The sequence below is a fragment of the Pinus tabuliformis genome, chromosome Q, assembly GCF_031772625.1.
Source record: "Pinus tabuliformis cultivar Carrire ecotype Pingquan chromosome Q, CPIR1, whole genome shotgun sequence".
NCBI lineage: Eukaryota > Viridiplantae > Streptophyta > Pinopsida > Pinales > Pinaceae > Pinus > Pinus tabuliformis.
The window spans coordinates 92,312,569-92,434,464 of NC_142296.1; the positions used below are offsets into that span (position 1 = coordinate 92,312,569).

The following is a 121,896-nucleotide window of genomic DNA, read 5'->3' on the forward strand; positions in this document are numbered from 1 at the left end:
ACTTTTGTTGGATATTCTGAAGATGTGAAAGGCTATAGACTTATTCCATTTAAGTCCAAAAATGTTATCATTAGAAGAGATGTAAAATTTGATGAAAATATATCGGCCTGCGAGCCTAGTCCGGTGGATGTGCCACCTCTCCCTATCTCTTCTACCTTTGAAAACATTTCTTCTTCAGATGATGAAAGTGAGGATGACAATCCTCCCCCACCGTCTCAGGATCCTCCTTCAGCTCCTGAGCTTCCAAAGTGGGTTCGTGCTACTCGAGATGCAGCAGGTGATCTTGCCGGTGATCCTACAGATCAGCGACGCACACGTTCTCAGTTCGAGAGAGCCTCTTCTTTACTGGCTCAAGCTCCAGTAAACTATGATCCTGACACCTTTACAGAAGCTTCAGGCCATCCAGATTGGGAAGCAGCTATGAATGAAGAATATCATTCATTATTGGCAAATGATACATGGGATCTTGTTCCTTTACCAAAGGGACGAAAACTTGTTCGATGCAAATGGGTTTACAGAACCAAGTATGGACCAGATGGGAAAGTTGATAAACATAAAGCTCGTCTTGTTGCTAAGGGCTTTTCACAGGTTGAAGGCATTGACTACACTGAAACCTTCTCCCCTGTTGCCAAAATGAACTCTATCCGCCTTGTTCTTTCCCTTGCTTCCTCTTTCAAATGGGAAGTCCATCAGATGGATGTTAAATCTGCCTTCTTGCATGGGGACTTGCATGAAGAAATCTATATGGAACAACCCATTGGCTTCATACAAACAGACTCCAGCCTTGTTTGTCGACTTAAGAAATCCCTTTATGGTCTCAAGCAAGCTCCTCGGGCTTGGTATGCCAAAATGGATAGCTTTCTTTTAGAATCTGGCTTTTCTAGGTGTCATTCTGACAATACTGTCTACACCAAGAGAGTGGGAAAGTCTCTTATCATCCTTGTTCTTTATGTTGATGATCTTATCCTCACTAGTAGTGATCCCAACCTTATAAACCATGTGAAGTCCAGCCTTAAAAAGAAATTTGAAATGACAGACTTAGGACACTTACACTATTTTCTCGGTCTTCAAGTCTTGCAATCCAAGGAGGGTATTTCCCTTTCCCAATCCAAGTATGCTTGTGATATTCTTCGTCATTTTCACATGGAAGACTGTAAGCCAGCCCCTTCTCCCTTTCAGTCTGGAGTCAAACTTTCAGTCACTTGTACTTCTCCTGAAGTTGATGCTACCTTATACCGTCAACTTGTAGGAAAACTCTTGTATTTAACCCATACTCGTCCTGACCTTTCCTTTGTTGTTGGCCTTGTTGCTCGGTTCATGCAAAACCCCCGTGAAAGTCATTGGAAAGCAGCTAAAAGAATACTTTGTTATGTTCGAGGTACAGTTCAGTTTGGGATTCATTACAGTGCCAAAGCATCTCCTCTATTGGTTGGTTTCACTGATTCCGATTGGGCTGGTGACCCTGATGATCGGAAGTCTACTGCCGGTTATGTCTTCACTCTTGGTTCAGGACCTATTACATGGGCTTGCAAGAAACAGGGTGCCATTTCTCTTTCATCAGCAGAAGCAGAGTATCGTGGTGCCGTAGAAGCTAGTAAGGAAGCCTTGTGGCTTCGTCAGATCCTGTCAGAATTTGGCTTTCAGCAGCAGCATCCGACTACACTTTGGTGTGATAATCAAAGTGCCATTCAGCTATGCAAAGATCCAGTTCAACATCAGCGCAGCAAACACATTGAACTGCACATTCACTTCATCAGAAAGCTCATTCACGACCATGTTCTTGAAGTGCAATATTGTTCAACAGATGATCAAGTTGCAGACATCTTCACAAAGGCTCTCACAGAGGCGAAGTTCACTAAACTTCGATTTATGGTTGGAGTTCAGGAAGTTGTCACTAAGGGGGGATAGGCTCTAGTGCCTCCTTCCTTCTCCTATTGTGTCATATTTGTAAATCCTTCAATCCTATCCCAAGTTGTTCTTAAGGGGGGATGTTAGGATATTCCGACACATAGGAAATAGTTAAGTACAACTTGGTCTAGTATAGAGTTAGGTAAAGTGTGTTTCTTTACCGTTGTACATTTTGTAACTTACAATCCGACGGTCACAATATGTAGTGATCCGACGGTTCATTCTCTCCTCGGTATTACCGACACTTGATCCGTGGCTTGACACCCGATTGGTCCATGAATTCTATTTAAAGCGCATGGAGGGTCATTTGTAGGGTAATCCGTGCATGAGAGAAGCTTATGTAAATTTTCATTCTTTGATTAATAAATTGCCTGAAGTGGCCGCGTTGGCTCAGGCCGTGGACTGTTTCCCTCTTTGAGGGTTTTAACCACGTCAAAATACTGGTGTATTGATCTGTGATCTGGTTGTGAGCGGTGTCCTTTTGGTGTTCTTTCTGAGGAACTTACCCTATAAATTCCTACAGTTACCCAGCAATGATCCTGTATCCCACTTAGAGAAATATACAATTTTCAAAGAGAAATCCATATTCACACTTATTGCTTTCATTTTTCTTTTTTACCCTTAAAGAACAATGTCTTGGTTTGGTAGCCAATTTATAACACTGTCATTCACTTGATTTATAACTTTGCTGAACAAGTTGACTCGTGATGAGACCCCTTGTCTTTTGATTGCAACAATCTTTGAGTCATTGCCATGTTGTGGTATGCAGTATTGGCAAAGTCAGCAAGCTATAATATCTATGATCATGATAAGTCGGCTCGTGATGAGACCTATTACTCTTTAAGTTAAAGTGTATCATTGGATTATTCCTTAAACGTTGTAATTTCCTAAGTGGGGAGGAAGTCATTGTTTCCTTAAGACAGCTCTGGACGACAATGGTAGAGTTTTTTCGAAAGAGATTTTCTACAGAGAATCTTCATTTTTGTTATTTATACCTTTCATTGGACTGATATAAAACAATTTCCCACTAAAGGTCGTTTTTTGTCAAAATTTACAAAGTTGAAACTAGTATCATTTCTAGGTCTAGAGTCTTTAACTGTATCTTTCAATAATAATGATCAATTTTCTAAAAGAATTATATTTATACAAGTGAAAAAACAAAATCTAAAAGAGAATTTGTGTCTTTTTCGTGAATTCTAAATGTAACCATTTACCACTAGTTTTATTATGAAAATAAAAAATAAAAAACAACTAATCTACAAGATAGAAGAATGATCTCCTATGGAAAATATTTTTTGAGGATCTATCCGTTAACAGGTAAAGATTCCCTCTTTCCTGTTAAATCCTGTAACATGAAAGTAGACGAACCTATGACTTCTGCGATTTGAAAAGGGCTAAGCCACATTCGTTGAAATTTCGTATGTTTCCCTTTTTCCTCATGAGCCTTGTCCCATTTTAGAACTAGATCTCCCATCTGAAAGTCCTTTCTAGATATTATGTTTGAATCAAAAGAAGCTTTTACTAATGCTTGGTGATGAGCATGAGTTATTTTGGCCTGTTCTCGTTGTTCTTCTAACTTAATTATTTCCAACTGCCTTAGTTGTAAGGAAGAAGTTGGTGCTTCATCAATATATTGAACCAAGGCTAAAGAGGGAATTGCCAAATGAGTTGGAAGAACCACTTCTTTCCCATAAACTAAATTGAAGGGGGAAGTGCCAATGGAGGCTTTCTGCGTTATTCGATCTGCCCATAAAGCATATATTAAAGATTTGTGCCAATTTTTATGATTTTGGTCAATGGTTCGCTTAATGATTCTAATTAAGTTTTTATTTGTAGATTCAGCTAACCCATTTCCTTGTGGGTAATAATTGGCAAATTATTTAAGCTTGAAACCCCTTTTGAGTGCAAATTCAGTCATCGCATTACCAGAAAAATATGATGCATTATCAAACATTAAAGCAAAAGGCAACCCAAACTTGGTGATTATGAACTGATCTATGAACTCAATGATGTGTTCGGCATTAGCCGTCTTGAGAGGGACTGCTTCTACCCATTTAGTGAAGTAATCTGTTGCTGTAAGGATATATCTATGCTGTTTAGAGGAGTGAGGAACGATCTCACCTATTATTTCCAATCCCCATTGATCAAAAGGCTGCTCAATGTTGATCGGTTGCAGCGGCAATGATGGTTTCTTTTGTCTCCCAGCAATGGTTTGACAAACTTGACATTTCCTTACGTAGTTATGTGAGTCTTTGAATAATGTGGGCCAGTAATAGCCTGCACGTAAGATTTTATGTGCAGTAGCGTCTCCAGCATAATGTCCACCTGCTGGCCCATCGTGGAGTTCCTGCAAGACTTTTTCAGCTTCAGATTTCTCAAGACATATAAGGAGAACAGAATCATAATTTATTCTAAAAAGAACATCGTTCACGAGCTGATATTGTTTAGCCTTCAACCTTAGAGCTCTTTTCTTGGTGTGATTGAGGTTTGAAGGGGCATATCCATTCTTTAGATAAAATATGATATCAGCGTATAATGATGTTATGAAACCATCTCAAGAAAAGATAGAAAAGATAGATCAACGCCTTAGAATTCAGCCTCTTCGAGGGGGCAACCTCATTTACATTACATAAATGAACAATTCATCGATGATTCAAATGACAAAACCTCCTTTCTATATATAGGAGTCTAAGGAGTCACTATATAATCCAGCCGACCTAACAATAATAATATAAAGCCACAAAATAACAATAGAGGGATTCTATGGGGCACAGAAATAACAATATGGGGGTAATAGGGGCACAACAATATAAATAAGGGGTATAACTACAATAGTAATGGGGTAATCACTAGTATTATAGGGACCCAACATGCCCCTCTCCTTCAAAAAAGTGTTGTCCTCAACGCTTGAGTAGTTCTGGATACTTCTGCATAAAATTCTCATCCTCCCATGTGGAATCTTCAGCGGATAAGTTCTTCCACTTGATAAGATACTCTGAAATTGATCGATTTCGTAGCTGTCGAGTTCTTGTTTCTGTGACTGCTTCCGGTTCCAATATAATTTTTCCTTCCTCGTCAAGTTCTGGCAATATTGTTTGAACTGGGAGCTTGTCGCCTATAACCTTCTTTAAACATGAAACATGGAAAACTGGGTGCAATCGAGAAGCTGCAGGAAGCTCCAATTTGTATGCCATAGTACCAATCTTTTGCAACACCTTGTACGGACCATAATACTTTGGTGATAATTTATTATCCTTCTTAGCTTGCTTTAGGGACATTTGCTTATATGGTTGTAGCCGTAGGAATACCCAATCACCTACATCAAAACTTCTTTCACTGCGATGTTGATTTGCCTGTTGTTTCATTCTATTTTGTGCCAACACGAGGTTATCCTTTAAGAGTTGGAGGACTTGTTGTTGATGTTCGATGTGATGTTCCACTGCCTGAACCTTAGAATTTTCTCTTAAATATGATGTGATGGATGGTGGTTGATACCCATAAAGTGCCATAAATGGGGTCATTTTTGTTGCTGTATGGAAGGAAGTGTTATACCACCATTCAGCCAGAGGCAACCATTTGACCCATTGTGTCTGTTTATCAGATACAAAGCAACGAAGATATCCTTCCAAACATTTGTTTACTATCTCAGTTTTCCCATCAGATTGAGGATGATAAGATGAGCTATGAGCTAACTGAGTACCAAGACAAGAAAATAATTCTGTCCAAAAATTTCCAGTGAAAATGGGATCTCTGTCACTTACAATAATCTTTGGGTTTCCATGTAGCTTTTGAATTGTTTCCATAAATGCAGTAGAAACTGTACTGGCTTTAAATGGATGTGATAATGCACAAAAGTGTGCATACTTGGTAAGTCTGTCAACTACCACCATGATGACACTCTTTCCCTCAGACTTGGGTAAACCTGTGATAAAATCCATTGAAACCTCCTCCCAACGTTGGCTTGGAATGGATAAAGGTTGTAATAGACCCGGTGTCTTAATTGTTTCAACTTTATTTTGTTGGCAAACCAAACATTCCGCCACAAACTTTTGAATATCTGATTTAAGGCCATCCCAAAAAAATTCCTTCTTAACCCTGTGGTAAGTTTTTAAAAATCCTGAGTGCCCTCCTAAGGGAGAAGTGTGCAATTCCATAAGAATCTTTTGTTTTAGCTGGGAATTCTTACAGAGGTATAAGCGATCTTTGTACCATAACGAATCATTTTGCCAGCTAAATGTATCAGACGTACTGGAATCTTGTTGTAGCTTTCGAATAAGTGCCCACACTTCTTCGTCATTCTTCCATTCCTCCCTTGCTTCGTTTATCCAATCTGGTTGGATAATAGAAATGGCGCACAACAATGCTTCCACATCCTCATCCTTTCTTGAGAGTGCATCTGCCACCACATTTTGCTTCCCTTTTTTGTAGATGATTTCAAAGTCATAACCCAACATCTTTGTGACCCACTTTTGTTGCTCTTCAGAGGATAATCTTTGTTCTAAAAAGTATTTAAGGCTATCATGATCCTTTTTTACCTTGAAGTGTCTTCCCATTAGGTAGGGTCGCCATTTCTTAAGTGCATGGAGTATTGCCAACATTTCCTTCTCATAAATAGCTTTGCTTAAAAACTTTCCCTTGATTGGACGACTTTCAAAAGCAATGGGTCTTTCATCTTGCATTAGAACAGCACCAATTCCATTTCCTGAAGCATCACATTCCACAATAAAGGTTTTTGTGAAGTCCGGTGTAGCTAAGACCGGTGCTTGGCACATTGCCTCTTTAAGATGTTCAAAGGCCTTTGTTGCTTCCGGAGTCCATGAAAATGCATCTTTCTTCAATAATGTTGTTAGAGGTGCTGCTATTCTCCCATAATTCTTAACAAACTTGCGATAATACCCTGTCAACCCAAGAAATCCTCGCAGATGCTTTATGGATGTGGGGATTTTCCATTCCTTAATGGCTTTAATTTTGGTAGGGTCTACCTTAACTCCTTCATGAGATACAATATGACCCAAATATTCCACCTCCTGGACTCCTGAAATGTTGAAGGTGCATTGGTAAGGCCAAAAGGCATGACCAAAAATTCATAATGACCCTCATGAGTTCTAAATGTTGTTTTTGGAATGTCTTCAATCTTCATTCTGATTTGATGATATCCCGAACGAAGATCCAACTTGGTGAAGTAAATTGATCCATGCAATTCATCCAGTAATTCATCAATGACAGGAATGGGGAACTTATCTTTAATAGTGAGCTTGTTGAGCTCCCTATAATCCGGACACATGCGCCATGATCCATCCTTCTTGTGCACCAATACTACTGGAGCAGAGAAAGAACTTTGACTCGGTTGAATTATACCAGCCTCTAGCATTTCTGCAACCATACGTTCAATTTCACTTTTTTGGACATAGGGATATCTGTACGGCCTGATGTTTGGAGGAACACTTCCTGGAATCAGATGAATAGCATGATCATGATCACGCATAGGTGGGAGACCTTTGGGAGTCTCAAATACCTTGGAATGATTGTCCAGGACTTTTTGGAGATCTGGAGAAATAGATGATTCCGATGTGGAAACATCTAGCGAACATAATTGTGCAATTACACCTCTTTGCTCCTTTTTTAGAAGCTTTGTCATACCATTAGAGCTGATTATCTTTCCTGGTTTCCCTGCAATACCCCTTAATTCAACTTCCTTTCCTTCCATAGAAAATTTGATGAAAAGTTCTTGAAAATTAAAAGCTATTGTACCCAAGGATTGTAGCCATTGGACTCCTAGTACAACATCAGCACCTCCCATTGGAATGGAAAGCATTGGGCTAGTCAATACATATTCTCCCATGGATAGCTTGATATTATGGCACTTTCCAGAGCAATTTATTGTTCCTCCATTTGCAATCATCACTTGACACTCTGGTGCTGGATATAGGAAGCAATTCAATTCTTTTGCTACCCTACAATGAATAAAATTGTGGGTGCTTCCTGAATCAATCAACACTATTACCTTTTTCTTCTTGATTTGTCCTTCTATCTTGATGGTTTGAGGAGTGGTAATTCCCGCCAATGCATTACAAGATATGGTCGGATTTATTTGTTCTTCATCTAGGCTTTGTTCCTGGAGTATATCCTCTTCTTTTGACCTTTCTTGCTCCTTTTCTTCTTCCTCTTCACAATCTATGTAGAATAATTTCTTCTCAGCACACTTATGACCTTTAGTGTATTTGCTATCACAACTGTAACAAAGCCCTTTTGCTCTTTTTTCTTCCAATTTTTGTGGTGTCAACCTTATAGGTTGTGGAAGACTAGGGGCAACAACACTTCCGTCTTTATAGTTGTAAGTGGTATGCTTCCTGGTTGCCATAATTTTGCTTTCCATTTTTCTTGCTAACCTGAATGCCTTCTCTAATGAATCAGGTTCCCAAAGGGAACATCATGTTGGATATTATCCTTTAAAGACCCTATGAACACATCAATCCTATGCTCCTCTGGAATATCTTTTACCCTTATGTTCAATTTTTGGAACTCCTCAATGTGCTCCATTATTGAACCCTTTTGTTTGAGACTTATCAATTGGCTAAAAAAAGTGTTGCTTTTTGTATCCTCATAATGTGCTATCAATTCTTCCGTAAAAATTGCCCAAGTGATAAAATTTTTACGAGAGAAAAGCCATTGATACCATACAAACTGATTTGGTTCCAAATATACAGTTGCCATACGTACCTTTTGTGTGTTTTGCACATTATTGAGATCGAAGAATTGCTCCATCTGTAATATCCATGTGGCAGGATCCTTGCCATCAAACTTCCTCATATCGATTTTTGGAATATGGTGGGTCTTCGATCCAACATTAGAGTCTATGGAATCATGATTAACATTTCTTTGGTTCACATCATGAGTTTCCTTTACAACCTTTTCACCATTAGTATGTATTTCTTGTAGAAAATTTATCAAATTTGTCTTCAAATCTGCCATGTCTGTCTTCAAATCTGTCTTCAAATCATCCATCTTAGCTTCCATGCCCTTTATCTTAGATTCCATGCCATTTATCTTAGATTCCACGCCATTTATCTTAGCTTCTATTAGCTTTTGTGAGCGTGACATTTGTTGCACTTGTTCTTGTAATTTTGATATATCATGTAGCATTTCTTCCTCTTCTTCATGAGTCATGCTAGAGCTTCCAGGTTCCTTACTAGGTGTTTGCATTTTCTTTCCTCGGGGCATCAGTTACCGATAATAATGCTTTACTATGCCCTTTGAATTCCTTCAAACCAAGCTTACGTAAAAATTAAAAAAAAAAACTACACACCTTTTTTCACTTTGTAGAAGCCTGATATTGAATCTGATGTATCTCTGTAATTTCGGATCATCCAGTTCTGAAATTGTAACCTGTAGTAGCCTTCTGCGTCCTCTTTCCAATGCCACAAGTCTGACCCAAATTGGTTTCTCCAAGGAAGAGTTATGCGAAATCTCCCACAGTGACTTGATTATAGACTAGTTCAGTAGAGCAAACTTGTACGATGTGCCACGAGTCACTGTTTCAACCTATGGATCTGAAAAATGCATGAAAGAAACTAAATTCCGTCCTTTTTTTGTACCTTCTTATGAAATTTCAATCCAATCCCCAGAGAGAAACTTATGACGATTTTCCCCAAGTCACATGTTTTGAATGTAATTCATGAGTCTGCAAAAAGACAAACTTTCTCATATCATATCTCCGCAAATACCACGCGAAAAACTCTGAAATTCAGACCCAAGGTTCAGCGTGATTTCTTCTCAAATGGGTTTTTTTTGCGACTTCTGAAATGTCACAGAAAAAATGTTATAGCGAAAATTCCACGATGACCTTTTTGGAGCAGCGAAACCCTAGAATCCAAAGCTCTGATACCAAATGTTATGAAAGCAGCTCAAGAAAAGATAGAAACGATAGATCAACGCCTTAGAATTCAGCCTCTTCAAGGGGGCAACCTCCTTTACATTACATAAATTAACAATTCTTCGATGATTCAAATGACAAAACCTCCTTTCTATATATAGGAGTCTGAGTCACAATATGATCCAGCCGACCTAACAATAATAATATAAAGCCACAAAAATAACAATAGAGGGATTCTATGGGGCACAGAAATAACAATATGGGGGTAATAGGGGCACAAAAATATAAATAAGGGGTATAACTATAATAGTAATGGGGTAATCACTAGTATTATAAGGACCCAAAAAATGATTCAACATCGTTTAGGCTTACCTCATACATTTGTATCTCTATAGATGGCATTTCGGAAATAAGCGATGCTCTAGCTAGCATTTTGCAAAAGCCTTGACCTTTTATAATACTTGTTGGTTTGATTTCTACGTTATATTCCTATAAGGCAGTAACCCAATTAGCTTTTTTATCCAGTAACCCAATTAGCTTTTTTATCACCCACATCCTTCTGTACTAGAAGATTTCTTACCGTTGGAAATGGTACTATGATTTTTGTATGTGTTTTGAGTAAAAAAGGTCTGAAGTATTTAATTGCTTTGAAAACAGCATAAGCTTGTTTCTCCACATCTGAATAATTTAACTCAACCCCTTGTAAATTGGAACTGAAAAAAGCAATTGGGGCTTCTGCCTTTTCTTGATTTGCTTGAGTGAGTATCGCAGCGTATGATCTATCAGAGGAAAATGTATATAAAATAAAAGGATCAGAAAAATTTGGAGTTGCTAAAGATGGAGCATTAACAATTTCTTGTTTGATCAGATTGAATGCCTCATATTCATCTTGGCCCCATTTAAAGTTTGAGTTCTTTTTAATCATTGCTTGTAAAGGAGACACGATTCTTGAAAAATCTAGAACAAATCTCTTTACAAAGTTAATCTGGCCAAGAAAAGATTGCATGGCTTTCTTGTTGTGAGGTAGGGGTAATGGGGAAATCTCCTTGATTCTGTCAGGATCAATGTGAATTCCAGATTTTGACACTATGAATCTGAAAAGTTTTCCTTCACTTAATGCGAAAAAGGATTTTTTCGAGTTAAGTGAAATTCCATACCTTTGACAACGTTGGAAGATTTGTTTTAAATCTCTAAGATGATTGTTTCGTTTCTTGGAATATACAGTTATATCATCCAAATAGATTACCATTGATTTATTAACTAACCCCTTGAATGCGATGTCCATGGCTCTCTGAAATGTGGCACCAGCGTTAATCAGACCAAATGGCATCTTTTGATATGCATATGTGCCCCATTTAGTTCTGAATGTGGTTTTTAATTGATCATCGGGATGTACCAACACTTGATTGTATCCTGAGAATCCATCCAAGAATGACATTAATTCTGACCCCGCGACTGCCTGCAGTATTTGTTCCATGGGAGGCAAAGGAAAATTATCCTTTTGGTAGGCTTTGTTAAGATTTTGAAAGTCAATTCAGATTCTAATGTCTCCGTTTTTTTTTCTAACAAGGACCATATTGGAAACCCATTTTGAATGCCAAACGGGAAAAATTATTTTGGCTTTCAATAACTTCTTGAGTTCAGATTTGATCTGGTTTTCTAGTTTGGGATGGATCTTTCTCAACTTTTGTTGGACAGGTTTTTCATCGTCTATCATTGGAATAGTATGTTGGATGATGGAGGTGTCGTACGTTTTGAGTTCATCGTAATTCCAAGCAAAGACACTTTTGTATTGTCTCAAGAGACGAATATACGCTAATTTTTCTTCAGGAGCTAGGCCAAGGCCTAGGTTGATATTCTGCGGTTTGGCATCAGTTCCTAGATTTACTAATTCATAGTTCAAAGTTGAACTTTGCAGTTTTGAATTGGTAGATCTTTTAAACCGATCTTTCAAATCATAAAGGTCTTCTAACTTGACTACTGACTTAGGTATGGCATTGTTAGTGCTATCTTGTTGCAATTGTCAGTCATGTTGGTCTTCGTCAATTATTTGATTGGTGTAGGATCCTTCAGATGTGAGGAAACTCACGATATCAGGATCGTCATTGAAAATCCTCCAATTGGTAATGTTATCAGGAATAGATGGTCTAAAAATTAATTCAATTGAAAATCGATCAGGGCTAAAATCTTCTGAAGGAATGAGCTTGGAAGCTACGTTAGCTAAGAGGTCTGCACTAGCATTCTAGAGTCTGGGAATTGATGAAATATTAAATGCTATAAAGTGTTCAGTCAGATCTTGAACTAAAGATTGGTAATGTTTTAAATGACCTGATAAACAATGTATAGTATTACGTACCTATCTGATTACAATTTCAGAATCTCCGAAAACTTGAAGGTATTTGACGTCTAATCCGATTGCTTTGTATAACCCTTGGACTAAAGCCTCGTATTCTGCGATATTGTTGGTGCAATCAAATTCGAGTCTGCAAGTTAGCATAGTTTTATCTCCCTCTGGACTTATTAACACGCATCCTACTCCTGCTCCTTCGTTAGACTTAGAACCGTCAAAAAAATCATTTCCAAAATAAAGATTTATTTACAGGACTATCTATAAAATTAATACATTTAGAACTATCTGTTTGAGAGAAATTTTCTACTTGAGATAAAACAGAATGTTCTAAGTAAGGTGAAGTATGAGCATTAAAATTTCCTAGAAAAGACTCTACTAAGTAGTTTCCAATGATGTTATTGTTGTATGCTACTAGTTCATTTTCTTCCTCCAGTTCTGTTACTATGTATTTCTGATGTCTTTCCCGCTCAACTTTTATTTGATTTGGTTTACCATTGTAAGGGAGCCACATGTGCGACCAATCAGTTGCAAAGTATCCATGAAGTTTTTCTGACCAATCTCTGCTAAGAATTAAGCCATAAAATTCCGGAATATCAGCAACTAAAATGTCGATAACTTGACATACCTTTGGGTTGGATGACATCCTTATGCTAACCTGATTTAATTCGCCAATCACTTCGACTTGCGATTGATCTAATTGAACTATGCGCACAGCGGATTTTTGTGGTTGAATGTTCAATTTTGCACATATTGACTTTGGTAAAATATTCGATGAAGCTCCAGAATCCACTAAGCAATTATGCAAATTTTTGTTGAAAATTTCATAAGTAAGAAGAAATGGGGGAGTATGAGATCTTGACCTTCCTCCAATCAAGGCGATATCGTTTGGATCAACTTTATTAATTGCATTAGTTGGAGGTCTTCCCATGTCATGGGAAGCTTGAGAGATTACAGTAGCGGGCAAAGATGCAACTGGTACAGTATGTAATTCTTTCAAAAGTATCTTTTGTTGGTGTTTTAACTTGCTCAATTCGTAAAAAGTGATACTGGCCCTAGTCTTTTTCATGTCTTCTATGATATTATACTCCATTTCATCCGAAACAATCAGTGTTTTAGATGGAGTTGATGGGTCTGTTTGGACTGGGCTGGTTTGAGTCGCTTTAGGTGTCATTTTCTTGGCTGCGACTTTATCCTTAGTCATTGAGCTTGCACTCTTTGGCTTAGGAGTAGGTTGAGGAGGATCAAGTTGATTTCTACTGCGAGTACTAACCGGGGATGCCTCTTGATCCTCTTCATCTGGGAGGATGAAATCCCACATACCTTGTAACTCTACAACTTCTTCTTCATCGGTATGTTCTTCAGTAGCGATTTCCTCTTCTTCTTCTTTGGATTCAACACTTGTAATAGCGTTAGGGGGTTTGGAATCGGTCGAAGGGTTTCTTTTAAAAGGTCTGTACAGCTTTTTAGAAGAAGTTTCTTCCACTTGTTTCTTAATGTCAATCATCTCGTTAGAAATGGTCTTCAAAACTTTTTGTAATCCTTCTAAATCAAATGGATCTTTCGATTGTTTTTTCTTGGGATCTTCCTTGAAAGAAACCTTCTTGGATTTTCATTCTTCTATCGCGTTTTTCTTTTCTAGGGCTATAATACGTTTCTCTACTGCTATTGATTCTTTCATATTTTCGGCTAAAGTTGTTTTGTTAGCCCTATCAACAAAGATTGCTATGTTTGATGGTAAAGCAGTGATGTACCATTCACTTCGCACTTCTTCGCTAGGCTTGGAAGCAGTAGGAATTTTGTTTAAGAGTTTATTGAAACGTGAATTGAAATCTTTGATAGGTTCTTTTGACTCAGCCCTAAGGTTAGAAAGGTCGTTGATCAATGTCGTCGTAGACCTATCATCACCAAACTTAATAAGGAATTTTTCTTGGAAGATATCCCAACTAGTGATAGATCCAGATGGTAATGAAAAATACCATGATCTGGCTGCTCCTTGCAGAGTATAAGGAAAAAGTCGAACAACAGCGTCTTCGTTGGTAACTCCATTGAGATTTATGGATAGCATAAAGTTATTTATATGTTCTTCCGCTAGCATGCCTGCCTCAGGATTAAACTTAGGCAGCCATTTTTCAGGATGGGCCGGTAGCTGACTCAAGGGTGCAGGCATTAAGACTACCCCTGGGTTATTCCATGGAGATTGGGCCATCGCTGATCTATTAACAGAGGAAAGTGCAGAAGATGATCCCTGCAGTTGAGAAGATGAGGATATTACGACTCCAGATGATTGAGAAGGAGATGTGGGAGTACCGGTGGACTGATGAACAATGATCTAAAGTGGAGGAGTGGATGGTTGACTTCGCGGTGGAGAGGTTGAGATGGATGATGATGATGAAAGAGTCTTGCTATCAGACCCTTTAGGAGATTTCCTTGCTCTCTTCCTTGTGGGTAGAGGTAACTCGGTTGGCTGAATGCCAAATTTTTCGCTCTTTAATCTGGTAAGAGGATGAGCAGGGTTATATTGCGAAGTCACGCTACCTTGAGATTTATCAGATCTTTGAGGAGATATAGAAAATCATTGAAGTTTGTGAATCAAAGATTCAACTTCAGGAGGTTCAATAGTAGATTGTTCTGAAATGTCAGGGTTTGTAGTAGCGGTTGTTGCTCTTGCGACTTCTGGCTCTGGATTTAAGGATTCTAAATGCAATGGAGAAGTCAGGGGAGATGGTGAGGGTGATTTACTCTCAGAATGGTATTTAGATTTAGACTTGCTTGCCATTCACAGTTCGAGGCCCTCCTTCTAGCGCCAAATATGTTGAAGCCCTGAAAATCGGGTCTACAACAAGGGGGATACCCACCCGATCCGGACCTTGGTTAGCAGCTCCTTTTTCGTTTGGTATAGTGGGTCCAACTGGGGATATGGGACCAGTTTCCCAATTTATGTGTGTGTATGTGAACAATTGATATTTCCTTTCTAAAAGTTCCTAAGTGAGATACTCTAATTCTAACTCTAATCTAATAACATGCAAATTGTATTCTAATAAGCAGAAATATCTAAGTCTACACTAACCCGGGGTGTAATCCTTCTGTTATGCGATCTAAAATGATTTCAGATAACAATCGATAATAAAGATCATTCAACTGTTATGAGAAAAGAATTAAATACAGATAAACCACTTCGTATAAAAAGTTAGATGAAACAATTGTGAAAGGTATATCGCATAATAAGCTACTCATACATTAAGAATAAATAAATAGTTATCACCGTACAAAAGTGCCAAATGATAACTCAAGCATTCACGCATCAATATATAAACAACTGAACATGAATATCACTTTTAACACAAAGGCAGAAATAGTTAAGAGATAGAAGTACCATTTATAACTAGTTCTACTCATGAGCTTCAGGCAATAATGATTTATCTCTTCTTAATCCAACATCCACTAAGAGTACAGAAATGCAACATCAGTAGAAGATATTAAATACATATATCAATAAATCATGTTCCATTCATTCATCAAAACCTCCTTGGGGGGTGCAAAAGTGCATGTTCTGAGGACAAGTTTTTGATAAATTTCAGGACCCTTCTCTAAATGCATGAGAAGGGTTTAAATACTACTAACTAAATCTAAAAATAACTTATTAAAAAAATGTAGGATATGGTTTAAATGACCATCCTCATTTCAGGAAAAAATAAAGCAAAATTAATACTAACATTGAATCTAAAATTAAAACTAACAACTAACTATTTATGTATCTGATCCTTGAAATCGCAAGCGTTCAGCATTTGTTTGAGAAGAGTTAGCTGGACGGCTTCCGACTTTAACTGTCCTACGAAAACGGCATCGCAAGAGCTAGCGCCATCTTCTTGGCAGAATTGATGATACATTTGAGAGTCATGCACTGGCTGTGTGGTTTTACCAAATGTGCCCAATAAGAATCCCAATTCAACTTAGTTAATCTTTTGATCGATTCTGCCTTTTCTTAAGCTTTCTATCTCTAGCTTGTCTACAGTTGTTGTGCATATATACATACCATTTTGAAGATATTTCTGACAAATACCACTGGTTTTAAGATTCAAGTTTTACGTTTTTACCTCTAGCGTTGCTTTCTTACAAATTTCTGGGCTTACAGGTGACTGAGCAATTAGAGGCTTTCCCTTTCAAGAGGTTTTGCTCAGCAATGCATCGTGCATCAGAAACTGCCTCTGTTTCTTGATCCGGGCTTCCCTGGTGTGATTTTTTTCCTCTTGTGCGCTTTTTGTTAGCAGATATAAAGCTTAAATTTTGTGAAAATAATGATTCCGTAAGTTGCTGACACTGAGTCTTAAATTGTCTGTTTGTGATGTCAATGTTGTCCAGTACCCATTTAACCATGTCCATGTATGGAAGAATTTTGGGCCTCGCCGCTATCCGGTGTAAGAATGAGCAAGCTAGCTCTGTAATAGACACCTCAGAAGACTCGTGTGAGCTTGCAGTAGCTATAACCTCCATTATTTTGGGATTCTCTTCCTCAAGTAGACTATACATGCCTTCCCAAGTAGTAATACCAGTGTCTCTGTTACAGGCAGTGTCTGTATACAAGGGCGTCATTTCTTGATCTTCAGAACTCGGAGCTTTGCCTTTCTTTCCCATAGTATCCTGAATACTGCTTTGTATCGTTCTCTGTTCTTTGTTCCTGCAGTTTACAAATGAGGTGAGAGTCATGATAAGGAAAAGGTGACGGGAAAGCTTTAAATGCCAAAGACATATAAAATATACCACCTTACGTGAAATGGCTCTTCGATAAGCACAAAACCCTATTTCATTAATGATTGGCAACTAACTCATTAATTAGCATTAAAGCGCATAACCAGGTCTTGGTTTATGGAAAATAATTTTTTGAACAACAAGCCCGAAATATTTGCGATGAAGCGATTTTGCGATTTGCTTCGCAATATCGCAGATCGCAACATCGCAATATCGCTTTATCGCTTTATCGCTTTATCGCAATATCGCTTTATCGCTTTATTGCTTTATCGCTCAATTGCAATATTGCTTTATCGCTCGATCACAATATCGCTGGAGCGTAGCATATGACAATCATTTGTTAATGTGTTTTCCACGTAATGCAATTTGCGATATGCGCTGTTATGAAACTAGCTCAAGAAAAGATAGAAAAGATAGATCAACGCCTTAGAATTCAGCCTCTTCGAGGGGGCAACCTCCTTTACATTACATAAATGAACAATTCTTGGATGATACAAATGAAAAGACCTCCTTTCTATATATAGGAGTCTAAGGGGTCATAACATAATCAGAGCCGACATAACAATAATAATGTAAGGGCACAATAATAACAATAGTGGGCTTCTAAGGGGTACATTAGTAACAATATGGGCACTACATGGGTACATCAATATAATAAGTGGGTTGTACTAATAACAATAAGGGGTTACACTAGTAGTATAGGGGCCTAACATGCCCCTCTCCTTCAAAAAGCGTTGTCCTCAATGCTTGAGTAGTTCTTGATGCTTCTGTATAAAATTCTTGTCCTCCCATGTGGAATCTTCAGCAGGTAAGTTCTTCCACTTGATGAGATACTCTGAAGTTGATCGATTTCGTAGCTGTCGGGTTCTTGTTTCTGTGACTGCTCCAGGTTCCAATATTATTTTTCCTTCCTTTTCAATATCTGGAAATATTGTTTGAATTGGGATCTTTTGCAACTTTTGAATAAGTGGCCATACTTCTTTGTCCTTCCATTCATCCCTTGCTTCATTTATCCAATCTGGTTGGATAATAGAAATAGCACAAAACAATGCTTCCACATCCTCATCCTTGAAGAGTCTTCCCATTCGGTAAGGTCGCCATTTTTTAAGTGCATGTAGTATTGCCAACATTTCCTTCTCATAAATAGCTTGCTTTAGATGTAGCAGTAAAAATACCCAATCGCCTACATCAAAACATTTTTCACTATGATGTTGATCTACCTATTGTTTCATTTGATTTTGCACCGAAGTGGTGCTATCCTTTAAAAGTTGGAGAACTTGTTGTTGATGCTCGATGTGATCTTTCACTGCTTGAACCTTTTTCTTCTTGATATGTCCTTCTATCTTTAGAGTTTGAGGAGTGGTAATTTCTTCCAATCCTTTACAAGATATGGTCGGATTCATTTCTTGACGCTCGATGTGATCTTTCACTTCTTGAACATTTTTCTTCTTGATATGTCCTTCTGTCTTGCTAGTTTGAGGAGTGGTAATTCCGACCAGTGAATTACAAGATATGGTTGGATTCATTTCTTCTTTCTTGATGTGATCTTTCACTTCTTGCACCTTTTTCATCTTGATATTTCCTTCTATCTTGAGAGTTTGAGGAGTGGTCATTCTTGCCAATAGTTTACAAGATATGTTCTGATTCATTTCTTCTTTCTCTGCGGTCGGGTCCTGGCATATATCCTCTTCTTTTGATGTTTCTTGATCCTTTTCTTCCTCCTCTTCATACTCTATGTAAAATATTTTCTTCTCAGCACACTTATGACCTTTAGTGCATTTGCTATCACAATTGTAACAAAGCCCTTTTTCTCTTTTTTCTTCCAATTGTTGTGGTGTAACCCTTGTAGGTTGTGGAAGGCTAGGAGGAACAACACGTCCATCTTTATAGTTGTGAGGGGTAGACTTCCTTGTTGCCATAATTTTACTTTCAAATATGTCACAAATCCCTTTTACTCTTTCCAATTGTTGTGGTGTTGCTCTAAAGAAGGTGTTGCTCTTTGTATCCTCATAATGTGCTATCATTTCCTCCGTGAGAATTGACCACGTAACAAGTTTTTTACGAGAACAAAGCCCTTTATACCATAAAAATTGATCTGGTTCTAAATATGAAGATGCAATACATACCTTTTGTAACAGTGATACACCATGTAGATCAAAATATTGCTCCATCTGAAGTATCCAATTTACCGGATCCTTGCCATCAAACTTCCTCATCTTTCTTTTTCTTGATTTTAGGACCTCAAACTTGAAACGACTGTAACTCTCTACTTGCAGATATTTAAGTTCTAAAATTGCTACCTGTAGTAGTCCTCTGTGTCCTCTTTCCAATGCCACCAGTCTGATCCAAATTGGATTCTCCAAAAAAGAGTTATGCACAATCTCCCAAGATGACCTGATTATAGACCTTTCCAGAAGAGCAAACTTGTATGAAGTGCCACGTGTGTATTTTTTGACCTTTGGTTCTGAAAAAGATCTACAAGAAACTACAGTCCGTCCTCTTTCTATACCTTCTTACGAAATTTCAATCTGATTCCCAGAGAGAAAGTTATGACAATTTTCCCAAGGTCACCTATTTTGAATGTAATTCAGGAGTCTGCAAAAAGACCAACTTCCTCAGGTCATATCTCCAAACATATCGTGCGAAAATCTCTGAAATTCGGACTCAACGTTCAGAGCGATTTCTTCTCAAATGGGTTTTTTTTGTGACTTCTGAAACGTCACAGAAAAAAAAAAAATAGAGAAAATGCCACGATGACCTGTTTGGAGCAGCGAAACCCTAGAATCCAAAGCTCTGATACCAAATGTTATGAAACCAGCTCAAGAAAAGATAGAAAAGATAGATCAACGCCTTAGAATTCAGCCTCTTCGAGGGGGAAACCTCCTTTACATTACATAAATGAACAATTCTTGGATGATACAAATGAAAAGACCTCCTTTCTATATATAGGAGTCTAAGGGGTCATAACATAATCAGAGCCAACATAACAATAATAATGTAAGGGCACAATAATAACAATAGTGGGCTTCTAAGGGGTACATTAGTAACAATATGGGCACTACATGGGTACATCAATATAATAAGTGGGTTGTACTAATAACAATAAGGGGTTACACTAGTAGTATAGGGGCCTAACATGCGCCATCGCATATCGGCAGTTTGAGGTTTTTCAGCGTAAGTGATATTTGATGCATGCGATGCGACGAAGTTTCGCATCGCAATCTCGCAACCTTAGAATTGTGTTTGTAAGGAGGTATCCATTATCCTTTTTGCAATGCGATATTTCTTAAGGAGTGATTTTATCCTACCTTATCATAAAACTTAAGCTTTTTTAGATTTTTCATGGGTATTCTCATAAGTTTATGAAGGTAAGTTTTATTGAAAAAGGAAATTCAAGCACTAATTGATTTTTTAAATATTTTGACTAAGGGTCCCCACTTATTTAGTATTAGTAATAACACTAAATAAGAAGGGGGTTGTTGCTGGCCACAACAGAACCAAAAGTGAAGAGGAGCTTATTTTGAGAGACTTTGTGGGGAAGGATTTTTGGAAAAGAAATTGAAGGTTTCAGTCCTAGTATGGGCCCTGTTAAGGTCAAATTCTATTGATAAGGAGGTTTAGTACAAGAATAATTTGTTGAGGGAATTTATGTTGGTAAGAAGGTTGTGTTTGGAAAATTGAGTGCTTGAGTGAAATATAGAGGAGAAATTGCCATGAGGGAAGACTTTCTTTGATTAATATTGACTCTTGTACAAGCTTTGGTGTTGATAAATTAGGGAGTTGGTGCTTCCTTTCGATTTGACCTGGTAAACTAGGGAGTAGGTTCTTCCTCTCAGTTGGTGTTGATAAACTAGGGAGATGGTGCTTCCTTTAAGTTGGTGTTAATAAATTTGAATGTACTCGCTATATATATTAAGAAAAGAATTATGTGGTTTTATCTCACTTTAGGATTCATCATAAAAATATTTGTGCTCTATATATTTATGTGCTTTGATTTATATCTGTGGATGCATATACAAGTTTTTGAAGTTAAAAATATTTAATATGGATTCACCGCCCACCCTCTCAATATTACTAAATATTCCAACAATTGGTATCAGAGTAGGTTCCTTTAGAAACATTTTCACCATTGGAAGGTAGATATCAGTAATACTCATGGGAAAGCAAGTAGAATACACCAAACATGGTCTACCATTGTTTGATGGAAAAAATTGTGCCTTTAGGAGCAAAAGGATGTGATTTCTATTACAAGCACAAGGAGTTGATGTTTGGAAAGTTGTTCTAAATTAATACAAGGCACCAGCCTCTAGTCTAACAAATTATGTTGGAAGAAGTCCCTATGAAAGTAATTCAAAATCTATGTATGGAATTCTATGATGGTTGAAAAGATCAAAAAAATGTGAGATTATGCATTGTGAATCAGCAAAGAACGTTTGGGAAAAACTCAAGAATGTGTATGAAGGAGATGAAAAGTTCAAAGGGCCAAGCTTCAAACCTGTAGGGGATAGTTTGAACACCTAAAGATGAAGGAAGATGAAAACATTGCAGCTTACTTTCTCCGGGTTGATGAGATCGTGAATACTATGAGGGGACTAAGAGAGAAGATCACAGATATAGTCATCATTCAAAAGATACTAAGATCACTCCCAATGAGATTTGATTCTAAAATATCAACCTTAGGAGAAAGACAATATATAGCTATGTTGAGTATGAATGAGCTACATGGAATTCTTATAGCATATGAAATGAGGACAAAACAGGAAAATCCATCTAAAAGGGAAGCAACTTTCAGTATCTCCAAGAAGACAAGGTAGAACTAGCAAAAGAGAAAAACAAGCTCTAGTTCTAGTGATGATTCAGATGATGAAGAAGCCAACTTTGTGAGAAAATTGAAAAGAGGAATTAGAAAATATAAAGGTAAGCTTCCTTTAAAATGTTTTGAATGTGGTAGAACTCATTATTATGCTTTGAAATGTCCTTTTGCAAAGAGGTCAAATAGTGATGAAGAAGAAAGTTATAATAAAGAAAAGAAATGTCAAAAAATAAATAAAGGAAAGAATAAGGGAAAAATATTCAAGATAAGTATTTATTCAAGATAAGATAGTAGCTCATTTGATGAATATGATGATAATGACCATGATTTTGATAGAGTGCTCTTCATGGCTTTAGATACTCATAATGAAACTCTTGAAAACTATGAAGGAAATCATGAAGGAGAAGTGGATCTTGAGACAAAATTGATTAGTACCTTAAGTGATCTTAGAAGAACAAGGAAGAAAAACCTCATACTCAAGGAAGAGGTAAAGAAACTAAAAGAATGTTTAGAAAATCCCAACAAGAACATTGAAGAGACCAAGAAGAATATCATAAATATAAAAGTACAATTAGAAGAAGCCAAAGTGATTGAAGAAACACTCAAGAGACAACTGGAAGAGAAGGAGAGAATAACTAGGAATCTAGAAGTTGAGATAGTCTCCTTGAGGAAGGAACTATGGAAGAAGGATATCCAACAAAACTTTGACAATAGTACCAAAATATTGGATGAAATCATTAGCAAGCAGAAACCATTCAATGACTTTCTAGACTAGGATATAAACAAAATAATATTGATAAAGGTTCAAGCTCTATGATGACAGGAAATGAAGCAAAGAAAGGAAGCTATGTTGATGCACTCAACGGTCCTATCAAGAAGGAAGAATACAAGTCACTAAATGAGAATGAGCAACAACGACTAACAAAGAAGATACAAGGAGAATATCATGGCTTAATAAGGACAACACCATCAATAATACCACCTACACTCAAGTACCAAATTATTTTTCTTGGAATGTCTTGTTCTTGTAACAATTTTGGGCATAAGGCTATAAATTGTAGAGCCTGTGCAAGGGGCAGAAGTACAAGAAATAGTTATGAAAATCCCAAGAACTACTATTGTCAGGACAATTAATTATTCTTAAAGGAGTAACTAACTACCATATATTAACTTGTCAACCCAAGGTTTTGTCTAGTTATTTCAAGGTTGTTCACAAAGTCTATGCAAGAGATAGTGTTATAAGCCAACTAAAACAACAACCAAAGTAATAACAATAAAGGAATCAACTCTTAGCTTAAAAAACCCATTTAAAATATCTAATTCCTAAGCAACTTATATATCTCACAAATAATCTAAAAATATTGAATCTTAATTGCGCTTTACAAGAAACAGCAAAGAAATTTATCTAGTGTTAAGTTGCTACCTAAGAAACAACAATCTCAAAATCAAAGATATAGCACAGAGACACTATATTTTGTATAATGGAAATAAATAGATAACATGAAAATACACTAAAATATTGCAAAAATATCAATGATCTAATGATAACCTTCAAGGAACAACAAGAAAGCAACAACAATTGTAAACTACTTATCCAAAGAACAATCTCTACAAACCAATGTTATAGCTACCAAATAAAGCACTTGATTATGTAATTAATCTAACAAATAGATAATTGAAGTAGAATAGGAGAATGTGAAACTAATGATACAACTGAAGACAGATCCTCTTCTAGGAACAGGCCTAGACCACTAGAATCAGATTGACTTGAAAGATAAATCAGAACAATAAACTAACTCTTGATAACAGAAACTTGCATTATATTCTGAAGAGAACGATTACAACGCTTCCACGAGTTTATCAAATGTGTATAAAAAATATTACATTAAAAAGATCTCATTCGGGACATAAGTCCCCATCTTTATACTACAGTCATAAATGATAAAAACAACAAATCTCTCAACAAAGAGAAATCCTAAAGATTCTCAGGATGCTCATTTTTAGTTACAAAAGGGCCTTAATATTGCCCATATGAAATAACCAAGGGCTTTGCCCCCAAACAGTCTCGCCTGGATAAGAATCATCCTTACTTGTTTCGCTATAGTTAGCAAAGACAACATCACGTTATCCGATTCTACTAGGAATAGATCAGGAAACAACATCGAATTCTAGTTGTCGCAAAACCCTTGTTTACAATAACGATCCAATCATGAGAAAATAGTGCTTTTATAACTGAATTGATTTATCAACAGAGCGAAATGACAAAAATAAATTAATCTCTTCAAAAATATATATTATGAAAATTAATATATTGAAAATATAAGAAAAATATAAGAAAGCAATATTGAAACTAAGAAATGGGACAAAGGAATTATGGCATTTGTGAGACCCAACATCACCCCCCAACTAACCTTTTTGCATGTCCTCATGCAAACAAATGATTATCATGCAAAGAAGTTAAGGAGTAGGCCTCATAGGGTTCTTCTCCTCTGAGCCTAAATCCACTCCTGCTTTTGATTTCTTGGAAGGCCACATACTTACCTGCTTCTGAAAGCTCATAATCAGACTTGTAATAAGGCTGATGACACCAGATCATTGGACACTTGTACCTGCATCCCATCCATTTGATCCCAACTTCCCTTACAATATTAACATAATCTTGCACTCTAGACATAGCTTGTTGGAAGTTATACAAGCCAAAGGGCTCCCTGTTTTTTATTTCCCTAGATGTCACTTGCCATCTCATCTTGGCTCCATGGATAGCTTCATCTCTTATATCTTCCAGTTGTTCCCATCCTGAGTGCAATACCTCATTGTGAATTTTCCCAAGTGAAGAAGCAACATCAAGTTTCTCTATAAAAGTGTTATGGTAGAGAAGTGTAGTAAAGGGCCTTTCTAGTTCACCCCTAACCCAGAGGTCAATATTATGTTCTCTTCTCTGAAAAGTATGATAGGATTTTTCCCACTTAATCTAGTTTAATGAAAATGATATGAAAGCCTAGAATTGGACATCTCCAATGAATGGGACAACATTTTCATTTACCTGTTCTTCTAGAAAAAATTTGTGCATATAAATCTCACACAAGAGATACTTGGTTTGTTCATCTTGCTTGTGGAAAGCAGTGATGAAATCCAACACATTGTTAAATTCATGTGGTTGGCCACATTGCATAGCCTTGGATTTGAGCAACAAGTATTGTTCAAGTAAAAACAAAGCATAGTTTCGAGTTGAACACCTACATGATAAGGCATCAGAGTAGATAGAACAAATTTTATCTCTTTGTTCTATGATTTTACAAATGTGCCCATTTGAAGCCTAAATTTCCTTTCAGCAACCCTTAATTTCGCATAAGTTTCATACTTTGTTGTTGTTAGTGCCTGGAACTATTGAAGCAGCTTCTGGTATTCTCTCTAAGGCACCACTTCCCTTCGATATCTAGTTATGGTATCCTTATCTTCTTCCATGGTTTTATTTAATACCCTTATTGTAGCATCTACAATCAATGGGGTATAAGGAGGCACAAGATTTGTTTGTGTTCCTCTCTCAATAGAAACAAGTACATATTCGATTTGAGTCTTAGCTTCTATAAAAGTAGGAGGGGGATCATTTTGAGCCTCTTCTTCAATAAAAATTAGTGCAAAATCAGTTTGGGTTCCTGCTTCGGTAAAAACAAGAAAAATATCAATCTGAGCACCTGCTTCAATAAGCACAGGTATGAAATCAATTTGAGTTTCAACTTTATGGACTTCTTCATTCCTATTAGAATTTTCAAGTTGCTCTACAACTTTCTTTCCACGAGCTTCATGAAATTGTCTACCAATATGCAATCATATTCTCATCTTTTGCACTTTCATGTGTAGTTTATCATTTTCTCTCCTTAGTATAAGGACTTCATTGAGAAGTTTTCCTTTTACCTAATTCTTCACAGCTTTGGCACCTTTGGTTTTTCGAGAAAAGTCTTTAGCGAGAATTGTTGAAGTAAGAGGGGGAGGAACAGAGGTTGTCACTTCATAACCTTCAGTAGTAGTCCTTTGGGTAGAGTAACCTCTTAGAGAATAAATAAGTGGATTATCATCCTCTCTTGAAATTCCACCAATTAGAGGTTCTGATAAATTGTTAATAAGAGTGTCAAACTATAGTCCACTCGAGGGAAAAACATCAAGTTCTCGACTCTCATCAATCGGGTCTCCATAAGGAAATTGTGGAGTTATATTTTCTGGAGAAGAGGGTTCCAACACAGTAGCAATAGAGTCCCCATAATGTTCTTGAGTAGCAACATGTTCATAATCACCAGATAATTCTAGGATGACTATAGCCATGAAATCAATAGAAAGGGACATAGCTGGAGAATTAGGAAGGGAATCCCGGTTGGAGTTAGGGGGGCTATCTAAATGAGTTGCAGGATGTTCCATTGGCTCCCCTAAATTTATTGTTTCCACTAGATTCTCCAATCCTTCTAATACTTGATCTATTTCTAGTCCCTGTTCCTCTGGACTTGCATTTGTTTACTCTGAAATTGATGAATCTTGAGCAGAATTCTCCTCAAGGGTTCTCTGTTGTGTCTCTTCCTCACTAGTCAATTCTTGAACTGGACTTCCTATTACTGACTGCTCTAGGGGTTTTGAGGAACTTTGTCCCTACTCAATTTTAACTAGTTTGGATGACCTTCTACTTTTCTTAGGAAAAGAGGCCAAGAAAGATGCTACTCACTTCTTTGCTCGACTAAGTTTCTGAGGAGTTGTATTTTTAGGTTGTATGGGTTCCTATGAAGTTTCCCTTGTCATTGGGGTTTCATCTCTATTATTCTCACTATTTCTTCCTTCTTGGCCATTATCGAGTGAAATATTTCTAGATGTTCCAGCAGTTGTTTCGAGGATTTCTTGTTCACCCCTAGAGTCTCTTAAAAATTCACCCCAATTCTATTGAATTTGACTCAAACTCCTTACTACTAGTAGTTTAATAAGCCCATGGTGGCTAACAACTAAGGCTTGGTCTTTAGACTTCCTTAACCTACCAACAGTTTCATGTAGTAGTGAATGCAAGAAATAGGGAAGGTTTAGAGCTACCTTTTGTCTCAGAGATGCCACTAATTTGAGATGATGACCTCATACTACATCATACCTTCCATCGTAGGTGATATACCACTGAGTGATGCCTGATAATTCTCTCTAAAGGTATAGAAGTTAGCTGGGGTTGTATCCTTTCCATTTTTTGACTAATTCTTCTCCAGGGTTTGAAAACAGAAGAGTCACATTCTGTAGTGAGGTGTGCACTTCATACCACTTTTATCCTTCTAAGGAGAGGCTTGTTACCTCTACTATTACTTCTTTGTTCACCTGTATTTGCACATTCCTTACCATTGTGACTCCTTCATTCAAACTTTGCATATATTCAAGTGTGGATTCCTTATCAAATTATTGTAGGCGCTCAAGATTTTCTAGCCATATTGCCTGATTCAAAATGCGGTGGGCCTTCTCTATGGCCAGCAATTGAGTTGGTTTGTGGCAGACTGAATAGCCTCCAATCTTAGTTGTTCAACAAGGATCAGTTTGTAATGAAGTTCAAAGATAGAAATGGTGCACATAATATGGAGGTTCAGTGAACATGCAACAATGTTTTCTCGGGAATTCAGTGAACATATCATGCAATGGAACCTTCTCTCCCCACCCCCCCCCCCCAATAAGATTTGAGGGTCGTCCACGATTGTCAATCAGTTTGATTAGTTGACAAGATTTTTTCATGATTAGCAAATAAATCCATATTAATTAAACATGAGAGGACAATTTTAGTATACCTAGGGGGGATATTATGGGGTGCAGAGAGAGGTACCCAAGGGAATAATGTAATAATGGAATGGGTCATAGTTAATAAATAAAGTGGTTACCCTGCATCATGTAAGGGACCACAAGTATTTAGCAATAATGTAATAATCCCATTGTATTAGATACATGGTATTGAGAGACGCATGGTAATGACCCATGGTATTGTATGTATGAAGCCTATATAGAGGCTAGAGACTCCCCATTGAGAGGTGTCAAGGATTATTGTATGGACAAGCATATGGCTTGTGGAGTTTTCTCCTTCCTTAAGGAGTAATTGTATGGTGTTACCCTACCTTAAGGGTTTGATTAGTAAAGAGAAGTTTATCTCTTCCTCTCTTATTATTCAAAATCATTAAGGTAGGGTAACACCGTACAATCACTCCTTAAGGAAGGAGAACACTCCACAAGCCATATGTATGTCCATACAATACTTTACACCTCTCAATGGGGAGTCTCTATCCTCTATATAGGCTTCATATATACAATACCATGGGTCATTACCATGCGTCTCTCAATACCATGTATCTAATACAATGGGCTTATTACATTATTGCTAACTACTTGTGGTCCCTTACATGATGCAGGTTAACCACTTTATTTATTAGCTATGACCCATTCCATTATGACATTATTCCCTTGGGTACCTCTCTTTGTACCCCATAATATCCCCCCTAGGTATACTACAACAATCGTCAAAAATAGTAACCAAAAACGAAAAATATTGGTAACACACCAAGAAATCATTAAATCAATTGTCAATCATAAAGTGAAATAATGACAAAATCATTACGATATCTCAAAAAATTAATGTCAAAAGGAATGAAAGTGTGAGGAGATTTAAATATAATGGATGGTTGGAAACTAAGGTTAATTAAAGAATATCTCATGGAAAAAACTGAATAGGAGTCAATAAAGGAGGATGATAAAAATGATCGGTTTAGAATGTCCTATAGTTTTTATCCCTGATTTGTAGAATTGTTATTAATTCTCATTAACAGTCAGCATCATCACGTTATAGGGCCTATTTTGATAATACTCCATAGGATTTTCTAACAAGTCTAACAATTTTCCTCTTTGATTATTGATAGTAGGGAGTCAAGCTAGCTAATTGGATTGTATTCTTTAAATTAACTTTAATACCACAGGCATATCCACTGCTGCCAGTAGGCATCCATAGCCTCGATAGGGTTTCCTTTTAACCCTTTGAGATGTCAGTGTCCCATCTATTAGAAATAAATTCATAGCTTATAAGTTTATTTTGATTTTATTAAGCGTCCACATAAGGTTTTTGTTCTGGCGTGGTGATCAATTGATAATAATGCCATTCACAGGGACTAATAAAGTGAACAAGTTGGCTCGTGATGAGACCTCTTGTCCTTCAACCTTAAGACCGAAGGCCATCACCCTGGCTTGGTGACCAGAAATGGTAATGTCACTTCACTAGGTCCTATGATCATGGTAGGTCGGCTTGTGATGAGACCTCCTATCCCCTGTTAACTTTATATTTGTATTATTATTTTTAGTTTTGTTATGATTCTTATTAATCATAAAATATTACTTAATAGATGGGTGTCACATCAACTCCTTAAGACTTGGGGATGATGTAAATTTTTTTACAATAACTACCTTTTTTGGCTGGCTAATCTTTTCCCCAAAGATTAATTTCTTCAAAGGAATTGTAGAATTGTTTGAAAGATTGGAGTAAGAGATGGCTCCTTAGGTGGTGATAGAAGAGATGTATAATGAGTATTCTTATGCATTTCTTACAAGGTCAGGGAGTTAAGGATTTTAGGAAATTCATGAATCCATATAATAAAATCATCCTTTTAAAAAAAGATTCTCATTTTTAAAAATAAATTCTCATGTCATAAATACCAAACAACTGTTGGAATTATGATGCATGTGTTGTACTTGATGGCAACCCACTTGTAGCAGAACAACTCACTTGTACATGGTAACTAGATGAATCTACAGAAGAGATATAAGATGTGACAAAATGCACGGCAGTAGTATTTATAGATGTGATGAAATGCAAGGCAACTTCAAGGAATCATTTTAGAAGGCAACTCACTCAGATGAAAGATCACAGTATAGCAGGTAAACAGCAAAGAATTACAGATCAGTCTTCACAGAATGAAGAAAGAGGGGTATACACAGGTTCACCTTGACCAAGTTGCGTATACACACAGGTTAACAGAACAAAAGGCGTGTATAGCATACACATGCACTTTCACAGAAGGAAAAGTGCGTATACCTTGGAAAACTAAGTTTTTGGTCCGAAGTATTTGGTCCATGGTATTTTGATCCATGGTATTGGTCCAAGGTATCTGGTCTGAGGTATTGACCCTAGGTATTTGGTCCAAGGTATTGGTCCTAAGTGGTCTTGGTCCATGGTATTGAGAATGGCCTAAAACTATATAAGGAGGAGAAGATCATTAGACCAAGTAAGACAAGCATCGAATATTTGATCAAGTGTGAGATCTAATATGCAGGTTATGGGTTTATGATGCTTTGCTTGATCTGAACCAAGGAGGAGCCTTAGCGGTTGATGGAGGACGAGATCTAATGATGGATCGGGATCTTAAGGCTTAGAATGAATAATCGTTATATGGTTTCATCATGTTTATTCTAGATTTGTATACTGATGCATGTGTTGTTCTATAAATATTATGATCTGGTTATAACTGAAGTCTGGAATAGCTGCAAAATTATGAATGAATATTTACAGATGTATACACTGGTTGACTTTGGTAAAAGCGCGTATACACGCAGGTTCGACACATCAAAGTAGCATATACCTTGTGAACTATGATTGTTGAAGTTGCAATTGGTTCTGGTTGTTGATGCAGAGTTCTGGGTTTTGCCTTATGTTTTGATGATTGCATTCTGGTAACAGTGTTCAGATTGATTGATTGTGATTTGCTTCAGTAATGATGGATGAGATCAAATAATGGATTAGAATCATAATGACTTATCATTATGTGATCTGATGAGCTAGATCTGGTTGCCAACACATGTATTATCCTTTATATGTGATCATCTGGGTATGTCTGAAGTTGGGAAGTGCAGCGAAGTTATAAGTAAGTATTTGTAGATATATACGCTGGTTCGCTTTGATGAAGTTGCGTATACACGCTGGTTCGGCTCTTCCAAGTTGCGTATACACTCTGATGCATGGTTTTGAGGTTACAGCTAGTTCTGATTAATGATGCAGTGTTCTGGGTACAAATCTGTGTACTGGCTACAGTGATCTCTCTGTTCCAATTGATTTGTTGAAGTTGATTAAAGTATGAATGAATGGTTGATTCAGTTGTGTCAGAGGTTCAGAGGTTGTCAGTGATCGATTGAGTTTGGTTGATTCCGAAAGTAATGATTGAGATATATTTGATGGTTGTATTACAATGGTGATTGATTTTGAGCTTCAATGTTGTTAATGGGTCCAGTATAAAAATTGGATGAAATGTGGCCTTCAAAATATGATGTTGTGTTCCAGGAGTATCCAGTCTGAAAATTTATGAAACATGGTCCCTGGAGGAAGAGAGAAGGTCGTAGCCTTCTGTAGGTCGGAGCCTACATACTGGTAAACATATCAGCCAATACAAGAGCCAAGGGGTTGGAGCTCCCTTCCAGTAGTAGCTGGAGAATGAGAGAAGGTTGTAGCCTTATGTAGGTCGGCGCCTACGTACTAGTAAACATATCGACTAGTACAATAGCTAGGGGGTTGTATCTCCCTTCCAGTAGAAGCTGGAGAATGAGAGAAGGTAGTAGCCTTCTGCAGGTAGAAGCCTGTGTACTGGTATGATTTTGCACCAGTACAATGTTGTAAACAGATTTTCTTAATATTAAAAGAAGACAAAGACGACAGTAGCAGGTGGTTTTCACCCACATTGGGTTTCCACCTTAAATCTCGGTGTTCATGTGTGTTGCTTATGTGTGATGGTTCACTCTGTTATTAACTGCATATGGTTATTGTTTAATGTTTAATAAAGTATTGATGCACAGATTAAAGATCAATATATGATGAATTAGCTGAATCATTAGTCTGCTGGATATACGCTTGTTTCCTTAAGCACAATTGCATGTACACACGGGTTACCCACATGGAAGTAGCGTATACAAATTTGAGTATGAAAAGAAAAAGATTATTGACTTGACTAATATTGATTCCCCCCCCCCCCCCCCTCTTAGTATTATTTCCAACAACAACCCAGTCATCCAACCATCACATTAAAAAGGGCTTGAAGTGTTCCTTGTCCCAAAAATAAAGATATAGGAAAACAAATCCTTAATAAAAACCACATACAAGGAAACAATAATTTCTTCTAAGGAAATTGCAGTTGTGACAAAGGAAACTGCAGTTGTGACAAAGGAAACTGCAGTTGTGACAAAGGAAACTGCAGTTGTGACTAAGGAAACAACAACTGTGATAATGATGTCATGACAGGAAACAACAACTGTGATAATAGTGTTGTGACTAAGGAAACAACAATTGTGATAATAGTGTTGTGACTAAAAAAACATCTACTATGATAAGAGTTTTGTGACTAAGGAAACAACAACTGTGATAATGATGTCATGACAGGAAACAACAACTGTGATAATAGTGTTGTGACTAAGGAAACAAAAATTGTGATAATAGTTTTGTGACTAGAAAAACATCAACTATGATAAGAGTGTTGTGACTAAGGAAACATCAACTGTGATAATAGTGTTGTGACTAAAGAAACAACAACTAAAGCAACAACATTATAACTTAGACACAGTGGTTTGTAATAATCATCATAGCATAAGTGTTTTTATAAGAAGATGTTCGTGATGTTTCTTGAAAATAAAGAAAATATGCACACCATAAGAAAAATAAAAACTATCAACATTATGCACATGACAATAAGGGTTTCCAAAAAATGTTTACCTGATTGTTGTCACGAGGATATTCCCCTGATCAGCTACAACTTGCAAATTTGCATCATTGTGAATTTCATGCATAAAAGACTCTCATGTAAGTGGTTGGTGATATAAACGAAGTTGATGACCATTGACAAGGAAAGAGATGTCGAAGTCGTCAATCATAGTGAGGCATATTGTTCCATTATCACGGACTTCGCTAACTTTGTAAGGGCCCAACCATCTCATTTGAAGCTTACCTACGAAGTCGTGAAAACTGGAGTCGTATAATAGCGCCCAATACTGTTTCGGGAATATTTAGTGTTCTTGGACAAATGCCTAACCCTATAGATCTAGTAGCGGATCTAGAAACAACAGACAAAGTAATCTTAATCTTTTTCTATAATCAACAAATAAAACAAAGAGGAGAGAAACCTACTTGTAGTTTTTGCTAGCTCCTTGTCTCCCTTGACCGATCTTGCTGCTCCTTTCCATACTTAAATCGCTTGGAAAGTACCTACACAACTACAGAAACAAAGACCCATCAAGGCAAAATGATAATGATCTATTTCTTATAAATAACATGGAATCGAGAACATGATATACATATGAAAGCATTAACATGTAACACAAGCATAAGGAAAAAGTCTTGAAAACTTTATTGATAAGAGGAAAGATTACAACCCATATGAGCTCGATCCAACAGCACTCTTCCAATTCAATTCCTCTTCAACCTCATGAAAAGCAAGACACTCCAACACTATTACAATACTTGCACTCAATTCTAATCTCATATCACCAGCATCTCCTTACAACTCAATATTTTTCAGCCCCTGATCCCTTAGATGAGTGATCTATTTATAGGTGAGTGAAGGAGGTTATGCCATCAATGGAGATAATGAATGCCTTTCTAAATTTAGAAATCAGTTCCATGGAAGAAGGGATAGGGGATTGATGTTTCCTAATTCCCTTTCTCATCCAAAGGTGAACTCAAAGGAGCATTTGGTATTGAGAAACTTCTAGAGGCTTCCAATGGATAAGGAATCTTCAAACCCTCATGGAAATTTGCTCAAATTCACTCAGCGCAGGCCAAAGAGGGACCAAGTGCGCTACATAGCACCCTGTCAGTGTATGGTTTTCATTGCAGCGCACCCTAATGAAGGCCTACCTGCGTTGATCTTCTTAGAGGTGGTTTTTAGATGTTTTTCAGTGATGGAACTTCTTTGGGAGTTAGGCATTCTGATGATTAACTTCTTTAGGGAATGTAACAACTGCACTAGGGGTTGATGGGCCCTAATAGTATCGATCTGTAATTTTGGGTTGATGTGCCCAAATGGATATGTAACAGTTTCCCCCTAAAGCATGAAGTCGAAAATATATATGTCAGGTGAAATTCTTTATCACGAGGAGAGGAGGTTTCGAACGGAAGGTGACTTGCATCAATTACAATACATATATCATGATAATTTGATTTTTCTCATGAATTAGCTGAGGGAGGCATACCCATGCTCAGCTTATAAACTTTCATTACATGTACAAATATAGTCGTCTACAGATATAGACCCATGAATGGTTTACCATGAATGTAAGGCCATTGTACATTTGATTTAGTACTCTTGAATATATTGCAGCCCAGATCGATGAAACTAGATCCGGGATCTTCAATCTCGTCCAATCTTTCGCTCAAGTACAAGTCTAACCATGTGAATAGATGTTCTAAAGTCGAACATGGGAAGACAGCGTCTGATTACCAACCAATGATGTAAGTTGTTAACAGACGCGAGAGGAATCACCGATAATGATGATGACCCTCAAGGTACTACAGTACATTTCGCATGGTGTGAATAAATGATTTAATGTCAAACACCATACAAAGTCATTTGAAGCTTACCTAGGAAGTCATGAAAACTGGAGTCGTATAATAGCACCCAATACTGTTTCGGGAATCCAATCATAGTCCACTAACTCGTAGGCACCTTCCGTCAACACATGTTTAACAATATAAGGGCCCATCCAAAGTGGTTCAAATTTCCCTACTCCAAGTTTATCAGAATCCTGATCGTAAAGTAAGACCAGGTCACCTTCTGAGAAGACACGAGGCTTAACATTTTCGTCATATTGCGCCTTGATGCGTTTCTTATATGCCTTGTTAGCCACTGCAACATCATGACGGGTTTCATCTAGATGGATTAACTCCAAGAAACGCGCTTCTTCTTCAGAAGTGTCAGGTAGCAGGTTAATCGTGAGTTTGAGAGACGAGATTTCACATTGGATTGGTAAGATTGCTTCCAGACCATACACCAACTAAAAAGGCGTAATTTCGGTCACATTTCTCACCAAGGTTCGATATGCCCACAAAGCAAAGTATAGGATTAAATGCCAATTCCTTTTATGGACTCCAATCTTTCTTTGCAACATGTGCTTAATGACTTTGTTGATAGCCTCAACTTGTCCGTTAGCTTGCGGGTAGTATGGAGTAGAACTATCATGCGACAGTCCTAATTTGGCAGTTAATTCGACCATCATGTGGTTGCGAAAATGCGACCCATGATCTGTAACTATAGCTTGTGGTACACCAAACCTGGCAACCACATGGTTAAAAAAAATAGAGCAGCCATTTCGCCACTGTTGTTCAATGTTGGCATTGCCTCGACCCATTTGGTAAAATAGTCAACGGTGACTATAATATACCCATGCCCCCCGGCCGAGGTATAAAACTTGCAAGGAAGCAGGAGACTCAGGTGTGGTAGAAAACATCGAAGGAGTTACAACGGAAGATTTTTCTACAGCTACATCAAATGATACAGTCTTGGATGTTGACAGTTGTTCCGCCATAGTTAACTGGCCCAAAAGTTGTCCTAAAGATTTGATGGTAACTTGCAAGGAAGCAGGATCAGATGCAAAGTAATCAGGAGTAATAGTAGGGTAAAGATAAAGCCTAGTTCCAAAATGAAACGAGGTTCCAGGTGTGGAATCTTCTACTAATTCCTCCTTTATGGAAATCAAATCTGGTGGAAGAGGTTGACCGTCAGGTCTGTAAAAGATTTCTGGTGTTAATGAAGGTCTAGTTTCAACAATGACTGATGTCTGAGGGGTAACGACTTATGAATGTTGAAATTCGAAGTCCAGATGTTCAGGTAAATGAACAACAGTTTCAAAGGGAGGTTCCTGAACAACTTCAGGTTCAGATGTAACTTCTATTTGAACTAGGATAGATTCTGGACCAACTCCTAGTTGAGCTACTTCAAGTTCAGAAACACTTTCTGGTTGAACACTTTCAAGTTGAGTATCAACCTGTTGTTGGACAACCTCGGTTACTGTTACACTAGGATCATTGCTTCGGGAGGCAAAGGCGATTGGCTCGCTATTCTCCGCGAACGACAGGGTTTGGGTTGATTTTCCTCCACGATTGTGGATTAATTTTATCAACTTAAAGTCAACTAAGGAATGACGATGTTATTCGTGGTCAATTAATTTTTATGAAACTAAAACACAACTTTGCTTTTTCATTTTTAAAGAGTCGAGAAAAACAAAAGATGACTCTAGTCGCCTTCGATTTTTAATGAGCCTGAAAGGACAAGTGCTTAGATGATTCTTTTACTTTTAAAGAGTCGAAAAGGAATGAAAGTGACTGCTCTGGAGATTCTAGACAAGAGGGTTTACCAAACAAATCACAAAACTGCAATATACACCTTGGTGATAAATGGAAGAGAAATTACCAAGGACTTTACGTATGGCAGTCAATCTTCCCGAATGTTGTGTTCGGTGTGTTGCGATCGGTAAGGCGGCAAACTCAGCTTCCTAGGGATAAAGGATTTCAACCTATTGGGGTCTCCCACTATATACTCGATGGTACAAGGAGCACAAGTCCGTACTAGCACTTATCGAATCAGAGAGGAGGAATCACCCAACCTTTAGTGAAAATGACAGCCACTAGGTTTAAAGACGCCGGAACACGTCTCTAGCCTAGACCTCTAGATGTTTTTCATTAAGTTCCAATGCATTTTTAGATTAATTGATGTTTATTTTAAGTTGATCTTGCTTAAAATTTTCCTTTGAAGGTTCACTGCGTGATGTGTTCTGAAATTCCTAAGAATGCAACTAGAATGAGAAGCACTCTTTCCATTTAGTTTCAACAATGAAAATCCTAACTATGAGGGATAGAGCATAGAAGTACTTTTTGAACAAGCAACAAAGAGCACAAACTAATGCAATTCCCTAAACCATTCCTTTTGAACACACAAACTCAAGCTCTAAAATGCAAATTGCATGTATTTCTTTTCAGTTTCTCTTAATGTGAATGATGCAATAAGAAAAACTAATGCACAAACGATTCAGAACTCTTTTCACAAAAAATGACGATTTATGACAATTTCTTTTAAAAGGGAAAGGAAGATTGTACGACACTTTTGATTTTAAAGAAATGAAGATTTTTGACACTTTAAATGAAAATACAAATCAAATGCACAACTAAATCAATCGATTATTTATGAAGGAAGACTTTATGACACTTCGTTTTTTGAAGAAAATGACGATTTTATGACACTTTTCTATTGACAAAACAATCGATCAAAACTAGCTTTCGACAGTGGATTGCAAATGATAAATCAAATACACAAAAAACATTCAACAATCCAGTCCAAATATGTCCAAATTCAGAAGATGAAAATTGGTTTCAAAGATAAAATATCATTGACATTCAACAACTCATTCAAACAAGAGAAAATTGGCAAAAACTTTTAGTTCCTAGATGGGAAACTGACCCTAAAGGGATCAGCACATGTAGCAGTTAGAGACAGTGTGATGAATCGCACTAAACCTATGCAGGAAGTGCACTGTAGCTCACTGTTTCATTCATCAGACTGCGCTGATGACAGTAAGCAATTCTAAAGGCAATTTTGTCACAGTTTCTGCTCAAATTTCAATGAAAGAGGACTGAAATCAATAAACGACCACAAGTACAGTATATAGGAATGTCTTAAGAGGCTGATAAGCTACGAAGAAGGATAAACAATCCCCAACGGAGTCGCCAATTTGTTTCGGGAATATTTAGTGTTCTTGGACAAATGCCTAACCCTCTAGATCTAGTAGCGGATCTAGAAACAACAGACAAAGTAATCTTAATATTTTTCGATAATCAACAAATAAAACAAAGAGGAGAGAAACCTACTTGTAGTTTTCGCTAGCTCCTTCTCTCCCTTGACCGATCTTGTTTCTCCTTTTCGTATTTAAATCATTTGGAAAGTACCTACACAACTACAGAAACAAAGACCCATCAAGGCAAAATGATAATGATCTATTGCTTATAAATAACATGGAATCGAGAACATGATATACATATAAAAGCATTAACATGTAACACAAGCATAAGGAAAAAGTCTTGAAAAAATTATTGATAAGAGGAAAGATTACAACCCATATGAGCTCGATCTAGCAACACTCTTCCAATTCAATTCCTCTTCAACTTCATGAAAAGCAAGACACTCTAACACTATTACAATACTTGCACTCAATTCTAATCTCATATCACTGGCATCTCCTTACAACTCAATATTTTTCAGACCCTGATCCCTTAGATGAGTGATCTATTTATAGGTGAGTGAAGGAGGTTATGCCATCAATGGAGATAAGGAATGCCTTTCTAAATTTAGAAATCAGTTCCATGGAAGAAGGGATAGGGGATTGATGTTTCCTAATTCCCTTTCTCATCCAAAGGTGAACTCAAAGGAGCAAGTGGCATTGAGAAACTTCTAGAGGCTTCTAATGGATAAGGAATATTCAAACCCTCATGGAAATTTGCTCAAATTCGCTCAGCGTAGACCAAAGAGGGACCAAGTGCGCTACATAGCACCTTGTCAGTGTGGTTTGCATTGCAGCGCACCCTAATGAAGGCCTACCTGCGCTGATCTTCTTAGACGTGGTTTTTGGATGTCTTCAGTGATGGAACTTCTTTGGGAGTGAGGCATTCGGATGACTAACTTCTTTAGGGCATGTAACAACTGCACTAGGGGTTGATGGGCCCTAATAGTATTAATCTGTAATTTGGGGTTGATGTGCCCAAATGGATCTGTAACAAATACCCTTTCCGAAAGGTCATCTTTTTAATCAAACGTTCATGTCATTTAGCTCTTTGTTGTTGAATTATTGTTGTGCGTTGTATTAGTGTCAGTCTTGTTTTCCTGTCACCAGTGATCAAATGTTCTTTTACTAAGCTTGTCAGGAGTCTCAAAATCAAATTTTACCATGTCATTAGGTTTATAGAGTAAAATTTGGTTACTGGTTAGTTGGTCTAGGAATGAGTTCAGTCTTTTGGAAAAGTCACTTATGTTGGTCACCTATCTCATTCACATGAAGGTGTCATAATAAAAGCAAGTTCTCCTCATATCAGTCATCATCATCATTCCATTCAGTTTCAGGTTTTTCATTAGGTCACTAGGGTTTCCAAGGTCCATTATTACCATGTGTAAATCTAGTATTGAATAAAGCATGACAAGCAGCTCTTTGACATTAACTTGTTGAGTTTTCACAAGTTCATCATGATTTCAGTTTGAAAGGCTCCAGAAGAAGAAGTTCCAGTGCTCAAAAAGTGAAAATACAGCCCAGGTTTCAGCCTTCTAAGGTGACTCTATTTTAAAAAGTGAAAAATCAGTTTTTCAAAGGTTTGTGGGTCCCATTTCTTTACAAAAAGGAAATTAATTTTCCTATATAAACTAAAAATCCCCAAACTCATCTTATTTGCCTCTTATTCCTCATTGTGCATCGATCTCTCCCTTCCATTGGTGAGAAAAACTCGATTTTCTAGGCAAAATTGGCAAAAAACCTCCGGCGTTGCACTCCCAGACATTGCGCTGCGCTTGGGAGGCCAGCGCTGCACTCCCAGACATTGTGTTGCGCTTGGGAGGCCAACGCTCCGCTCACAGACACTGCATTGCGCTTGGGCTAGAGTAGCTCAAAATCACCCGAAACTCACCCAAATCGGATTTTTAAGCTTGCACATCCTTTTTCTTGCAATCCTAGACTCATTTACAAGTAAGTATACCATCTTACTATACTTTTTAGTTTGCAAGATGAATTCAAAGCTAAGATTTCTTCATTAGGGTTTCTAGTGAGTTTGCCATGAAATGATGATAGGGTTGATGATGGTCATTTAGTTTTCATGATTTTAAACATGTAAAACCTCATCCTACACCTCTACACATGTTTAATATGCTACATGAACCACTGAACCAACTTCAAAACATTAAATTACTTCACTAAAAATGAAACCCTAGCTCATTCCTATGGGATTTGGACAGTTTTCCTAGAAACCCTGTTTTTCCCCTTCCACAAATACATCATTCCTTCATTTCACTTCCTTTCATCTTCATAAGTTGTTCATAGTTCATATTCACCTCCTAAAAATTCCCCTTTCCATTTTTCAACTCCACCTACCCTTCATTTCATTTTTCACTCATCCCTCACTGTTTTTTCTCATTTTCCTGCTGCTAGGATTTCTGTCACCATGGAAGGAGACTCTTCACCAGAGAGGAAGAAACATCACAAGGGAGGAAAAATTCTCAGATATGAACCCTCAAACTGCAATGAGATCAATTCATCACCCTTTATCAAATAGTGCTTTGAAGATGTGAATTGCTTAGATTTTTGCAAAAGGGTGTGTGAAGTGGGTTTCCATGAGCAGTTGACAGATTGGGTTGCTACTCATTTGAAAGGAGAAAGTGCCATTATTGCTGGTGTTGACTTCACATTTTCAGTGGCCTCTATTTCACTTGCTACAGGGCTACTAGATCACGGTGAATATTGGTTCAAGGGGATGAACTTAGATCTTGAACATTATAGACCTTTCTTGAAAACACCATACAGGGAAAAACATGCTCATATCATACCTTTCAGGTACCTATTGGAGAAGTATGCTCCCTTGATGAAAGTTGTCATGAAATTCTTCACATGTGAAGGAATATTCTCTAGACTATATGCCTATCACATTCGGCTTCTAATGCACTTTACAACTCAGAAACCACTCAATATGTGCAACTATCTGTGTAGGAGCCTTACCAAGATGTTAGAGAGGATACAGATGAAGAACAAAGAACACTATCCTGGTCTATTTCATCATAGTTTGATCAAGACTATAGTCCTTCATCAACTTTCAGATAATAATATGACATGGGAATCTATCTTGGAGATAACTCTAAAATGGCATGAATCCAATGTGGCAGCTCAGCCTTCTAGCATGCCAACACAGCAAATGGAAATTGGGTCTTCTAGCAAATCAGTGGAAATGCCTAAAGCACCTAAACTTGAGGTGACAAGGATGTACAAAAGAGGACATAGGCTTGTGTTTGCTTCTCATGGTGAGAAAGGGGCCAAGCCTTCTACATCAACAAAACAGGGACCATCAGTGCAGGATAAGGACTTGGTTGAGCATGAGTTTGAGTTGGTTGACCTAGAGGCAGAAAATGAGGTTTCAAGCATGCAGCAGATGATTAGAGACAAATATTATCATATCAAGGAACTCACAGTCAACATGGCAAGAGCAAGGTTCATCATCTCATTCCTAGAACAGGAAAATAGTCAACTGAAGGCAAAACAATTGATCATGGAGAAAGAGAAAACCAAACTATTGCAACAAGCTGGCAAGGGAAAAGTAGTGATGGAGACAAATGAGCCTAAAGGAACACAATGAAAAGGTAAGAGAAAGAGGCCAAGAACTAAAGGGCTTAAGAAGGCATTAGAGGAAGAAGAAAAACACATCTTACTGAATGAGGAGCTAGACCTAGAGGACAGAATTTCTTTAAAGGTCAATCAAGACAAAGAGTACTGGTTAAACAGGGTCAATGACCATTTGGAGAAGCTTCTAGACAAAGCTAATAGAGACAATCAACTGCTAAGGCACATGGCACACCATTACCAGGCTCAGAACATGATTTGTAATGTCAAGGTCAAGCAGCTTGAAAACAAACTCAAAGAATCCCAAAAGGACCAAAATGATAAAGGAAACTTGGAGATTCTTGCTGAAGCATACATAAGGGCTTAACATGCCTCATTTTACAACTCTTGACCAATTTTTGGTAAATTTTGATCATTTTTGGTTTTTGCAAATTTTGGTGCCTTATGCAAAAAATTAGGAGTGGCGCTGTGCTTTTTCCACTGGCACTCAATTCAAGAAAAGTTTAAATTTTTGGAAAGGTCTTTGCCTCCTCTCAAAACCCATTTCTTCATATTTTCCATAGGAAGCCTAATTTAAAAAAAAAAAAAAGGGTCCAAAAATCACCTTTCTAGACCTCTTTTTAACAAGCATTGCGCTCGTGGAGCGACCTTGGGAGATTTGATTTTTGAAGGCCTTCCCATGGGTCATTTTCAAAATTTCAAGGTGTTCTAGAAACTAGACTTGAAAGGCTAGTTGACCATTCTCTCGTATCTTCATTTGGACCTCAGGAAGGCACCTGAAGGTCTCCAATTCGGTGTTGCGCTTATGCAACTTCTTGTGTTTTTTATTATAAATTTCACTATGTAAATTTTCTAGCTTTCAGTTTAACTTGGTCAAAGTCAAAACTCTTAATGTAATGGAACTTGTTTCGAGGTTAGATTATGTAAGCATGAATAAATTTACATGATAGGTGGTTTTTGATGCTTAATAGGCCTCATTGAGGAAGTAAACTCCTAAACAAAGTCTCTAAGAAGTGTTTGAGTTTTACTTTCTCACTCTCACCTGCTGGTTGAGAGAATCTTGGAGTCAATTCCACCACCTAGGAATTCGACTCCTAAAGGTGGGGAAGTGGGATAAGTGAGTCTATATGCATCATTTCTCTTTTAGAGAGAAGGGTTGGAATTTTTTGGAGGAGGCTGGCATGTTTATGCTTTCTTCAGCTAATATTGAGTGCATGGTGTTTGTTCTTATTTCTATCAGTTTTCTAATCGTTAAATCATCCTTCTCCACATTTTTTGTCTTCTTTCTATGGATTACCTTGCAGTTAAATAGACAGGATTCTTGATTTCAAGCTCTGTTTATATGGTTTTCATAGTTGTGTTTATTTCTTCTAAAAGCTAATGAACTCATACTTGCATATGCTCATTAGTATCTTCAAAAATTTCTATTCTATACTACATTGACAATATTCCAAGTACACCATGGCCTTCTGATATCTAGCTCCTTTCTATATTTGTCTCTGCCTTCCTAAAGCCTAGACCTAATCACTGGCTCTAAACCCTAGTCCAGCAAACCCTAAAATCTCAAATTCATCAACACACAAACAAATATGTATATCTAGCCTAAAAACTTGGTTCTTTAAAGCTATTCATTGACAAAAACTTTGAGAGATCCCTCTCTGGCTCAGTAGGGCTAGCTACTGAGCTGAAAGTGGTTCGAGGTTACCCTTCTCGATCTCCTCCTCAACCTAGGAAATTGTAAGGGATAACACGTTGAAGAGCAGCAAAGCGGATTTCGTCCATTCATTGAGTTGTTGGAGGCGTTGCTTTTTTGCTTCTAAAAGGTTGAGACCGACTTCTTAAGTGGTCCTGAGAGTCTTGAATTCAAATTTGATGCGGAAAAATAGGATCCTTACCAAAGATAAGTTGATAAGGTGAAAAGTCAGTATTATTACGCCAAGTCGTTTAATAAACCCACAAGGCTTGAGAGAGTTTGGAGGCCCAATCCTAACAATTTGTGGATACTGTCTTGGTTAGGATCCCTTTAATGAATTTGTTTATGCTTTCCACTTGACCATTTGCTTGCGGATGGTAAGGGGAAGTGATTATATGTTTGACATGGTAATTTTTCAAAGTGGCAAAGATTTTATGGGTGGTAAATTGTGCTCCTCCATCATTTACAAGTTCCCAAGGCAAGCCATATCAAACAAACAATTCAAATAGGAAGTTGATGACTACTTCCTTCGCGGCTCTTGCAATTGTTACTACCTTCGCCCATTTTGTTACATAGTCTGTGCAGACCAAAATGTATGATTTTTGGTCTGAAGGCAGACTTATGGGACCTACAAAGTCCATCATTAATCTTTCGAATGGTTTTAGTACTAGTTGTACCTAGAGAGGCATTCGTCAGCCTAAATGGGATGACCCATCGTTTAATAGTTATCACAACTCTGAACATATTTCTTGGCGTCTTTGAATATAGTAGGCCAAAAATACCCCATCTGCAATACCTTGTGCGAGTTCTCCAGTTGGAAAAATGTCATCACAAGGTTTATCATGGTAGGCCCTAGGGATATCATAAATCTCATCCTCTCTAATGCATCTACGGACTTGCAGATATACTCATGTATGGAAGAGGTAACCATATATCCATGAGAATCGAGAAATACATTGAATAATATGCTTTACTTCTCATGGTGATAGATATGATGGTAGTTTTCCAACCACTAGATAGTTTGCAACATCAGCCTACCATGGTGTTTTAATAATCACACCAAACAGATGTTCATCTGGGAAACAATCTTCCACTGGTGAAGAATTGACTATAGGTGAAATTCTTGAGAACAAATATGCAATATCGTTCTCTTTCCCTAGTTGGACCTTTATAGTGATATCAAATTCCTGTAATAACAATAATCAGCAAGTTACTCTATCATTGGTAACAGGTTTATTCACTAAATATCGAATAGCAGAATGATCAGTACATAGAAAAAATGGATATCCTATTATGTAATGACAAAATTTGTTTATAGCATAGACATCCACCAAAAATTATTTTGTCACAGTATAATTTAATTCTATAGGTGTTATATTTTTTCTAATATAATAAATTGTATAAGGTTTCATATCACCTTCTTGTCCCAAAACTGCCCCTATCATTGTATCAAACGCATCTAAGGATATGTGGAATGGCAGACTCTTGTCTCATCCCCTCAACACAAGGGTTGTTGAGACCAATTTCTTCAGCTCTAAAAAACAATATTGCACTTATTAGTCCACTCAAATTCCACATGCCCAGTTAATTGATACAATGGCGCTGCAATAGTTTAAAAATGTGCTATAAAACGATGATAGTACCCAACATATACAAGAAATCTATATACCTTTGTTGGTGTACGAGGAACAGGAAGCTTAAGAAATACCTTGATTTTAGCTAGATCTACTTGAATATGTAGTATACCTAGGGGGGATATTATGGGGTACAGAGAGAGGTACCCAAGGGAATAATGTAATAATGGGATGGGTCATAGTTAATAAATAAAGTGGTTAACCCGCATCATGTACGGGACCACAAGTAGTTAGCAATAATGTGATAAGCCCATTATATTAGATATATGGTATTGAGAGATGCATGGTAATGACCCATGGGATTGTATGTATGAAGCCTATATAGAGGGTAGAGACTCCCCATTAAGAGATGTCAAGGATTATTATATTGGCAAGCACATAGCTTGTGGAGTGTTCTCCTTCCTTAAGGAGTGATTGTATGGTGTTACCCTACCTCAAGGGTTTTGATCAATAAATAAGCATTTCTATATTTTGTGTTCGTAATTCTCTTGAGATTATTTATAGTTATTGGGTATATTGGCATCATTTCATATATTTTCAGGTCAGATATACTACAAGTGGTATCAAAGCACTTTCTTGGGCAAGCAAAGAGATTTTTTTTTTGCAGGAATTTTTTGGGGCGGAGAGTTTGCAGATCATATCTGAAACCTCTGGTGCAAAATTTGCAAAAAAAAAAAAAAAAAAAATCCATATCTGGATTCTTTGCAAAAAAAATACCCAAATTCAAAAAAAAAAAAATCGGCTGAATCGGAGTCCGGATGAGGGAGATATCATTGATTTAAAAATCAGCTGTGTTGCAGAATTTTTTTGATGAAAATTCATGGATGACAGATCTCCAATTAATTTTTGTAGTTTTTGTGGGAAATTTTGAGAAACTAATTGCAAATCTGAGATCCTCTTGAAAAATTACCCAATTTCAAAAAACAAATCGGTCGAATCAGAGTCCGGATGAGGGAGATATCACTGATTTAAAATCAGCTCTTTTTTAGAATTCTTTTACGGCAGGACAGTTGCAGAGCGAATTTGAATTTCCTGAGTGCCTAGATAGAGATTTATATCACATGAGAAGATGCAGAATGGTCGTTCCATTTCCAAAAATAGGTTATAATAAGGATTCTGAGTCATATTGATCGAGTTGTGTCCATTTTAAATTCTCGCCAAAGTAAGTGATTTTTTTCAAAACCCTCTTCATGGCTTCTAGCAAGGATATTATTTTTACAGGAAAAGATGATGGCCCTACTATTGAAGAATTCATAAAATGGGCAAAGTCAGAAGTTGGGCAATATTGGAGACCTTTAGCAAGGCTTAAGTTTAGAGATGAGGCTGCCATATGGTGGAAATCACTTGACTGCCAGAAGCATTTAAGCCTTCCTGATGAAGAGTTTGAAAAAGTCCTTTTAGACAAATGGTCTCATGCTAGAAAACAGGGGAATGATACATGTAAGGGGTTATTTTCTACAGGTATCTCCTTATTACAAGTTCATGGATGTATTCAGAAGGAGAAGATCATTGTGTCTATAAATCCTAGTTACTAGCAAAATTTTATAAATGTTAATTTGGCAAAAAGATTGCAAGTACCAACCAAACAAATGGAGCACACACAGGTTAATAATGAGAAGATGCAAGTTTATAAGGATTTGAAAATTTATATGGATAAGTATGTATTGCATTCTGATTTTTATGCTTTAGATATGGATAATTTGGATGTTGTTTTGGGATACCCTTAGATGGAATCTATTAGTATTATCAATAAATGTGCAGAAGATATTCCTGAAGCTCTGGTATAAAAAGAAGAAAATTACATTACAGGATATTTCCATCAATAAATAGGTAGAGTCCAAGGAGGCTGAAGCAGAATATGTTGCACATACTGACACATCAGATGATGAATCCATGGTTGAAGTAATTGTTAGAGCATAAATCTGCCTTAGGCTGAAGGGAGGAAAAATTTAGGATAACCACAAACCACGCTCAGCCTCGTAACTAGCCCTACGAGGACAAGAGAGGGCTCTCACCGGGTCAACTTAGAAAAAGTACTCAATAGGATCTGAGATGACTTAAAATGAGAACTGATTTTAGGCTAGTAAATAGATATGAAAAAGATAGTTTAATAAATGACTGAATTTCCTGGGCTGCATGGGACAAAGAATAGCTTGAGCTGAGAAATTAAATCAAATACACAGATTATTTCGTGAGGCAAGATAGGCATGAGGTTTCGCAATCAAAATGAAATGATATGGAGTGGACAGACTGTTGAGAAGCTGAAAAGGGCATGTATAATGAATCCTTTTCAGACAGAAGAAGACACACAGAGGGTGAATGTTTTTCCCAGGCAGAGCAATAAACTGAATTCTACCTTTCTTACTTAAAAACATTCAGCTGGAAACGATTATGAATGAACTGAAAACATAACAATTTACTCATGAAACAGTAAGAAGAACATATGCTAAACTCACATCACATGGATCTCAGGAATCAGAGCTGCATCATTTCATTAAAATCTCTGCCAAAACTGTACAATGAAAGCGTTGGGTTTGTCCTCCACACTGCTCCCAGAAATTCCAACCTTTTACAAATGGTTTTTCAATACAATAAATAAGCTTTCTATGAGAAAATGGATCGACCCAGAATAAGGAATCATTTAATCATCACTAACAAAAAAAAAACTGAAGAGCCAGCCACCTATTCTGAAAAGGGGCAGCGTTACATTTTCCACTCAAACGACCAATGGAGAAGCGAAAGTTGTAGCGTGGATCCCATGAAATCATGACTAAAGACCAAAATAGGCTATCCATTCCCTATCTCTCTGCCGTGGTAGATATTCTGCGTTCTAATTTTGGCTTTCAGTTTCTGACTTTTCGCTTTGATATTTTGTTCTCTGCTGGTGGCTGTAGTTCGAACTCCTCCTTGAATGGTTTGAAGACCAAATTTAGCTTCTCGTTTGTGACTTCATTCAACGTGGGAGAGTTATCTTTTTTAATCATCAAAGCCTGAACACCCTCATACATTTATTTGGATATTACACCCCTCCATGTATTTATTGGAAGTCAGAACTCCATTTTAAGGCATTTCGATAGTGTTTGATTGCACCCTTGTCGAATTGATTGGAAAGTCATTTTAATCCTGTTGGAGAGATTCTTTGTTGAAGAAATAGATGATGAAATGTAGAGTTGTATAATAAATCACTAATCAATATATCATATTTTTTTCTGGTCGCAAGATTCTTTACACGCACAGCACCGCATTCCCACTCGGCTTGCCCGACAAGAAACAACATCTTTGCATTTACTCTTTCTGCATGCTTAAAAGCCCATTTCAGGTGTTTGTTCTCAAGAATTAGACCCACAATGGCCCTTTGTTTTGTAAATTGGATGCCACCATGGCAGCTGCTTACTTAAGCTCTCCATTCACAGGGAAAACTATGTCGTCTATTTCCTGAGTTAGAATTTGGATCAAATTTTTCTCCCTTAGCAATTCCACCATGACAGCATTTCCGAGACCAAAACCACATGCAGGGATGTCAGAGCCACCAAAAGTAGAAAGAAGTCGGTTATAACGTCCACCTCCACATATTGCTCGAAGTTTCTGATCTTTGTCAAAACCCTCAAAGACAGTCCCTGTGTAATAAGCAAGGCCACGAACAACTGATTCATCAAACTAAAGCCAATTAGCATAACCATATTCATTTGCAAAATAAACTAGTAGTTTCAGTTCAGCAACTGCCCCACTGTCCGAACCAAGGAACTCTTCGTATGTTTGGCAAATATTATGAAATCGCAAATGGATATCATTTGCATGACTGTCAAAACCACGATGTTGGCCTGCTCTAAGTAACATCGAACCTGCATACCATTTGGAGCAAACAAATTGAGTTGATTTAGAAAATTCGATGAAGATTTAGTGAATTTTGGGTTTAGGGGTTCTGTGCACCGCGCCAGTGCAAAATTGCACTGTGAAAAAATGCTCTACGCGTCACACTGCGTGGATGTGCCGCGCCCTCCTCCCATGTGCCGCGCGCCTCTGTTTCAACATATTTGCGGCCTCCAAACACTGAATTCGTTCACCCACTGTTTTCTCCGTTATTTTCTTGTTCTCAATGACGTTTTTAGTGTGCATATGGAGTGTTTGAAACATCATAATGATATATGTACAAAAGGCTTTGAAATTCCACTCATAAAAACTCATTGTTATAATGCTCTCATTAGCACTTTCATATATCTTTTGTTTCCATCTGATTTTGGCTAAAATGAACTTGCTCTGTCAGCTTACAGGGATGATTTGCAGTGGATCAATGTGGCGCCGAAACGTTTCATGACTGAAAACTTTTGAAAAATCACATATTTAAGAACAAATTTAATGATTTCTTCTTCAAAACAAAGTTTTGAAGAAGAAACATCTATGATCATTATGAATGATGAGAATCTCGGAATGAAACCTTATTGAAGCTCCCTTTGGCCTGCAGGCGTCATTGAACACTTTGAGAACAACAATTTGTGAACCCTAGACCTAATGACCAAGTTTGACTCTTTGCTTATCAAGCGACAAAAACCAGACGGTAAATGACTTCATTACTGATTTAATGAACTTTGATCAAAAGAGCTAAGCCAGCAGGACAAGGCATGAGAGGTAAAATGAGAAAACCAAGCCCTTCCGTCAGTAAATGGCATGCCCCTAGCGGAATGCAATTGATGAATCAAGCGAGACGCCTAAAAATGAAATGCAAAAAGAGTGTTGATCTCTGACGGAGGACTGACAAGACCGACTCTAACATTGGCTCCAATGGGGATGGTAGCTCCTTGGAGGTGCCAAGAACGGCAGATATCTGGGAGAGCTAGACAGTGCCTTCGTCCATTGGGCTATGGAGTCCATTATTTCGACAAACCAACATGACTCATTTTACTGACTGGAAATTAGACTAACTTAATTATGAAACCAACATGACTGAAAAAACTGACTCCATGCAAAAGGAAATGACTCATGACTGACTTAACTAAAACAAGAACTCACAAAACTTATTCAATGGCAGCAGTCCATCAAGATTCAAGGGTTTCAAATTATGATGACAGCCACCTGCATACTAATGTAATATGTACAATCATGTATAGTGTGTCTTCCAATGTAACTAATCAAGTAGATGCCTCCTTGATTGATTCTCCTGATCATATCTCTTGGTCAACAACAGATACTGGTAGCTGGGCATCCAAAAACATAATTGACCATGATATTCTTCATCACTGAATACTGCAATAATCACCTTCACTGCTGACTGCAACAGATTTTCCATTGGATCCTGAAAAACATGAAGTCTTTCCTCCTGCTGAAAGAGCAAGGTGTCTTTCTCCTTTGATTCTGATCTTCCTTCATAATGTACTTCAATAAGAGTATGTTCCTGGTCCTCAAAAAATTCTGAACAAGTAGATGAGCATATTTCCTCTTCAAAGAACATTTCAAAACATGAGACATATGAGGAAGAGTGCAAAGGGAATCCTAAATGGTCTGGTCTGATGAAGTTTGAATATAGTTTTGATCATCTTCATATGATATGACAGCCAGATTCTCATTACATTCATCACATTTTTCAATCATGAGAAAAGCAACTTCAGATGATTCTTGAAACCCAACACTAACATTTCTATCATCTACCATAAATTCATCCAGAGGAACTTTTTCACTTACTTGAGCAAAGATCTCATCTTGCTGTTCATGAGCTGACTAGATTACCTCTTCATGAAGACTGTGTTCTGATGACATGAGAACATATGGATCCAAAACTCTGTTTTTGTCATTCCAGATGTTTTCAGCAGCAGAATTCTCTTTCATGGGACTTAGTACAAGGTTTTCTTGGTCATCACAATCTAAATCTACATCTGAAATGGCTGTCTTAACATTATCACATTCTGACATTGAGACTCGACTTCTCTGCATATTGTCTTCTTCTATGGACAGATCTAAAACGACACTTTCTCTTTCATCACTTTCAGCCATATGGAACTCTTTAACCTGTTGATCTATAAAGCTGCTTACAAGACTGTCATCATTTTCAAAAGAGGAAGAAGTTCTACCGTCACCTTCTTGACCATGTGCACACTGCAAATCTGCGTTAACTTGAGCTGGAACATGACCGTTCAAGAGTTGATCTATCTCGTCTTCAGATAATACTTTTTGTTTTCTCTTGCTCAAACGATGATTGTCTTCATTAATTTCAAGTGAAGGAGTGTACAACTTTTCCTCATACTACTGATCCATTTCATGTAATTCCTGTCGACTGTCAAGATGCAAAACTCCTTCATCTTCCACCGTACTGAAATCTTGATCCTGCTGCAAATTTTCCTGATCATCTTTATGCTGCTGAAATGGGTTTTCATACAGGGCTTCCATGATCTCTTCATCCATGAAATTATCATCCTCATAATATTTTTCAAGGCTTTCAATAAAACCATAAGCATGATTGCAACAGTTCTGAACTAAATTTAATGATGGATAAGAGTCTTTATACCTCTCAAAGAACATGGCATGAAAATCCCTTAAACAGTAAATACAGGCAGGTGGCAAACTTTCATACCAAGATTGGGCTTCACCTTCTAGAGTGGCCAGGAATATCTTCATCAAGCAATCTTCAGGAAAATCAACCTTCAACTTGCGAATATGCATGTGAAATCGAACTAGATTTAAAGCAGCGTCCTTCCTACCATCATCTTTAAACGTAGGCAAATTCCTTGACCAATCTACCTTCGGAATTTTATTTGGAAAGCCTAGAATTTGATCTTGGCTCATGGGAGTGTATCTTCTTGCAACCCGTTCCATATTGAAATATTAAAACAATTGATCTTCCTGCAATGGAGTCACCATGAAGCATTGATTGTTGGATTTTTCAGTGAATGGAGTCGCCAAGTGAATGATTTCAGCCTATCGAATTCTAGACTCATCACCCAAAGTCTAGAACGATCTGATGTACTGGGGGTAATTCACAAGTCAAGTGTCATGCTCACAAGCTAGACTGGAGATTGACTGAAGCAGCGTTTATCTACTTTCGTTGATGCAAAGCAAAAGCATTTCGAAGGCTACCTGGCATAACTTCAGGCTCCGTCTGTAGCTTATAAAACAAATGACATCAACAAGCAAACCATTTTCTTCCCCAGTACGGTCACCACTATGTTAGAGCCTAAATATGCCTTAGGTTGAAGGGAGGCAAAATTCAGGATAACCACAAACCACGCTCAGCCTCGTAGCTAGCCCTACGAGGACAGGAGAGGGCTCTCTCCAGGTCAACTCAGTAAAAGTACTCAATAGGATCTGAGATGACTTAAAATGAGAACTGATTTTAGGCTAGTAAATAGATATGAAAAAGATAGTTTAATAAATGACTGAATTTCCTGGGCTGCATGGGACAAAGAATAGCTTGAGCTGAGAAATTAAATAAAATACACAGATTATTTTGTGAGGCAAGATAGGCATGAGGTTTCACAATCAAAATGAAATGATATGGAGTGGACGGACTGTTGAGAAGCTGAAAAGGGCATGTATAATGAATCCTTTTCAGACAGAAGAAGACACACAGAGGGTGAATGTTTTTCCCAGGCAGAGCAATAAACTGAATTCTACCTTTCTTACTTAAAAACATTCAGCTGGAAACGATTATGAATGAACTGAAAACATAACAATTTACTCATGAAACAGTAAGAAGAACATATGCTAAACTCACATCACATGGATCTCAGGAATTAGAGCTGCATCATTTCATTAAAATCTCTACCAAAATTGTACAATAAAAGCGTTGGGTTTGTCCTCCACACTGCTCCCAGGAATTCCAACCTTTAACAAATGGTTTTTCAATACAATAAATAAGCTTTCTATGAGAAAATGGATCGACCCAGAATAAGGAATCATTTAATCATCACTAACAAAACAGAAACTGAAGAGCTAGCCACCTGTTTTGAAAAGGGGAAGCGTTACATTTTCCACTCAAACAACCAATGGAGAAGCGAAAGCTATAGCGTGGATCCCATGAAATCATGAAGAAAGACCAAAATAGGCTATCCATTCCCTATCTCTCTGCCGTGGTAGATATTTTGCATTCTAATTTTGGCTTTCAGTTTTTGACTTTTCGCTTTGATATTTTGTTCTCTGCTGGTGGTTGTAGTTCAAACTCCTCCTTGAATGGTTTGAAGACCAAATTTAGCTTCTCGTTTGTGACTTCATTCAACGTGGGAGAGTTATCTTTTTTAATCATCAAAGCCCGAACACCCTCATACATATATTTGGATATTACACCCCTCCATGTATTTATTGGAAGTCGGAACTCCCTTTTAAGGCATTCCGATAGTGTTTGATTACACCCTTGTCGAATTGATTGGAAAGTCATTTTAATCCTGTTGGAGAGATTCTTTGTTGAAGAAATAGATGATGAAATGTAGAGTTTTATAATAAATCACTAATCAATATATCAGATTTTCCTCTGGTCGCAAGATCCTTTACACGCACAGCACCGCATTCCCACTCGGCTTGCCCGACAAGAAACAACCTCTTTGCATTTACTCTTTCTGCATGCTTAAAAGCCCATTTCAGGTGTTTGTGCTCAAGAATTAGACCCACAATGCACCCTTTGTTTCATAAATTGGATGCCACCATGGCAGCTGCTTGCTTAAGCTCTCCATTCACAGGGAAAACTATGTCGTCTATTTCCTGAGTTAGAATTTGGATCAAATTTTTCTCCCTTAGCAATTCCACCATGACAGCATTTCCGAGACCAAAACCACATGCAGGGATGTCAGAGCGACCAAAAGTAGAAAGAAGCCAGTTATAACATCCACCTCCACATATTGCTCGAAGTTTCTGATCTTTGTCAAAACCCTCAAAGACAGTCCCTGTGTAATAAGCAAGGCCACGAACAACTGATTCATCAAACTAAAGCCAATCAGCATAACCATATTCATTTGCAAAAGAAAATAGTAGTTTCAGTTCAGCAACTGCCCCACTATCCGAACCAAGGAACTCTTCGTATGTTTGGCAAATATTATGAAATCGCAAATGGATATCATTTGCGTGACTGTCAAAACCACGATGTTGGCCTGCTCTAAGTAACATCGAACCTGCATACCATTTGGAGCAAACAAATTGAGTTGATTTAGAAAATTCGATGAAGATTTAGTGAATTTTGGGTTTAGGGTTCTGTGCGCCGCGCGCACTCCCAGTGCGCCACACCTAGTGAGTGTGTCACGCCAGTGAAAAATTGCACTGTGAAAAAATGCTCTATGCGTCGCGTTGCGTGGGTGCGTCGCGCCCTCCTCCCATGCGCCGCGCGCCTCTGTTTCAACATATTTGTAGCCTCCAAACACTGAATTCGTTCACCCACTGTTTTCTCCATTATTTTCTTGGTCTCAATGACATTTTTAGTGTGCATATGGAGTGTTTGGCACATCATAATGATATATGTACAAAAGGCTTTGAACTTCCACTCATAAAAACTCACCGTTATAATGCTCACATTAGCACTTTCATATATCTTTTGTTTCCATCTAACTTTGGCTGAAATGAACTTACTCTGTCAGCTTGCAGGGATGATTTGCAGTGGATCAATGTGGCGCCAAAACATTTCATGACTGAAAACTTTTGAAAAATCACATATTTAAGAACAAATTTAATGATTTCTTCTTCAAAACAGAGTTTTGAAGAAGAAACATCTATGAGCATTATGAATGATGAGAATCTTGGAATGAAACCTTATTGAAGCTCCCTTTGGCCTGCAGGCGTCATTGAACACTTAAAGAACAACAATTTGTGAACCCTAGACCTAATGACCAAGTTTGACTCTTTGCTTATCAAGCGACAAAAACCAGACGGTAAATGACTTCATTACTGATTTAATGAACTTTGATAAACAGAGCTAAGCCAGCAGGACAAGGCATGAGAGGTAAAATGAGAAAACCAAGCCCTTCTGTCAGTAAATGGCATGCCCCTAGCAGAATGCAATTGATGAATCGAGCGAGACGCTTAAAAATGAAATGCAAAAAGAGTGTTGATCTCTGACGGAGGACTGACAAGACCGACTCTAACAGTAATATTGGAAGATAAGCAACAACCGCAGGTGCCACAACATGTACCAGATACCAATCAGGCTCCATTAGGTAGTGAATTAAAGAAAGATACACCATTGGTTAAAACTTCAGCATATCACCACCCACATCACCCAGCAAGAAAACAACCAACAAGATGGCAACAAATTAGCCACAAGGAAAACAACCCCTGCATGACAAATAGAGAGGTGCAAAGATCCAACCACAGCACATCAACACAAAGGAACTGTCAGGATCAACTCCCAACTCAAGCGAGCAAGGCACCAGCTAGATCGAGTAATCACCTGTCTCTGGGATGGCTAGATGCACGTGCATGCTACCAGTGGACTACTCTTTTGAGTAGATGTTATTATTTATGTTCTTCTTATGTTTCAGGGACGAAACATGTTTAAGGGGGGTGGAATGTAGTATACCTAACGGGGATATTATGGGGTACAGAGAGAGGTATCCAAGGGAATAATGTAATAATGGGATGTGTCATAGTTAATAAATAAAGTGGTTAATCTGCATCATGTAAGAGACCACAAGTAGTTAGCAATAATGTAATAAGGCCATTGTATTAGATACATGGTATTGAGAGACGCATGGTAATGACCCATGGTATTGTATGTATGAAACCCATATAGAGGCTAGAGACTCCCCACTGAGAGGTGTCAAGGATTATTGTATGGGCAAGCATATGACTTGTGGAGTGTTCTCCTTCCTTAAGGAGTGATTGTATGGTGTTACCCTACCTTAAGGGTTTTGATTAATAAAGAGAAGTTTATCTATTCCTTTCTTATTATTTCTGGGTATATTTGTATTCTCATATATTTGCAGGTAATATATATTATAGAATACCTACAGCAAAAATGAAGTGTCCCAAGGTTGCACCCTTTGTTGTCAGCATATGGAATTTATCATTGTTGAGGCATAATCTGGTGGCTATACATCGTACAAGAACTTTTTCCAAATTTTCCAAAGCTTCATCATATTCATTACCATAAAGAGTAAAATCATCCATATAAAGTTCAATTCCATCATTGATTAAATCAGAAAATATGCTCATAATCGCCCTTTGGAAAGTGGTCGGTGCATTGCAAATCCCAAATGGTAAAAATTTGTATGCAAACATTCCCCATGGACAAGTGAATGTGGTTTTGTCTTGATCCTTAGGATCAATCTAAATTTGATTATATCCACTAAACCCATCTAGGAAGGAAAATTATTTCTTCCCAATGAGTGTATCAAGGACTTGGTCTACAAACGGGAGAGGGAAATGATCTTTTTGTGTGGCTTTATTTAGTTCTTTGTAATCTACACAAATTCTCCATTTCCCATTCTTTTTAGGGACTACCACTAATGGTGAAACCCACTGGCTGTCAGATATAGGGTATATAAAATTGACATCAAGTAGTTTTTGTAGTTCTTGCTTCACTATGTCCCTAAGATGTGAATTCAATCTCCTTTGTTGTTGGTGAATTACTTGGGCACATTTTTCAATGTAAATGTTGTGTGTACACAGTTGTGGATCAATACCTTTCATATCTGCATAGTCCCATGCAAAGTCTTGTTTGTATTTTTGAAGAACTTGAATCAGTTTCTCACGCTAGAGATCATTAAGACTAGCATTAATATTTAACGTTTTGTCTGGTTCGATCTCAACAGGAATGTTGTTATGGGTTATATTTGTAGGTATGTGGCCATTATTTAACTCCTACAATGGATCACCCTGGGATTTGTTATCGAGGAATGCTTTCAACATCTGACATGTTGGATATCTTACAGTAGAGGGCTGGATAATGAAATCATTAATTCTATCATACTCAATATGTCTCTTAAATATAAGATATTTATCAATGGTAAGGGGAGAATGTAGCCTAACTTCTTCATACTTGGGAGGAAGCCACTTAAAATTATCAGATAGCATGTTAGGTTTAGAAAGCGGATATAGGATAAGGTTCTTGATGGTAGTTCCCTTAGCAATAGTCATACTTCCAGTCTGATACCCAGTGTACGCATCTGAAGTGGCGAGCCATGACCTGCCTAGTATGAGAGGGTGTTCTTCCAGCTTATTTACGGGGTTAAGAACTAAAAAATCCACTGGGTATTCCCAGGAATCCACAGAGACGATGATATCATCGAGGGTTCTTTATGGTTTTACCACAGATTTGTCAGTTAGCTCCAACATGGTTTGGGTTGGTCGAAACGTGGTTATTCCAAGGAGGGCACAATTTTCAAGTGTTGTGATATTTACAACATCTCCTAAGTCCACTAAAGTATTTGTTGAGAAATGGAAATAAGAAATTCCAGTTTAATTTGTCCTTGAATTAAATTGTGAATAAAAATCGAATTATATTCTCATAACAACTTGTAAATAGTTAATTAAGTTTAATTGACTTAATTAACTTAGGAATTTCGAGTTGGAAGTCTTTGTAGTCATGTATGTGTGATCCCTAAATTTTAGGGGTCCAGGATGAGTTTATTTGAGTTGTAATTAGATAACTCAGTTTGACTGAGTTATGGTCAGTTAAACTAGTTCTAACTATTGGAGGAACTAGTAGAGGTCTAGTAGTGAGTTGGTGCACTGGTGCATCCTCAGTGCTACTCCAGCTAACTGGAGATTCACTCAAGAGAAACTCATGCATGTCAGTTTAAAGAAAGACCCAGTTGATACTAGAGTGCAGGGACAGTGTACTATAAGTTGTATGATTTTCCGAATTGTACAGATCATGCGTGCAACCGGTTATGGACCTAAGTTTGGATTGCGCAGTTTTGGAAGAAGGGTTTCCCAAATAAATATGAGTTGATCCTCTTAGGAATTGCACATGGAAAGAGAGGCTTGGTGTTGGCTAGAGTGGGCTTGTGAGGCAGAGAGTTGATTATACTTGTGCAGGGATTGTTCTAGTGAGAACAAGCATTGTATTTTCATCTTGGATTTCTGATTAATGCAATATAGATAGTCGGGGTTTTGAGCAGTTTCTTTCCCCAGAGAAATATTGTGTTATGTGTGATTGATTATCTTCCTCTTGTTGATTATTGTTTTCATCGATCTATTGGTTTTCGTTGTTGAAAGTAGAGTAGATTCTTGTCTTGTGTTTTAGAAAATTACATGAGTTGTTGAATCTACAGGAAAATCTACATGGTATCGGAGCTGAAGACAGTATACTAGAGGAGATTTCGAGTTTGGGGTTACAGGTGAAATTCAAATTTTCAATTCATACTTCAGGATCAGCAAATGGCTTTCTACGATTTGAGACTCAAGTATGCCTTGGAAGGCAACTCGAATTACATAGCATGGAAGGACAGGATGGAAGCAGTGTTGGAGGATAATGGCCTCAAGGAATTCATTGATCAAGACATTCCTAAGCCACCAACATCAGATGCTAATGATCTGGCCAAATGGAAGAAGTGTGTGGCAAAGGCAAGGTAGATTATTCTTGAGGGAGTTCGAGACCACATTATCTCGAGTATCTATGACAAGGAAACTCCATACTCAATGTGGAAGACATTGACAGACCTGTTTCAGAATAACAGTGACCATAGGAAGTTGGCACTGAAGGACAAACTCAGAAAGATCAAGATGGAGAAGGGTGACTCAATTTAGAAATACTTGACCAAGTTCACTCATTGTCAAGATGAGCTTGGAAGTGTTGGGATTACCATTTCCGAGGATGATATGGTGAGCCTAACTCTTCTAGGACTCCCCAAGAGTTGGCATAGTTATCAGGACTTTGTCAATGGGAGGGAGAAGCTGCCAGATCGAGAACGACTGTGGTCAGATTTGATGCGGGAAGAAATCAGAAGGAACACCAGAGATGGTTCCTCATCAAAGACTGATGAGGAAGAAAATTGTGCCTTAGCGGGTAAGGCAAAGAAAGGGCAGGGAAAGGTATCCCATTCCAAATTGGATTATTGTCATGGAGGCAAGAAGAAGGACATGTTGAAATTCAAGTGCTCTCATTGTCATGAGCTGGGACATTTTGCTACAAATTTTCCACTCAAGAAGTCAAAGAAGAAGTCCTCAGGAGGAGGAGAAAGTGAGGCTCTTGCCTCTCAAATCCAATTAGACTTTACCCTCATTTCATGCATGGTGTCATCAATGATGGGTAGTGTATGGTACCTAGAAAGTGGAGCTTCATTCCACATGAATGGCAACAAGGAGCTCTTCAGTGACCTGGAGGAGAAGGACCTCCATATGCATATCAAGATGGGTGACGACAAGAGGTATAGTGCTACTGGATTGGGGATGGATACCTTTCAGCGGGATTTGGATGCTCCTTTCACCTTGAGAAATGTTATGTATGCTCCAAGTTTGAAGAAGAATTGGTATCCATTGCCGTGCTGCAGGATAGAGGCTATGATGTGATCTTTAGTGAAGGAAAGGCATTCCTTCATCACATAGCCATGGGACAGGTAAAGAGGATAGGGATTCAGGTGAAGAATCTCTACAAGTTGGAGGTAGAAGATTGTGTTTCCTTGAGCACGAAAGAAGAAAAGGTGTAGAGTTGAGACATCAGTGAGTTGTGGCATAGGCAGTTGGTTCACTTGCATCATGGGGCTTTGAAAATCATGCAACATATTTATATCGGTCTTCCCAAAGGCATGCTAAAGCAAGTTGATACATGCAAGGGGTGTACTTTGGGAAAAAATCACAAAAGCTTCCTTTCACAACAGAAATATTCGAGCACAGCCGATTCTAGAGCGAGTCCATTCAGATGTGTGCAGACCATTCTCGACAGCATCCACGGTCAAACACAAGTATTATGTTATATTTGTTGACAATTTTTCTTGTAAATGTTGGATCTTTTTCATGCAACAAAAGATCAAACTTTCTCAAATTTTTATGAATTTAAAGCATTGGTCAAGGGCGAGTCTAGCAAGAAGATTAAATCTTTGAGGAGTGAAAACGGTGGTGACTATGTCTCAAATGATTTTAGGAACTTCTATGCGGCAGAAGGGATTAAACGGGAGTTGACAAAATCCCATAACCCATAGTAGAATGGGGTGGTAGAAAGGAAGGACAAAAGCATTGTAGGGGCAGCATGGGTGATGTTGCATGATCAGGGCCTATCACTACACTTGTGGGTTGAGGCATGCAACACAACTGTTTATTTGTAGAACTGAAGCCTACATCGGATTCTTGGGATGAGTACACTGGAGGAGGATTTCTCAAGGAAGAGACCAGATGTTGGTCACTTCGGGATTTTTGGGTCATCATTATATTTCCATGTGACCAAAGATGCACGAGAGAAGCTTAAGATGACTGTAGAGTTGGGAATATTTGTGGGGTACACTAATACACCTCACAACTATCGGGTGTACCTGCCGACCGGCAGGATGATAGTGGTTCGCATAGATATCAGATTCGATGAGGATAAGGCCATGTGATGTTCCCTTGAGAGGGAGCTTCAGCTACATGTGGTTGAGGAGCTTTTAGCTCCTAAGGTTGAGGAGATTCAGATTGACGTGGAATAGCCACATGCAAAGGATCAGCGAGTGGAGACATCCACTTAGGCAAAGTCTTCCAGAGATGGGATAAAGAGCACCAAAGAGGCTGACAGGTTATTGCAGGATGCGAGAGAGAATGTGGGAGCACCCACATCATAGCGTAGGTAGAGGAGGTCACCTAAGAGGTACACTAGATACATGGCTCTTATGAGCGGATGTGTTGAGACAGAGCCACCTTCCTTTGAGGAGGAAGTGCGACAACCGGTTTGGGTTGATGCCATGGTGGAGGAGTATGACCCCATTATTCGTATCAGTGTTTGGGATGTGATTCCAAGACCGGAAGATAAGTCAACGGTGAGCTCCTGATGGCTTTACAAGGTAAAGCTAGTAGCGCATGCTAGTGTGGAGAATCATAAGGCCAGGTTTGTGGCCCATGGATTTTCACAGGTAGATGGGATTGACTATGATGAGACCTTTGATATTGTTGCAGGGTACTCATCGATCAAATCCATATTGGCACTATCAACGCAAATAGGTTAGAAGATACATTAAATGGATGTAAAGATATCCTTCCTTAATGGAAAGATTGAGGAAGAGGTGTATATGGAGTAGCCTGGAGGTTTTGAGACCTTTGACCGTGAGTCGCATGTGTGCCAACTCAAGCGAGCGTTGTATGGGCTGAAGAAAGCACCCCATGATTGGTACACAAGGATCGATAGCTACTTCACTAAGTTGGGCTTCACTAAAAGTGAAGCGGATGTGAACCTGTACCACATCGTGGTGGAAGGTAAATTTTTTATCATTGTTTTATATGTCGATGATTTGATTCTAACAGGTGATGATAAGTTGATCAAGTCTTACAAGGAGGATCTTGCAAGAGAGTTTGAGATGAAGGAATTGGGGCTCATGCATTACTTTATGGGCATGTAAGTATGGCAAGGTGATGGGGAACTTTTTGTCTCTCAGGGAAAGTATGCTAACGAGATACTAAAAAGGTTCCACATGGACAGTAGTAAACCCATCGAGACTCCTCTAGTAGGTAACTGGAGGAAGGAGGATGCTACTTCGGGTGAAGTAGTGGAAGCTACCATTTACAGGCAGCTTGTGGGTTCACTCATGTATTTGGTGAACACACGATCAGACATGTGCTATGCAGTTAACCAGCTTAGTCAAGTGATGGTTAGGCCTACCAAGTTGTATTGGAAGGCAGCCAAGCATGTGTTGAGATACCTCAGAGGCACTACTCAGTATGGATTGTGGTACAAATAGATAGAGGGAGTGGAGATTCAAGGCTTCAATTATGTAGATTCGGTAGGGAGTCCATCTGACAGGAAGAGAACATCAGGAGGGATCTTCAATATTGGGTCAGCAGTTTTTTCTTTGTACAGCAGGAAACAAAGATTGGTTGCACTCATTTCGGCAAAGACAGAGTACATGGCTGCAAGTCAAGCAGCATGTGAGGCCATCTAGATGAGGAAGATTCTAGTTGGTTTGTTTGGTCAGCGGATGGATCCAACTGTGATTTACTCTGATAATAAGAGTTGTATCAAACTCTCTGAAAATCCAGTTTTTCACGATTGATCCAAGCATATTGATATCCAATATAATCATCTTCGAGATTGTGTATTGAGACAGATTATGTTGTTGGAGTACATTCCCATAGAGGAGCAGGATTATCATGTTTTGACAAAGGCATTTTCAAGATGTAAATTTGAGTTTCATAGAGACAGGATCGGGGTAGCTGATAATCCCTTTCTTGTTGAGAGTGAGTGTTTAGAAATGTCAACAAGAAATTCCAGTTTAATTTGTCCTTGAATTAAATTGTGAATTAAAATTGAATTTTATTCTCATAACAACTTGTAAATAGTTAATTAAGTTTAATTGACTTAATTAACTTAAGAATTTTGAGTTGGAATTATTTATGTAGTCATGTATGTGTGATCCCTAATATTTTAGGGGTCCAGGATGACTTTATTTGATTTGTAATTGGATAACTCAGTTTGACTAAGTTATGGTCAGTTAAACTATTTCTAACTTTTGGAGGAACTAGTAGAGGTCTAGTAGTGAGTTGGTGCACTGGTGCATCCTCAGTACTACTCCAACTAACTGGAGATTCAATCAAGAGAAACTCATGCATGTCAGTTCAAAGAAAGACCCAGTTGAGACTAGAGTGCAAGGACAGTGTACTATAAGTTGTATGATTTTCTGAGTTGTACAGATCATGCATGCAATCAGTTATGGACCTAAGTTTGGATTCACAGTTTTGGAAGAAGGCTTTCCCAATTAAATATGGGTTGATCCTATCAGGAATTGAGCATGGAAAGAGGGGCTTGGCAGGCAGAAAAATCGGCTAAGTGTTGGCTAGGGCGGGCTTGTGAGGCAAAGAGTTGCTTATACTTAGGTAGGGATTGTTCTAGTGAGAACAAGCATTGTATTTTAATCTTGGATTTCTTATTAATGCAATATAGATAGTCATGGTTTTGAGCAGTTGCTTTCCCTAGAGAAATATTGTGTTAATGTGCGATTGATTATCTTCCTCTTGTTGATTATTGTTTTCATCGATCTATTGGTTTCCACTGTTGAAAGTAGAGTAGATTCTTGTCTTGTGTTTTAGAAAATTACATGAGTTGTTGAATCTACAGGAAAATCTACAATATTTCGAAATCTAAATCCCTGAATTTGAACGGTGACCACTAGGTTTATAGGATCATCATATTTGATGGGTATCTATTTCCCTAAAATAAGACCAGAAAGCTTCCTAAGGACATGGACTGTAGGAGGGTCTTTTAGTTTTCTTTCAGGGTTCTTAACACATAGTTCTTTGATGGTCTTAGCATAGATCAGTATATCTCGTATAGCTTGAAGAATGGGGATTTTAATACACAAATTATGTAGTTCCCCTATAAGATCGAATTCAAGATATGTGAGTGGCCTTACTATAGCCAGTCTTTCTAGAAACAAAGGAGCGGCATCTAGAATTTTTCAAGATTCTTGGTTCTTAGTCTGTTAGCTAGGTAATTTTGACTTAGTGATAATTACATTAGCAAGAGGTTTTCCGACTAATGCTGCTTTTTAGCAGAATTTTCATCTTTCGGTTTTTCTAAGTTTGTTGGAGGGTCCTTTGGAAAAATGGCCTGCCCAGATCTCAAGCGGAGTTCATTGCATTCTAGAGATAGAAGACAACAGTCAGAAGTATCAAGTATTTCTAAAACCTGCATAGGCCTATTATTTGGGTTTGGGTTTGGTTTTGCAGGTAGTTGTGGGTGTAATGAAGGTGGGGCATGTCAAGCCCCATAATTGTTGAACTTAATGCACCTTTTTACCCATATGATGCCCTACTTGTTCCCTTGTTTTACTCGTTTATGAACTTTTTCTACATTTTTTTAATGCAATAGTGAAGATTCACGCTTGGGTTGTATTTTATTTAAAAATACTTTTGTTATATGCATTTCTAGGATTAATGCTCATTAAAATGTTGTTAATGTAGCTTGTCTTGTTCCTGCATCGCACAGGGACCCTGCACCAAGTATATGTGGACCACTTCATCGTTCAAGCTTGCCACAAAGGAAAATTCTAGTTGGTAGTACAAACATGAAATTGGAACTATTTTCAATCCCTTTTGACATTCAAAGGTGCACTTATCTTTCATTGCCCTGTTTTTACACTAAAGAGCAGCATTCCTGCACTAAAGAGCAACCAATTTGGGGATTTGACATATCGACACACTTTCAAAGAAAACTAAGGAAGGTTTTTGTCCAAAATAATGTTTTAACACCTCCAAATGAGTTGGAATGCACCTAGGTCACATGTGTGGGTTTCTAGAAGCAAATCAACAAATCTACTCAAAATTTGCATAGTTTTCAAACTGCCAACTTTGACCTTGATTTACGTGCAGATGGAGGTGAATCTCAAAACTCTGAGCATATGGGTTTTTTCCCAGTATAGAAAATTATCTAAAACCCAAACCGTTTACAAAAATTCACTATGGTTAAGAAGATACACGAGGCTTTTGGTAAGTTTTATAATAAAAAAACATTTTTTTTCCAGAATTCTAGGATCTTACCCAAATTCAAAGAAAAAAAATGGAAAATTTTGTATCATATCTATATTTCCTTGATTGGATTATGGTTGTACTAGGTATCCATCAATGGAAAATAGTTGGGATTCAATTCCTCATCTTGTTTTGTAATGGATTGGCTCACCTAAAGCCAAATTTGTAATGTAAACAAATTATAAAAACATAGCTATGGCTCCAAGGAGATAACAAGCCATTTTTGTAACTTGATGTTGCTGAGTTGAGTGTTGTGGGTTCTACCCCCTTCCTCTGATTTGCAAGGACTGGATCATTATGTGGTTATAAATTGAACAAAGATCTTTTATTAATAAAACAAAGCTTAATGTTAGGTTTCCATATATTTTCATGTTCTGCCTTGTGTTGATTATTGAGACATTATAGTTAATTTTTCCTTCACAGGGAAATGAGTTTTTTAGCTAGGGCCCAGCCAACCTAGCTCGTTCTCCCTTAGCTATTTTGTTTTGTGTGTGTTGATATTTGGTTTTGGTGTAGTCTTGTGTTTTAATCCTCATCAGAACCAACATAAATCTTTGCAATATTTTTATGGTGTCAATGTGTGGGAGGTCTGGTCTTGGAATTACATTAGCTCATATCTAGGAAATAGATTGAGACATTCTATAGAGATATATAAACTTTAACTAGGCTATCTGAGTTTTTTTGAAGTTTAATTTTGCATTTTGTGACAAGAGAGTGTGCATTGGTCCTTCATTAGCTTAGATATGAAGTTGTATTTTTGTCCTAAAGCCTTATAGCCTTGTCATGATTACATCTTCCTCTAAAGGGTGACGATAACGGAGATTTGAATGCTTCTTTGATCGCATATCATTCTATGATGATATTGTTGAAGAGTAGAGAGGTTATGAAGGTTGAGTTTGTAGGCTACGATTCAATCATGTACATTGCATAAATATTGAAACTGGTTTCTTTTACTATGTATTTCAATTAATTTACTCATCATGAATTTTTAATTAAATTTGAAGCTTCGGAGTTATATTATTAATCCCTGGAAAGTTGGTTATTTGAAATATCTCTTATGTCAGGTTAAACAAAACATGGTTGCTTTGGCTCCATAAGTTGAGGGTTCATTTGTATGATTGTTTTCAGTGCAGGAATGTAAGAACAGAGTGTAGGAACAAAGTCCCCTTCAAACTCCTTCTTTTGATAGTGTGGTGTTCCTCTATTTTCGATTTGGGTCCACAGTATTTTGAGTACTGTAGGTTGATTGAGATTATGTTCTTTTGAATACACAGTATAAAGATGCAGAGAGACATATTTGGTTTATGGTAAGAAAGAGTTTCTTTTTTCTTTGAGTACAAGGGTCTTGAAATTTATAACTAGTTACCTTTATAATACGAGATCTGATTGATTCATTAAACTTGTTAGTCTCAGTCTTAGATACTTTTAAGCTTAAAATAATTTTCTGCTTGGTTTGGGAATTGAGCAAGGCTTTCTTTACTTTCATGTTTCATGAGTGGTTTAGAACACATTAGAACTGTAATATTTTCATCACACAGTGAGTGGTAAAGTAAATTACAGAGTAAAGAGAATTTAGTGCAGGAATAGGGCATATTGATTTATCCAGTGCATGAATGATTGGAGATTTGTTTGAAGCACTCTTTTTAACTGAATGGATTGAGACCTGTATTATTTTGAGACTTTTGATCATTTATCTAGTTTGCAATCTCAGTTTGCTTGATAAGTTAATGAGTGAAGTAGTTAGTGTCAAAATTGATCGGTGTGTTTTTCTTTTAAAATTGCCATTATTAGTATATAAATTGAGTTGGGAGTTTTATGCATTGTTTTCAAGAACTTTGAAGATTGTTAGTGCATGGTCTAGAGTAATGAGTGATTTTGATAATAACTAGGGATTGCTTGCATACTTTTGACAAATTGTTGGATTAGTGTTTATGATTTTATTTCTAAAGATTTTTTTGAGTGTAGGATTAGAGCATGGATTGACTAGTGGAGGAACTCAAGGTATGAACAGATAGTCTAGGTTTTTACCTTGTAGGTTGTTAGAGTCATTCTCTAGAATTTCCAGCGTTGCGCCTCAAAGTCCACGGCCCCCGAATTGACATTAAATGTTTGTCCATCAATATACCCTATACTGTACCCAACTAGGTGTTTGGGGGTAACTAAAGTAGTGGTTGTAATGGTTGTAATGGTGGTTGTGATTGCGGCAATGCTCTTGTTTATTGATTAACAGGCCTTGTGGGGAACTGTCAGTTTTGGGACCACATTAGCCCCTATGTGGGTTTGTTTTTCCATTACGAAGGATATGGATTACTCTATGGGTTCTCCCATGAAGATGCAAAGTATTGTTGGTTTGACCAAGAAGGCACAGGAAACGGCTGGTTTAACTGGGGTTTCTAGGTGGTATTAGCAAGTTTTTGACACTACCAAGTTAGTGCAGGAAATTGTTGTTGATTATATTGTCCGAAAAAAACATGGAGGGGTCCTTAACCATACATGTAGGGCGATTTTGCCATTATCATCATTGTGCCGTGAAAATTACAAGTTTTGGCTCTTCCTTGGCTTCTTTAAATACGGCCTTCAACCCATGGAGAGAGGGAAAACAATCAGTCGAGTGGTCTTTAGTACAGATAGCACAGATTTCCACTGTATCTAGTGGTCATTCTTTATGGCTATGTTTTCGTCAACAACGAGGGCAGAAGATTGCTAATGCTTGTTTTACTTTAGCCTGCTTTTGTTTTATCTGCGGGACATCCAATTGTGTAGTCAATGTGCTTAATATATCAGTTTTAAAATTTTATAGCAAGTTACCAATTTATGTGCGCGTAATTACTCTACTTACAGTTCTACTAAGCGGATCATGGATCTCAGGCTTAGTTCGTGTACTCCCATGCAAGCACCTGATACATAATTTCACAATATCATCATACTCTTCTTTAGAAATATCACCCTGCCCCATTAGGTTAAGTGTTTCTATCCATTCATCCTTCATTCCCCTAATTAGAGCAGTTTTTAGTACTTCTTTAGGTAGAGTGGTGTATGGTGATCTCTGCAAGTTATATTGGAACCTCTTGATATATTCTTCTAAATTTTCATCTTCCTTAAATGTCATTTTAAATATTTATTCCCTTAAGTCCTAGGATCGACAATATTTCATCTGCTCCCATGAGTTAATAGTACTGCCCCCCAATCCCATGAACCAGTGCAGTGTTGCTCCCTTCAAAGCGGAATGGAATAGCTTCAGTTTCTGGGGGTTAGTAGTGTAATCTTATCCCCGACATAAGACGTTGAATTCAAACAGAAATCTTCCGAAGCCATCCCATGAAAATTTGGAATATTTTGAAGTGGAATAACCTTCATAGGTGGATTGGCTTGCAGATCAACAATAGGATATTCTATGGTTGAGGTTTGTGGCCGATACATATCCTACCATTTGGTTGAAATATTTTTAGTACCCTTCAAGAATGCCAAAACCAGGAGGTACTAACTGAAATAGATTGGAATGGTGATGAGACCCTGGACCTGGTTTATGCCTTACAGTGCTACTTAAATTAGGAATTTTGATTCCTTATTTTTTCATGGGTGCCGCAGGAGATTTATGCTCATGGGGTTGAATATATCAATCACTTGTCTTGCCTTCCCCTTCCTTTAAATTGGAAGATTGCCCCTTTCTCTTTCTAAAAGGATCAAGATTCCTACTTGGTAGATCGTGAAATCTCTGCTCTGACCTACGGTTTTATCATGAATTTCAATTTTAGCCATAGCAGAAGATTTTGCTACTAGAGGGGCAATAATAGTAGAGCCCTTCTTGGATAGCATTTGAGTTCCTAATGAGGCTTGAGATTCTTCCTTTCAAATGATTCGTCTATGAAGGTCGCTTGCCCAAGGCCAACTTGACCTTGGCTTTTAGTACTCTTTGAAGTAGGTTTTTGGTCTATTTCTACTTGGTTCCTACCTTTAGTATTCTTCCTAGTCATGCACACTAAAAGAGCCTAAATCTATCAACTAAGGGCAGACACCACGACAAATTTCTGTTTACCAGAGTGCGTGTGCAGGTTCTTACCTTTTGTCTTCAATATCCAACCCTAAGAAAGTCAGATATGAAACTAGATATAATGGCACTCTCTTTTGACAACATCCCCGACAACAACACCAAAATGTTGGGACAATTAATTATTCTTAAAGGAGCAACTAACTACCACATATTAAATTGTCAACTTGAGGTTTCATCTAGTTATTTCAAGGTTTTCCACAAATTCTATGCAAGAGATAGTGCTACAAGCTAACTAGAACAATAACCAAAGTAACAATAATAAAGGAATCAACTCCTAGATTAAAACACACATTTGAAAGATTTAATTCCTAAGAAACTTATATCTCTCAAAAATCATCTAAAAATATTGAATCCTAATTATGCTTTACAAGAAACAGCAAAGAAATTTGTCTAGTGCTAAGCTACTACTTATGAAATAATAATCTCATAATCGAAAAAACAACACGAAGAAACTATATTTTGTATAATGGAAAGAAACAGATAACATGAAAATACACTAAACTATTGTGGAAATATCAATGATCTAATGATAACCTTTAAGGAACAGCAAGAAAGCAAAAACAATTGTAAACTACTTATCCAAAGAACAATCTCTGCAAACTAATTTTGTAGCTACCAAATGAAGCACTCAATTTTGTAGTTGATGTAACAAATAGATAATTGATGTAGAATAGTAGATTGTGGAACTAGTGATACAGCGGAATACAGAGCCTCTTCCAAGAGCGGGATCAAACCACTGGAATGAGAATGTCTCAAAAGATAAAACAGAACAATAAACTAACTGTTGATAATAGAAACTTGCATTATATTATAAAGAGAACGATTACAGCGCTTCCACGAGTTTATCAAATATGTATAAAAAATATTACATCAAAAAAATCTCGTTCGGGACATGTCCCCATCTTTATACTACAGTCATAAATTATAAAAACAACAAATATCTCAAAAATGAGTAAGCCTGAGAATCTAAAGATTCTCAGGATGCTCGTTTTCAATTACAAAAGGGCCTTAATATTGCCCAGATGAAAGAATCTAGGGCTTTTCCCCAAACAGTCTCACCCGGATAAGAATCAACCTCACTTATTTTGATATAGTTAACAAAGACAACATCGTGTTATCTGATTCTACTAGGAACAGCTTAGGAAATAACATCTAATTCTAGTTGTTGCAAAATCCATGTTTACAATAATGATCCAATTATGAGAAAATAGTGCTTTACTAATTGAAATGATTTGTCAGCAGAGCGAAATGACAATAATAAATTAATCTCTTCAAAAATTTAAATTATGCAAATTAATATATCAAAAATATAAGAAAGTAATATTGAAACTAAGAAATGGAACAAAGGAATTGTGGCATTTGAGATACCCAACAACTATGAAGGCAGTTATGGTAAAAAACCTCATGAGGTTTTGAAAAGAAATAATAACAATTTTGGCGCTCTTAGTAATGAAATTGTGTTACAAATGCAACAATTTTAGACACATAACCAGAAATTGTAGAAGCAATTTGATAGTTCCTTCAAAGGAAACAAGGTAGGTTATTGCTCATCATATGAGGGAACAACCAAGAACTTGGAAAAAGAAGGAATATTTTAAAGTTGAGGAATGTGGGCTTGATCTACAAGCCCAAAGAAAAGAATTCAATGGTATATTGATAGTGGATGCTCAAATAATATGACCAGAGACAAAAATAGATTTGTAACATTGAAGAAAGAGAGAAAAAATATCTATTACTTTTTGGAATACTAACTCTGCCAAAATTAGAGGGAAAGGCATAATTAACCTTGGAAGCAAAGATGCAGTGGCATAAATGTTTTATTTTTTGAATAAATGAAGCATAATCTGCTAAGTGTTAGCCAAATGTGTGATCAATGACACACACACTTATATTCAATTCAAAAGAATGTCAAATAAGGAAAGAAGGATCAGTGAAATTGGTTTCAATAGAAATAAGAACTCCAAACAACATATACATCCTAAATGAGATTGGAAAGGAAAGATGTTGTCAAGGAAAGGAAGGTGAAAGATGGCTTTAGCACATGAGGTTGGGACATATACACTTTGGCAATCTTGTCAATGTCAGAAAGAAGGAAGCTATAAGGGATATGCTTGAAATAAGAAAACCTTCAAATGTTATGTGCAAGTATTGTTAGCATGGAAAACAAACAAGAGTTGAGTTCAAAATTGAAGAAAATTCTACGACAAAATAACTGGAACTTGTACATATTGATTTATGTGGGCCAACAAGAACAAAAGGACTATATGGCAAACAATACTTCATGTTGCTTGTTGATGACTACACAAGGATGACCTAGGTTTGTTTTCTTAAAAACAAGTTAGAAGCTTTTGAAAATTTTAGAATATTCAAGGAACTTATTGAAAATGAAATCGATTTGAAAATCAAATTCTTGAGATCAGATAATGGAGGAGAATTTACTTCAAATGAATTCAATGACTATTGTGAAGAACATGGAATAAGAAGACACTTCTCAACAAGTTAAACTACTCAAAAAAAAGGAGGATTTGAAAGAAAGAACAAAAATATGGAAGAGATGGTTATAGCTTTGTTACATGAATCCAAGCTAAGTAATATATTTTGGGTACAAGCAGTACATACAATTGTTCATATTTTGAAGAAAGGATTGTTGAGAAGAAACAATGACAAAACTCCTTATGAACTATGGAAGGGAAGAATAGTTAGTGTCAAGCATTTCATAATATTTGGAAGAAAATGTTACATAAAGAGCGATGACCAAATGTTAGGAATGTTGAGAAATGGCAACAAGAAATTCCAGTTTAATTTGTCCTTGAATTATATTATGAATTAAAATCGAATTATATTCTCATAGCAACTTGTAAATAGTTAATTATTAAGTTTAATTGACTTAATTAACTTAGGAATTTAGAGTTGGAAGTCTATTTAGAGTCATGTAAGTGTGATCCCTAAGTTTTAGGGGTCCAGGATGAGTTTATTTGAGTTGTAATTAGATAACTTAGTTTGACTGAGTTATGATTAGTTAAACTAGTTCTAACTGTTGGAGGAACTAGTAGAGGTCTAGTAGTGAGTTGGTGCATTGGTGCATCTTTAGTGCTACTCCAGCTAACTGGAGATTCACTCAAGAGAAACTCATCCATGTCAGTTGAGAGAAAGACCAGTTGAGACTAGAGTGCAGGGACAGTGTACTATCATTTGTATGATTTTCCAAGTTGTACAAATCATGCATGCAATCAATTAGGGACCTAAGTTTGGATTGTGCAGTTTTGTAGAAGGATTTCCGAATTAAATATGGGTTGATCCTCTCAAGAATTGCACGAGGAAATAGGGGCTTGGCAAGCAACGGAATTGGCTAGAGCGGGCTTGTGAGGCAAAGAGTTGATTATACTTGTGCAAGGACTGTTCTAGTGAGAACAAGCATTGTATTTTCATCTTGGATTTCTAATTAATACAATATAGATAGTCGAGGTTTTGAGCAGTTGCTTTCCCTAGAGAAATATTGTATTATGTGTTATTGCTTATCTTCCTCTTGTTGATTATTGTTTTCATTGATCTATTGGTTTTCATTGTTGAAAGTAGAGTAGATTCTTGTCTTGTGTTTTAGAAAATTACATGAGCTATTGAATCTATAAGAAAATCTACATGGTATCGGAGCTAAAGACAGTACACTAGAGGAGTTTTTGAGTTAGGGGTTACAGGTGAAATTCGAATTTGCAATTCATACTTCAGGATTAGAAAATGCCTTTCTACGGTTTGAGAGTCGAGTATGCCTTGGATGGAAACTCGAATTACATAGCATGGAAGGATAGGATGGAAGAAGTGTTGGCTCAAGGAATTCATTGATCAAGACATTCCTAAGCCACCAACATCGGATGCTAATGATCTGGCCGAATGGAAGAAGTGTGTGGCAAAGGCGAGGCAGATTATTCTTGAGGGAGTTTGAGACCACATTGTCTTGAGTCTCCATGGCAAGGAAACTCCATACTCAATGTGGAAGACATTGACAGGCCTGTTTCAGAATAGCGGTGACTATAGGAAGTTGGCACTAAAGGAGAAACTCAAAGAGATCAAGATGGAGAAGGGATACTCAGTTCAAAAATACTTGACCAAGTTCACTCATTGTCAAGATGAGCTTGGAAGTGTTGGGATTATCATTTCTGAGGATGATATGGTGAGCCTAGCTCTTCTAGGACTCCCAAGAGTTGGCATAGTTATCAGGACTTTGTCAATGGGAGGGAGAAGCTGCCAGATTGGGAACGACTGTGGTCAGATTTGATGCAAGAAGAGATCAGAAGGAACACTAGAGACAGTTCCTCATCAAATACTGATGATGAGGAAAATTGTGCCTTAGTGGGTAAGGAAAAGAAAGGGAAGGGGAAGGCATCCCATTCCAAATCAACTTCTTGTCATGGAGGCAAGAAGAAGGACATGCCAAAAGTCAAGTGCTTTCATTGTCACGAGCTAAGACATTTTTCTACAAATTTTCCACTCAAGAAGTCCAAGAAGAAGTCCTCAGGAGGAGCGGTGGGTGAGGCTCTTGCCTCTCAATTCCAATTGGACTTTACCCTCATTTCATACACAGTGTCATCAATGATGGGTAGTGTATGGTACCTAGATAGTGGAGTTTCATTCCACATGACTAGCAACAAGGAGCTCTTTAGTGACCTGGTGGAGTGGGACCTCCAGATGCATATCAAGATGGGTGACAACGGGAGGTATAGTGCTACTGGATTGGGTACGGTTACCTTTCCAAGGGAGTCGGGTGCTCCTTTCACCTTGAGAGATGTTATGTATGTTCCTGGGTTGAAGAAGAACTTGGTATCCATTTCCATGCTGGAGGATAGAGACTATGATGTGATATTTAGTGAAGTAAAGGCATTCCTTAATCACATAGCCACAGGATAGGTAAAGAGGATACGGATTCGGGTGAAGAATCTATACAAGTTGGAGGTATAATGTTTTGCTTCCTTGAGCACGAAAGTAGAAAAGGTGTAGATCCATGACATCGATGAGTTGTGGCATAGGCGATTGGGTCACTTGCATCATAGGGCTTTGAAAATCATGCAGCAGATTTCTACCGTTCTTCCCAAAGGTGCGCTAGAGCAATTTGATACATGCAAGGGGTATACTTTAGGAAAATTCACCAAATATTCCTTTCACGACAGAGACAGTGGAGGATAGGTGATTCTAGAGTGAGTCCTTACAGAAGTTTGTGGACCATTATCGACATCATCCATGGCCAAACACAGGTATTATGCTATATTTGTTGATGATTTTTCTCGTAAATGTTGGATCTTTTTCATGCAGAAGAAAGATCAAACTTTCACAAAGTTTTGTTAGTTTAAAGCATTGTTTGATAAAGAGTCTTGCAAGAAGGTTAAAGCTATAAGGAGTCATAATGGTGGTGAGTATGTCTCAAATGAGTTTAAGAACTTCTATGCGGCAGAAGGGATTAAACGGGAGTTGACGACATTCCATAACCCACAACTGAATGGGGTGGCAGAAAGGAAGAACATAAGCATTGTAGGGGAAGCATGGGAAATGTTGCATGATAAAGGCCTACCATTACAATTATGGGTTGAGGCATGCAACACTATTGTTTATTTGTAGAACAGAAGCCTACATCGGATTCTTGGGATGAGTACACCAGAGGAGGCTTTCTTAGGGAAGAGACCAGATGTTGGTAACTTCAGGATTTTTGGGTCATCAGTATATTTCCATGTGACCAAAGATTAGGTGTACCTGTCGACCAGCAAGATGACAGTGATATTTCATTTTTTGATGCGTTTCGAACCAACAAGTGTGGTCCATCGTCAGGACAAGTTGAAGAATCGGATCTAGCTTAGCGCTAGATTAGACTTCAACTTCGAAACCTACAGGTTTCGAAGTTGAAGTCTAATCTAGCGCTAAGCTAGATCCGATTCTTCAACTTGTCCTGACGATGGACCACACTAGTTGGTTCGAAACGCGTCGACAAATGAAATATCATGTGATTTACGCGGAAAAATTTCTCATAAACTTGATATGGATCACAGAAGCCTCAATTCAACAAGATGACAGTGGTTCGCAGGGATATCATATTCGATGAGGAGAAGGCCATGCGATGTTCCCTTGAGAGGGAGATTCAACTACATGCGATTGAAGATCTTTCAGCTCCTAAGGTCGAGGAGCCTCAGATTGATGTGGAGCAGCCACATGCAGAGCATCTGAGAGTGGAGACATCCACTCAGGTAGAGTCTTCCAAAGATGGGAGAAATCACACTAGAGAGACTGAAAGGCTATTGCAGGATGTGAGAGAGAATGTGGGAGCACCCACATCACAGCGCAGGTAGAGGAGGTCACCTGAGAGGTACACTTGATACATGGATGTGTTGAGACAAAACCATCTTCCTTTGAGGAGGCAGTGGATAAACCAGTTTGGGTTGGTGCCATGGTGGAGGAGTATGACTCCATTGTTCATAATAGTGTTTTGGGTGTGGTCCCAAGACCAGTAGACAATTCAGTGGTGAGATGTCGGTGGATTTACAATGTAAAGCAAGCAGAGGATGGTAATGTGGATAAGCATAAGGCCAGGTTTGTGGCCTGTGGATTTTCATAGGTAGAGGGGATTGACTATGAAGAGACCTTTACTCCTATTGCAAGGTGTTCATCAATCAGATCCATATTGGCGCTATCAGTGCATATGGGTTGGAAGATACATCAGATGGATGTAAAGACAACTTTCCTTAATGGCATGATTGAGAAAGAGGTGTACATAGAGCAACCTGAAGGTTTTGAAAACTTCGACCATGAGTCGTATGTGTGCCGGCTCAAGAGAGTGTTGTATGGGCTGAAGCAAGCACCTCGTGCTTGGTACACTAGGATAGACAACTACTTCACTGGGTTAGGCTTCACGAAGAGTGAAGCGGATGAAAACCTGTACCACATAGTGCTGGAGGGTAAGTTGTTGATCATTTTTTATATGTCAATTATTTGATTATGACATGTGATGATAAGTTGATCAAGTCTTTGCAAGGAGGATCTTGCAAGAGAGTTTGAGATGAAGGACTTGGGGCTCATGCATTACTTTCTGGGCATGGAAGTATGGTAAGGTGATGGGGAATTTTTTGTCTCGCAGGGCAAGTATGCCAACGAGACACTAAAAAGGTTCCACATGGAGAGCAGTAAACCCATGGAGACTCCTCTAGTAGGTAAATGGAGAAAGGAGTATGCTACTTCGGGTGAAGTAGTGGTAGCTACCATTTACAGGTAGCTTGTGGGTTCACTCATGTATTTGGTGAACACTCAACCAAACATTTGTTATGAAATTAACCAACATAGTCAAGCGATGGTTAGGTCTACCAAGTTGTATTGGAAGGTGGCCAAGCATGTGTTGAGATACCTCAGAGGCACTACTCAGTATGGATTGTGGTACAGATAGACAGAGGGAGTGAAGCTTTAAGGCTTCACTGATTCATATTGGGCAAGAAGTCCATCTTAAAGGAAGAGAACATCAGTATGGATCTTCAGTATTGGGTCAGAAGTTGTTTCTTGGTACATGAGGAAACAGAGATTGGTTGCACTCAGTTTGGTAGAGGCATAGTACATGGTTGAAAGTCAAGCAACATGTGAGGCCATCTGGATGAGGAAGATTCTGGTTGGTTTGTTTGGTGAGTAGATGGATCCAACTGTGATTTACTGTGATAATCAGAGTTGTATCAAACTCTCTGAAAATCCAGTTTTTCATGATCGATCCAAGCATATTGATATCTGATATCATCGTCTTCGAGATTGTGCATTGAGGTGGATTATGTTGTTGGAGTACATTCCCACAGAGGAGCAGGATGTTGACATTTTGAAAAAGGCATTGTCAAGATGTAAATTCGAGTTCAACAGAGACAGGATCAGGGTAGCTCATAATCCCTTTCTTGTTGAGAGGGAATGTTGAGAAATGGCAACAAGAAATTCTAGTTTAATTTGTCCTTGAATTAAATTGTGAATTAAAGGGAATTATATTCTCATAGCAACTTGTAAATAGTTAATTAAGTTTAATTGAATTGATTAAATTAGGAATTTTGAGTTGGAAGTCTATCTGGAGTCATGTAAGTGTGATCCCTAAGTTTTAGGGGTCCAAGATTAGTTTATTTGAGTTGTAATAACATAACTTAGTTTGACTGAGTTATGGTTAGTTAAACTAGTTCTAACTATTAGAGGAACTAGTAGAGGCCTAGTAGTGAGTTGGTGCACTGGTGCATCCTTAGTGCTACTCCAGCTAACTGGAGATTCACTCAAGAGAAACTCATGCATGTCAATTCGGAGAAAGACCCAGTTGATAATAGAGTGTGGGGATAGTGTACTATCAGTTGTATGATTTTCCAAGTTGTACAAATCATGCATGCAATCATTTATGTACCTAAGTTTGGATTGTGCAATTTTGGAAGAAGGATTTCTTAATTAAATATGCGTTGATCCTCTCAAGAATTGCGCAAGGAAATAGGGACTTGGAAGGCAGCAAAATTGGCTAAGTGTTGAGTAGAGCAGGCTTGTGAGGTAGAGAGTTGATTATACTTGTGCAGGGATTGTTCTAGTGAGAACAAACATTGTATTTTCATCTTGGATTTCTAATTAATGCAATATTGATAGTCAGGATTTTGAGTAGTTGCTTTCCCCAGAGAAATATTGTGTTATGTATTATTGATTATCTTCGTCTTGCTAATTATTGTTTTCATTGATCTATTGGTTTTCGTTGTTGAAAGTAGAGTAGATTATTGTCTTGTGTTTTAGAAAATTACATGAGCTATTGAATCTCCAGGAAAATCTACAAGGAAAGTTTGAGTCTCGGACATATGAAGGCATATTTGTTAGCTACTCATGTAAAAAACAAAGCATACAAGTGCTACAATCTTAGAATCAACAAGATAGTATGAAGCATAAAAGTAAAAATTGATTAAACAAACTTATTGACAACCTAGAAGGAAAGAAAAAATCTACGCATCTTTGAAGAATAAGAAAAGGAAGAATCAAAGGAAGAGAAAGAGAAAGAAGAAAAGGAACACCAAGAAGAGAAGCAACCAGAGGCTAAACAAGAAGAAATAGATAATCAAAAATATTTCCAGGTGCCTTCAAGGACACATAAATGTTGATATTATAAGAATCATCCAGTAGAACAAATCATTGGGTAGAAAAGCGCAAAAGTAAAAACTAGAAGAAGAAAACAAGCACAAACACCATAATAAGCACATCTATCACTAATGTCCTCAATTGAACCAAGTAACTTTGAGGAAGCCAGAAATCATGAATATTGGATCAATCCCATGGAAGAAGAACTAAATCAAATTTAAAAGAATGAGACATGGGAATTTGTTCCAATACCCAAGAAAAAAATACGGTTGGTACAAAATGGGTCTTCAGAAACAAACTAAATAGAGATGTAAAGGTGACCATAAACAAAGCAAAGCTATGGTGCTAAGAATATGCACAAGTTGAAGGGATAGACTTTGAAGAAACTTTTTCTCTAGTAGACGGAATGGAAGAAATCATAATGATATTAGCCTATGCATGCTCCAAAAGAATCAAAGTGTATCATATGGATGTAAAATAAACCATTCTTAATGGGGAGCTAGAAGAACACGTCTACATAGAACAACCAGAAGGAGTCCTATTATCAAATGATCAAGATTATGTTTGGAGATTGAAGAAATCCCTGTATGGATTTGAGAAATCCCCTAGAGCTTGGTACTCAAGATTGAACAGGTATTTGCAGCAATAAGGATTCAAAAAGGGAAATGTAGACAATAATCTCTACATAAAGGAATATCAAGACAATATGATCATCATTGAAGTATATGCTGATGACAATATCTTTGGAATTGATGATGATAGATTAAGAACTTTGCAAAAGATATGCACAATGAATTTGAAATGACTTTTCTTGGGGAGTTGAATTTGTTTTGTTGACACCATAAATCTCAGCTAGATGGAGGCATTTTCAACTCTCAAACCAAGTACATCAAAGAAATATTGAATAAGTTCAAAATGGAAGACTGCAAACCTATGAGAAATCATATGGTCATCGGACGCAAGCTAAGGAAAGAAGATGAATCCAAGGAAGTGGATCAAAGGCTCTATAGCTCAACTATTGATAGCCTACTCTATGTGATAACTTCAAGACCAGATGTAATGCAAGCAGTTGGATAGGTTGCAAGATTTCAAGAAGCACCAAAGGAAACTCATGTTCTAGTAGTGAAAAGGATCTTTAGATATCTCAAAGGAACAATAGACTTTGGGTTGTGGTATCTCAAAAGGGAAGGAATTGGCATTGTTAACTTACATAGATGCAGATTGGCAAGAAGTATAGATTGAAGAATATGTACAAGTGGAGTAGCCTCCTACTTGGGAGAATTTTTAGTATCTTAGTTGAGCAAGAATCAATCTTTAGTATCCTTGTCTACAACAGAAGTAGAATACATTGCAGCATTAACATGTTGTACTCAATTCCTCTGGGTGAAGCAAACCTTGAAAAACATACAAGTAAAATATGATGAGCATATTTCGATACTTTGTGACAACAATGGTGCAATAAACATCTCTAAGAATCTAGTGATGCATTCCAAGGCCAAGGGTATTCCTATCAAGTTTAACTTTTCGAGGGAGCAAGCCACAAAAAAGAATATAAAGCTAGAGTATGTTGGGACAAAGGAACATATTGTAGACATCTTCACCAAACCACTTCCTAAAGAGACATTTAAGTATCTTAGGCAGAAACTAGGAGTAATTTCAGCTCCAAATTGAATTGCTTGATCTTCAGTAAAGAAAGACAAGGGGGGGATAGTGTCAAGGGAAATTAACCTTTGTCATTGTCAAAAGGGGGGGAGAAATATTAATAAGCACAAAGAGAGGGGGATCATTATCACATGGGGAGTATGATGGTTTCCATCAATGACAAAGAGGGAGATTGTTGAAATAAGCTGTCATTGATGTCAAATGGTTGTCCAAATGAAAGAGAAAGTTGCATATTCAAATAGCACATTTCAAAATATTGCTTTTGGAATTTCGATGCCCCATTTGGATACCCTATTTTTTAATGAATTGTTACTCCATTTACCTAGATCAAATAGAAGTGTGAAATATATCGTTGGCAAACTTATTTCAAGACCCTTCCAATGGTATATGGCACTCCCTCTAACTCTTCACAGTTAAGGAGAAATGATTTTTGTATTTTTTATGTCCCATTTGGACACTCTACCTTTGAATGCATGTTTACTCTATTTGCCTAGCTTAAACAGGAAGCATAACATATATGGTTGGAAATGTTATTCCAAGATTTTTATAATGGTATATGGTCCTCACGGTTGAGGAGAAACTGTTTTTTGAATATTCGCTATATATCAGTTGCACAAGCCATTTCATCTAATGGACAAGTCAGTCGAGTCTAGACCCCGAATGCACTATAAATAGGCGCAAGAAAGAGCATTTCAAGTCATTTTCTCAAGCAAATTCAAATCTGTTCAAACAAGCAAACTAAAGAAGTAATTCTAAGGTTCATAACTCATGAACCATAAGTGAAGAGGAGCTTATTTGGCGAGACTTTGTGGGAAAGGGTTTTTGGCTTATTTTGGAATGGTTTTTTGGCTTATTTTGGAAGGATTTTTGGCAGAGTTTTTGAAGGTTTCAGTCCTGGTTTAGGGCCGGTTGAGGTCGATTTTTTCTGATAACCACATCGAGTTTAAGGATTCTTTATTAAGGGAAGTTTTGTTGCTAAGAAGGTCATGTTTGGGAAACTGAGTGCTTTTGTGAAGGATAGAGGAGAATTTTCCAGGAGGGAATAGTTTGTTTGACTAATATTGACTCTTGTACAAGCTTTAGTGTTTACAAATTTGGGAGTTGGTGCTTCCTTTCATTTGGTGTTAATAAACCATGGAGTTGGTGTTGAAAAATCTGGCAATTGGTGCTTCCTTTCAGTTGGTGTTGATAAACAATTTATTTGGTGCTTCCTTTCAATTGGTGTTGACAAATTTGAATGTACTCTTTCTATATATTAAGAAAATAATTAGGTGGTTTTCTCCCGCTTTGAGCTTCCTCGTAAAAATATTTGTGCTCTATATATTTATGTGCTTTGCTTTATATTTAGGGATGCATTTACAAGTTTTTGAAGATAAATTTTTTTAATATAGATTCAACACACCCAACCCCAACACAGCACCCCCCCCCCCCCCCCCCCCCCCCCCCCCCCCCCCCCCCCCTCCCAACCCCTTTAATATCTTTTCATATTTTAACAATTGGTATTAGAGTGGTTTCCTTTAAAAGCAATTTGATCACTGGAAAGTAGATCTTAGTGAGACTCATGGACAAGCAAGAATAATACACCAAACATGGTCTACCATTGTTTGATGGACAAAATTATGCCTTTGGAGTATAAGGATGATATTGTTCTTACAATCACAAAGAGTTGATGTTTTACAAGTTGTTATAAATGAATACAAGGCATCAATATCTACTCCAAACAATATGATTGGAAGAAGACTCTATGAAAGTAATTCAAAGGCTATGTATGCCATTCTAGGAGGGCTAATAGGATCATAATTTCTCAAGCTTGTAACACCCTCCACCCACATCTACCCAAGTAACCAGCCAACCAGGGTAAACATGCGACGAGAGGCTACTATTGTTGGATTCAACCTCCTATGTCACCTTAAGAAAATGGAATCAAGGGAAACACAACAAACATACCATCTACATCAGCTACAGGACCCCTGAGAACTATGCTAACACTTCAGGAAGCTTTCCCCTAGGTCCCACTAAAACTTCTGATCACTTTCCCTCTTGACGCTCTCATGCTATGGGCATGCCAGCGTTTAGGGATCTCTGGACGCTCTCATAGGTCTGCATGCCAATGTCCAAGAACCAATTTTTCCAATTCTGTGCGAGCATCCCTGGGATTTGAACCACTTTTTTGGCCAAGAGCCCAAGCCACTTCCTAGAATAGAAATATATCTTAAGAGAAGTAAAATAACAAGGAAATAATGAAGAAGAAATTAGTTAAACAAGCCCTTAACCGTACCCCTACTAGCCATGATAGGCATTTCATCAAACATATTGCAAACATGCAATCTACAGGTGTAAACAACATAATTAAGCATAGGGATCTCATACTTATCTGAGAATCGCTAAGAACCATTTTTCCCTCGTGTCTTTTGCAGCGTTATCATATATTAGGTCATAGTTACATTTTCCATTCATTTACAAGTAAAAACATACGGAGAGCCATACATAGCTATTGTCATAAAACATACATATAACCAGCATAGTAAAAACATAAATACCATAAATATGTCAGCCATAAAATCCACATATAAACCAATACATTTACATATGAAAACCAAGGGAATGAATTTCTCATTAATGAATGCAAAAGCCAACCGGAGATGGGATTACCACATTCCACCCGACCATAGATTGGTTGAGCCAAGTCTCTCTTCATCCAATCACCCCTGTGCCATATTCCAATCATGAATGTGGGAGTCATAACCAACTAAAAATAACCAAACAAGCATGGATGCTACCGGAGTTATCCACCTACATTGTGAGGAATTTTAGTGTCTCCTAGTTTCTCAGGCTTTACCATAATCCACAGTCTGATCCAGGGATCACTAGGCCCTACACCAAGACCCACTCTTCAGGTTTTACCGTACATCCCATCTCAGTACTACTAGGACCAATAAAGAGAAATCCACCTCTTGTCTTTACCTTATATCTCGCCATTCACTGGCAAGGATTCCTAGGCCCACCGAGGCACACAATCTTGGCTTTATCGCAACCCACATTTTGGCTCAGGGGTTACTAAGCCAGTGGATTTACCATGATCCACAGTCTAGTTCAGGGACCACTAGGCCATGTGTTTTTCATTTTGGAGATCCACCCCACTCAACTTCGAATCCATCTGGCAATCCAGCTCAACTGAAGTATGAGAACCCATCTCATCAAGGCTATCAAGAAATGGCAAGGCTAGGCTGAAAACATTGTCACACCTGGAAAAACCCATGCCATGACAGAAAACAACCACATGCAACACCATGCATGCCAAATCTAGCAAGGAAAATACACATGCAAATCGATACTTATAAAGAACCATGTTGTAGTTGCTTGATCCTACCTTTCCCTGCTTGATATTTGCTTCCTCTTGCCTCTTTTGCCTTTCTTGCTTCAATGCCAAAGTGCTCCAAGAAAACTCTAAGTGTCCAAGAGTGAGAGAGAGAGTGAGAATAAGGAGAGAGATCTAAAAATGAACTGACAAAAGGTTCCTAATTGATCCTCAGAAGCCTTTTTATAAATGAGGCCTCTATTTTCATTCATTTTCATCCTCACATGCAACCTGTGACTTTTCACCTCCATTTTCTCCTAATTTCCATTATTTTCATAAGTAAATGTGCCAAAAATTTCATTTTTCCTTTCCAAAGCCTTTGTCAATTTCCTTGACCATAAACAACCAAATGAACACCCCCTAGGATGTCTTGCCCAACATTCAGCTTGGAATAAGTGTCCCTTCAACCATTGTTATTATTTTTTAACTTTTATTACATGGGATTTTCACCAAGGATGTTACAGAACCCTCCCCCTTGGGGGACACCATCCTCGGTGTTCAATCACACATATACCTTAGCAAACTGTTAGAAAGAAAACATATTGCTCATGGAGCTTTATAACATAGCTCGATGCAGTATTTACAATGATCACCCTACTGAGTGCCAACCCACATGACAACATAACAACATGATAGCATAGTAACATGACAATATAACAACATGACAATCATAATGACATGACACCCATACCGCTTATTGGAGCTTTATAACATAGCTCATGGCAGTATTTACATCCATATACATATGTACATATAGAAATATCACCAAAACATACACCAAAACATATACCAAGACACCATATCAAAACATATACCAAAACAACATATCAAAACTGATTTTCCTGAATCGACAAACAAGGATACATGGCCCGCATATGATCTGCCATCTCCCATGTAGCTTCATTGAGCCCAAAGGGCTTCCACTACACTTTAACTTGCTCAACTGCTTGGTTCCAAAGCATGAGCACCTTTTTCTGCAATATACATTGAGGCTATGGCTGGAATTCTCCATTTGGTTCCACCTGCAACATGGACCATTCAATCACATGATCAGCGTCCTTAACATACATCTTAAGCAATGATACATGGAAAACATCATGGACTTTCACTGTTAGAGGTAGTGCAAGTCAATATGCTACTAGCCCAATCCTATCAATGATACTGAAGGGTCCACAAAACCATGGTGACATCTTAGCACATGATCCAATTTGTAAGGGACTCTTCTTCAGTTTAATGCACAATTACACCTATTCCCCAACTTGGAACTCATTGAAAAACCTATTCTGATCTGCATAGCTCTTCTACCTATCCTCTACTACCTTTAGATTATTCTTGATCACCTGCATTTCCTGTTCCATGTCTACCAACATGTCTGGTCCAATCAACACCCTATTAACCAAATCACTCCAACTAATAGGAGTATTGCAACTCCGCCCATACAATGCCTCAAAAGGACTCATCCTCAATGACTCCTGATAACCATTGTTGTATGTGAACTCAACCAAAGGAAGATACTCCTCCCACTTCCGTTGTTGATGCATCACATACATCCTCAACATGTCCTCCAATATCTTGTTGACCCTCTTTGTATGTCCATCTGTCTGCTAATGATAAGTTGTACTGAAGGCCAACTTTGTGCCCAAACCTTCCAAAACTTGGAAGTAAAATTTGCATCCTTGTCTAACACAATCTTCTTTGGAACACCATGTAGCCTAACCACATCTCTGATGAATACTTGTGCCACATCACTAGCTGAGAATGTAGACTTCACTGGAATGAAGTGTGCATCCTTTTTCAATTTGTCCACAACAACCATGATGGAATCATGCTATCTCACTGTCTCCAACAACCCTGTGATGAAGTCCATGGAAATGACCACCCATTTCCACTCTGGAATTCTGATCAGTTGTAGCAGTCCACTTAGATGTTTACACTCTGCCTTTACTCGCTGACAATCAAAACACCTAGCCACAAAATCTACTACATCCCTCTTCAGATTTGGTCAATAATAAAATTTCTTCACTACAGTCAATGTCTTCTGGTAACTTGGGTGACCTGAATAAGGTTTCACATGAAACTATCTCAAGATCACCTTCTTTAGCTCATTGTTATCGGCACATATATCTTGTCTCTAAATCTAACCAATCTGTTTGTTGTAAGACAATAGTCCACATCCCGTGCACCTACACCTGCACCTGTGCTTGTACTACCACATGTACCTGCACCTATACTATCACTTGTACCTATACCAGTACTCTGTTGCAACCTGTGCACAATCCCCATATACCTAACATCTTGCTAACCTGCCTGCAAGATCCTATCCTGTAAGTCTATCCTATAGGAGCTCATAGCAGCCAAGTGATTTACATGTACCCGCCTGCTAAGAGAATCTGCGACCCTGTTCTCTTTACCTTTGATGTACCTGATCTCTAAATCAAACTCACTGATCAAGGCCAACCATCTAGCCTATTGGGAGTTCATATTCTGCTGGTCAAACAAATACCTCAACCTAATATGATCACTCATCAGTACAAACCTCCTACCAAGAAGGTAGTGCCTCCACTTCTTTAATGCATGTAAGATCACTGCTAACTCGAGATCATTTGTCGGGTAGTTCTGCTCGTGCTTGTTTAGTTTCCGTGACTCATAGCATACCACATGTCCATCGTGCATAAGGACTCCACCAAGTGCTCCCTTGAAAGCATATGTGTATACTACAAACTCTTTGTCCGGATATGCAATCTATAACACTGGTGCATGTGTCAACAACTGTTGAAGCTGCTTAAAACTAACCTCACACTCCTCTGTCCATTCGAACTTCTTACCTTCCCTCTACAATGATGTGATAGGATAATCAATCTGTGAGAATTTCTTGATGAACCTCCTATAATATCCTGCCAACCCCATTAAAGATCTCACCTCATCCACACTCTTTGGAGCTACCCACTCCATGATGGCCCTTATCTTCTTTGGACCTACTAAAATGCCCTTCTTGGAGACAACATGTCCCAAGTAGTGCACCTCAGTCTGAAATAAACTACACTTGTTGAGCTTAGCATACAATTGATGCTCCCTCAACAACCTCAACACTGTTGCTAAATTCTCAGCATGCTCTTCCTCATTTTTAGAATATACCAATATATTATCAATGTACACAATAACAAACTTATCCAAATACAGACGCAACACATTATTCATCAAGAACATAAATGTAGTTGGAGCTTTAGTCAAACCGAATGGAACGACATCAAACTCATAATGCCCATACTTGGTCTAGAAAGTTGTCTTGTAAATGTCCTCCTCTTTTATGTGTACATGGTGGTATTCGGATCTCAAGTCGATCTTAGAGAACATTGCTACTCCCTTCAGCTAATCGAACAAGTCATCAATCCTCAATAAAGGGTACTTGTTCTTAATGGTCACTTTGTTCAACTGCCTGTAGTCAATGCATAATCTGAGAGTTCCATATTTCTTCTTCACAAACAATATCGGTGCGCCCCAAGGTGATAAAATTGACCTAATGTATCCATTGTCCAACATTACCTTCAACTGTAGCTTCAACTCCACCAACTCATGTGTGCTCATCCTGTAAGGTGCGTTTGGTGGAGTTTCCCCTGGCACTAACTCAATAGAAAAGTCTACCTCCCTATGAGGTGGCAACTCGATAAAGTCCTCAGGAAATACATCCTTGAACTGTTGTATAACTAGGTACCTGCTGAACACATCTGCATCCTCAATCTCCTTACCCTTATCACTCGAAATTTGAATTGCAAATAACATACACCCTTTCATGTGATTACATTTTGCTTGCATAGTTGTCACCATCCTAATTGATGTGGCTTTCTTCTTACCCTGCAAGACTCTTGGTTCCCCATTGTCATCAACACACTCAATGGATTTGTCATAACAATCTACCTTGGTTCTATGAAGATACAACGAATCCATGCCCAACAACATATTGTATGATCCTAATGGTAATGCATTCAAATGTGTTACTTTAGGCATACCATTCAAATCAAATGCATAAGCTCTTACCAATGATGAACTCGCTTCTTTGTACCTGTATCCAACTTCACTAACCAAGATTATGCATGCAATTACTTACTCAAACCACACTTATCCACCAAGTCAGGACTAACATAGTATAATTAGATCCAGGGTCAATCAAAATAGAAATAACTTGATCACAAAGTGTACCGTCCATTTCAATTATAGATGTTTGGTGCTCTGCCTGTCTATTGTCCACAGTTGCATAAATACGAGGAATGCTCTGCTCAACATCCCCAACAATATGCACCTCTTGTGCACTATATATCTTAAGCCTACCACCCTAATTCTGTGGACAATCTCTCCTAAGGTGTTCCTCACCACATGTCCAACACTCCAACTAACTAGTGCCCTCACCTCTATGTTGTTGTTGTGACCCATGTCCCTGTCTAGTTGCATTAAAATTCTTTTGCGGTGCCATATTTTCTTTCCCATCTGCATTATGAGGCCTTGCTCTCTTAGGTTGCCATTTACCTTTACCTTTGTCTTTCCCTTTCCATCCTTGCTGAGATTCATTTTTACACTTTGACTATTTATAGAAATGCTTCAATTTCCCAATGACTTCCTCAAGTGATCGAGGCTCATCATTCTCAATCCGATATCTAAATTCTAATGGAAACCCACTGAAAAATCGTTGAACTTTAACCTTCTCATCTGTAAGATACAGTACATACCTAAATAGCTCCAAGAACTTGGTCATGTACTCTTCATCTGTCATTGCCCCATCTTTAGCTCATAGAATTATTTGGCCTTGATGTCGTAGTATGGTGGCCTGGGTGCAGGCAATATGGACAAACGGCTCAAACCTAAAATAATTTCTTCTAACTCTGGCTGAATTTCTCCCTCTGTTTCAACAGGTGTATCAATCATCTAATGTTAGATTGACTACGTCATGAGGTTTTCCTCTAATTCCCCAACCCTTGTTATCGGGCACAAATCATATCACACGCTTGTTTTCTTCCTTTCGGACTATAATTCCAGAGGAATTATAAAAATACACTAGCGTTTCTTTCAAATGAGGAAATTGAGTTTTTAAACGCAAAATACACAGACAGCGGCATTTTGTTCCAAAGGAACATAACAATACTATCAGCGCTTAAACCCACTATAGTGTTAATTCTCAGGAATTACACTATCGGTGCAAGATTCCCAAAGAAATGTGTTACGCCCAAATAACACTATCGGCGGTTACTAGCAACCTTCCAACGTTCCTTTCTCCGATGCGATAACACATAGTGTTATTGGAGATCGCAGTTGCAACTCCAGTGCTCCTAATGCTAGGCTCCTCTCACACTGATCTTGCGATGCGATCAACTTCGCGGAACCGACACCTTATTCACCCCACTCTATAGCATTTCATTTCCGAGCTATCGAAGTTTCAGACTTCGGCGGCTCCAAAGGTCCCTTCCACTCCACTTGTGGTTCTGCGATGCGATAATGGTTCGGACCCGATACGGGTATGAACCAAATTCAATAATATTTCAAGTCCAGAACTTCATTCAGGTTAAGTCTTTTTCATGGATTTCCTGTGTAAAAAGATTTTCTGCTTGCGGAACTCAACAACGCTTACAAGGAAAACAGGTGTGTCGATATAAGGGAAAAACCATATCAACAAGCTTAAATCAAGTATTAATAGGGAAACAATGCCAAATCACCATTAATAAAACACAGAAATAACAGAACCGAACTGATACACGCATAAAAATACCAGTTTAATAGAGAATTGTCAATTCGAATGCACAGAGAGAGTTCTTCGAAAGTCACAATACATCCGGGATTGACCTCTTGCAGAGAGTCCCGATATTTCTTTTTAAAACATAATAGATAAAGCTTACTCAGTCTTTATCTCTTACAAAAGCATGCCAATTACAGTAAAGTGATTAAAGCAATTATCCATAAGGCTTATTATCGCTTATCCATAAGCGATTATTACAACATGATTTTATTCTTAATTCTATCCTTATCTTAAACTAGAAAAGCATGGAAATTGATGGCTAAAGGACCCCACTCCTTTGCCTATAGATTTTTTTGGATTTTTGGAATAAATTTGAAGATTTTTCCCTCCAAGTCACATGCTCCTGCATCAGACTCCTAAGGACAAAATTCGTCATGGGCTCCTATCCATGAGCTCATCTACAAAACTACCCAGTTTCTGTATCATGGTTTATGTAACCCAAGTAGCTTCAGCAGTTGGCAAATCCTTCCATTTTACCAAATACCAGAATTACTCTTGTCCCCTTGTTTTCTTAAACACCTTCTTGTCCAAAATTCTTTCTGGCTGCAATTCCTTTGCTGTGGGTAACTATTTTACCCAGTCAATCTCTTGTGTCTCTTGATCTTGTGTTGTATCATCTGCAGTTTCACCTTCATACTTGTACAGGTCTGCAACATTAAAAATTGGTGATATTCCAACATCAGGGGGTAACTCAATCTCATAGGCATTTGCAGAAAACTTTCTTAATATTCTACATGGTCCAATTTTCTTGAACTTCAATTTGTTATACTCCCTCTTTGGAAACCTCTCTTTTCTAAGGTGTGCTAATACCAAATCTCCAACTTCAAAGTTCACCTCCCTTCTTCTCATGTCTGCTCCGGTTTTTTACTTGATGTTACTATGCTGCAACTATTGTTTCACTTGTTCATGTATTGCTTGCATTTCTGAAGCAAAATCTTCTCCCTCTGCACTTCTCATCTCTTCTTTTCCCAAGTTTCTCAACTCAGATATTCCTCTTGGATGCATTCCATAAACAATATGGAATGGAATTTGTCCTGTACTCCTATTAGGTGAGTCATTATATGCATATTTAGCTTGTGCCAACACTTGATCCCATTGCTTTGGATGTTCTACAGTAAGACTCCTTAAAAGATTGCCCAAACTCCTGTTCACAACTTCAGTCTGTCCATCAGTTTGTGGATGATAGGCAGAGCTGACACTTAGTTTAATTCTCAACTTCTTCCATAATGTCCTCTAGAAATGTCCAACAAATTTGGAATCCCTGTCTGAGACAATACTCTGAGGCAGCCCATGCAATCTTACAACCTCCTTAAAAAATAAATTAGCAATGTGAGAAGCATCACTAGTTTTATAACATGGAATAAAGTGTGCCATTTTTGAAAATATGTCCACTACAACAAAAATTGAATCATTACCTCTTTGAGTCTTTGGTAAGCCCAAAACAAAATCCATACTCAACATATCACAAGGCCTATCTGGAATTGGTAATGGAACATACAAACCTGTGTTTTGGCTTCTTCCCTTTGCATATTGATAGATTTTACAAGTTCTCACATACTTTTCCACATCAGATCTCATTTTTGGCTAGAAATAAAATCTATTCAACTGTTCAAAAGTCTTCTCTATGCTAAAATGTCCTGCAAGTCCTCCACTATGTTTTTCTTTGATTAAATTCTCCCTCATTGAACAGTTTGGTATGCACAGCTGATTTCTTTTAAACAACAGTCCATCTTGTAAGAAATAATCCAGCCATTTACTCCTATCCATCAAAACAGGATTCTTACAAGTTTCAAATGCCTCTTTAAAATATGAATCTGTCTCATATAATTCTTTAAGAAAATAAAAACCCAACACTTGGATTTGACTCTCTTGAAATAATGCACTTCTCCTACTTAAAGCATCTGCAACTTTATTTGATTGGCCATTTATATGTTTCAAAACAAAATGGAAACCTTGAAGATACTCTACCCATTTAGCATGTTTCTGGCTAAGCTTTGGCTGCTACATAATATACTGTAGTGCATGGTTATCTGAGTAAAGGATGAATTCCTTTGACATTAGATAATGCCTCCATTTCTTCAATGATTGTACAACTGCATAGAACTCCTTATCATAAGAAGAATACTTCTTCTTTGAATCATTTAGCTTTTCACTAAAATAAGCTATAGGTCTATCTTCCTGACTTAATACACCTCCAATTGCTTCTCCGCTGGCATCACACTTCACTTGGAAAGGCTTACTAAAATCAGGTAGAACCAAAATAGGCTTTTCAGTGATTTTCTTCTTTAACAGCTGAAAATTCTTTTCTGCTTCAGCAGTCCATCTAAATGGTTGTTTGTCCTTCTTTATGGTCTCAATAATAGGTGCATTGATCTTACTAAAATTCTTGATGAATTTTCTATAAAAGCTAGCAAGACCATGAAAACTTCTTACCTCAAAAACACTTTTAGGTGAAGACCACTCCATGATTGCCTTGATCTTCTCTGGATCCATCTTTAGCCCTTCAGCAAAAATAACAAAACCCAAGTACACTAGCTCTTCTTTCATGAATGAACATGTCTTCAAATTCATCAATAATTTCTCTTGTTGTAGCGTTTGTAAGACATAATTCAGATGTCTCATGTGCTCCTCCTTAGACCTGTTGTAAACTAAGATATCGTCCAGATATACTATTACAAACTTACCAATAAACTCTTTAAAAACTTCATTCATGAGTCTCATAAATGTACTTGGTGCATTTGACAACCCAAAAGGCATTACTCTCCACTCATACAATCCCTCATTTGTCTTAAAGGCAGTTTTCCACTCATCCCCTTCTCTTATCCTTATCTGATGATACCCACTTTTAAGATCTAATTTTGAAAAATACTTTTCTCCACTCAAGCAATCCATTAAATCTTCAATTCTAGGTAAAGGAAATCTGTACCTGATTGTGATTTTATTGATGGCTCTTGAATCTGTACACATTCTCCAGCCTCCATCTTTCTTTGGACTCAGCACTGTTGGTACTGCACAAGGACTCAAGCTTTCTCTGATCAGCCCTTTATCAAGCAATTCTTGCATGTGCTTCCTAACTTCTTCATTTTTTGTAGGAGTCATTTTGTAATCTGCTTTGTTAGGTAAACTTGCTCCAGGAATCAAATCTATATGATGGCTAATTCTTCTAATGGGTGGTAACTCATTAGGCAAATCATCAACAATAATATCACAATAGTTCTCCAACATTTCTTGAATTTCAATGGGTAAATCAGAAACTGTAGTAAAAGTCATTATTACCTTGGGCTTGCAAATTACAGCAAAATTTACCTCATTCTCTTCAATCTACTTCAAGTATTCCTTTCCTCCTAGTAACAGAGTTTTTGGATCAGTCTTCTTTCCTAATGCATCTTCTTCTTGTAAAGGCAGCAACGTATGATTGACACCATCCTTTCTAAACTTGTAGGTGTTTCTTTTCCCATCATGCATAGCTCCTCTGTCATATTGCCAAGGTCTTCCAAGCAATATGTGACACACATCCATTGGCATCACATCACATACAATTTTATCTTTATACTTGCCCAACTGAAACTCCACTTCACACTGTTCATTCACTAATAGTTGATGTCCCTTTTGTAACCATGACACCTTGTAAGGTGTTGGATGTTTCATTGTCTTCAGCTTCAATTTCTCCACCACTTCTGTAGAGACCAAATTATCAGTGTTGCCACTATCAATGATCATCTAACAACATTTCCCTTGAACCTTACACACTGTTCTGAACAAGGTCTTTCTTTGTGATGGTTCAGCTATCTCCTTTGTTGGCTTGAGCAAGACTTTATTAACTACCAAAGATTCTCCTCTCTCTGGTATATTTTCTTCTTCTGCCACTGTTGCTGCTAGTGCTTCTCCCTCAACTAGAGCAACAATTGCATTCCTCTGGCTTGTTCCTGCATTCTTTGGGCACTCAAAAGCTCTATGTCCCAGCTTGTTACATCTGTAACATCTTATTTCTCTTCCTCTTCCTCTGCCTCCTCTTCCTCTAGAAAAACTCCCTCTGCCTCTTGCATCACCTCCTGTGGGTGCATGTTGGGTTGAGCTGCTTCTAGCTCCATCTTTAGGTGCTATAGATCTTCCTCTACCACCTTAACTTCCCCTTCCTTGGAAAGTACCTCTCTCTCTGGCAGACTGCTTCCTCACGAGCTTTTCTTCAGCTTTCAATGCCACCTGATAAGCTTCTTCTACTATTTTAGGAGAGTATACTTATCTCATCTTGAATTTCCATCCTAAGACCATTCACATATCTAACCACCTTCTTATCTGTATCCTGAGTTTCTCAAACTCTTATGCTTACCTTATAGAATTCCTCTGTGTATTCTTTCACTGTCATAGATCTCTGTCTAAGATTTTGCATCTGTCTGAACAAAGTTTGTTGATAATTACTTGGTAAAAACTTACCTCTTAGCTTTGCTACCATCCTGCTCCAATTCTTGATAGGTTGCTTGCCAAGTCTCTTTCTTTTTTCCTACACACCATCCCACCAAAGTGTTGCATGGCCTTTTAACTTGGTGACAGCAAACTTTACTTTCTTTTCATCTTCTATTTCTTCATAGTCGAAGAATTTCTCCATGCCATTAATCCAGTCTATTAATTCTTCTGGATTCAGTCCTCCTTCATATATTGAAACCTCAGTCTTTGGCCTAGCTGTGGATCTCAACACTGACTGGAAGAATCTCATCTCAGGAGTAACTGCTACAGCTTCCTCCTCTACAGCTTCAACCTCAGGTTCACTAACATCTCCATCATCTATATTTCTTCCTGTTGTTAATGCATCCAATCTAGCTTGCATCTGTTGCATAGCTTCCATTACTTCAGCATTTGCAACAGGCCATCCTCTTCCACCATGTCCTCATCCTCTTCCAACTCTGAAAGCCATATTAACTTTCCTTCTCCTGCTTCTGAGATTCAATTCAGTGTCAACAGGTTGCTCTGATACCACTAATGGTGGCCTGGGTGCAGGCGATATGGACAAACGGCTGAAACCTGAAATAATTTCTTCTAACTCTAGCTGAATTTCTCCTTCTGTTTCAACAGGTGTATCAGTCATCTAATGTTAGACTGACTGCCTCATGAGGTTTTCCTCTGATTCCCCAACCCTTATAATCGGGCACAAATCATATCACAGACCTGTTTTCTTCCTCTCAGACTATAATTCCGGAGGAATTATAAAAATACACTAGCGTTTCTTTCAAATGAGGAAACTGCGTTTTTAAACGCAAAATACACAGATAGCAGCTTTTTGTTCCAAAGGAACATAACAACACTATCGGCGCTTAAAGCCACTATAGTGTTAATTCTCAGGAATTACACTATCGGCGCAAGATTCCCAAAGAAATGCATTACACTGAAATAACACTATCGGCGGTTACTATCAGCCTTCCAACGTTCCTTTCTCCGATGCGATAACACATAGTGTTATCGGAGATCACAGTCGCAACTCCAATGCTCCCAATGCTAGGCTCCTCTTGCTCTGATCTTGCGATGTGATCAGCTTCGCGGACCCGACACCTTATTCACCCTGCTCTATAGTGTTTCGGGTCCGAGCTATCGGAGTTTCGGACTTCGGTGGCTCCAAAGGTCCCTTCCACTCCACTTGTGGTTCTACGATGCGATAATGGTTCGGACCCAATACGGGTATGAACCAGATTCAATAATATTTCAAGTCCAGAATTCCATTCAGGTTAAGTCTTTTTCATGGATTTCCTATGTAAACAGAGTTTCTGGTTGTGGAACTCAACAACGCTTACAAGGAAAACAGGCGTGTCGATATAAGGAAAAACCATATCAACGAGCTTAAATCAAGTACTAATAGGGAAACAATGCTGAATCACCATTAATAAAATGCAAAAATAACAGAACCGAACTGATACATGCATAAAAATACCAATTTAACGGAGAACTGTCAATTCGAATGCACAGGGAGAGTTCTTCAAAAGTCACAATACATTCAGGATCGACCTCTTGCAAAGAGTCCCGTTATTTCTTTTTAAAACATAATAGATAAAGCTTACTCAGTCTTTATCTCTTACAAAAGAATGCCAATTACAGTAAAGTGTTTTAAAGCAATTATCCATAAGGCTTATTATCGCTTATCCATAAGTGATTATTACAACATGATTTTATTCTTAATTCTATCCTTATCTTAAACTAGAAAAGCATGGAAATTGATGGCTAAAGGACCCCACTCCTTTGCCTGTAGATTTTTTTGGATTTTTGGAATAAATTTGAAGATTTTTCCCTCCAAGTCACATGCTCCTGCATCATAGTACCTTTCTCACAAGTACGTCTTCCTGAAAAGCCCCTTGAACTCCCACAAACTCAATTCATCCGTCCTGATGTCTCTAACCCGCTTCACATCTTCCCACCAAATGTTTTCTTTACCTTTCAAGCTAAAGATAACTATTATGGCCTTCATGTTATTTGTGTACTTATACAACTCAAATAATTTGTTCATCCCAAGTATCCAAGCCTCTACATCTTCTGACTTCTTCACATCTCCATCAAAATTAGGTGGCTTTGGTTTCTTAAATTCATCTAGCAAGTATCCCCTATCACTCCTCCTATAAGGATTATAACAATGATGATCATGATGCATGTCAGAACCAGAACTATAATAGTACCTATACTCATCACCCCTTGTTGTGGAGGTAAATCCCCTCTGCGAACAGAGACGATCCCTACTAGCCCAGACCGGGTCTAGCAACAATCAAACAATGCGATCACGCAAGTTCCTAATTGCAAATTAAAGGTGGATGATGAGAACCTACTTGGATTCCAACGCTAATATTCGTAGAAGAGACGTCGCTCTCGTTCCTTTGCCTCGGCCGGTCATGATCCCCACGATCTCCGTGATTGGACACCTGCACATGCAAAGAACAACACAAATACAAGCATAAAATCCAATAGATGCAATTATATATCAGTCAGAAAAGATATAACTCAACATCAATCATTACAAAGGACAATGAGAGTGGAACCATAATGATAGTCATCTATTATTGATAAACAACAAAGAAGAATACAACCATAGTTCTGACATCAAATCCTCCTTTGGCTGGGTGATCAGCTACACAAGTCTTGCAAAGCTTGTTGGGATGGGAAACAAGCCTCTCTCTCCTTGGTGACAAGAATCTCCTCACTTAGATTTGGCCTTATGGATGCAAAGAAGGCTCTTGCAACTTCAATCTCTTGAACTCCTGGAATTCTCACTATCACTAGCACTAGCTTGCCCAAAGCATAGAGACAAGCTTTTATAGATAGAGGGGAAGGAGATAAGATCAATCACAATTTCCATGGGATTGGCTTTATCACTTAGAAGCTTCCATGAAAGGTGGCAAACCACTTCCCTTCTATGGAGATTCGAAGCCAAACCATCCTAACTCAACACGGATTCAGTTGGTGAATGGGTTAAGGAGAACCTTCGGAAGTTTGTTTGTTAAAAACTTTACCCAACTGGGTTGGCGCGAGTGCGACTCTGAGACAGAGCGCCATTGGCGCGCCCTCTTTAGAGGATTTCCCCCATTGGCACGAGCAGTACACTGTGGAACCGCGCCAATGCAAAAAGAGGTCTTTTTATGGGTATTCTGCAGGAGATGTCTTCAGGGCATATGAAGCTCACACTTAGAGGAATATAATGCAAGTGGTTTTAGGTTATGTCACTTCTCACAAGTCCCGGAATGAGTCCTCCAATGTACGGGAGAGGGGAAACAGGGACGGTGACAAACGGTGACAAATTACTGTGTAACACCCCTCTTATCCAAAGTGCCCAACATCCTACCATCTCTCATCGTGTCAGCTCTATCTGACCTGTATCTACCAGGAGACCTACTACCATATGACCCATTAGTTCTATCCTCTTGTCCATGGTTGATCTGAAGTGACCCTTGTCATTGTAGTTCTAACAAACTTTGAAGGAGTATTGCATTAACCTCCACTTGTTTCTCTTGTGCCTGTATGATCCTGTCATTATCTGCCTTACAACTCCTTATTTCTTCCTTCAAGCTTCTCAACATGTCTGCCAAATCAGAAGAGTGCCCACCACATTGCTCATTTGATTCATAGGGAGAGTCCTTGTAGTCTACCATCTTGCTATTCATTTTGACCTTCTTTCCTGCAAGGCATAATATGTCAGATAAACCAAATCATAACAAACCAATGTACCTTAGTATAATTTGGGGAGGTTACCTCATCTGCAAGATCATCCAAATTAGTGTGATACATGTATAACATAATCATAACAACATATAGACATATACAAATAAGTGCATCAACACATAAACATCATTCTAGTTAGAGTTCAGTCATCAATGCATGACCATATCAACTACACATACCATGACCTCATGCATGAAAACAAAAACTATTACGCCATTGTACACATGGCCACATGCAACATCAACATGCATAAGAAATGTGTAAGCAACCACACACGCATGGATGCATGTAATCAAGCATAAGCGAACAATACTTGTAACCAAACCTACAAGACTGATACATGTAACCAAACATACAAGAATGCAACCTAACATACAAGAATGTAACCAAGCGACATATAACAACATGTAACCAGTCATACACTCATGACGATGCACTCCACAATAACAACATCAAGTTCCTCATGACAACATCACTACAACCATGATCAACATTATGCAATGCAACAAGCACATGGAATGCAAGTGTAAGAGACACACATGCAACCAACATGCATGCATGACCAACACACAACCCATCTAGTATGAGGGGTGAACCATGCTCTAATACCACTCTGTAACACCCTCCTCCCACAGCAACCCAAGTAACCATCCAATCGGGGTAAACATGTGATGAGAGGCTACTATGGTTGGATTTTACCTCCTTTGTCACCTTAAGGAAATGGAATCGATGGAAACATAAGAAACAGACCTTCCACATCAGCTACAGGACCCTTGAGAACCATTCCAAAACTTCAGTCATCTTGCCCCTGGGTCCCACTGAAACTTTTGATCACCTACCCTGTGGACACTCTCATTCTATGGGCATGCTAGCAATATTGGATCTTTCAATATTGAGTAGAAGTTTAAACAGAAGAAGTGGGACTTTGGATCTGCAAATCCAAAGCAAGGAAAAGGCACCCCCAAACCATAGAACAAAGGACCAAGCCAAGGCGGGGCTACCCAGGACAGCCCGCCGAAGCCGCAAGCAAAGAACAACACCACGAAGATGAAGAAGGACACGGGAAAATGATGTGAGTTCCATAAGAGCTCCACTCACAATACAAGTGAGTTTTGGGCCAAGCAGTCACTAGTGGCCGAGCTGAAGACTTCCGAATTAGATGTAGGTTCTGAATCTAAATCAAAACCCGATAAGGGAGCTGACAAAGGGAAGCAGATCATTGATGCGGAGCCCAATACCATTATGGCCACCACCAAGATCCAGAAGATTGAGCCTGAAGGTCTAGAGGAGGGGGAACGTTTCTTCCACTCACATATGTGGGTGAAGGGTTCTCTGCTATAGTTCATTTTCGACAACAAGAGCCAAAAGAACCTCATTTCAGCAGAGGTCATGAAACGGTTAGGCCTAAAGACTACAACACATCCATATTCATACACCATCAGGTGGCTTCACCAAGGATGAGATCTTCATGTCAGCCAGCAATGTCGCCTTCCCTACAAAATCAAGCCCTTCACAAATGAGATATTGTGTGATGTTGCTCCTCTTGAATTTTTTGATGTATTGTTAGGGCAACCATACTTGTAGAAGCGGCATGTTGTATATGAGTCTAGACCTTGCTCTGTGATTATTAATTTGGATAATAAGTTGTACAGGATACCAGAAGTAGCCCCGCCTACCGCCATCTCTTTGATCACTACAAAGCAATGTAGTAAGATCATCTCCCAAACCATGAAATTTTTTTTCCTTATGATTCTCCCCCAGGGAAAGAAGAAGGTTGTGGCCACAGCTTCCAGGTAGGGCTCCTCTGCACAGCAACAACAGATGAACAAAGTCATGGAGGAATACAGGGATATTTTCGCCTCACCCACTCTACTCTGTTAGTTCAAGCACTCCATCGATCTGACCCCAGGTGTGCCGCTGCCCAATGGACCGATCTATCGATGCTCTATTTTGGAGAAATATGAGATCAAGAGGCAGATTCATGAACTATTGCAGAAAGGGCACATCAGGCTAAGATCATCACCTTGTGGGAGCCCGATTGTATTGGACAAAAGAAGGATGGGACCTAGAAGCTTTGTATTGACTATCGGGTGCTAAACAATATCGTTGTCCGAAATAGGTACCCAATCCCACAGATTGATGACCTTTTGGACCAGCTCAAACGGGCCAAATATTTTAGCAAGATTTACTTGAAGTCAGGTTATCACCCGGTGCATATTGAACCCTCTGAGGTGTGGAAGACTGCCTTCAAATCTAAGGAGGGCCTTTTCGAATGGTTGGTCATGTCATTCGGATTGACAAACACCCCTGCAACCTTCATGAGACTGATGGACAACATCTTACGACCCTTCACCAATGCATTTGTGGTGGTGTATTTATATGACATCTTGATCTTCAGCTAGACTTGGGAAGAGCACCTCCACCATATTCGACATGTCCTTCAAACCCTGTGACAACACAAGATGTGTGCTAACTTGGAGAAATGCACCTTTGGCCTGACCTAGGTTCAATATCTGGGATACATCATTGATGAGCAGGGTGTACATGTGGACCCATCCAAGATACAAGTCATTCAGGACTGGCCAGCCTCAACCACTCTAACAGAGCTCCACAGCTTTTTAGGTCTTGCCAATTTCTACCGTAGGTTCATGTTGGGGTTCTCTCACATCACTTGGCCTTTGATTCAAGTCACCTAGGGTAGAACAAAAGCAAAGTGTTTTTGGTCGTAAACCCAACAAAAAGGATTCTCCGAGTTGAACAATCACCTCTGTTCTGCACCAGTGCTCACATTACCAAACTTGCCACAAACATTTGAGATTAGGACAAATGCCTCCAACTATGTTATAAGTGTGGTTCTTACTCGGCATGGGCATCCAGTGGCTTACCACAGTGAGACACTTTCAGACATAGTCCAAAAGTACCCCACTTATGACAAAGAAATTTATTCCATTATGCAAGCCTGCCATGAATGGAAGCATTACATTTTTGGGAAAGAAATCCACACATACCACCGACCTCTACAGTTCATACAAACACAAGCGAAGTTGCAGAACAATCGCCATCAGAATGGGTCCACCTATCTGCAACAGTTCCATTTGAACATTAATTATAAGCAGGGTAGCACCAATAACGTCGTTGATTGCCTTAGCCAACCATCGGTCATGGCGTTGTTCATTGTTCTCGACTCTTGTGGGCACAAGACATCAGGGTGGCTGTATCTTTACAAGAGCGATCCAAAATTTGGCAGCATATACCAGACACTCCTGGAAGGGAAGCAAGTTCCAAATTTTCAGCTTCAGGATGAATTGTGAAGCCACCTGGGACACATCTGTGTTCCTTCAAGTGAGCGTGCCAAGATGATTTGGGAGGCGCACTACAATCGGGTCGTTGGACATTCTGGAGTAGATAAAATAGTGGCAGTATTCCAGAAGTATTTTTATTGGCTGAAACTTCGTCGGGATGTTGGGAAATCATTAGCAATCAGAAACCATTGAATGAAAGGTATGGACTAAGATATAAACAAAATAATATTAATAAAGGTTCAAGTTCTATGATGACAAGAAATGAAGCAAATGAAGCTATGTTAATGAGCTCAAGGGTCCTATCAAGAAGGAAGAATAAAAGCCACTAAAGGAGAATGTGCAACAAACAATGATGAAGAAGATTCAAGAAGAAGATCATGGCTTTAGAAGGACAACACCATCAAGAAGAGCACCTACACTCAGGTACCAGAATATTTTTCTTGTAATGTGTTATTATTCTAATAATTTTGGGCATAAGGTTATACATTGCAGAGCCTGTGAAAGAGGTAGAAGTACAAGAAATAGATATGAAAATCCCAAGAACTATTGTGAAGGTAGTTATGGTAACAAAATCTTGTGAGCTTTTCAACATAAATTATAACAGTTGTGGTGCTTTTAATTACGAAATTGAATGTCAAAAATGTAACAATTTTTGACACAACCAAAAATTGTAGAAGTTGCTTGATAGTACCTTCAAATGAAACAATGGAAGTTCTTGTCCATCATATGAAGAAACAACCAAGAACTTGGAAAAATAAGAAGGATGATTTGAAGGTTGAGGAATTCGGGCATGCTCTACAAGCCCAAAGCAAAATAATTTAATGGTATATTGATAGTGGATGCTCAAAGCATATGACTAGAGACAAAAACATTTTTGTAACATTGACGAAAGAAAAAAAAGAAATGTCACTTTTGGGAATGATACCTTTGCCAAAATTAGAGGGAAAGGCACATTTAACCTTGGAAGCAAAGATGTGATGGCTGAAAATGTTTTGATTGATGAAGATATGAAGCACAATCTACTAAGTCTTAGCCAAATGTGTCATCAATGACACAAGTTTATATTCAATTCAAAAGAATGTGAAATAAGGAAATAAGGATCAAGAAAATTGTTTTTAAAACCAATAAGAACTCAAAACAAAATATACATCCTAAATAAGATTGGAAAGGAAAGATGTTGTCTAGGAAAGTAATATGAAAGTTTTCTTTGGCATAAGAGATAGGGGAATACACACTTTGACAATCTCGTCTAGATCAGTAAGAAGGAAGTTGTGATGGATATGCATGAAATTACAAAAAGCTTCAAATATTATGTCCGAGTATTATTAGCATGGAAAACAAACAAGAGTTGAGTTCAAAACTAAGGAACATTCCATGACAAATTCACTGGAACTTGTACACATTTATTTATGAGGGCCAACGAGAACAAAAGGACTAGATGGAAAACAATACTTCATGTTTCTCGTTGATGACTACACAAGGATGACCTGGGTTTGTTTTCTTAGAAAGAAGTCAGAAGCTTTTGAAAATTTTAGAATATTCAAGGAACCCATTGAAAATGAAACTGGTTTGAAAATCAAATGCTTGAGATGAGATAATGGAGGAGAAACTACTTCAAATGAATTCAATAACTATTGTGAAGAACATGGAATGAGAAGACACTTCTCAACAACTAGAACTCCTCATCAAAATGATGTGGTTGAAGGAAAGAACATAATTGTGGAAGAGATGGCTAGAAACTTGTTGCATGAATCCAAACTAAGTAATGTATTTTGGGTGCAAGCAGTACATGCAATTGTTCAAATCTTGAAGAGAGGATTGCTAAGAAGAAATAATGACAAAACTCCCTATGAAATGTGGAAAGGAAGACCAACTAGTGTCAAACATTTCAAAATATTTAGAAGCAAATGTTACATAAAGAGGGATGACCATAAGTTAGGAATGTTTGAGTACCAGACAGATGAAGACATGGTTGTTGGGTACTCATGTAAAAGAAAAGAATACGAGTGCTACGATCTTGGACCGAACAAGATAGTAAAAAAGCATCAATGTAAAAATTGATGAAACAAACTTGTTGAAGACCAAGAAGGAAAGAAAAAATCCACACATCTTTAATGAACAACAAGAGGAAGAACCAAAGCAATAGGAAGAGAAAGAATAAGAGAACACCAAGAAGAGACGCAATCAGAGGAAAAATAATGTTGGGTGTGGAGCTTGATTATCTTCTGTATTCAAAGGTATTGCCGCATTGGACCCTAGTTCGTACTGGGGCGACAACACCGCCCGTAAAATATTTGCTACCGGGGGAGTCCAGGCCCCCCCCCCCCCCCGGTGAGGGGATCGGGGGTAGTGCCCCCGAAGCTAAAAATAGATGTGAAATTGCCTTGTAAAATGTTGTAATTTCGTAGTCAATCTGGGCCGTTCATTAGGCGGAGATCTGACGGTAGAAGTTATGTTTAATTTAGGGTTTTTTTTTCCCTAGAAGGCATCCCCTCGCTATATATGAGGGAATTGTATTGTGTCTATGTAGATATGTATTCTGAGTGAGGAAGAGAGAGGAGATTGAGAGCGAAGAGGGAAATACAGCGGATCTGCTGTAGGTTGTATCTCTTCTGTTTGATGGATAATATAAAAGGAAGGGCTGGTTGTTTCTCCGTGGACGTAGCCCAAACTGGGTGAACCACGTATATCTGTGTCTCTCTTTTTTTATGTGTTTTCTATGTTTATATTTCTGCAATATTTTATGTGTTCCATTGCTCTGTAATATCTAATTTTCTAACAAATAAGAAGAAGCAGATAATCAACAAGATTTTTTAAAACCTTCTTGGACACCTAAATGTTGGTATCAGAAGAACCATCCACTAAAACAAATCATTGGGGAGAAGAGTACAAGAGTGGAAATGAGAAGAAGAAAACAAGCACAAACAATGTAGTCAAGGCATCTATCGTAATTATCCACAATTGAACCAAGTTATTTGAGGAAGCTAGAAATGATGAACATTGGATTAAGGCCATAGAAGAAGAACTAAATCAAATTGAGAAGAATGAGACATGGGAACTTGTTCGAAGATCCAAGAACAAAAATGTGATTGGTACAAAATGGGTCTTCAAAAACAAACTAAATGAAGATGGAAAGGTGGTTGGAAACAAAGCAAGGCTAGTGTGCAAAGGATATGACTAAGTTGAAGGGATATAATTTGAAGAAACTTTTGCTCTAGTAGCCAGAATGGAAGAATTCATAATGTTATTATCATATGCAAGCTCTGAAAGAATCAATGTGTATAAGATGGATGTAAACTCAATGTTTCTTAATGGGAAGCTAGAAAAAGAAGTCTACATAGAACAATCGAAAGGATTCTTATTATCAAAAGATGGAGACTATGTTGGTAGATTGAAGAAATCCAAGTATGGATTTAAGCAAATCCCTAGAGCTTGGTACTCAAGATTAGACAGTTATTTGCAACAATAAGGATTCAAAAATGGAAATGCATATAGTAATATCTATATAAAGGAAGATCAAGACAGTATGATCATCATTGAAGTATACATTGATGACATCATCTTTGGAAGTTATGACGATAGATTAAGTCAGAACTTTGCAAAACATATGCAGAATGAATTTGAAATGTCTTTTCTTTGGGAGTTGAATTTCTTTTTGGGACTCCAAATATCTTAGCTATATGGAGGCATTTTCATCTCTCAAACCAAGTACATCAAAGAAATGTTGAAGAAATTCAAAATGGAAGACTACAAACCTATGAGCACTCCTGTGGTCACCGAATTCAAGTTGAGTAAAGAAGATTAAATGATCCAGGTGGATATTGGTGGCCACCCGCCTATTCCACCTAGACACACTAGTTATTTTCATTTTTTTCCTTGTTCGTTTCAGCATTTACTATTTTTAGCAGCTTTTCGGGTCCTAAACTTCCGGAGCAGTTTTGATTCCCTAAGCGGCGTTTTTTTGGGGTTTGTGATAGGCCTGTTCCCATAGGCAAGGGCCTATGACGAAACATATAGTACTCGGTGAGACCTTTCTAACAAGGTATTGTACGTGCCAAACGGAGATAATATGACCAAGTTACGACCCCGAGAAGTTGGCTTCCCAACTAACCCCAACGAGGCCTACAACCTCTTGGTGTTACATCTCTTGGGGTTAGGGTTTTGGTTGTTTAGGTTTTTCTCATGTTTTCCAATAAGAAATAGGCCCTTGAGCCTCATTGTAACACAGTTTAGAGGCATGTAGCAACCACATCTCTTCTCAGAGATAAGCTACCATCGCCCGAGATATCTTATTTTCATTATGTTTGTAAGCATAGTTGAATATTTTTATATTAATCAAAAGAATTGTTTTTCTGTTGCATCTCTGTGTTTATGATTATATATGTAAGTTTTTCCGTTCCTATTTAAGTTCGGATCAGTGGTATCAGAGAGTATTCTCTTTCTCTATTTTTCTTTGCATGTCCCCAATGAGGTCAGGGTATAAGGAGTTAGGGCTTGATCTGGTTGAACCATTCCAATATCAGCCTCACAAAACCCGATGACTTCCCATGAGAGAAGAAAATAAAGATGAGGGGGCAGGAGATCCTTTCAAAATGTTTCTTGAGGAAGGCCTCGAGTGATAGAGCGACGTGATGATGGATAACTTTGCCCACTTCCTTCGATGGCTACCCACATGCGATGCATATTCATCTAGAAACCACTCTGGAGGTGCCACTCCTCTTAAGGTACAAGTTAACTTCGATATTCCCATATTTAAAGGCCTGATAGATACAGATGTCGTAGATAAATGGTTAAATCTGTTGGAAGGATATTTTCCAGTTCATGACTTTTCTAATCAGTAAAATATTACCTTTTCACTTCTCAAAGCCGCCCCACACGTCAAGGACTGGTGGGAAACCTACTGTGAATGAATGGATGAGAATGAACCCTCGCTTTTTTCAGCCACACCCACTTGGAATTCTTTCTGAGACACCATCAAGGAAAAATATTACCCTATCGGGAGCTATGAAGACAACTACATAAAGTGGACCATGTTACAGTAGGGAAGGGACAAAGATGTGCCAGAGTTCAAAAATATTTTCCATACCCTTCGCACGAAGCTGGGTATCAAGGATACTGAGCAGCATTTGGTGCTCAAGTATTGTGGCTGTATACACAAGTACATCCAGGACGAGATGGATTTCTTGGACATTTCCTCACTCAACACGGTGTATCGATACATTGTCAAGATTGAGCAGAATTTTAAACAGAAGAAGCGAGACTTTGGATCTACAAATCTAAAGCAAGGAAAAGGCACCCCCAAACCACAAAACAAAGGACCAAGCCAAGGCGGGGCTACCCAGGATAGCCCGTCGAAGCTGCAAGCAAAGAACAACACCACGAAGACGAAGAAGGACACGGGAAAATGGTGTGAGTTCCATAAGAGCTCCACTCACAATACAAGTGAGTGTCGGGCCAAGCAGTCACTAGTGGCCAAGATGAAGGATTCTGAATAAGACGCAGGTTTTGACTCTAAATCAGAACCCAATAAGGGAGTTGACAAAGGGAAGCAGATCATTGATGCAGAGCCCAGTGCCACTGTGGCCACCACCAAGATCCAGAAGATTGAGCCTAAAGATCGAGAGGAGGGGGAACACCTCTTCCACTCACAGATTTGGGTGAAGGGTTCTCTGTTGTAGTTCATTGTCGATAGTGAAAGCCAAAAGAACCTCATTGCAATAGAGTTCATGAAGCAGTTGGGCCTAAAGACTACAACACATCAACAGTCATACACCATCGGGTGGCTTCACCAAGGACGAGATCTTCGCGTTAGCTGGCAGTTTCGCCTTCCCTACAACATCAAGCCCTTCACGGATGAGGTACTGTGTGACATAGCTCCTCTTGAAGTTTGTGATGTATTGTGAGGACAACCATAGTTGTGGAAGTGACATGTTGTAAATGAGACTATACCTTACTCTGTGATTATTACTTTGGGTAATAAGTTGTACAGGATAGCAGAGGTAGCCCCGCCTACTGCCATCTCTTTGATCACTACAAAGAAATGTAGTAAGAGCATTTCCCAGACCATGAAATTTGTTTTCCTTATGATTCACCCCCAGGGAAAGAAGAAGGTTGTGGCCATGACTTCCAGGTAGGGCTCCTCTACACAGCAACAATAGATGGAAAAGGTCGTGGAGGAGTACAGGGATATTTTTGCCTCACCCACAGAGGTACCTCTGCACCATGAGGTCAAGCACTCCATCGATCTGACCCCAGGAAGCCGCTGCCCAATGGACCGATATATTGAAGCTATATTCTGGAGAACAATGAGATCAAGAGGCAGATTCATGAACTATTGCAAAAAGGGCACGTCAGGCCAAGCTCATCACCTTATGGGACCCCGATTGTATTGGTACAGAAGAAGGATGGGACCTGGAGGCTCTATATTGACTATCGGCACTAAACAATATCACTGTCTGGAATAGGTACCCAATCCCATGGATTGATGACCTTTTGGACCAGCTCAAACGGGCCAAATATTTCAGCGAGATTGACTTGAAGTCAGGTTATCGCCAGTTCCCTATTGAAACCTCTAATGTGTGGAAGATTACCTTAAAATCTGAGGGCCTTTTCGAATGCTTGCTCATGTCGTTCGGATTTATGAACACCCCTACAACCTTCATGAGACTAATGGATGACATCTTGCGACCCTTCACCAATGCATTTATGGTGGTGTATTTATATGACATCTTGATCTTCAGCCAAAGTTGAGAAGAGCACCTCCACCATATTCGATAGGTCCTTCAAACCCTGCTACAACACAATATGTGTGCTAACTTGGAGAAATGCACCTTTGGCTTGACCCAGGTTCAATATATGGGATACACCATTGGTGAGAAGGGTGTACATGTGGACCCATCCAATATACAAGTCATTTGGGACTTGCTAGCCCCAACCACTCTAACAGAGCTCCACAGCTTTTTGGGTCTTTCCAATTTCTACCGTAGGTTCATGTTGGGGTTCTCTCACATCACTTGGCCTTTAGGTCAAGTTACCAAGGGCTGAGTGAAAGAAAAGCTTTTTTGGTCACAAACTTAACAGAAAGCGTTCTCTGAGTTGAAGAATCGCCTCTGTTCTACACCAGTGCTCACATTACTAGACCTGCAACAACCATTTGAGATTGAGATATATGCCTCCAACTATGCTATTGGTGTGGTTCTTACTCAGCATGGGCATCCAGTGGCTTACCACAGTGAGACACTTTCAAACACAGTCCGAAAGTACCCCACTTACGACGCATGTCGTGAATGGAAGCATTACAGTCTGGGGAAGGAAACGGTCATCCACATAGACCACCGACCTCTACAGTTCATACAAACACAAGGGAAGTTGTAGAACGATCACCATCAGAAATGGTCCACCTATCTGAAACAATTCCATTTCAACATTAAGTATAAGAAAGGTAGCACCAATAACGTGGTTGATTTCCTTAGCCGAGCACTGGTCATCGGGGTGGTCGTATCTTTACAAGAGCGATCCAGAATTTGGCAGCCTATATCAGACATTGTTATGCCACTTGGGAAACATTTGTGTTCCTTCAAGTGAGCATGCAAAGATGATTTGGCAGGCGCACTACAATCGAGTCAGTGGACATTTCGGAGTAAAGAAAACAACTGTGGTATTGCAGAAGTTTTTTTATTGGCCGAAACTTCGCCAGGATGTTGGGAAGTACATTAGATCCTGCACTGCCTGTGCCATTCCCAAACCAACCATTAAGGAGCAAGGCATGTATACTCCTCTACCTACTCCTAGCTGGCCTTGGGAAAATGTCTCCATGGATTACATGTCGGGCCTTCCTTCTACTAAGCACGGCAACGATTGTGTTTTCATGGTCATCAACATATTATCTAAGATGGTCATCATGGCGGCCTGCAAGAAGAGTATCACAGCAAAGGCCAATGCTAAGCTCTTCTTTAAGCGAGTGTGGGTACACTTTGGGATCCCATAGTACATTGTCTCATAGCGGGATAGCATATTCCTCAGTGCATTTTGGTCAAGTATCCGATCGATCTTGGATACAAAACGCACTAAGTCCACGGCTTTCCATCCCCAAACTAATGGCCAAAAAGAGGTTGTCAACAAAATGATCGTACACATTCTATGCATCTACAACTCGAAGCATTCAAACACGTGGGATGGAACTCTCCCGTATGTCCACCACAGCTACAACAGAAATCTCCACAGCTCAACAAGCCATAGACCCTTTCAGGTAGGGTTGGGAATCCAGTCATTATGCCCCATTGTTGTGGCCATACCATTTGCATCCACTCAGGTATATTCGGCTCATGTTCAGTTTGAAGATGAAAGGGCTAACAGCTTCATTGAGCACATTCAACACATCCACCAATAGGTCCATGATATATTGGACAGAGACAATGCTAAGTACAAGCAGCGCCATGATGAACATCGAGTATCGCACAAGTTCGAGGTGGGTGACAAAGTTTGGCTACATTTACAGAAGTAGCTCCTTGTTGTACCCAACCGCAACCTTCGCCCACTCCAATATGGGCCATACACCATCACTAACGTCATAGGTGACAATGCCTTCGATCTCAACATCCCACCGTTCCTTGGTATGCACCCAGTGTTCAATGTAGACTGCCTTTAGCCATACTTTCTACCATTGATGGACACATATGACATTGCAGAACAACTCACACCAACATAGCTCAACCCGGGTTGCATGGAATAGGCCACAACTGATCAGATCATGGACACACAGATCAAGAACACTTGCCAACAGAGGATATAGTTATATCAAGTTTTCAAAGTGTTGATAGTGCTGGACTTGCCAACAATAGGGGATCACCCCGTATGAAGTCCCAACTAGACCTCACACCGTTTGGTGTGGGAGTCCCATCTGATATGATGACCCGATTGCCATTATCTTAAAGATTTTCCTCAACTCTTGCTTGTCATCACATGAGAGTGGTCTGCTTTATCTTGCGAGAAGTGAGGTTCGCGTGCCTAGTGATTGTAAGTGTCTCTTGTGCCAATGGTTCTTTCACCATGGAGGGAGAGGGTGGGAGTGAATCCCAAGTCAGTTGGGAGAAGCCCCAACTCTGTTAGGAACACACAACACAATAGGACGTGCACAACTTCCAGAAGAACAGTCCACACGAATGCGGAAGTCACAACACACAAGGGAAGATAACACGTACAACACTCAGCAGATGAGTCCGCGCGAGTGCAACAGTTGTTATAGCAAGTTTTATGTGAAAGGTATGTCTGATGTCTAGGGAGGTAACCAACACGGGCAAGACAGCATTAACAACATATACAACACATTTTCATTAACATATATGTATTACAACAAGTGAATGAGTTCAAGTGTTAAACACAGGTTAAAGCAACATGCATTACAAGTGTTCAAGATTAGTATTACAATAGTTACAATGCATGTGTGAAAATGTGTTGGCCTGTTAGCAGGTTTCTGAATTAAGCGAAAGTTTCAAGACACATCGTTACACCATACATCACTAACCCAGTGAAAGTTCCGAGATATATATATATATGAAATTGACTAACAACTCACGTGTTTTATATACATAAATATATACATATTGAGTGGACCTAATGGTTAAGAGCATGTGTTATCTCCTAAGAGGTCATAAGTTCATAAGTAGAGGGGGTAGAGTAAGTATGCCTTCACCTCAACTAGGCCGAGGTGGGTTCCTTGTCCCACATACAAGGGGGTCTCATACACCAATTTGGTGGCTGCTTGGGTGTGACCTTAAAATTGGATGATAATAATAATATACAACTTAAAATATGACATTAAATAATTAGCTTTGGCCTTACATTTCCATGGGTCTCTCAATTGGTGTATTAGCCCATCTTCCATTGATGTTGCATTCACACATTGATCCTTGTTTATATGTTGGTAGGCTTGATAGGTTCATCCATTCGTAAAGGTGCATGTTCATCCGTCTGTCCATCTGTGAACACATCTTGGATGTTTTCTTGTCCGTCTGCGAACACATGTTTGCATGATCATCCATTCACGATCACATCTCTTTACATGCATCATCTATTCATCCGTTAGCGAACCTGTCCTTCTGCATGTGCTCCCTTTGTTCATCCCATCTGTCGTCGCACCATGTTTGTTTGTGTACCTGTGTCTGCAGTCACTCATGACGAGACGACATCAAATCCATAAACCTCCTAGTCTACCATGATACATGATCATTTCAAATGCAGGTGACCAGGAGAGGTGACAAGGTTATGAGGTGGGATGGAGGCTCCGAGAACTACTTATGAAAATTGCACATGAGTCATTGGGTGATGAAGATGGGCAATCCGGATTGACAGTGACTATCTGCGAGGTATGGGTCAGCTGGAGGAAAAAATTGCGCAGTATGTGGGTGGAACAATCTGGGCCGTGGGAAGGTTGGGGAGGCATGAAGTTTCTAAAATGAGCAGGCAACGGGAGCTTGGCAGCAAAACTGTGCAATTCCTGAGGGGAACTGGCAGTCAGATGTTGGGTCACTGGCAACAAAAACTGCACAATTCCTGAGGGGAACTGGAAGTTAGTCGCTGGGTCACTGGAAGCTGCACAATTCCTGAGCGGAACTGGTAGTCAACTGCTGGGTAACTGGTAGCAAAAACTGCACAATTATTGAGGGGAACTAGCAGTCAGCTGCTGGGAGCTCGGCACCAAAAACTGTGCAATTCCTGGAGGGAACTAGCAGTCAGCTGTTAGAGATTGGCAGCAAAAACTGCGCAATTCTTGAGGGGAAATGTCAGTAGGCTATCGGGAAAAACTATACTAAAGCTAGGAGGTTGGCCTACTGATCACCTCTGCGCAGTTTCTGAGCTGAGTAGACTGTTGGGCAGCAGAGGACTTGCTCATGAAAACTACGCAATTTTCTTGGTGAGCAACCTGTCGACTGTCAGGAGGGATGGCTGGAAAAATTGCACAATTTTTTTAGGGAGATAGGGACAGGAACTTCGTGCCTGTCCAGCCTGTCTGCGCAACTTTCTCAGTCAATGGAGCGGGCAAGGTATGCAGCCTCTGCGCAATTTTTGAGGGGAGTCGGTTCCGGGGTGGCTATCGGGTCAAACTCTCTGGTTGACCAACATGAAGGTTGATCAATTTGCTTACAGGCAGCGCAGCTTGAAATGGCTTGCTTGGTCCTTCTGCGTTGTTCTTGGTGACAATCGATCGAGTCGATGGCGGGGTGATGGTCCGATTGTCAGAAGGGAATCCAGTCGTCAGAACTTTAACAAAGCGACTAAGTGTGTGAATGAGCGAAAGATGCATAAGTGATCTTGCAAACACATACTTATATGACTTGACGACGAGACGACTCAAACCATCCATACACATACTCAACATGATTGACTGATGATGTAAGCGAAAAGCGTGACACTTGTGATTGATCATTGGTCGACCATGACGACGCTTGCGCAACAGTGAATTTGACTTTGTGTGTGAGTGTTGTAGATGTTTTCATAGTGAACACAACAAGTAAACACGAAGTGAAGACTTTGAGTATAACCAGAACATGGTCCCAAGCATGACTTTGACATCAACATGCAAAAGCTTTGGTGAAATGATCAAGCAAGGTGGGTGTGAAGACTGACACGAGCTCACTGGGTGAACCCGAGTGTGTGCAGTCATCAAGTGAAACTCTTCAAGGGAGGCTCCAAAATTGGGTGCAAGTCGAAATTTTGGAGGGTGGTTATAGCCACTAAAACACTTGGTGACACACTAGTAGAACACCAACTTCTTTGTTTTAGTTCATTGATATCCCAAGGCCTTGGTCTTTCAGGTAGTATTGAATCGTTGTGCGGGTTACTCCAGCTTTCCCACTTACCCCATGGATATACATGGTTCACCTTTTGCCAACTCAGTCAAACACAATCGAAAGTTCAGCTTGATCACAGTGTTTCGAATTCAGGAACAGTAGTTTAGCTCACGAGTTGAAGATTTTCAGAGTATAAGTTTTCATCTCTGGTGTTTCTTCACTGCCAACAGGGCTAGACAGTACCCCAGTGGAGTCACACAGGAACACACGCATTTCTCCACTGCTAGCAAGCCTGTTCAGTACCTCGGTGGACTTGCATGCTTCACCTCTCTACGTATGAAGCCTTTCTCTTCTTTCACCTTTGTATTCTTTCAAAAGGACTGTGCATAGGCACTTATTTATTTTTGGGGCTGAAGAGGTATCCCAACTTATTGAGAGCAGAAGAGGTTGTTCCTTTAGATAAGCATGTAATACCTTTGACATAGGTTTTCTCATTTAGATTTTCCCCTTCTCCGTTTCTAATAGTTGGTTGAGCTTGAACACACAAAGTATAAGGCTGAGTGTAGGCATGGGGCTTCCCAGTGTGAACACATGCTCATGGTTGGACCAAAACTTCCCTTGTAGACGATCGTATTTTCGGTCAAGACTTCACCAGCCGAAGGTTATAACCAAGCATAGAGAAGATGGACACAAGACTGGCCAAGTGCTGTAGTGTCACAAGTTTCTTCAAATCTCAGCCACATACTCTATTCAAAAGCTAGAACGTGGTAGTTGGCAACACTTATTTCCGAAAACAAAAATAGTAAGGTATCAAGAAAACAAAACAAACGTAAACAAAAATAGTAAGCAAAACAAACCAAGTGAAAACAACAACAAGCAAGCAAAGCAAACAAACATGCAAACCACAAAGTAAAGACAAGTGAAAAAGCAAACACTACACCTAATCCTAAGTTAAACGATCGGGGTTACATAAAATGAAATTTCCAATGAAGCCACCGTAGGCGTACTCGACCTGCAATCACAAAGATACGAGTGATTAAAATAGATAAAAAAAATAGTGTGCAATAGAGAATGAAAAAACTTGACAAACTTGCACACGAGAGAGAAGGTCTCGCCTGTGGGCGGAAGAATGTGTCACAATCGCCCAACACACATGCTTACCTCCTCCGTGACTATCGTTTTTCAACAAACCTTGGAGGACTCTTGTGAGCGTGTTGTTCTGCACCATGATTCTTAGCGAGTGCAAGGAAGGACTGAAGCTTGTTACCTGTAACACTACTCGCCAAGTAAGATTGTTCTAGCCATTCGGCGATTGGATCATAAAATTCGTGATGGATGTTTTGAAAATTTCATGATCTTTGAGAAGATGGATCCCTAATTCGAGAGAGGGGATCACAATGGGAATCTGATAAAGATAGATAGATATGATCATTCTCATCAGTCATGTCAAGACAGTGAGGGCCTGCCATAGCCCTCATCGTAGGCTGAGGTGCCTCACTTTCTTGACAGAATTCTAAGAATAAAGATGTTACATGGTGAAGATCATAGTGCGCGAAGCAACTGTCATTGGATGTACTATTGGGAAAACGATAAACTACATGATAGCCACCCAAGGTAGAAGAAAAATCAAACTAGTCGATCGACATGGCAAATTCCTAGTTTGACACAAACAAAGAAAAAAATTTAACAATCGTGTGAACGCTTTGAATTAGGGAACCAAGTTTTTTGTCTACTAGACATGATAGAACACCCACCTGCAATTGGTGAAAAAGTGCGCAGGCATCATGGTAATCACAGAAATGTAGAAAGGATGTCAGCACTGTGAATGTGTGAAACCAGTTGGGGTGTGGTGAAATGAGAGTAACTTGATTCGTGCGATAGGTTGTGCGCTCATCATCACACAAGGAGATTGTTGGTGTGATGAGTGGGTAGATTTGACGTGCAAAATTTGCAAAAAGACCAAGGAGCTGATTACGAGAGAGAACATCCGATAAGTATGATTCCAGATAAAGATAGTCTTTGAGATGATCAACTTCATTGTCCCATGATTGAATGAGGGATGGACACTCCCAACCCGAATTATATGTAAGAGAGGTGCATGAAGACGAACATGTTGTAACGGACTCATGGATTCGATCATTAGCGAAAATCTAAAATTTTGAAATATCACACCTAGAATAGTAAATATTATTTACACAGGGATCCACGTCGAGTGCAACCATGCATATATATGGATTGTGCGTGAGAAACAAGATTTGGTTTGGTTTGGCAGGCTTACAAGAGTCGTGAAGTCCTGACATAACCATCACCGGACATTGAAGTGCCTTGACTCCTTGGCACGTCCTAGAACTTTCCAGAATTGAAAAATTGCATTTTGAGATGTGAAGCAAATCATGCATGGCTTGGGGATGGCTATTGTTTCTGATTTCAAAACTATTCTCAGGATGACATCCATATCTATCACAGGCTTCATCAAAATTTTCAGCAAGCTAACTTGACGAGTTGTCTTCATGCAACACACAAGATGATGACGAGTGGGAGGAGTCCTGTGTGTTGAGACTATTTTCATCGTGGACAACCTCATTCCCTTATTTTGATCGAGGAGATAACTCATGGGATGAAGAACAAAGAGAACGTGGAATATCTCCGATGCATGCTCATTCGCTATGAATGATAGGACACATGGGCAAGTGAGGTGCAAAGGAAGCTTCGATATGGATGTCTGCTTTGACTGGTGCGCATTCCAGATCTGAGTTAGAGTGTACATGAGATGACAATAGATCATATGATGTGCTTGGGCGTTCATCACAACATACAGAAGCATGGGAGTGATGACAGCCCAAGACTGGAGGTTGATCAAAAGAATTGATTGTGCATGATGTTTCACCAAGATTCACGGATCGAGAATCGATCAAGAATGGAGGCTCAATGTTTTGAGAGGAATTGATTATGTCTTCACCGTCCTGCTCCTTCATTTGTATGATGAGACTGCCTTGCACATGACTGCAACTTGAGCCAGTAGCTTGAGAATCAAGAGAGTGCGCACAGCTAGCTTGTGAAGCATATCACTCAAGCGAGTCATAGTGCAAGGATTCTTGTCTAGTAGATGGAGGATGACAGAGATGCAGAGTAGACTCAAGACTTGGGTTATGAACAGTGATGTCCTCTTTTGGAATGGAGGGATCAGTTTTCGCCATAGGCTTTCTGCACCATTCTGGAATTTCCACTGTTGGGGCAGGAGATAGCTGAGCGGATGGGTTGGGAACATGCTGCGAAGATTTCTCAGCTTTACAACCGCTGCGAGGGGGTACCCGCTACACAGATTTATTAGATTTGTGGTTGTTGTGAGGGGGCACCCTCTTCAAGACATGAGGTGTCTAGTGATCTTCAAGAGTCGAGGAAGAAGGAAAATTAAGAGGTTCACCGTTTCAAGAGAGATGAACCAAGCGTTTCAGTTCTTGGCTCATGAAGTCAAGGTCAACAAACCGTTCAGGAATTTCGTGACATAGGTGAAGGAAGCGGGTAGCAAATTTCTCAACTGATTCGACATGCTTCATTCTTAAAGGAGAGATTCTCTCATAGACATCTTGGTGGTCACACTCATCAAAGGCTTGATGGAGCTTCTTGAGGAAAGTGAGAAAGGAATGGACGAAAGTAGGTGGCAGGGTATGACACCACCGATGAGCATGACCTTCAAGGGTGAGGAATAAGAGTATGCAAACAAGCTCATCACTATCGATTTCATGAGAATCATAGAAATGAAGCAAATCAGAAATGTGCTCGATTACGGATGTTCTATCCTCACCATCAAACTTTAACAAGGACAAGTGATCGAGAAGCTCATGGGGATTGATAACTAACTGAGGGACAAATGAGAGAAACACCCCGTCAGCACGAATTGTGTATTATTCATTGGGTAAGAGATTCAACCCAAATGTGTTACACAGTAATTTGTCACTGCCTTCACCCCAGTCTTTCTACTGTGTCATGTGTCCCAATGAAACATGCTCATACTAAACAAATGCTCTCTGATGTTGCCAAGTGACCCACTTTTCCTAAGTTTTCTGCCTCATCGCGACTATGGACTTAATATACGCGATGAACAGCGGTTGTAAATAGTCCAGCCGCGCTTCCAGCACGGAAGTACATCTGTTTCCCACGACGGTCCGATTTCATGCTCCGGTGCGGGGCTACTTGCTATCTTTAGCGACGGTCTGACTGGCTACATTGTCTACTAGCAATGTCAGTGCTAAAGCTTAGTTATAAACTCGCGATGATCTAGATTGGGCGAATTCATTCCAACAGTCGGCCTTCTGGATGCCTCCAAACCTGGTTTTTGGCATAGTTTGTGTGGCCCTTCCTCCTCTAGTATGGCAGTTCTGTCATTTATGCTATCTTCCTTGGGGATAAGCTCTCTATTCCACCTTTCATGGAGACCCCTTCTCCTATTTAAACACTCACCATTGCTATGATCAGCTAGTTGGTAAATTCTTGGATTGAGTAGTGTTGTTAGTGCTTTTGAGTTTGATAGATAGCTGGTGTGGGTGTGACAAGTGTGGGATTGTTGATAGCTTGTGGAAGGTTGTGAAGTGCCCTTAACTTTGTGTTAAAACTTATGAGTGAGAGAGAAACTTTGTATGTTGGGAGATCCATCTTCAAAGAGTGAATGCTTGAGAAATACATTGGTTGGACCCTCTGAGAAGGCTTGTGACGTCAAGACTTTGGTTGTAAGCTTGCTCTTATTTCATCATTAATACAATCAATGATGTTTTCCTATGTCTTGTATGTAATCTACTTGATAGCTCATGACTTCATGACTTTGTGAGTAAATAGATCATTGTCGTTTTCCGATTACGTGTTTTGTTGTATTTCCTTTGCATTGTTTCAGGTTGATCACTCATTGAGGAGAAGGAAACGGAAGCTGGAGCAGCGCAACAGAACTTCGTCGACCACCGGTTGAGGTAGGCCTCCAACTATGATTGTTTAAGGAAATCTATTGTTGATCTGTCCTTGCTGTGACTATACCCACTCTAGGGCTAGAGGGGTTGCCTTTGTCCGTAGAGGGAACACTTTCCCGCATCACAAGTTGGCGACTCCACTGGGGACTCTGTCCTATGTTCTTTTCTTGTTTGCTCTTGTTTTGATTTTGATTTGGTCTATCTTGAATTTCATGGATTAACTATCAGTCTTTTGGGTCACCCAGATCGATTTGGGAAATCCCTATATTGTCTGTTGAATTGACTGGTTTTTTTGTTTGGGAGTCTTTTGTTCATTTGTCATTGTTTTTAACATCGTCGCGGAAAATAGCTTAACAGTAGCACTGATGTCGCGTTCAGTCTTTTGTAAAGTCCTGTGCATCGCTGAATAACGTCGTACAGTCGCGACGATTCCTGAAATCGGTACGTCGCGGGAAAGATGTGTACTTCCGCCACTCTGTCGCTGCAGCTAGTTGCTAATCAGCGCTAGTTGCATGTGTTATACTCATGACGATTCCTGTAGAATTGATTTTTTTCAATTCTGCTTCCTTTCACCAGTCCTGTTGATCTTTTGCTCTTTTCCCCTCTTGCTCAGTAGCTTGTTTTTCACTGTTTATAGTTAAGGCAATCTTTCTTTGGCTTTTATTGAATGAATCTTGCATTTTTGACTGTGTGACCTAGTTCGTTCTTTCAATTTCTTGAATCAACTGGCTTGGTTGTCGATTTGCCCAAGGTTCGTTTGAGACTTTCTTGTTGGTTTGATTGAACCTTCCCCGTTGCTTGTTTCTGGTTGAATTTTAGTGACCGTTATTGAACCAATCTTTGGTATTGATTCGATTTCTTTTCACTACCGAACATAGATCACAATTGTTTGGATCGATCAGTTTTTTCCATGCTTGCTTGTTTGCTTATTTGTTTCTTCTAGATTTAAAGACATCAAAATCAAAAGATTGCATTTATCTAGTATATGAAAGTGAAAGTGAATTTGCATTTCAAGTTTGCATACTGGAAAGCGAATGATAAAATCTCACATTAGTAGTACCCATGCACTTTAGGAATTGATGTTTGTGTGCATTGAGAGACTGCATTTGTTTATCTTGGTTTTCTTGGTCTGGGAATGATCTCTCTACCCTCCTGTAGGTAGGTGTTCATTGAAGTAAAAGGATATTTTGCTCATTCTAGCTGCATCCTAGGATTTGTTGTATACATACGATAAGGCCTGAAAACTAAAACATAATTCAAGATCAACTCTAAAATGAACTGAATAAACCTAACAACGCATTGGAACATAACGCACACTATTTAGAGGTCTAGGCTAGAGACGTGCTCCGGCGTCGTTAAACCTAGTCACTATTGCTTTCACTCAAGGTTGGGTGATTCCTCCTTCTGTGACTCAATAGCGGTTTAGTACGGAATTGCGCTCCCATGTACCATTGAGTATATGTTGGGAGACCCCACTAGGTTATCATCCTTTTTCCATAGGAAGCCGTGTCTACCGCCTTGCAAATCGTAACGCACCGAACACAACATTTGGGAAGATTGACTGCCATTCGGAAAGTCCTTGGTTTTCATATGACTGCCAAGGTGTATATGAAGTTTTACAGGTTGTTTGGTAAACCTTTTGCCTAGTTCTCTAGAGTAGTCACTTTCGTTCCTTTTCGGACTCCCTAAAAGAAAAGGTCCATCTGAGCACTTGTCACTTCATGCACATTAAATATTCGAAGGCAACTAGAGTCATTTTTCGTCCTTTTCTCGACTCTTTAAAGATGAAAAGGTTAAGTTCTATTCCTATGTCTTAAAATTTATTTGGCCACGATCACATTTACCCTGTTAGATCTTGTTTGCGTTTTAGCTTGTGTAGGGTTCTTTCTCGTTATATTTCCTAGGATTTTGAATTGAATCATCCTGGTGGAATCACCGATCCCGTCTCCCATTCCAAGTGACCAAGGGTCTCCATCTTCTGTCGCTCCTGAGGTACCGGTTGTTAGTGATACTCTCCCTGTCATCCCGAGTATCCAACCGCTTAACTCTCGCGCTCCAAAGGACGAGTCTTACGATATTCATTGGAATCCCGTTTGGGAGCCTTCTGAAGAAGATATTCCCATTACTCCTCCTAGTGTTTCGATCCCAATGTCTTCTTCTGATATGGATGACACATCCCCCATCACGAGTGAAGAATCCTTTGTGATGAGGGGTGAAATTCCTATCCTGACAGAAACTTTGCCCTTTCGTGTCACCCCTCTCGGTGTCACGCTGCCTTTACACTATAAGGCTTTGAAGGATATTATGGGTTCTAGAACTCCCCTTACAAGTTCCATGTGGTCTCGTACCGTCACTCCGACTTCGGAGCCTTTTACCCCTCAAATTCACAATGTGTCTGTCACCTCAGTCCCAACTATTCCAACTGTTTGTGTGGCTTCTTCAGCCCCTGTTGTTAGCATCGTCACTGCATCCTCAGTTGTGACCACTGTTGCTGGACCTTCGTCCGGACCAGCGAATAGTGGCCCATCGGCATCTACATCTGGAGTTGTTGATCCTACACTAAATGCCCCACCTTCTTTTGGTTCCATTCCAGCAAGGGGGCATACGATCAATATTTACAAGCTCTTCAGAATCTGGATCCCCAAGATCTGTTTCATTATTATGATTCTCGAGGAGCTCATATTTATTACCCCAGACCTTTGCCATCTCAACCTGTGGTTGAGGTCTTAGTTCCATTATCCGTTGCTTGGGGTACCACCGCCCATCATGGTGGCCAAGTACCCCCTGCAAATTTTCAAGGATCACCCTATCAAAATCACCCGTCTTACGGACAACCTTATCCAGGGCAACCTGGAGGCCCACAAGGACAACCCTTCCAGGGACAACCTCCGACCTTTGGTGGTTCCTCCTTTACCTATTTCGGGCAACCTTATGGTAATCCGGGACAACCTTACATACAAAAAGGTCAACTCGGTTTCGAACAAGGCTACCCTTCTGGGCAAGTCGGTCAGCCTTACGTTCAGCAAGGCCAACCCACTATCCAGTCTAGTCAACCATCTGGACAAATTGGTTAGCCTCAAATCCAACCAGGCCAACCAACTGTCCAGTCTGCTCAGCCATCCGGTCAATCAGGACAACCCTCAATTGTGTAAGGACAACCCAGTACCCAGCGAACTCAACCTTCTGGGCAAATGGGTCAACCTCAATCTCAACTAGGTCAACCTTCTGGCCAAATGGCTCAGCCTCAATTCTCTCAAGGACATCTGTTTGGGCCTGTTCAACCGGACACTCAAATGATTGTTGCTTCTCAAGCTCCACCCGGTTTTCAGCCCCAGTCTGGACTCCAGACCCAATCCAGTCCTCAAATTCAGATTGGATCCCAATCTCAACCTGCTTATCAAACGTAGCCTGTCTCCTAGGCTCAGTTTGGCGCCCAGCCACCTTATGGTTTCGAGCAATCCCAAGGGCAAACCCAATTTTCCCCGTACCAAAATGATCAACAACTGTAGGTGAGTCCTTACCAAAATTACCAGCAACCATATGTTGCTCCTGCAAGCCAAGTTCGTAATCAGTGGAATGTTGGGGGGCAGATCCAAGGTCAACCGTCCAGTTACAGCTATAACCCCTATGGACAAAATCCCTACGGACAGAACCCTTCTGGGCCAAATCCATCTGGACAAAATCAATGGGGGCAACAAGCAGCTGGCTGGAACTCTGGTGCTACCTCCTACCCACGGCCTCAAATGTCCTTTAACCCTCAATTACCCTTTTTAGCAACGTTGGAGTTACCGGATGTGTCCAAACTGACAAATGATCCTATTCTTCATAATCCGTATTGGCCACCGATTCCAACTAAGATTCCCGGTGATTGTCCCAAGTTTGACAGTAAAGCTGGAGAAGATCCCCAAGCCCACGTCATGACTTATCATCTATGGTGTTCGTCAAATTCGTGGCTTGATGATTCAATCCGGCTCCGCCTTTTTCAACGGACCCTCATTGGCTCTGCTGCTAAATGGTATATTGAGTTAGCTCGTGGATCTTTTCAGGACTTTAACTCGTTGGCTATGGCATTTTTAACTCATTTTCAGTTGCCGATTCGATATGAGATGGGCACACATCTCCTGACATCCTTAAAACAAACAACGGCTACGCATATCTCTGATCATATCCATGAATGGAGACGGTGTCACCGTTTGATTAAGTTTTGGATTCCCGATCAGCTTCTGACCGACTGGTTCACAACCTCGTTTGTCGGTCCGATAGCCCGGGACATTGCTATGGGGGCATGTGTAACTGAAGAGCAGGCTATTGCGCGTGCTGAGTACCTCGACTTGGTTTACTCCCAGTCTGGTACACTATATGATTATTTTCCTGATGCCCTGAGGCCCGGAACTTCAAAAGCCCCACCAACACCATCTGTTGATGGCGTCATTGGTTCTGTTAATCCGTCCTCTAAGAAATCTTTCGCCAGCCCTGGGAAGCAAAAGTCGAATGCTTCAAATGAAAACACTTCTCAGGCTGTATCCAATTCTAGTAACACTTGCGAGGTTAATGCCATTCAGTCCACCACGGCAGATAAAGCCTCGAAAGGGAAAAAGAAGGGGAAAGGAAAGAATAAGGCTAATCAATCGAAGCAGGATTCCCCTAAACCTCCACCCGAGGAAGGTACCAAATGCAAGCCTAAGTATCCTTGCCTTATCTGTGACGAGGATCACTATACCAAAGACTGCCCTAGGCGGTCTGAAGTTAGCCGTTTGTTGAAAGGTACCCCTGGGACTCCTACCGTGCTTAAGGATCCTTTTCCCTCGCAACAAACTCAAATGGTGGCTAATCCATCTTAATCCTCTTCTCCCTTTGGTTCTCAGGTATTTATGGCTGGGACGATTCCTGTCCACATTAGTACTCGGGCAAAAGAGTATCCGTCGCCTACCGAGAAGGAGCCTGAGGTCCCCTCTAGTGCTCCTCCGTCCAGTTCTGGTCCCCTTCATATTGAGTGACCTAGCACTGAAGCGGTCATCTGACCTCCTCCTAAAGGCGTGCTTTGGAAATCTTCATACAACCCTAATGCTCGTGTTGCTCAGCACTATAGCATCATTGACGACTTAGCCCAAGCTCTGTCAACTATGTCCACATTGGAAGTTCTCCAGAGTTGCCCTTCTCAGAGGAATTCTTTGCTATCGGCCATCGGTGGCATCGACCCAGCCGACTTGGACCTGATCATTTTTTACCTAGACAGTTATATACCGAGACTGCCTCACCAAATTGCCTTCCTTATCCAGGTCATCATCAATTCTAAAATGATTCATCATACCGTCATTGACGAAGGCACTTCTACTTGCATAATGTTTGTTGCTTGTTGGAAGGCTATTGGTTCTCCGACTTTAAGCCAGTCTCCTACGACCTTGGAAGCCTTTGATGGGAGAGAGTCTCGTCCCTATGGTATACTCCAATGCTTGCCTATTACTTTGGAACGGAAGACAGTCGAAGTGGAGGTTGAAGTTGTTGATGCCAATTTAACTTACAACATCCTTTTAGGACGAAGCTAGACATATGCCATGCGAGCCATGGCTTCATCTCTATTCCGTGTCATTCGTTTTCCTCATCAAGGGAAGATCATCACAGTAGACCAGTTGTCCTTCTCCTCCTCCTCCTCCTCCGATGGCAACATACCTTTTCTGGAGCATACCTTCGTTCCTTGTGAGAATGTGGGTGTTGGGCTCTTTAAAGATCCTGCCCTCATGGGTGTTTTTTCGCTCCCACCTC

At 39.0% G+C, this 121,896-nt stretch overlaps 2 pseudogenes; both read right to left on the reverse strand.

Moving 5' to 3' along the window:
• Positions 1-47,503: 47,503 nt before the first annotated feature.
• On the reverse strand, positions 47,504-48,228 carry LOC149218401 (histidine--tRNA ligase, chloroplastic/mitochondrial pseudogene; annotated as a pseudogene).
• Positions 48,229-52,809: 4,581 nt separating this feature from the next.
• On the reverse strand, positions 52,810-118,869 carry LOC149218402 (histidine--tRNA ligase, chloroplastic/mitochondrial pseudogene; annotated as a pseudogene).
• Between the last annotated feature and the right edge of the window lie 3,027 nt (positions 118,870-121,896).